The 144,179-nt window shown below is 44.5% G+C and overlaps 4 protein-coding genes and 6 pseudogenes across 4 annotated transcripts; 1 reads left to right on the forward strand and 9 right to left on the reverse strand.

Moving 5' to 3' along the window:
* Positions 1-7,640: 7,640 nt before the first annotated feature.
* LOC136538617 (B3 domain-containing protein Os03g0620400-like) lies at positions 7,641-11,875 on the reverse strand (annotated as a pseudogene).
* Positions 11,876-20,628: 8,753 nt separating this feature from the next.
* LOC136540923 (B3 domain-containing protein Os03g0620400-like) lies at positions 20,629-21,502 on the reverse strand (annotated as a pseudogene).
* Positions 21,503-21,851: 349 nt separating this feature from the next.
* Positions 21,852-25,169, reverse strand: LOC136536415 (B3 domain-containing protein Os03g0620400-like). The gene is made up of 4 exons (XM_066528722.1): positions 25,058-25,169; positions 23,195-23,322; positions 22,370-22,826; positions 21,852-22,012 (listed from the first exon to the last, which is right to left on the reverse strand). Exons 1-4 carry the CDS (start codon positions 25,167-25,169, stop codon positions 21,852-21,854), a joined length of 858 nt encoding a protein of 285 aa, XP_066384819.1.
* Positions 25,170-33,539: 8,370 nt separating this feature from the next.
* LOC136522756 (B3 domain-containing protein Os03g0619800-like) lies at positions 33,540-36,769 on the reverse strand. Its single transcript, XM_066516567.1, has 7 exons — positions 36,626-36,769; positions 36,025-36,110; positions 35,212-35,648; positions 34,951-35,126; positions 34,451-34,808; positions 34,140-34,372; positions 33,540-34,010 (listed from the first exon to the last, which is right to left on the reverse strand). The coding sequence occupies exons 1-7, from the start codon at positions 36,626-36,628 to the stop codon at positions 33,762-33,764; spliced, it is 1,542 nt and encodes a 513-aa protein (XP_066372664.1). The 5' UTR covers positions 36,629-36,769; the 3' UTR covers positions 33,540-33,761.
* A 1,708-nt stretch (positions 36,770-38,477) lies between these two features.
* On the reverse strand, positions 38,478-43,403 carry LOC136522747 (B3 domain-containing protein Os03g0619600-like; annotated as a pseudogene).
* A 12,853-nt stretch (positions 43,404-56,256) lies between these two features.
* Positions 56,257-58,441, reverse strand: LOC136522767 (uncharacterized; annotated as a pseudogene).
* A 7,077-nt stretch (positions 58,442-65,518) lies between these two features.
* On the forward strand, positions 65,519-66,180 carry LOC136536416 (uncharacterized). The gene is made up of 2 exons (XM_066528724.1): positions 65,519-65,836; positions 65,923-66,180. Exons 1-2 carry the CDS (start codon positions 65,519-65,521, stop codon positions 66,178-66,180), a joined length of 576 nt encoding a protein of 191 aa, XP_066384821.1.
* An 861-nt stretch (positions 66,181-67,041) lies between these two features.
* Positions 67,042-67,820, reverse strand: LOC136536417 (uncharacterized; annotated as a pseudogene).
* A 1,330-nt stretch (positions 67,821-69,150) lies between these two features.
* LOC136536418 (B3 domain-containing protein Os03g0619600-like) lies at positions 69,151-72,394 on the reverse strand. The gene is given in 7 exon segments (XM_066528725.1): positions 69,151-69,399; positions 69,727-69,950; positions 70,596-70,716; positions 70,718-70,876; positions 71,059-71,261; positions 71,355-71,802; positions 72,254-72,394. Coding segments are annotated over 7 exon segments (1,545 nt in total).
* A 22,032-nt stretch (positions 72,395-94,426) lies between these two features.
* On the reverse strand, positions 94,427-100,316 carry LOC136522778 (B3 domain-containing protein Os03g0619600-like; annotated as a pseudogene).
* Between the last annotated feature and the right edge of the window lie 43,863 nt (positions 100,317-144,179).

Raw genomic sequence — 144,179 nt, forward strand, 5'->3', positions numbered from 1 at the left:
GGATTTGAATCTTGATAGGTTGAATTATGCCATGATAACGTTGATCCCTAAAGAACTTGAGGCAAAGGTGCTAAAGAAATTCAGACCGATTAGCCTAATAAACTGTAGTTTCAAAAAATTTATGAGTTGTTGAATAATAGAATGGTGAAAGTGGCTGATAGGCTAATGAATTCCAACCAAACAGCCTTCATTAAAAGGCAGGTTTATTTTAGAGAGTGTTGTGGTTGCCCATGAAATTATTCATGAGGTCCATAAACAAAAACAGGAAGGTGTCGTGTTGAAATTAGATTATGAAAAGACATATGATAGAGTCAGTTGGTCTTTCCTTGAGGAGATGCTTGAAACTAGGGTTTTTGGTGGAAGATGGAGAGGCTGGTTACAACAGGTTGTTAGAGGAGGTTCTATCTGTATTCATATTAATGATGAGAATAGTACCTTTGTCAAAAACCTAGAAAGGGTCTGAGGCAAGGTGATCATTTATCCCCTCTGTTGTTCAATTTAGTAGCAGACGTTTTCTCTAGAATGATTATGAAAGCAGCTAGGCATGGCCTTATTACTGGGTTGTTACCACAAGTGATAGAGGGTGGTATCATCAGCTTGCAATATGTTGATGATACACTGCTTTTCTTAGAAAATAATCTGGAAAAAAGCTAGCAATTTGAAATGGCTTCTGGTTTGCTTTGAGCAAATGTCAGGCATGAAAATTAATTATAATAAGAGTGATTTGTTGATGGTGGGTTTGGAGGAAGATCAGGCTAATGAGTTTGTTAGGCTTTTCTGTTCCAAGAAAGGTGAATTTCCTATTAAGTACCTGGGGGTTCCCCTTCATTATAATAAGCTGACAAGGAAAGACCTGTGGTGGACAAAGTTATCAAAAGGATAGCAGGTTGGAGGGATAGGCTTCTGTCTTATGCTGGTAGGCTTGTTTTACTCAAAGCTTGTTTGGCTAGTATTCTAATTTATTTGTTGTCCATTATAAAATTCCCTAAGTGGGCTATCAAAATTATGAACTATCAGATGGGGCATTTCCTGTGGAACAATACTGAAGACAGACATAAATACCACTTAGCCAGCTGGCAGTTAATAGCTCAAAAGAAGGAAGAAGAAGGGTTAGGTATCCCGAATTTGAGGAGCCTAAACTTAGCTCTGTTAGCTTCTTGGATCTTTAGATATCATCTTCATAAGAACGCTATTTGGGTTAAAATTATAGACTTTAGTATAATACCAATGATCCTAACATCTTTTGCTACCTAGATCAGGGATCATCTCCTTTTTGGGAAGGGGTCCTCTGGGCAGCTCAAGCAGCCCATAAGGTTTTGGGAAGACCAGTGGGTAGGAAATACAAGTTTGGCCATCATGTTCTGGCCGTTGTATGTCATTAATGAACATCATGGTAAGTCTATAAGCCAGGTTTGGGATGGGCATGAGCTTATGCTCACTTTTAGAAGAAATGTATCCGAGGCACTTATGAGCATGTGGTGGGACCTCTGTGGTTTAATAGAGGGAACCATCCTCAACGATGATGAGGATCAGATAATGTGGAGCTATACCTCCCATGGCACGTACACAGTCCAATCTCTTTATGCTGTGATCAACTGTAGAGGTGTGTTTCCAATTTATACTCATGCCATATGGAAGCTTGTGATCCCACCTAGAGTACAGTTCTTCCTGTGGTTGCTCTCTTATAACAGAACTCTTACGAGGGACAATTTACAAAAAAGAAGGGATGCTTTGGATCTCACTTGCCTTTTTTTTGCAGTGAACCTAAATCCATTCCGCATTTATTTTTTGAATGTTGTGTAGCTGTGAATGTTTGGAAGTTGGTTGCTGAGGTGATAGGTGCGAACATCGGTTCTAACTATGAATCTGTAGCTAAGCTGTGGGTTGCGAATAAGAAACATTTGGTTACTAATGTGTTTTCATCTGCTGTTTTGTGGTCCTTACGGAAGTTAAGAAATGAAATTTGCTTTCAGGGAGTGGTTTGGCTAGGTACAAGGATGGTGCTGATCAGGATCACAAAGATGCTAAGAGGCTGGCTTTCGATGTTCAAGCAAGAGGTCGGAGTGTTGCTGGAAAGCAGAATCGTCAAGATGGAAGAATTGTCAAGGCGCCCGGCACAGATCGAGTGGAAGGAGGAGATGGCAACGGGGCCCCGATACCCGATACCCGACGGGTATTTGATCCATTAGGGGACGGGATGGGATCATATCTTTACCCGCGGGTATTTAAATGGGTAAGAATCCATCCCCGACGGGTATAGCGGGTACGGGAACGTTCCCTGTTTACCCATCCCCGTTACCCGTTGGGGAACCCGACTATTTGAGCTGTCATGCGAGTATTAGGCCCAAAGAAGCTCAACATAGGTATTTTGGCCCAAATCTGAACAATTATATATATAGTTTGTGTGTTCTAGGAACTCTAGTTCAGTTTTTCCTCACCATCTCCGCCAGCAGCACAAGCACGCCTGCCTCACGAGCGCTCATGCCCCTCGCTTCTTTAGTTCGGTCTCTCTACCACCTTTGCTCGTCCTCCTCGCAACCTCGCTCCTTCTCCTCGGCATCTCCTAGACTCCGACACTTATACCCGGGCGAAGAAGAAACGTCTCCGATTGTAAAGCTGCGACCACAAGTGTCCTTGTTTATTGGGTATGCAGTACCCGTCGGGTATCTGTTACCCGACCGATACCCGACGGGTACGGGGATGGGCAAAAATCTATACCCGAGACAGTTAACGGAGACAGGGACGGGATGAATTCTCCGTAGCGGGGAAGAGAACGTTCCGGTGATACCCGACGGGTACATCCCCGTTGCCATCCGATTCTATCGGAGTCTTGGTTGGGCTAGACTGTGTGCTTCTGTGTGCTGCGCTTATGCGCCTAAACTTGTCTGAACTCGAACCATTATTTGCTTTTTGAAATATAAAAGCAGGGAAGACCTTTTGTCAAAAAAAAAAAAAGTAGTTTCAATCTCACCTGTAGGGCTGTGACCGTCTGACTGATGAGCGCTCCGCCTCCTCGGCCCCGCTCGCGGGAGAGACCCGAACTGACCACAGCCAAGGAGAGGAGGAGGCGGAAGCAAGCGACCGCGCGCTCGGTCCCGTCCTCCTGCCACTGGACGGACAGTGCTATGCAACAAACTTTGGTGACCAAGGAAGCTTACTGATACTTGTTACGAAGTACTTACCACATGCATAATGGTAACTACCAAGAAGTAAGGGTGCATTAACTAATTCCTACCTAGTTGTTAGCCACATTGCTGATGCCCTGTACAGTGTATAAAAAGGGTATATTTGTGCGGATTTCGTAACATAATTTTTTATATAAAAACTTGACCACCTTTTAAAATAGTTAGGGTCAGCTACACTACATTGCACAGTAAGCCATCTTTGAAAAAGGATTTACTGCATCTAGCATAACCAAATACACTATAAGTTTATATAAAATAAAATAATATTAACATTTTTGCCTCTAAAGAGGTAAATTATAAAAATATAATAATACTTATTTAATTAATATTATAAATAGGGTCCTCCTATTGAGAGCCCAATAGCTAAACGGGAGCCTCTGCCCACCCCTGCGGTCATAAAACGGTCGTAAAATGTGGGGTGGCAGGAGCACCACGCCACCACCCACCACTTCCAGCGCGCCATGTGACCTCTTGAATAAGATTGTATCTTAACGCAGAAACTGGTACGCATAAACATAAATACATTAGGACCTCTCCATGAGATGGACATCTCACCGGACACAACCTAGAACCCTGCATGTATGCAACCAAATCCGATTTTTTCCTTTTTTTTACGATAATTCTTCAACGAAACATCAATTCAAAAACGGTTTTCACCGTTGGACTCCTGACATTTTTATATACGATTCAAGATCCATTTTGAATATTTTTAAATGTTTAAAATTGATAAATTTGTGCTTTAAAATATAGAGTTTTATGCTTCCAACGAAGCAAAGAATCATGTGACCATGAGCATAAAACATGGAGACGATCTCTTCTTCTTTAAAATTTTAAATTTGAATCATGACATGATGCGAAGGTTCTCATCATTGAATGTCATACACCCGGGTATAAATATTGCATTGAAACCAACAACGACCTGCCACAACTGTGGAGTGGGGATTATTATAACAAACACTGTAACGGTCCCAATCCACACGTTGCTTCCTACAGGGGATGTTTAATTAATAGATGAACAATTCATAAAACCCACAAAAAAAACTTGTCCCAGGGGGGTTATTATAACGAACACGGTAACCGTCCCAACCCAAACATTGCTTCTCACTAGGGGATGCTAGCCCTGTTTGCCTGGCTGGAAAAACGGCTGATGCTGATGCTGATACTGATTCGTTGTGAGAGAGAAAATACTGTTATTTTGCTGAAAAGATATGGCTGATAAGTTTAAACGAACATGCCTAAAACATCGATGGAACAATGCACATAAACCTAAAAAAAACTTACCCACTAGGGAGGATTATTATAATGAACATCGTGGTGTCCCCAACCCACACCATCCTTCCCCCACATAGAACTAAAAAAACCACCCCTCCAGGGGGAATTATTATTCGAAAATCGTGACGACCCCCCAGCCGCATCATACTTCCCACTCGTTGATATATAATTAACAGATGAACCATGCAGCCACCACAAACCCTCACAGAGACGGAGGACGGTGGGCTGACTTCAGCTCCTTCCGCCCGCCTCCGACCTGACGGGGAGGGCGGCGGACGTACCGCAGACAGCCCCGCCGCACTCGGCCACCATCTTAGCCCCAACATCGAGGCCTGCCGGACTCTCGTACCCGCACCCGAGATCCCAGCTTCAGCGCAGACCAGGGTAGCCGATTCCCTGCTCGCCGCTCCGGAGCACCATCTGCCACTTCCCACGACTATACGACGCTGACTGATCTGTCCAGGGAGAAGGAAGAAATGAAGGGCGAGCTCGAAAAGGTCCTGGGCGAGCTGAACCCCTATCGATCCGAAGCCGAGAGCGGGTCAAGAGGGAGATCAACCACAGCCACAGCCCAAGCCGCAAGGGGGCTACGACTCGGACTCTTCTTCTAGCTGCTTATTTGGCCACGTTGTCGACCGTCTGGGGCTAGGCCCCTACAGTAATAATTTATTAAACATTGAAAAAGTTGCAGAAAAGTACAAAGATACAGAAAGAACAGAGGTAAATAACAGGGAGAGAGATAGATTTAAGAAAAAAAAAGACAAAGAAGATCAGCTTCAAAAGGCTGACTATTTCAGATTTTGTATCCGTGAAGAAAACTGTTCTTCTTCATTCTGTACCGAAGAAGCTTAAGCTCTTTAAAGAAGACACGCCTGCACTCTGGCAAGTTCATTCCGACTCCTTTGAAGACGATGTCATTTCTTGCTGTCCAAATAGCCTAGCATAAAAGAATTATGGCTGACAAAAGACTTAGGACTTACGACTAAAAGAATATATAATAATGCTGGGAAGCGGGTGTCCGTCCGCCCAGACGCTATGTTGGTGGCTCGCGTCGCCAGCCCTATAACCTCCCGCTCCTTTGTTTCTCAAATTTGCTCATCCACTCATTCCAATCCACTTGTTTCTATCGCTCTTATCCGCTCGCCTGCTGCCTCCGAGCGCAGCACCCTGCTCATCCACTCATTCATATCCAATCCGTTCGCTTCCTTGCCCCTCTTTTCTCTCTTCCTAATCTGCTCCCTTGTGCGCATCCAACACAGAGCAGTGAACACTGATGGTCTGCGGTGTGCCGGTGAGCCGCAGCACGGTGGCGCAGGGGCAAGAAAGCCCCAGCGGCATGTGGTCTACGCAAAGGCGAGCTCGCGTCGATGCGGAGGCAGGTGAGCCCTGGCGGCAATCGCTCGTGCACGACGAAGCGAGGTCAGCGTGCCACGTGGGTGATGGTGTGGGGGCAGGAGAGCTCCACGGCACGCACTCCGCTCGTTCCTATCGCTCATATCCGCTCGCCTGCTGCCTCCGAGCGCAACGCTCTACTCATCCACTCATTCCTATCCAATTTGTTCGCTTCCTTGCCCCTCTTTTCTCTCTGCCCAATCTGCTCCCTTGTGCGCATCCAACATAGAGCAGCGAGCACCGATGGTCTGCGTCGTGCCGGTGAGCCGCAGCATGGTGGTGCAGAGGCAAGAAAGCCCCAGCGACATGCGGTCTGCGCAGAGGCGAGCTCGCGTCGACGTGGAGGCAGGCGAGCCCCGGCGGCAGTCGCTCATGCATGACAAAGCGAGGCCAGCGAGCCGCCGGGCGATGGCGTGGAGGCAGGAGAGCTCCGTAGCACGTGGTTCGAGCAGAGGCGAGCTCGCAGCGGCGTGGAGGCAGGCGAGCCCCAACGGCAGCCGCTCGTGTGCGTCGATGCTAGGCCAGTGAGCCACTTTCGAGGTGCAGCGCTCGGCCGCTGGGCCTGCCGGCACGACGCGCTCGGCTGCAGGCCCTGCCAGGCCTAGCGTGCTGCTGCCCTCTCCCAGTCATGCAGCCGCTGCCTCTCAGCCGCGTCGCGAGGCCGATGCCTCCCATCGCGTCGCGTGGCCGATGTCTCCCTTCCACGTCGTGCAACCGCCGTCGCTGGGCCGCCGCCGCCTCTAGCGAACTCCACACGCCACGAGTCTCCATTCTCCCGAGCAGCAAGTAGATGTTGCACTGCGCTGAAAGCACATATGTTGCAACTGAATGCTTCAATTGTTTCAAATATTTTAGAGGTACGTTACAAGTGCTTCATACGGATGTTGCAAAAGTATATCGAGATATTGCACATGTTGAAAGAGTATGTTCCAAATTTTTCATATGTTTTTAGTCTTATGTTGCAGCAAGTGTTTCCATGTTGCAAGCTGCAAGTGTTTCATGTGGATGTTGCATATGTTGCAGTGGCTATACACGTATGTTGCAAGTGTATTACTCCAAATGTTTCAGATGTTTCAGCGTATGTTGCATGTGTTTTATCTGGGTGTTGTATATGTTTCACGCATATGTTTGGAAATGTTTCATCCGGATGTTGCATAGATTTTTCACACATATGTTGGAAGTGTTTCAACTGGATGTTGCATATGTTCTGCAATGGCTACACACGTGTTTCCCTAGTGTTTCATACGTATGTTGCAAGTGTTTTAATTGATTCAGACGGATGTTGCAAGTGTTTCATACGTGTGTTACAGTGAGACCCATCTGTAGCAGTCACCTACTGCAACTGCTAGGCCCGTCTATATGCGTGTGGGTGTGGAGGGGTCGCCACTGTGCGGGTGCGGGACACGAAGCAGCGCGGGACATGAAGCGTGCATGGGCCACGGTGCGTGGCTCGAGACACGTTGCGGCCACGGGACACTGGAGTGGCACGGGCTTCCACAGTGAAGCGGGCACAGCAGGTGTCCCGTCCGGACGCTAGCCCCCGTCCGGACGTCCTGGGCGCTAGACATACTTAATAATATAATTTAGCATAAAGGAAGAAGCGAATGATACATATCTATCACTCATTTTGAGAGGAGTGTCGGGCCATATTTGTGTATTAAGCCCAGCACAATAATATGTATATATATCAAGACAAGCAATAAAGTGATACTAGAGTTTTCCCCAAACTCCACGTGTTCCATCAAATCGGTCTTCATTTGTTGTTTAACAGATATCTTTATTGTTGGACGGTGCCATCAAACCAGGGTGACATAATACAGCATGCAACGTGGGACCTTGGAGGTTGAAGTTTAACCTGAATTATTTTTTTGAAAGTAAAAGTTTAGCCTGAAATCTCTGAAGAGACCTACAGATCCAAAGGTTGTTCAGTGCATCTTCAAATTAAGGTTCGTCCTTTTCTTATTTCACAGCGAAGGCAACACGAAGTAGCTACTACCAGCAGGAAGTTCTGCAAAGCCCAGCATCCTATCATCCTATGCTCGATCGAACCAGGTACGTAGAAACTAAACTAACAATGGTTGACATAGCGAATGATGTAGACCGTCATTGTAAGCATCTTGATGTCGTCCTTGGTCAGCTCTAAGAGGCAGATATCGTCGAGTTTGAGGCGGTTGTCGCGGACAAAGCCACGCCAGCCTTTACTGAACATCTGCGCATGCATCTTCACCTTCCATGCCGAGCTCTTCCCGTTCCTCACGAGCGTCACGGTGTGCTCCCCGTATGGAAGGTGCTTGCTGGCATATTGTTTGCCAAAGTACTGTTCCATGATATACATATATATACAATGTTAGTATGTTAATAAGTATTGTAGTAACTGAAATTGACACCGGAGAAATAAAGGGTTTTTGAGCTGCTTACTAAGACGCAGCCGGTGGCAGCAACATTGGACTTGTTCATCACTACCACGTAAATGGGAACTTGAGACTTGATGCTGCCAAGCTACGTCTTCCACTTTCTTCCTCTGCTCATCACCCAAATGAGCATGGGATGCCAGAATGTAGAGACCTGCTTTAGAAGGTCCACCAGAATCGCCTGACTCATCATCAGTCAAATGACAATTACAAGGTGAAGGCGCCTGATCGGCGTGTTCCTCCTTAACACGCGCTACCGGTGTCACCTTCGCCTTTGCTCTGCTGCCTTCACCTGAGTGCACAATCTTAGGCTCGTTTGCCTTTGCCCTCGTTGTTCTGCCTCTGCTGGAGCTTGTTCCTCCTCCTGATCCTGGACTAGGACTGTTTCCATGTTCATGTAATGCACCAACCTTTGACTGACGAATCAGATGAACCATCATAGTGAACCTTATGCCAGCAGTCTTCGATGGCTGAAAGATGCAGATGTCGCCTTCCTGCAAATGGTTGTCTTGCACGAAGTTTGACCAAGGCCCACTGAACACGTGGGAAACTCTGTCTTTCCTGACCTGAAGCTTGGTATGCCACTTCTTGTTCTTGCCTGGCCGCTGAAGCGTCACCACTTGACTTGTGTGTGGGAAGTGCGTGGCTGCATAGCGGTGAGGAATTACCTGATTCCAGATGGGAATGGGATGGATCAGCAAATAAATATGACTGCAATACGCAGGACTAAATTAGAAAAGCTCGTACATAAAGTTAGAACAGCTCGGTTAGTTCTGACCAACAAAAGAGAAGACCAGTTTTTAATTGACAAAAGAGAAGAATTCAGTGTTCCTAGGCTTCTTTGTGTTCTGCTTTTCAAACTGGTAATCCTAGTATTGTACCATATGTTGCTTTCTTAAAAGCAGAGTTTATTCTCTTTAAAAAAATTGACAAAAGAGAAGAGCGCAGCTTACGAGACTAGAGTATCGTTTGACATTGCTTGGTTTCATGACAGCCACAAATACAGTAGTTTCAGGCAGGATTTCCTTGATAAGTCCATCTACTTCCTCCTCTTGTTCTTCAGATAGAATAGTCATACATGATAAGACATAATCAGGTGCCGCATTTGTCTTAGGATCAACATCAAAACCTGAAGAGCATTCATATTCAGCAGTGCCCTCAGAATCTGGTCCTGTTACATAACTAATAATTACTAAAAGCCGCTAGGAAAAAACAAACAAACAAATAAAAGACCTTTTAGATAAATCAAACCAAAGCTCATTGCACACAGGCATATTTAACAAAAATAAATTATCTTCATGCAGGTATAAGGCAGCCAACAATTATTATAACATAATAACCTGATTCCTCAGACGAAGAGGCTGATGTTCTGGTAATCCTTGCAGCTTTTCTACGTTGACTTGGACAATCCCTCTGACAGCTAGAGACTCTTTTCCGAACTCTTGATGATTTGTCGGCACGGTCATGGGACCTATCTGAAACATCAACACAATCTGTGTCTCGTTCTTGGATGTTACTAGAACTGATTCTGATCCCATCGCAGGGAAAGACTTTCTCACATCCATCAGGATCGATTATCAGAACCTTAAAACGGGCCTTCTCAATGTGCTGGAACAGCAACGAGTCATTCTCCTCTATGCGATGGGCATCGACAAATGCTTTCCATCCACACTGGGGGAGCATCTTGTTCATGTACTTGGTACCCTTGACAACATAAACACTACCGTCAGGGGATTCTATGTCGATGCTCTCCGAGATCTCTCCTCCAAATTGGTTCATGAACCTGGCAGGCATTGTCTGCACCAAGAACAGTGAAACAAATATAATGCATATATCTTTATACAGAGCAATCCAAGCATCAGAGAGCAAGCGTTGTCTAATTATGTTTTCTGTTGCATTGTTTTGCAATTCACTGATGAAAAGTAGGTTTGAAATTCAGGAATGTTATTGATTTCACTTTCTCAATTAATCACGATGTATGGTTCTAGAATCTTTCAGTTCTGTGTAGCACACAGATTCAGTGAAATTTATGGAAAGGGTAGGCAACTATATACTACTACGAAGATTGAAATCTATCTCCAAATGAAACATGGTAGATAATGAAAATGTATCAGGGCAAAGATATTAAACTTATAGGAAGACTCACCATGCTGTGCCTATAACTAGCAGACATGAGCATGAGGAAAGACGTCATCTTTCCACGCAAATGATCCATGTACCTTTCGCAACAAGCACAAGATTTCTTCACCTGGGAGCCTTGTCCAGCCATGTTCACTGCAATTTGCAGGATATGTAAGATAGAAATTAGAGTCAACAAATGAACAAATATTCAGTATAACTTGGCGACACCACATTCAAGTTAGAATAGGAGAGAAGATTGCCCTTAACTTAGGACAGATGCTTTACGACACAACAAGGGCGGAGCCGAGAAAGAAAAATAAAAGATGACAAAATGAATGTTCAGCATAAACTTATATTGCAGTTTAGCACTACTACTATGTATATGAGATTTTTTCGGTAATGCTATCTCGCACTCGAGTGTTTCTCTCCCTCTCAAGACTCGATTTGTTTTCTTCTGCAAATCCGAGGCGGGGGAGGCAGGCCAGCCTTAGGAGCTCGGGGGAGGCAGGCCGGCTAGGCGGTGGGGACGGCGGGAGGGCGGCCTTCAGGTCCTGGTGGCAGTGGAGGCGGGGGCACTCATGACCGGAGCTCGCCACGGAAGGAGGAGGGGGAGAGAAAGAAGGAGGCCGCCGCGGCCACGCTGGGGTTTAGTCGGAGCTCCGATAAAACCCTAGTGCGGCAACGGCGGGGGCGAGGAGGAAGATGAATGGTGAACAATTGAATCGAGTGTTCTGCCCTCCCCCCCCAAACACTAGAATGTACTTTTCACTGAAGAACGGATAGGAATCCTGCAGAAGATGTCATGATTTGCTTTCCTGGCAACTAGCAGTCCCAAGATACAACACAAGAGATGAGCACCGAATTTTAACATTTGTTATATATCCCCACAACCTGAGGAAATGAAATGTCAAATGAATGGTGCAGAGCAATACCTAAGTATCAACCAAGCTTTGCAAACATTCCTCACACTGGCCAGGATCGCAGCTTCATAGCTGCATTTCTATCTATTCTGTGGAGACAAAAGATAGACAGGAGGCCAGAAGTCGAAAGCGTTTGATGAACTCCCACGCGTGCGTTCTATGTGTGGCCGACTGGTGAGAGTTCGGTGATCAGTTGTATTGTAATGGAGCGGCCAAGTGCTTGATCATGTCAAATCAAAAGCTAAAAAATGAATCGAACAAAGATCTAACCAAGCACCGGCCAAGATCAAACAAAACACGCATGACGGTGTGAGCTGAGGAGAAACTGACCGTCACTTGCTGCTTCCACGTTGTCGTCCGGCCACTACCGAAATCCGTCTGGGCGTCGACGATCTGGCCGTGCCATATGGAGCGAAAGATGAACGCTCGTCACTGGAAGACAACAAGTGCCATGCGAGCCTCCAGGATGACCACGAATCAGATCTGGGCCGCCGCTCTTGTTGCAGATTCGGACGCGCCAGCAGGCCTCAACAAACGCGACCTGGGTAAGAAGCACGATAGTAGGATCTGTGGGGCAGTGGCCAAGACGGCAGCCGGGAGTTGTGCTGCCGATGAAGGGATTTCCCTTTTTTTTTCCTCCCGTAGCGTCCCTTGATTGGCGTGGCCTTTCTTTTCTTTTCTTCCTATTTTTCCTCTCCTTCCACTTCCGTAATGGCCGTCATTATTTCCTTTACTTCCTAATTCTTAGTGATTCCGTTACTTCCTTTGACTCCCAGATTGGCGCTTGCCTTCCATTCACGTGTGGGAATAATTTTTTCCCGTGTGATTTTTCTGCCAGCATTTTTTTTTCACGCGGTTTTTTTTCTTTACGTGGGAGAGGTCGCGGAAAATTTCCTTTATACACCCGGGTTGTCATGAATCGCAGGGTGATTTTGGTGCTGCCGGGTAACGTTTACAATCCGTATTATGTTTTAATTGTAGATAGATAGAAGAGATAAGGGGGAACTGAAGACCGGAAATTACTTACGGTAGTTAATATGGGAGGCCGCAATGCAAGGGAAAATTAATATGGGAGGCCATGTAAGGAGAGAAAGATATTGGGAAAAGAAAAATGTGTACGAGAAAGAAAAAAAGAAAAGTATGTTGGAAAGTGAGAATGTCATATTTTAGAATAAAATTTGAATTCTATAAGATCAAGTAATTTAGGATGGATGAAGTATATTTATATCTTAGATCTTGCACACACTCTAGGAGTTAAGGCGTCGCATAATTAAATCGGAGCCATCAATTTTTTTGAAAGAGAAATATTTATATTTAAGAGCCGTTATAAAATGATCTTAGGTGCGTTATGTGTTGGATTTAACTAGGAGAATGCCCCGCGCGTTGCTATGGGGATCCAGATAATTTAAAAAGAAATTAGACTATTTATATTTATAGTTATATGAATGAAACTATATTAAATTAATTTTGGTGAATGATTTGACACATTGACGTGGACAGCTAAATGCATGTTAGTGGATAAAGAGATAACTATCATAATTACATGTGCTCGTTGGCTATAATTCCAAGTTCTAGTGGATTGTTGATGTGGATAGCTTGCATGTTGAGAGAAATCTCTATTGGGATTTAGTTTGTTGATGTGGATAGCTTGCATATTGAGAGAAAATCTCTAGTGGAGTTTAGCTTTATAAGAGTGTAATATAAGATGTGGGCCTGACCTATATATTATTCAATTAAATCATATAAATTCTAAGACAATATTAAATGCTAGATGCAATAAAATGATAGATTGAATGTAGTTTATGGCTAAACTTATAACGGCCATGGTTATGGCTGTGGTTACTCGTAACTTCTATGATTATGGCTCCAGTTAATAGTAACTCCTATGGTTATGACTATAGTTACTGATAACTCCCATGTTCATAGCAGCGGTTACTAGTAATTGATGAGCGTTTCATGACATTTAGATTCATCTTCTACACTTCACTTTCCACCTTCCGCGTTATAAGAATGAGTGTTTGCCTTCAGTCGCGATATACGACACCCTCTCTTCTTTGTTGAGCTACTCCTGAATTTTTCCTATTCTGATTCTCTGCGCGCACGGAGAATTAGAAGAGCAGGCCTTCGGAACCACGCCTGCGTCTGTGACACCTGCTGGGGTGTGCTGGGCGATCAGGTTTTTGGGAGCGTCTAACACGACTGCTCGTTGCCGATTTGATCAACGACTCCGTTTTCTTCCTGGTGGATGTTCGAGGGACACTGCATTGCGAACATTATCCTGCATCGACTGTAGTCTGCGATGTCGAGCACACTATATATGTCGACTAGTGCGTATGGAGCCACCGGTGCCTTGATCATGTGTCCCTCCGCTGGGTATATTTATAATCTTATTGTTTCTATATTCAGTAAGATTTTTGTGCTATTAAACATGATCAATATGTTCATCATAGTTGCCACTGGTAGTTCACACGTGCACATGTTTATTGTCATGAATTTATTAATATATTTTTGGATCAAATTAAACATGATAAATGCCTAAGTTTCTAAAATTACGTGCATACGATATGTTGGAATAGTGGTTGTACTGAGAAGGTCTAAAGCCCAAACATGTACATGACCCTTATAACAAACATGAAAAATATAAGAACACACACATATATCTAATTTAACAGCCCCCTCCCTCTCAAACTCAGGGGGTCGCAAAGACTGAGTTTGGACAAAAAGAAATAGCTTTCGTGAAGAAATCTGCCAACTAAAGCACTGAGGGCACAAAGACACAAAGCGAAGCTCAATAACATCATCTCGTACATGTGCCCGAGTATAAGAGGCATCAACACCAATATGAGTAGTAGGCTCATGTTTGACTGGGTCACGTGCAATGCTAAGAGCACCAGTGCTGTCAGACAAAAGAGGTGTTGGCAGAAACACAAATACCAAGATCCTCAAGTAACCATCGTAGCCAAGTAACCTCTATAGTAGCAAGAGCCATAGCTCGCAACTCAACCTGTGCACTAGAATGAGAAATAGTTGTTTGCTTCTTAGTCTTCCAAGCAATAAGAGAATCACCAAGAAACATACAGTAGACAGAAAGAGAGCGACGATCGGAGGAGTCACTAGCCTAAGTAGCATCAGAATATGCTTGGAGCTAGAAAGAGTTGGAACATGGAAAGAACATACGATGAGAAATGGTCCCACCAAAATAACCCAAGACACGAATGAGATGACTATAGTGGAGTTGAGTGGGAGCAGAGACAAACTAACTCATAATGTGCACAACATATGAAATGTTAGGACGAGTCACACCCAAATAGAGAAGACTCCCAACAATATGATGATACCGAGTGGGATCAGTAAGAGGTTCACCATCAGTGGGGTGAAGATGAAGATTAAGCTCCATGGACGTCTCGATGGTGTGGTGATCAGTGAGAGAGGAATGATCAAAGAAGGTTCTGAATGTACTTTTCTTGGGACAGATAAAGACCATCCACTATACCAAAACTGATAATCACTGCCGGACTATCACTGCCGGTTGCTTTGGACCCAGCAGTGATATAGTATCACTGTCAGTTCATGGTTTCATCCGACGTTGATAAGTGAACTATCACTGCTGGTTCATGGCTTCAACAGGTAGTGATAGGCACACAACCTATCACTACTGCTAGTTCGTGGCTTGAACCTTTAGTAATAGGCTTCTTTGCACACAAAAAAATCATAACATTGTTATATTAGATTGGATGAAGATAAACTTTATATTAACATTGTAGAATTTAAAGAGATATATATACAACTTTGTAATTGATAACTTTTATTTCGAGATGGTTTTTTTTTTTGTGAAGAGAAGGGGGACTTATATTAAATCTTGACATAGTATCCCTAATTTACACATGAAAAAATCTGAAATAAAAAAATACATAATGTTCTATCCAGATTCTTCCATCGCCGAGATGGTTTACAAGTCCAAATATTGTAACAAACGACCTACAAATCCAAATATAACAATATATGGACAGCTTCGCACCATTCAGCTATGTTGTCGAAATTTGATTGCTGAATTTGCTGAGCTACATTGAACTGCTCCCAGCCCGAAACAAGCTTCCACACTTCTTGAACGTATGGGCCGCAGTGGAGGACAAGTGAGGTCCTGTCTCCATTGGTCCACTGCACATAGCACAATTAACTTGGTGTGGCCACAATAGAAAATATGATTCTAGGGTTATATAGCACATGAATTAGTGTGTTATAAAATTTTGGATTTTTCTTTCGTCCACCGCTGAAATTACCTAAAATTTCAGGGTTCAAAATCCAAAATTCCAGGGTTCAAAATTTCACGAATTTCGGTTGCAGCAGTTAAACCTATTAGCAGTTAAACCAGAAATCTCGGAAGATACCTACAGATCCAAATATATAACAATATTGTAAGGATGTTCAGTGCATCAACAAATTAAGGTTCGTCCTTTTCTTATTTCACAGTGAAAGATAGGATTAGGGAATACTCAATGCATTACTGTGAATGATCAGTGTTTACATATATAGGCATTGTGGGAGGCACGCCATATTACATTCCAACACTCCCCCGCAGTCTGAACTGGGAGCACCGCGAACATTGAGACTGGACCTAAACTCCGCGAACACGGACGTTGGCAAACCTTTGGTGAAGATGTCGACGTACTGGGACGAAGTGGGAACGTGCAGGACGTGGACTTCACCGAGGGCGACTTGTTCTCTAACGAAGTGCAGGTCGATCTCAATATGTTTGGTTCGCTGATGCTAAACCGGGTTGGTGGAGAGGTAAACGGCACTGACATTATCGTAGTAGACCACTGTAGCACAACGGAGTGGGCAGCGGAGCTCTATCAGAAGTTGGCGCAACCAGCAGGCTTCGGCGACTCCATTCGCGACTGCTCGATATTCCGCCTCTGCACTGGACCGAGACACTGTAGGCTGACGCTTGGATGACCAGGAGATGAGATTGTCCCCGAGAAACACCGCATAACCCGAGGTGGATTTGCATGTGTCAGGACAGCCGCCCAATCTGCATCGGTGTAGACAGTGAGATCAGCTGGAGAGGTCCGGTGGAAGTGTAGATCGAGATCCAATGTACCTTGAAGGTACCGGAGAATGCGCTTCAGAGCGCTCAAATGAGGTTTTCGAGGGTCATGCATGTACAGGCAGACCTGCTGAACAGCATACGCAATGTCTGGTCTGGTGAAGGTGAGGTACTGAAGAGCCTCGACAAGACTGCGATACTGACTTGGATCAGCGACTGAAACACCATCAGCAGAAAGTTTGGAGTGAGTGTCCACAGGAGTGCTGCTTGGCTTGTAGTGACTCATACCGGCATGGTCTAGAATGTCCAGCATGTACTGTCTCTAAGATAGAAATAAACTATCACCTCTGCGCTGAACACTGACACCCAGAAAATGGTGAAGAGGCCCCATGTCTGTCGTGGAGAATTCCTGGCGAAGTGCTGCGATAATCCGATGGAGGAGACTCGGAGACGACGCAGTGAGAACAATGTCATCAACATAGAGTAAAAGAAAAGCCATGTCAGCACCTTTGCAGTAGATGAACAGCGACGTGTCGGACTTGGCCTCAACAAACCCGAGTGAGGTAATGTGAGAGGCGAAGCGACTATGCCAGGCGCGAGGAGCTTACTTCAACCCATAGAGTGACTTGTTCAGGCGACAGACATAATTGGGCTTGGAAGAGTCGACAAACCCAGTCAGCTGTGAGCAGTAGACTGTCTCAGTCAAAGTGCCATGAAGAAATGCATTCTTCACATCAAGCTGGTGAATCGGCCAGGAGCGAGACAGTGCCAAAGTGAGTACCATCCGGATGGTTGCTGGCTTGACAACTGGACTGAAGGTCTCACCATAATCAATGCCCAGACGCTGTGTGAAACCATGAAGCACCCACCGGGCTTTGTAGCGGTCAAGAGAGCCATCGGACTTGAACTTGTGACGAAAAACCCACTTGCCGGTGACGAGGTTGACGCCAGGAGGGCGAGGCACCAAGGACTAGGTGTTGTTTGCCTGCAAGGCGTCGAACTCAGCCTGCATAGCAAGACGCCAGGCCAGATCCAAAAGAGCGGCACGGACGGACGAAGGTACTGGAGTGGTAGCCGCAACCGTCGTGTGGAGATTAAGGCGATCCATAGGTTGCCGAAAACCGTCCTTGCCACGGGTGCGCATGCTGTGCGCATTAGTGACAGGAACGATCGCCTCTAGAGTCGTCGTGGTGGTGCGGCCGGTGGTCCAGCCAGCGCCGCTGGCAACAACCTGGGATGCTAAGTCCGCAGGGGCAGCAGTACCAGCCGGACCGGTGGGACTGGCGCCACCTGAGGGGGCCGCGGTAGCACCTGACATCGTGTCAGGCACCGCACCGCCGGCAGGAGAGGCACCAGGGGTCCCAGGTGCGGCATCCATGCCGCCAGGGAGACAAGTACCTGCAGGCACAGCTCTTGGCCACATAGGCGAAGAGGAATCATCAGCATCATCCAAAAACGCAAGTGTGTTTGGGTCCTGGGGGGTGCTGGACATCTCGGAGAATGGAAACAAAGTCTCGTCGAATACAACGTGACGGGAGACAATGATCCGATTGGAATGAAGATCGAGATATCGGTATCCTTTGTGATCGAATGAGTACCCGAGGAAAACACACAAGGAGGAGCGAGGTGATAATTTATGTGGAGCTGTGGACGAGAGGTTGGGATAGCAGGCACAGCCGAAAACTCGAAGGTGAGTGTAGGAAGGCTGTGTGCCGTAAAGAGTGAAGAAAGGGGTGCGGCCGTCTAGGGTTTTGGTGGGGTGACGATTGAGAAGGTAGGTGGCAGTGTGGAGTGAGTCAGCCCAATAAACCGGAGGAAGGCTGGCCTAAAACAGAAGGGACCGCACGATGTTGTTCACGGTGCGAAGGGTGCGCTCGGCACGTCCGTTCTGTTGAGAGGTGTATGGGCACGACATTCGAAAGACGACTCCATGAGTGAGGAAAAACGTGCGGGCTGAGGAGTGGTCAAACTCACGGCCGTTGTCGCATTGAACTGCCTTGATGGTGGAGTCGAACTACGTGCGCACATATGAGAAAAAGTTAGAAAGGACACTGAAAGTATCGAACTTGAGACGTAATGGGAACGTCCAGGTGTAATGAGCGCAGTCATCAAGGATGACTAAATAGTATTTATAGCCCGACACACTAACAACCGGAGAAGTCCAAAGATCACAATGTATTAAATCGAAAGGATGTGCAGCGCGAGAGTGTGACACACTAAAAGGTAGGCGCACATGGCGACCTAGCTGACAGGCATGACAAACATGATCAATATGGCTTTTATTACATGAAATAGCATTGGAACTAATAAGCTTGGAAAGAGCCGCATGTCCGAGATGACCAAGGCGATGATGCCAGAGTGAGGTGGATGATGCGGTGGCAGCGAGGGCAGTGGGAGTGCTGGATGGTGCTGGGAAGAACGGGTAGAGGTCACCCGTGCTATTGCACCTGGCGATCACGCTCTGTGTCTGAAGGTCCTTCACAGAGAGGTCAAACGGGTCAAACTCAATGGAACAATTATTATCAGTGGTGAAACGACGTATGGAAATCAAATTCTTAATAATGTTTGGTGACACTAAAACATCAGAAAGAACAAGAGGACGTCGTGTGGTGGAGAATGAGTGTGACCCAATAGATGTAACGGGAAGCAAAGCTCTGTTACCAACAAAGATAGATGAAGGACTAGATGACGAAGGATGGTGAAAGGTAGAAAGAATACCAGCGTTGTTGACCATATGGGCACCGGCGCCGGAGTCAACGTACCACTTGGCTGATGAAGGGGGCGTCAGCGTCATGGTGTTGAAGTTGCTGACGAGGGCGGACGGATCCCAGGACGCGCCCTGCATGGGCGTCCACTGCTGCTGCTGCTATGGCGGCGATGGTCCTCCGTAGCCGAACCCGGGAGGAGGTCCGAGGGTGTATGGCTGCTGTATGTACTGCTGTTGCGGCTGAGGAACAGCAGTGAAGGCAGCTGACGGAGGTCGAAACGGTGTCCCCGGACCGCCCGGCGAACACGGCCAGAGCTGCACGGTGCCCGTCCATGGGTTGTAGAACGGTGCCGGGGAGCGAGAGCCGCCTCCAGTGTTGGAGACCTGCTGCTGCTGGTTGCGGCCACGGCCACCACGGCGACGGCCAGTGCGCTGTGAGCCGCCCTGGCCAGCGTGCCCGCCCTGGCCGCCTTGGCCCTGGCTGCCCTGGCTGGTGCCGGCGTAGCCGCCGTGGCCGTGGCCGGCATGGCCGTCCTGGCCCTGGCCTGCATAGGAGCGCCCAGCAGGAGGGCGCGGGGCAGTGACGAGCGCGGTGGTCGCAGAGGATGCCGGTGGGTTCGATGCCCCGGTGGCTTCGCTTGCAGCAACGTCGTCGATGTCGATCTCCTCGAGCAGGAGTGTGCGAGCCTCCTCGAAGGTGGGGAAGGGTTGCCGCATCTTGAGGTTGGAGACCATGGGCCGGAACTTGCCATTGAGCCCACGAAGGAGAGTGAGGACCAAGGTCCGATCCCCGATCGGATCGCCGAAGTCGCTGAGGGTTGCCGCCATCGTTTCAAGACGGCAGCAGAAGTCGGTGATGGAGGCCGACCCCTGTTTTACCGTGCGGAACTCCGCCGAGAGCAGTAGGGCGCGCGATTCGCGCTGGCCGAGGAACTCGTTCTCGAGGTAGGTCCACGCGCCGCGTGCGTTCAGCTTGCGGTTCATCGTCGACTGCTGGAGATCGGCGTGGATGGTGCAGTAGATCCAAGTGAGCACGGTGCAGTTCATCTGCACCCACGCCAGTCGATCGGCGTTGACAACGTCGGAGAGGACGTGGTCCGTTAGGGCATACTTGCCAGGCCGATCGCGACTTCGCTGTGGGCGGGCGGATCGCGCGACGCGGCAGATCGCGACTTCGTGAGTCAGCGACGTCGGGTAGCGCGGGGGATCGGGCCGGCGAGCGAGACGTGCTCTGCGACGGTGCGCGATGGGAGGGGCCGGCGAGCGGGACAGGCTCTGTGACGGCGCAATCGATCGGCCGGCGAACGTGGGTTCAGCGGCGGCACGATTAGGGTTTGCGGAAGTAAGAAAGGAACCGTCTCATGATACCATGAAAGAGTAGGATTAGGGAATACTCAATGCATTACTGTGAATGATCAGCGTTTACATATATAGGCATTGTGGGAGGCACGCCATATTACATTCCAACACACAGCAAAGGCAACACGAAGTATTGCAGCATGAAGTTCTGGAAAGCAGCATTCTATTATTATCCTAATGCCACGATCGAACCAGCTGGTAGAAACTAACAATGTTAGACATGGCGAATGATATAGACCGTCATTGTAAGCATCTTGATGTCGTCCTTGGTCAGGTGGAAGAGGCAGATATCGTCGAGTTTGAGGCAGTTGTCGCGGACAAAGCCACGCCAGCCTTGAATGAGCTTGTGCGCATGCAACTTCACCTTCCATGCCGCGCTCTTCCCGTTCCTCACGAGCGTCACGGTGTGCTCCCCGTGTGGAAGGTACTTGCCGAAGTATTGTTTCATTCATGCATACATACATACGTCATACATACAATTTGTTAATAAATAGCCACAGGAAAAAAAAAGGGGGGGGGGGGGGGGGGGGGGTTCTTGAGCTGCTTACTAAGACGTACGCAGGTGCCGGTGACAGCAACACTGGTCTTGTTCATCACTGCCACGTAAATGGGAACTTGAGACTGAATGCTGCCAACTATATCTTCAACTTTGTTCCTCTGCTCATCAGTCAAATGAGCATGGGCTGACAGAATGTAAAGACCTGCTTCAGAAGGTCCATCAGAATCGCCTGACTCATCATCAGTCCAATGACCTTTTGAATTAGAAGGTCCCTGATGTGCCGGTTCCTCCTTAACACGCGCTATCGGCGTCACCTCCGCCTTTGCATTGCCATCACTCGAGTGCACAATCTTAAGATCATTTGCCTTTGACCTCATTGTTCTGCCTCTATTGGAGCTTGTTCCTCCTGCTGGACTAGGACTGTTTCCATTTTTTTCATCATGTAATAATGTACCAACCTTTGACTGATGAATCAGATGAACCATCAGAGTGAACCTTACGCCAGCAGTCTTCAATGGCTGAAAGATGCAGTGTCACCTTCCTGCACATGGTTGTCTTGCACAAAGTGTGACCAAGGCCCCATCAACATGTGGCAACTTCTACCTTTTCTGACGTTAAGCCTGGGATGCCAGTTCTTGCTCCTGCCTGGCCGCTGAAGCGTCACGACTTGATTTTTGTGTGGGAAGTGCGCGGCTGCATAAGCACGAGGAATTACCTAATTCCAGATGGGAATGGAATGGATCAGTAAACATGACTCGAATATAGACTACAATAGGTTCATACAGCTGAGAGTGAGAGCTGACCAAAACAAGCTGAACATTTGCAGGATTGGATTAGACCAATTTAATTAATTGACAAAAGAGAAGACCGCAGCTTACAAGTTTAGGGCCTCGTGGCTTGACATTGCCGGGCTTCATTAGTGCCACAAATACAGTAGTTTAAGGCTGGATTTGCTTGATAAGTCCATCTACTTGCTCCTCTTGTTCATCAGATAGAATACTCATACATGATAAGACATAATAAGGCGCCGCATTTGTCTTAGGATCATCATCAAAACCTGAAGACCATTCATATTCAGCGGTGCCATAAGAATCTGGTCCTGCACATAACCAATATAATTACTACACAACCAGAATTTGCAACTTCTAGTGATATGGGGTTCTCCTAGTGTTTAGCATTCAATATTTAGTACGGAGTATGGCCTTTTTCCAACCAAATGTCTCCTAGTGAGGATTCTCATGTGCTAGGATTGGTAGTATGTTCTTATTGCTACTTATTGCACTAGGAGAACTCTATCATTTTGATAGTGTAAAAGTCGCCTCGAAAAAACAAACAAACAAATAAAAGATCTTTTAGATAAATCAAACCAAAGCTCATTGCACACAGGCATATTTAACAAAAAGAAATTATCTTCATGCAGGTATATGGCAGCCAACAATTATTATAACATAATAACCTGATTCCTCAGACGAAGAGGCTGATGTTGTGGCAATCCTTGCAGCTTTTCTACGTTGACTTGGACAATCCCTCTGACAACTAGAGACTCTTTTCCGAACTCTTGATGATTTGTCGGCACGGTCATGGGACCTATCTGCAACATCAACGCAATCCGTGTCTCGTTCTTGGATGTTACTAGAACTGATTCTGATCCCATTGCATGGAAAGACTTTCTCACATCCATCAGGATCGATTATCAGAACCTTAAAACGGGCCTTCTCAATGTGCTGGAACAGCAACGAGTCATTCTCCTCTATGGGATGGGCATCGACAAATGCTTTCCATCCACACTGGGGGAGCGTCTTGTTCGTGTACTTAGTACCCTTGACAGCATAAACACTACCGTCAGGGGATTCGATGTCGATGCTCTCTGAGATCTCTCCTCCAAATTGGTTCATGAACCTGGCAGGCATTGTCTGCACCAAGAACAGTGAAACAAATATAATGCATGGTTTATATATCTTTATACAGAGCAATTCAAGCATCACAGAGCAAGCATTGTCTAAGTATTTTTTTCTGTTGCATTGTTTTGCAATTCAGTAATGAAAACTAAGTTTGAAATTCAGGAATGTAATTGATTTCCCACTTGCTCAATTAATCACGATGCATGGTTCTAGAATCTTTCAGTTTTGTGTAGCGCACAGATTCAGTGAAGTTTATGGAAAGGGTAGGCAACTATATACTACTTCGAAGATTGAAATCTGTCTCCAAATGAAAAATGGTAGATAATGAAAATGTATTAGGGTTCAGGGCACAAAGAAATTTTAACGTATGAAAGGCTCACCATGCTGTGTCTATAATTAGCGGACATTGGCATGAGGAAACACGTCATCTTTCCATGCAAATGGTCCTTGTACATTTTGCAACAAGCACCAGATTTCTTCACCTGGGAGCCTTGTCCGTCCATGTTCACTGCAATTTGCATGATATATGTCAGATAGAAATTACAGCCAACAGATGAACAAATATACTCTTCATATTCAGTGACTTGGCGACACCATATATATTCTTTAAGTTAGAATAGGAGAGAAGATTGACCTTAACTTTGCACAGACGCTTTACGACACAACAAGGGTGGAGCCTAGGAAAAAATGAAGAAATCGAAACCGCTGTTGAATAAACACACATACACCCCCCAAGCGATACAGACACACTCAAGTGCATAAACAAAGTGCAGATTATACATCTTTTTTGAAAGAACTTGATGACAAAATGAATTTTCAGTATAAACATGTATAGCTAGCACTACTACTATGTATATGAGATTTTTGTACCCTGCTTTTCACTTAAGGACGGATAGGAATCTGCAGAAGATGTCATGATTTGCTTTCCTGGCGTCCCAAGATACTACACAACAGATGGGCACCGAATAACAATTGAGGAACAGATTATATATCCCCACAACCTGAAGATCATCCACCAGGAATCCAGGATCACAGCTTTATAGTTGCATTTCTATCTATTCTATGGAGCTGAAAAGATAGACAGGGAGGAGGAGGCCAGAAGTCGAAAGCATCTAATGAACTTCCACGATGAGTGCGTACGTATATATCCTATGAGTTGTTAAGGAGCAACACCATGAGTCCACGAGTGCTTGTGATCGATTGATTCACCTATAATTAATGTGAGAGGCGTGTAAGGGGGAACTGAAGACCAGTCATTACGGTGGTTAATATGGGAGGCCGTTGAAAGGGAAAACTAATGACCGGAGATTGCGCATTGGAGATGAATCACTCACCTTGCCCACAAGCTGAAACCAAACTAGCTAATATGCCTATATGTGTTTGCCTTGCTACAGTACTCCTATTACTCTTAGATAAATCTGAGCCGTCGATTTTTTTGAAAGAGAAATATTTATATTTAATAACAGTTATAAAATAATTTAAATAAAAAAAGGGCCAGTAGATTGTAGGTGCGTTACGTGTGTATGATATTTTTGGTAGGAATCGATCAGGGCTGATATTCTAAATAATGCATCCGGCTGACAGTTTCTCATGTACTCTCTCTGTCCTGGAAGAATAGATTTACGGTGTGGCTAGCACATGGACATCCAGACGCTAGCCTCCGTCCGAACGCAGCTCCGACGCCTGCACCCGCGTCGCATCGGACGCCCCACACTCGCATCAGATCCCGCGTCAGTGATCGCATTCGGCCACTCGTCAGCCATCCCGCACTAGCGCCCGCGTCTGGCCATCCACGACCCATTCCGCACCTCGGTCATATCCCGGCTGCGCCCTAGCGTCAAGCTTGTCGTGCTCCTTCCCCTGCCGCGTCGTGCTCCTCCCCTCGCCGAGGTGCCATCCCCGCTGCACCCCGTCCTCCGTCGCACTCTGTCTCGGCCGCGCCCCTTACCCCGTCCTAACATCTCATCTCTACAACATCCGTCCAACAGTTGCAACATATGCAATATACTCTTGAAACATACGTATATAGTCATTGCAACATTCAGATGAAACACATGAAACATGCGTTTGAAATAGTTGAAACATTTGGAACATACATTTGCAACATATGTCTGAAATAACTGAAACATGTGGAACATACACTTGAAACATGCGTGTGTAGCCATTACAACATATGAAATACTGGATCTTGCAACATCTAGATGAAACACATGAAACATATAGATGAAACACATGAAACATACATCTGAAACGCGTGAAACATCTGGTTGCAAAAGGCTTGTCGACACGGAGCTCGACGTCGGCGCGGAGTTCGATGTCATGGAGTGACGGGGAGGTCGCCGGTGCGAAGTTCATTGGCGGCACAAGACTCGGTAGTGGCCGCAATAGGTGGATGGGCGCGCGGCCGTGGCGAGTGGCGCGATTCCGAGCACGAGGCATGGTGGAGGCGACGAATCCGCGTTGGCATGGCGCATGACGAGTGGGGCGGGCGACAGGAGGGAACAAGCGTTGCAGGCGGGGTGCGCGTCATGGGTAGGAGCGAACGGAGCGAGTGGCAGCAGCGAGGCAGAGTGGGCCATGCGGTGTCCGGACTGCCGGACGCTCGCGTCTAAGTATTAGTGATAGATTTAGGGTCTATCTCTATGGCAGGTGACTGATTATTTGCCAGTCATGTTCTGTGATGTATTTTGTGATGTTCATATAATATACATGTAATGTTCACGTAGTACATGATACTCTATAATTTTATGATGTTCACGTAGTATACATGTGATGTTCTATAATGGTTTTTGCGATAAGTGATACACATGTGATGTTCTGTTATGTTCTGTGATATATTTTAATGTTCTATAATGTTCTTAGGCGATTGCTAAAATACATGTGATGTTCTGTGATGTATTTTATAATGTTGTATGATGCATTTGTGATGTTCTAGCATTATACATGTGATGTTTTGTAAAAAATGACTGACAAGAAAATAAAATATCAGGCAACTGCATTTGAGTAAATCTGATAGATTTATAGCAAGTTCAGGACAAATTAGCAAACAACAGAAAAGACCTTACTACCCCTTATTAAGCTTCTTTAACTTAACTGCACTCACCACTTACCGAGAAGTTAGAACAATGAATTTTGCTATTTACAATAATATATTAAAAGTTAGTGCATGCACTACATCAACCATTGAGTAGTGTCTAGAAGTTGATTTATTACTGCCTCCGTCCCCGAATATAAGGCATGCGCATATTTCAAAATTCAAAGTTTGTTATCTTTGACTAACAATTATCATAATTATATCAAAAGTTTGTATTACAAAAGTAGTTACATGAGATTTGTATTTTGAAATACTTTCTAATGATCAAACTTTTGTTCTAATAAATTATATATTATAAGAGAAATTATAGGTCCAAATATATTTTTAAAGACCGCACCAAGTTAATCACGCCTTATATTCGGGGACAGAGAGAGTATACGACAAATTTTTAGTCTAGAAATCTATTCTTTCGAGGATAGATGGAGTAGTTTCAAGCGTGTAGGTGCGTCACATGAGAGCAATAGGGACCAAACCAATAGATGCATACTCGAAAAAGAGTGTCGCCACGTGATTCGTGTTGGTCAAACTTTATTAAATTTAACTATGTTTGTATGAAATATTAGTAATATTTGTATCTCCAAATAAATTTATTAAAAATATATTCAGTTATTCAGCTAATGATACTAATTATATTGCATAAATACTAATATTTTTAATATAATTAGTCAAAGTTTAAAATGTTTGACTTCTCAAAAAGTGAGAATGACACTTTTTATATAACGGAGGGAGTAGGTCTGGACACAAGAATTAAGGTTGAGTGAAAAAGTGTGACGCGCAGAAAACAAAATGGAGAGAGATAAATAAAGGTCCAGATTGTAGAGATGTACTGAAATAGAGTGTTGCTTTGAGATTCGTGCTGATCAAATTTTCTTAAGTTTTACTAGTTTGTATGAAACATTAGCAACATTTGTATCTCCAAATAAATTTATTATGAAAATAAATTAGCAATTCATCTAATAATAATAGTGTTCTATAAATATTATATTTTTTCTATATATTTGATCAAAGTCTAAAATATTTGACTTCTCGTGAAGCGAGAATGACGCCTTTTATAGGACAGAGGGAGTAGGTCTCGACATGTGAATCAAAATGGAGTGAAAAAGTGTGATGCACAGAAAAGGGAAGAGACAAAGAGAGGTAGAGATGTATTGGAAAAAGAGAAATATGTATTGAAAAGCAAGAATGTCAAGTATTTTGGAACAAAATTTGAATCCTAGGAGGACTGCTCCAATAGTGACTTATGAGCTAGCTCTAAGCATATTACTATTTTGTATTTTAATAGAAAAGAGAAAACTATCTTTTGATTAGAGCTAGTCTCATGCACATATTTCAAGATTATAGGAGACTGTCATGTGAGACTATTCATGTTATGAGCTATGTGCTAAAATTAATATTATTGAAGAAGTTGTATTAGAGCTAGTAACTCGCTCATGTTACTAAGGGCATCATAATAGCTGACTCATAAGCTAGCTCTAAGTATTTTATTCATATTTTAATAGAAGATAGAGAAAAACTAGCTCTTGATCAAGAGCTAGGCCCATAAATAAATTTCAAGATCACGTGAGAATTGAATGTCATGTGGGCCTATAACTATACTATGAGTCATTGCTAAAAAGCTAGCACCATTTGAGAGGTTGACTTAGAGCTAGTAATTGGCTTATATCATTATCGTGGGTGCCCTAAAGCTGCCTTAAGAGTTTTTTTATAGTTACACAGTACAACGCAGATGCCCACAACACGTATGCACACTCATCCCTATGATTACACGTACGCAAACCCTACATGTCGACAGAATATGCTCGGCAGTCCACCGAGGGGTATCCTGCGATGGTAGATTTGTCGATGGGGGTGCGCGTAATCAGGAACCGGATGGTGACACAAGGCGCAGAGACAGCGATTTAGACAGGTTCGGGCCGTCTGATCGACGTAATACCCTACGTCATGTGTCTTTGGTTTATTGTATTGATCTGTATGTACATCCGATCTGATAGATCCTATCCGCTAGGGGACCCCTACCTCTCCTTATATACTCTGGAGGAGGTAGGGTTACAAGTAAAGTAGCCTATTTGGTACTATACAATATCTTGCGGTACACGCCGAGCAGTGTCGTGCATGCCTTAACCTTGTGGGCCAGGCCACCCCTAGGGGCGTAGCCCATGTCTTGGGGGCCATACCCCCACAGCTAGTCCCCAAGCCTGACAGTAGGTGACGTAGTCATGTGGTGCTAGGGCTAGAAAGTAGAAGACCAGCCGAGCAGGCAGCCAGTCCCTGGACGTAGCCTCGAGATGAGAACAAGCACATTCACCGCAAGGTGAAGTGTGCCCACTTAGTCCCCGAGCATGCTGGAAGATGAAGAATGAATCTTGTAGCAGGGTCAAAGAAAAAGAAGTCTAAAAGCTTGCCGACATCATCCGACATGTGCGTATCAAGACCCCAGACGTGCTGCCCAAGATCAGCACCCTGATCCGAACAACATGGAGCAGCTTGATAGCGCACCGACGAGACGTAGCAAGATCCGAGCACCAAGGAGTTCCCGGTGTAGCCGGCGATGTCCGACCACCCAGGGAGTTCCCGGCATAGCTGGCGATGACCGAGAAACGAGGAGCGAGGAGTCCCCGGCGTAGGCGGCGATGACCGAGCACCGAGGAGCGAGGAGTCCCTAGCGTAGGCGGCGATGACCGAGCGCCGAGGAGCGAGGAGCGAGGAGTCCCCGGCGTAGGCGGTGATGACCGAGCACCGAGGAGCGAGGAGTCCCCGGCGTCACTGGCGATGACCGAGCACCGAGGAGTCCCTGGCGTAGGCGGCGATGACCGAGCGCCGAGGAGCGAGGAGCGAGGAGTCCCCGGCGTAGGCGACGATGACCGAGCACCGAGGAGCGAGGAGTCCCCGGCGTTGCTGACGATGACCGAGCACCGAGGAGTCCCCGGCGTAGGCGGTGATGACCAGCGTCGAGGGGCGAGGAGTCCCCGGCGTCGTTGGCGATGATCGAGCACCGAGGAGCGAGGAGTCCCCGACGTCACTGGCGATGACCGAGCACCGAGGAGCGAGGAGTCACCGGCGTAGGCAGCGATGACCGAGCACCGAGGAGCGAGGAGTCTCCGGCGTCGCTGGCGATAACTGAGCACCGAGGAGTCCCCGGCGTAGGAAGCGATGACCGAGCACCGAGGAGCGAGGAGTCCCCAGCGTCGCTGGCGATGACCGAGCACCAAGGAGCAAGGAGTCCCCGACGTCACTGGCGATGTCCGAGCACCAAGGAGCGAGGAGTCCCTGGCGTAGGCGGCGAGGTCCGAGCACTGAGGAGTCCCCAGCGTAGGCGGCGATGTCCGAGCACCGAGGAGTCCTCGGCGTAGGCAGCGAGGTCCGAGCACCGAGGAGTCCTTGGCATAGGCGGCAAGGTTTGAGCACCGAGGAGTCCTCGGCGTAGCTGGTGATGACCGAGCACCGAGGAGCGAGGAGTCCCCGGCGTCGCTGGCGATATCCGAGCACCGAGGAGCGAGGAGTCCCCGGCGTAGGCGGCGAGGTCCGAGCACCAAGGAGTCCCTGGCGTAGGCGGCGATGTCCGAGCACCGAGGAGTCCTTGGCGTAGGCGGCGAGGTCCGAGCACCGAGGAGTACCCGGCGTAGACGGCGAGGTCTGAGCACCGATGTAGCTGACGACGTCCGTGCGGTGAAGTGTGCCCACTTAGTCCTCGAGCGCGAAGAATCCGAGCGCTGAGGAGTAACTGGCGTAGTTGGCGATGAAGCACGAGCGGCGAACAGTCTGATCAACTGGTCAGCGATGGAGTCCATGAACCGAGCGGTCCGACCAGTTGATCGGTGGGGAAGCCCGAGCACCAGGTGATTCGATCACCTGAACGATGATCCTGCAATGCAAACATGTAGAACGGGTAGTACATGACGTACAAATAAATAAACTCCGAAGAAAAATCAGCAATGGTGATGAAACGGCGTATGTAGTTCGGCGATCAGTTGGCGTAAAAATATATTTATGTTTAATATAAACCGCCAGAACAGTTAGTGTGTAGCTGAGTCTCCAACCCTAGCTAGCCCATAGTCCATAACATCGAGCGCGGAGCCCGTGCACGTGTAGGAGGAACAGGCATAACCAAGGAGCCGCTGCCGACCACCCATAACGCAGAGCGCGGAGCCCGTAGCACGTGTAGGGAGGAGCCGGAGACAGGGCCGTCTCTGGAGGCGTCCGAGCATCAACGCGACTGTTCGGGGGTTTGGAAAATCTTTTGGAGAGCAAATATGGAGAAAACAGTTCGAAGAAACATTATGGCGATATACGAAGATCGGAGAATATTTAGAAGAATATTAAAGCGTGACTTAGCTTTGGACGGAGCGTCTAGTCGGCGACGTATGGCGTTATCTGGTCGGCGTTGATGGCGAACACGTGGCGGGCGGTGAGTTGTTGGTGAAGGCGACCTCGGAGGTGGTTCCGAGATCGGATCTGCTGTTGCAGGGGCTGATGTAGCCAGCGATGAATCGTCGTCGTCGACCGGTATGGATCTCCACGAGATTGATGACGAGATCGCGTTGTTGATTTGAGGTCCATCTGGCTCGCCATGGATCAAGCGCACACCCCCTACCTGGCGCGCCAACTGTCGACAGAATATGCTCGGCAGTCCACCGAGGGGTATCCCGCGATGGTAGATTTGTCGGTGGGGGTGCGCGTAATCAGGAACCTGATGGTGACACAAGGCGCAGAGACAGCGATTTAGACAGGTTCGGGCCGTCTGATCGACGTAATACCCTACGTCCTGTGTCTTTGGTGTATTGTATTGATCTGTATGTAGATCCGATCTGATAGATCCTATCCACTAGGGGACCCCTACCTCTCCTTATATATTCTGGAGGAGGTAGGGTTACAAGTAAAGTAGCCTATTTGGTACTATACAATGTCTTGCGGTGCACGCCGAGCAGTGCCGTGCACGCCTTAACCTTGTGGGCCGGGCCACCCCTGGGGGCGCAACCCATGTCTTGGGGGCCATACCCCCACACTACCCCTATGAGCACCTCCGAATGACTGAAGATCTCGAGATTCATGAAGTCACCACTAGCGTCTCGCTGTCGACGGGGACGTCGCCTACCACTAAAAGCATAGTGTCGTTAAATCTTTGATTAGATTCAGAAAAATGTGAGCACCCATGCCAAGTCAAGGACTTAAATCCGGATGGACAGTTTTCATCACAAGGAACCTAACCATCTTATCTATGATCAGTTTGCAAGGCCGCCTTAAGAGTTAAGGTCATATGTTTTTGGGACTGAGGGAGTATTGAAAACTAATAAAAAAACTTATATACACCACAGTTCATTCTGAGACTCCAAATTTATCAATGAGCTTTAACACATATTTTTTTCTCAAATACCAGCTGTGCAGCAACACTAAGTTGATCGAGTAGTAGTGAACACAAGAAATATTACTCTACGGTGACTTAAAGAGAAATATATATTGACAGCGAACAACGCCGTTTTATTGTCCCGATATATATACTACATAATTCTAGAGATGAACGAACACACTTTTTTGAGAAAAAACTCGGTACTAGGTACACCACTTGCTAACTAAGCTGCTTAAGAAACATTGGTAGCAGTGTCAACGTGCTTGGTGTTGGTGCAGAAGCGGTGGCATGCTTCGCCGCAGCGGTCCACGGCATCATCATTAGCATCTTCTTGGAGGACAGCTGATAATAAAAGAAATAAAGATATCAATTGTACTTCTCTCTCAGTCCGCAAAAAAATATATAATTTAACATAATATCAAATCAAACTATTTTATGCTTGACCAAAATTTTTTATAAAAAGTATCAATAAATATTTATGTACATACCAAATAAGTATCACTAAATTCTTCATGGAATATATGTTTTCATAAATATTCTTTTACATTTTCTTTAGGACGAGTAGGGAACGGCAAAAACCTGCAGCTACGTCCAATTAATTGCCGAGTTAGGATGCATGTCAGGTGCAACAGTTAAGTACTCCATTTATATAGTGTTTTTGCCCTGTGAATGAAATGAAAGGCTTTGCCATACCAGTCTTGATGTTGTTGCACACAGACGATGTGCATCCCGACTTGCAGAATTCAAGCACAACATTCGCTACCTCTGCAACACAAAACAACAACAATGATCCATATGCATGAAAACGGAATTATATATAGGAGTATGTATTATTTCCCGTATTTACTTACGGCAAATTATATGCATGCATGAAACACAGAGAGCTATATAGAAATTAAAAGAATCGAATTTTGGTAATTTACCAGAGTCCGAGTAGGGGGACTGGTCAACAATGTAATGAGGGTCTTTACATTTCCCCTGAACAATTTTGCAGCGAGCGAGCCTTGCACACGTTTCCCTGGAAGCGCCCTGATGAACGCGGCATGCATTGTACATTCTTCTTGCAGTCCTGGATGGGCAGCAGCTGTTAGCATGCACTAGTTGGCTCTGCTGCTCCAGAACTAGACCCAGGACAAGCACCATGATAACCAAGCTCTTAGTCTTATCCACGGATGATGGATGCGGCGGGCCGGCGTATGTGAGTAATGTGTTGGACTGATGGTGAGTGGAGCGAAAAGCTTGCTGACTGCTAGCAGGTAAAGCCTAGCTTGGATCCATTTATATAGAGCCGGGATGCTACCTAGTATGTATGGTTCCGCTGATAAAAAAAAATGCATCATCAGATTATTATTAGTAGTAGGAGTAGTTGGTCGATGTATTGTCATTTAATTTGCTCGATAGAATAGATGCGTGGTACGCAGGTGGCAACAGGACTGGGTGGCAATCGCTGAGGGACTGCAGAAATGGGTGCTGTGTACGTGTCTGAACCCGCAGTAGGGCACGCGCGCGCGTATGGATGGGAGGGATGACTGTAAATTGATTATGGATTTGATGAGACGCAGATCGAATCGAAATGGGTGCTGTGTACGTACGTGTGCCTCACAACCCCTTGATCCTGCGGCACGTAAGGTGGTTGGGTGTCACCAAGAGGAGCGCTCTCGGCAGCGCAATGAAGAGACAGCACACACTTCACTAAACAACATATGTACGTTGTATTATCTTTACTGTGTGTACTAAACAAGTTTTTTATCCCATTATTACAACATAAGGGTATTCTGTTAGTAAATGGAAACCAATGTCTCAACCCCTCAGAACTGGGTATGTAGGACATGACTGTAGGACATATATAGGAGTACTATATTTTATCGTAACTGCCAAATTGAAAGAGCAGATTCAAGAAAAGAAAACGAGGATTAATTGTGGAAACCACTTTCAGAACTTGATCATATTTGTTTGCCTAAAAATGAGTTGCTTTCAAACACAACCATCTTCACTTTTTGTAAGAGCCAAGGGTAGCTCTGAAATTCTAGCTAGCTGCATGTTCAATCGTCGGGAACAATTGTACGGCACTTGAAAGAGCCTGCTGTTGTCGGATTTTGATCAGAGCTACCCTCGGCGTGATCGTAACTACAGTTTTGGTTGGGTGCTCCCCAAACGATTACAACAAGGCAAGATACACTGATTTATCAGTGTATTGGCATGCAATGAAAATCAAACAAAACTGTCTGCTAAATGTACATTAGTAAAAGCAATGCGACATTTCGGCATATATGATAATAACCACGCCATTCCTTATCTATATATACCACATGCTAATGTCAACAGATAGGTACCAATAGATGTTACAGACTGGTGTTTTTTTCAAAAAAAAAATGTTACAGATTGGCCTCTAATCCTTACAGAGATATCAGCCTCAACCATGGATTAACTTCATATAGTAAAAAATAAGCACAATAAGGCCCTGGCGCCAGCCGAAAGAACAGGGGGCCACACTTTCATATACGGCAACCTAAAACTTCTCCCTGCGAATGATATGGACTGCCATGGTAAGCTTACTCTCCTTCTTCAGTTCGAATAGGCAGACGTCGCCGACGCGCAGGCCATTTCCACGAGCAAAATTGGGCCAACCTCCGTTAAGAAACCACCTTCTACCATTATGAAACATCATTTTTGCCTTCCATGTCTTCCCCCCACACTGGAGCCATATGGTTTGCCCTTTAGTCGGGAGATATACCGAACCATATCGTGAACCTAATTCCTGAAGCATTATGGATCAGTAGTTAGCAACACGCTACAAAACAAAATAAGGTTAAGATGACAGGAACAGCAAGCTTAAGGATAAAAAAAACAACAACTTAAGACCAAACAAAAAAAGAATTGGGCTTACTAGCATCCAACGTTGAGCAACACCGACGTTGTTGTTCTTCATTACTGCCACACAAATAGGAATTTCAGATCGGATAGCTCGCACTCGCTCCTCGATGGTTCTCTTCTGGGATTTAGATAGAGGACTCTTGCATGGTACAATGTATGGAGGAACAAATGGATCATCAGAGTCTCCGCCCTCTACAGGTTCATGAGGAATTTCTTGCATATCACTTGCCGAGGAAACATGTTCTCCTGCAGACAGTTGTAGACCATATAAGAAATGGAATAATCTAGAGAGCTAATAGTTTTTTTTATGTTTTGCAGTAATACCAGCGGTAGGTTCCTCCTCGATATGGATTTCTGAAGCCATCTTTGCACTAGATGCACCAGGGCATGGGCCAGCCATTTGAAAGCCAGCCCCACCTCTAGAATAAGTTGTTTCATGAAGAACATAGACCATAAATGTGCACCTTATCTCATCTTTTGTCGGTACAAGGAGGCAGATATCTCCCTCCTGCACATGATTCTCACGGACAAAGTCTAGCCACTGTCCTATAAGCATGTAGTTTCTACTTTCAGCTCTTTTGTAGAATTTGGGATGCCACTTCTTGCTCTTGCCAGGCGCCTCAAGAGTGACATTTGTGCTTTCATCTGGGAAATGTGCACTTGCATAATCCCTGGTAATTCCCTGATAGAAAATGGAACATGATGCTCAGAAGATTAATGACAACCGGAATCTCATAGGTAAATCTCCCATACATTGTTACTATTATCTACAAACAGTTCATGTTGATATAAATGAGTTTCCTATTCAATAGTAGTGGAGTTACCAGAAAAGGACCCGGGGGTTGCACATTGCCCTTCCGCATTATTGATATAAAAACTGTGAATTCAGGTTGAATTTCCTGAATAAGCTCCATTACTCTCTTCTTTTGTGCTTTAGATAGATAACATCTATATGCCAAAACATATTCCAAGGATACGTTTTCAGAGAGAATGTCTTCTCCTGTACAAAATTTTGCAACAGAGTTTAGTAACAAGTGATGTACGATTCGAGGTAAATATGCAAGCAACTAGAATAATGCTATAACCTGACTCCTCAGATGATGATGAGGACTCCATACTCATCTTCACAGTTTTCCCACGTCGACAGGAGCTAGCCTTTTGACACTCCGTGGATCTTTCACTGCTTGCAGATGCTTCTGTGCTATCATGTTGAGAAATGCTGGAAATATTAATGGGATCTACACTTCTTTCTCGCACACTTGGGATGGTTTCTATGCCAGGGCAGGAAAATAGTTCCTCACAACCACCATTGGATGAATATGGCCCTGCATCCCTTACTGACTCCACCCTCTTGGTAGTTAGATGATGTACTGGAGAACCAAACTGTGCATGATTCAGTGGCCTTTCACTTGACACCTGCTCTAGAGATCTGACACAAGTAACTTCACCACGCCTTTGTAGGCATTCATAACAGAACCATTCTATTAACGATGCATCGAAGACAACTTTGTCCAAACAGTATCTACACAATGACGAATCATAATAAGAAAAGGCCGACCATAAATTAATAAGCTTTAACAACATAATTACAGTACATACTACAGAAGGCACTTGAGTTTTCCATTTAGGTATTACATGATTTGCAAATATCCATTTCTAATTCAATAGAATGTGAAGATAGGGATATATTCATATAGTCTTTGTCTACTCGACTTTGAAATTGACTGGGAAAAAATTTATGATGTTAAATTCCGGGGTAAAAAGTAGACCTAACCTCTAAGATGATACCATGGTTTGTCATATAAGGGGGAAAATGCTGTTGTTTACACCCATTAATAAGCGCAACATAAAATGGAATGTAATAAAATAAAGCATAATTAGTATAAATGGAGACATACTGGTGCACAGCATAACGCTTGCAGTCTCTGCAACATAGCAGAAGTTGTCTGTAACCAATATCTCCACAGACTTCACACACAATGTTCTGCACAAACACAAAAAACGTTTGCTGTCATAATCAAATTATCAATTACGCCAGCAACTAACACAAATAATCAAATTGTTCTAGCGAAACCCCCATCTTTGCTGAAAAGATTATCTATCTAGGTGACTAGGTGGGTGTCACATCAGTTGATTCCTCAAGGAGTATTAGGCCGCCTACAAACAGCAGAGCAGCGCAGAAGGTTCATACATTAGGCCAGCAATGGCATCGACGGGAGGAATTGATAGCATTTGATTAATATCCGAATCGCCCGAACGCGAATCGCATCCTGAGTGAGGACAGGAACACCGAAACCGAAGGAAACAGTATCACCCTTAACTATTAATTAATCTTTTTTTCTAAAAAAAAACTAACTATTAATTAATCTCGTTGCGCGACGGGAGCAGTCCAGATTACATTGCATTGAAACTACACTTCTGTGGGCGCATTGCATTGCCAGCCGGGAAGTAGAAGAACAGGAAATCGCAAGAGGACGGTATGATGCATGCAATACATACCATATTCACCGGCCGGTCACCACCACCTTGCCTGCCACACCAAGAAACGAGAAGGGGGCGCGCCTGCGCCGGCCTCCGCAGCTCAGACCGATCCCAATCCCGTAATAATCTCCAGGAGGGCCGCCGGGTTCCGGCCGATCGGAGGGCCGCCCGCGATTGTGCAAGGGCTAACGAACGAACGAACGGAAGGAGGAATATAGGCGGCGGGAGAGGAGGGGCGGAGGAGCTGCGGCGCGCCGTTGGATTCGACTTCGGACGAACCACCGCCACCAGGACCGACCGATTAGTAGTAGGGTAGACCTTTGACCTTTCTCGTTTCCGCATCGGGTCAGGTGGGACCCACCCGGACGCCCGGTTTTCACCTGAGAGCCTGGCACTACAGTGCTGACTAGCGCCGGTCCGATTCCGCGTCCTCTGGACTAAATTTGTAAAGAAAACAAAAGGGCACAAATCCAGACATCGACTTGTTTATGTTTTTTTATATTTATTAAGCTCCTCAGGGACAGATTTGTAGGAATGGATCTCAACCTAGACGCCATTTAGGTATTACACGGAGCAATTTATATTGTAAGGAAGGGCTCAAGGAGACGAGCTGCGGTGCGCCGTTGGGTCCAGCAAGCTTGTCTGTTATCTCTACGTCGGAAAAGAGCAAACAAAAAAAAAATCCCTGATGAGAAGCACAAAAATCGCTTTGTAGTCATGTTCCAGTGCTAGTATATCCGCTCATAATAATATTTATGGTACTGGTACAAGACTATTTTCATAATATTTATGGTACTCTAAAATATTATTATAAAATTAGATTAAACGATCTATCTAATGATATTAATTCTGTAACATAAATATTATTATTTTTATATATATTTAGTTAAAGTTATTTCTCGATAAGCGAAAACGACAGTTATTTAGGGACGGAGGGAGTAGGAGTCGTCTTAGGATCGTAACAATACTCCCTCCGTCCCAAAATAGCAGTCGTTATGGGATCATGTATGTCAAATTTTCTCAACTTTGACTAGATTTGTAGAAAATGCATGTAACATTTTATATTTCCAAACAAGTTTATTATGAAAGTATATTCAACGATCTACCTAATGATACTAATTATCTTATTATAAATATTAATATTTTTTTATATATATTTGGTCAAAGTTAATGTGTTTGACTTCGTAGGAAGTGAGATTAAGGAGTACCAATTTGGTTGTGAGCTACCGTGACACTGTGAGTTCATCTTTGACCACTAAAGGAGCACAAAAGCCATGTTGTTGCATATGCAACAAACATTGATGCTGTTCCTGGTGTCACCAATGCCGAGCCGCACACCAACTCTTTGACGCTGGGCATTGAAATGGACACCGACATCAACCTCGCGGACGCGGCAGTGCTTGTGGAGGCTGCATCTATCCAAGGATCTCAACTCTGAGAAGTTGTATATGGAGGCTACTGCAAGTGAAGCAAAAGCAGACTCTACTGTTACTGTTATTCCGACAGTGAGCGGTGGCATCACTGACCATTGTGAATGCTGTTGTACCGGTCAGCAAGCTCACTATTACCACATCATCAGCAAGCAATCTTGTCTTGAAAACACGTTACTACCCCAAATTAGCCTAACTAATTTGCAATCTAGTTGTGAAAAAAAAACTTGAGTCACTAATGAAAACAGGCTACTACCCTGAATATTCTTTTTTCTGGTCTCAGTGTACCGTGCACTCATAAATTTGCACAGCAAGGAAAACGCTTGCAGTTGCCTACTAATGGAACACAAACAGTATTGCATTAATTTTCCTTTTTACCATAAGAATTAACTAGCAAAAGATGCTGCATCGCTTAAAAATTACTAGAACCAGTCTGGATGGATACTGATGGCGTGCATCAAATTAAAGAGTTGCACAGATAATTCGACGACAACCATGGATTATTTCAAAGTACTACAAAATAACAAAAATAAACCACAAGGGTGCCAGCACAAAGAAAAGGTCACCATTTTCTTCTAGATTATACTACAAACTAAAGCTCCTTCCTGGGAATGATATGGACCATCATGGTAAGCTTCCTCTCTTTCCTCTTCAGTTCAAACAGACAGATATCACCAAAACCTAGACCATTGTCACGAACAAATTTGTGCCAACCTCTAGAAAGATAATGCCTTTGACGAGTTGTCACTATATTGGCCTTCCATATATTTCTCCCGCACCAGAGCACCACAGTTTGCCCTCCAGCTGGGAGATTTACAGCAGTAGCATATCGCGAACCTAATTCCTGATGTGTTATGTATACAAAGTTAGAAAATCAAACCTAATTCCTGATGTGTCACAGATATAGAAAGTTAGAAAAACAATGACAGCGAGGCGGACATTTGAAATGAACTAATTCTAAATTTATATTATTGGCCTTTATATACGCAGTCTTTTACAGGGAGGAATAAGACATTACTCATGTTGTAACAAAAAGTTTTTCATATATGAAAGCAGGTGCATATATAGTTTGGCATTCATACAACAGCAATCATGTCAACATCAATAAACCAGGTTAAGGTGACAGTAACTAACTTTAGAAGAATGAATAATAATAACTGAATGAATTTAGAAGAGAATTGAACTTACTAGTGTAGGTGTCCGAGACATCCCAAGGCTGCTCCGCCTCATGATTGCTACATAAATGGGAACTTCAGATTTGATGGCTTGCACTCTTTCTTCAACAATCTTCTTTTGGGATTTAGATAGACCGCTCCTGGATGGTAAAATGTAGAGAGGCTGAGATGGACTACCAGAATCTTCTCTCTCCAGAGATTCACGCAAATTTTCATTCATGTCACTTTCCGATGAAACATGCTCTCCTGCAGATAGTTTTAGGGTATAAGAAGGGAATAATAAGTAATCCAAAATGCAATTGATTTTCTAATACTTTGCAATAATACCATCCGTTGGCTCCTTAGTATAAACTTCTGAAGCCATATTTGGACTAGATCCACCAGGGCATGGGCCAGCCCTTTGAAAACCAGTTTCACTCCTGGAACAAGTAGCTGCTGCGCAAATTAGATAGACTGTAAACGTAAAACTTCTCCCAAACTTTTCTGGTAAAAAGGCGCAGATATCTCCCTCCTGCACATCATTGTCACGGACAAAGTCTAACCACTGCCCTTGAAGCCTGTACACACAACCTTTTGTTGTGTTGAATTTGGGATGCCACTTCTTGCTCTTGCCTGGTCTCTGAAGTGTGACATTTGTGTTTCCATGTGGAAAATATGCAAATGCATATTCCTTTATAATATCCTGATTACAGATGGAACATGATGTGATGTAAACAAACAACCAAGACTACTAAAAAAATAATAGTTTCAACAGTAAACAAAAGGGAAAAAAGTGTCATTTGTCCACATATAGTCAGAAGGCTCATGAGAATTTGAAGAGGGTTAAATTTAGCTTATACCTACGGCAGCATGTACATCAGCAAAAAGGAAATAATTTTTGGGAGCGGTGACATGCTATTCAACAGTAGTGAACTTACAACAGAAGGAGCTGGGGGATGAACATGGCTCTTCCGCATGACGGCAATGTAAACAGTAGTTTTAGGTTGAATCTCCTGGATCAGCAAAGTTACTCTCTCCTTTTGTTCTTGAGATAGATAAGTTCGATGTGATACAATATAATCAGCCCCTGGTGCCTGAAGATCATCTGACTCAAAAGATTCATTTTCAGATGGAATGTCTTCTCCTGTGCAAATTGACGCAACAGGCAATAGGAATAAGTAAGGTAAAATTTGAGGCAAATATGAAAGTAACTTATAAGTTAAAACTGTTAACCTGAGCCACCAGATGACGAGGATGTTGCAGTCATCTTCAAAGTTTCCTCATGTCGACTGGAAAGTTTCCCTGACGATTCTATGGTATCAAACTGAGAGCTGCTTGAAATATCAACATAATCTACTCTTGTTTCTCCAACACTTGGGATGCTTTTTATGCCATCACAACAAATGATTTTCTCACAACCATCGGAATCAAAGATCAGAACCTTGAAAACAGAGTTTTCAATGTGCCTGGAACAGCAAGAAGTCGTTCTGTTCAATATGATGGGCACCAACAAATTCCTCCCACCCATGTCTGAGAACCATCTTATTATAACATTCCATAACTTCAACATTATATACGCTGCCATTAGGGGATTCTAACTTGATAGTTTGGGATAACTTTCCTACAAAATGCTTCAGAAATTTGTTTGGCACAATCTGTAGTAAACATTGAAAGGAATTGATGTAAATAGAGCAAGTCCTGGCCAGGTCAACCGAAAACAAATAATGTAATCTGAGATATGTTTGTCCGGAACACAGGATATGTATCAGTAAACAGATATCGTTTTCTTATGGAGCAAACTACATTTATGATGTCTTTAGAAAAGGGAAATTGAAGCTTTGGCTATTTTAACATGGCATACAAGAGTTTCTGTCACTGTTTTAAGCCTTGGACATATCAAATGAAACACTAAAAATAATTTAAGAACTTCTGTGATTTAAATTATGTTTCTCACTATGAGGACCATATGGTCGTAGGGGTGTCACTCTTCCCAGTGTTCAGGAAGTAGCTAGCAGCCTAGCACCCTTCAGTTCTTCCTGCCTACCCCAAATCAAGTTAATCAAAGTACGAAATCCAGTCTCCATTTACCAAATCGAAATTTACATTTTTGGTATAAAATATTGGGAAATGCAAGTTATGGAAAGCAAGATATCAAACTTGAGAAGTATTACCATGATATGTTTAGGACTGGCAGTCATACGCCTGAGGAAGCAGCTCATACTTTGATTCTTCTCATCCGGATGGTCCAAGTATCTTTTGCAATGATCACAAGGTTTCTTCATTCGGGAAGGACCACTTCTAGCCATGTCAGCTGGAATTGCAGTTCGTATTAGAAACATATTCAATTAAAAAGAAGACTCTGCAATGCTGCACACTAGCTCATTTCCAGCATAAAAAAAAATCTTAACACTGCATCAAAAATATAGTTTGCTCTATAAAAACGAGTATTTTTTCCCCTGGAAATCATTACAGAGGTGGCAACTCTTGTCTATGCATAGTTTAATAAAGCAATTGCATTACACTAAGATGTTGCAATTGGGCACCCAAAATATAATCCATTTTAAAATTCAGCTCAAGAGAAATGGTTCCCTATGCTACTACCAGTACCAGACAAAAGCAGGCTCAAAATCAAACAAAAATATAATGCAAAGAACTGAACAAATCAAAGCTGCTCTTCACTCTCTTACATTATTGATGCTCGAAGGAGAGAGAAAACACCCTTGCCTCTGCATAGAAGCTCCGGCGAAGAATGGTGATAGGCTGATAGCCTCAGAGCTAGTGATACACACACATATATACACGCGCACAAGCCATGAAGCCAGGCATCACCATTACATGGATGCAGAAGTAAAAGCAAGTGCTGGATGCAGAGGTGATCAACTCTCTTTTAGGAAGACTTGATGGAATGACAGTTCAGTGAATTATTGCAGGGAATCCACACACAGAACGAAGCTGCCATCATGTCCTCTCTGAAAAGGAGTATAGTATACTTTTTTTTAAAATAATAATGAAATGGAGCATGTACTTATAATTAGTTAACAGTTTCCGCATCACTAAAGAAACGAAATGTATTATACTGTGGCCCAGATGAAACAACCTGTAGAAATTAAATGGTAATTTGCAATACATGCCTGTATCCAATCGTTCCTATTGACTTGCCAGCAGTCACTCCTTGCAAACACAACACACATCTACTGGCCATTTGTGTGGAGAGAAGTGGGAGGAACCCAAAAGCTCAGAATATGAATGCTCATCTGAGCTCAGTCAAGAGTCAGGAATCTAGAAGAACATTTATGCTTCAGAATATTTCGTCAGATTACCTGCGCGTGCGCAATAATATGATATGACCCATCAGGTCTGACAAAAGTTACGAATATACAATCCCATCAGGTCTGATCCATCAGGTCCAATCCAATCGTTCCAATCACACCTGTGGATTTTGGCAGCGAGACCTCTCCTCCTCGGCTGCGCCTCCTCGCCTACACTAGTCTGGTCGAAGCCCCACCAAGATCGGCGCATGGCGAGCCATCCGGTGAGGTTCGGCCGCGCACCGCCGTCCTTCAACGCTACCGGCCGCCGGCCTCCCGTTTCCCTCCGTCCGCTGCTCCACCAGGCCCGCCGAGCCTGGTGTCGCATGCCGCTCGCTCTACCCCTCTCCTCTTTCGCTCCAACACCCAGTTCTCATGAACCATTGACTCCAAGCCGCTCTGGTCCACCGGTCCATAAAGTCAGCCCGTGATACAGTAACTTGCGGCAACGGCCGCACTGCAGGACCACTCGTCAGCAATAGAGGTCGCACTGGTTCACTGGACGGATAGCTCGATCAGACACTGGTCTACGAGCATACTGACGTAAACCGGGTTCACAGCACCAACAATCGTAACACCACTTGCTGACCCCACTGGTCAGCGAATCTAACACCCCCGAAAGTGCTATGTATACCCGGAATTCTAGAAAGCTATTTATTTCAGGGGGAAATTTCTCGTATGTCGTTAAAAAAAGATCGTAATTTCCCGTGTGTCTTTAGAAAAGTTTAGCGGTCTTCAGCACCACTGCTCTAACTTTTTTATGCCATTTATGCCACTGCCGTCAGTTTGGGCTCTAACGCCGTTAAACTGCAGATGTGAAAAGTCGAAAATACCCTTAAGTCTAAATATGTCATTAGTTTTTTTTAGCATCTTAACGACTTCAAATGAAAAAAACTCAAAACTAGAAAGTTGTAGATCTCATCGAGATCTATAATTTTCATATAAATACAAAACTAGAAAGGTGTAGATCTCGAGATCTACAATTTTCATATAATCATATGAAAATTATAAATTTCGACGAGATCTACAACTTTCTAGTTTTGAGTTTTTTCATTTGAAGTCGTTAAGATGCTAAAAAAAACTAATGACATATTTAGACTTAAGAGTATTTTTGACTTTTTACACCTACAGTTTGACAGTATTAGAGTCCAAACTAAAGGCAGTGGCATAGAGAATAAAAAAAAGTTAAAATAGTAACACTGAATACCGCTAAACTTTTTCAGAGACATACGTACGTTGCGATCTTTTTTTTTTAATGGCACACAAAAATTCCCCTTAGCATCATGAATCCCCTCCACGCCAAGCCCATCCTCGACGCTCTCGACAAGCTGTTCGCCGAGCAGAACGCGAGGTGGGATCGGCGATTCGCCGATCTGGACGCCGCGTGGGATCGGCGGTTGGCTCCTCGGAGCGGCACCCGGGCCGCGGGGGAGCAGCGGGATGCCGCCGTCGCGCTTGGCGTCGGCACCCCCGAGCAGAACAGCGCGGCGCAGTCCGTAATCGCCGACAACTGGGGCGGCCTCTTCGAGCCGCACGACCACGACACGACGGAGCACATCTACTGCAACGAGGGGCCCTCTACGGCGCAGTACGATGCCCCGGTAGTCGCCGACAACTGGGTGGGCTGTTCGAGCATCCTGCCCCCATCCCGGAGGAGCGCGTCCTCGACCTCTCAGCGTCCGACACCCCCTTCGGCTCCGTCTTCTCCGGCACCGCCGGCGAGGCCGCCTCCACCGTCCAGTGGATCGACGACGCGCTCAACGTCCCCGCGTCGCACCCCATAGAGCGCGGATCTGAGGTCTTCGGCTACGACACCGTGACGCCACACCTCTCCTCCGCCTCGATCGTCGCCTCGGTGTCGCCTGCGCCCGTGCCATCCACCGCCGCACTCAGGTCCTTCCCCAACCGCATCCGCAACCCCTTCGCCGAGGACCTCGCGCCGGTGAAGTTCGCGTCGCAGACCAGCTTCCGCATCCACGGTGGCGCGGAGGTCGCCGACCTCTTCCGGAAGCTTGGCCTCAACGGCGCGGAGGACATCCCCATCCACCACGGCTTCCAGCTGCCCGACAGCGACGGCGCGCTCCACCACTTCGAGCACGGCCTCCCCGCCGTGGCGTTCCTCACCAAGCTCCGCGGGGGCACCTGCAGCACCGCACGCCCGAACCCCCCGGACGCCGCCGTGCGCCGCGCCATCTGTGTCCGCGACGACGTGCTGCTGGCCGCCTCGGAGGCGCTGGCAGAGCAGGCCACCAAGGAGCACTTCGCCAAGGTCTACGAGCTCGTCCTCCCCACCGCCTGCGTCACACTCACCCCGAAGCCGGACCACTCCGTCCTCGGCTTCCCCTACACCGAGCTCACCACCGCGCCCGCTGGGATGCTCTTACAGTCGGCCTCTGCCGGCTTCTGCATCGACGCCGCCCCCAGCAATACTGCTGACTACGTGCTCACCAAGTGTTCGATGTATTGCCGCAGTGGCTTCACTTCCATGCTGACCACCTCAAAGCATGGAATTTTCTTGACGCTGAGCAGGATGTCATATGGTCAAAGCCCCCATGGACACCACCTCAAAGCAAAGGATTGTGGTTTCAATTATCTCTGTTTTCTGTGCTCAGTTGTTCAGTGTGCAAGTGTAGGGTCACATTCTTGCATTGTGTGAGCTGTGATGCTGGGCTGCGTCCTCAACCATAGCCATCATTCAATCTAGTGGATGAGGGTTCTGCGAGCTGGTGTTCCACTTGTCTATGGAAGCACCGATGGCCACCTCCAGCTCATGGAGACCACAGAAGTGTACCAGTTGCAATTGTGAGGAGCTGGAAAGGCAAGATGATGTTAACAGTATGGAATTTTCTTGCGATGATTGAAGAAGCAACACAGTGGCAGTGTGACGGTCTTTGTCCGGTTGCCTTATTTGAGAATATTGGGAAAGAATTCAACTGTCGTATATTGCTGGGGCTAGCTGCTGCTACTACTACAGTTAGGCCCAAGAGTTATTCTGTGGTGTCTAGGCTACAGCAACCATGGTTTCAGTCTCCGCTACTTCTGATTTGGCATTGGAAGCCCCCATGGTTATCTTCGGTTCAGCGATTAATCAGTGGTGCTGCTAAGCTACAGCCTATGCCATGGTTACGTTCAGTTAGACAAGCATGTTAGATCCAAAAATCACCTAGAATAGCATGTAGTCGGGTTGTTCTTTGCATTTGAGAGGAACAAATAGAAAACCTAATGAACCGTACTACAGAGTGATAGAGAGAGGAGAGTGGATGGGAGTGTACAGACCATCAGAGGGCGCCGTCGAGGAGGATCCGGCCATCTCGTTCTGTCGGTGACGTTCTGCGCACGGGCAGCGATGGTCGGAGAAAAGTCGGTGAAGTTCGGCGACGCGGTGGGGTGCAGTGAGGCCGACGGTGATGACGGTGGTGTCTTCCCGTCGCTGGCTGCGCACCCTTACTAGATCGGACTTAGGGTTTGTTGGTGGGGCGGATTGGCTCACGGTGAACCTCGTACGATGAGCCGCCGGCCCCCACCACTTTATATAGCGCAGTGCGACGGGGGTTCACCAACCATGTAGGGTTGGGCGTCCCCGATCAGGGCGCGTGACCAAGGCCCAATAGGCCGTTGGGCTTATTGGCTGGGAGATCAATCCAACATTCTCTCCCTTGATCTCACACTATTACTTTTATCTTTAAACTTTAAACTTCAATCTTTTTATTCTTACTCATTTCTTCACAGATGATGCATAGAGCATGTTTCATTGTCACGGTCAATCGCCGATAGATTTAACAGCTACAATGCACGTCTCTGATCTGAAATAGATACTTTAACTTTTGGGCCTTTTATAGTCCAGGAATTATAGGCTTTCCCTTAAACCCATGCCGGCTATATGTTCTCTGAACACGTTGGGTGGTAAGCCTTTTGTAAGCGGATCCGCGAGCATATTTTCGGTACTTATATGCTCAAGACTTATCATTTGATCTCGGACTCTATTCTTCACAACATAATACTTTATGTCAATGTGTTTGGCAGCACCACTTGATCTATTGTTGTGAGCATACTGTACTGCTGGATTATTATCGCAGTATAATTTCAGTGGTCTATAGATGTCGTCAACCACTTTCAAACCGGGTATGAACTTCTTTAGCCAGTTCACCTGCTTTGTTACCTCATAACACGCTATAAACTCGACATACATTGTGGACGATGTAGTGAAGGTTTGCTTTGAGCTTTTCCATGAAATAGCTCCTCCTACGAGAGTGAACACATATCCAGACGTGGATTTTCTATTATCTCCCGCATAATCAGAATCTGAATATCCCACTATATGGAGTGAATTAGATCTTTTATACGTCATCATGAGGCCTTTTGTTCCTTGCAAATAACGCAAGACTTTCTTTACCAATTTCTAATGTTCTATTCTAGGATTGCTCTGAAATCTGCCAAGTAACCCGGTAACAAATGACAAATCAAGGCGCGTGCATACTTGAGCATATTGCAAGTTTTCGACAGCTGAAGCATATGAAACCACTTTTATTTGATCGATCTCATATTGGTTCCTGGAGCATTGAAAATCTCCATATCTGTGGCCCTTGACTATAGGAGCAGGTGAGGGACTACATTTGTGCATACTAAATTTCTTTAAGATCTTTTCAATGTATGCCCTTTGTGACAGTCCTAATACCCCTTTACTTCTATCTCGGTGAATCTCGATCCCTAGAACGAACGAAGCTTCACCAAGATCTTTCATATCAAACTTTGAGGATAAAAACTTATTTGTCTTCAGTAGTAGACTGACATCACTACTAGCAAGTAAGATATCATCCATATACAGGACAAGTAAGATAAACTTGTCATTCTTAAACTTTGTATAGACACAATTGTCCTCAACATTCTCTTTAAACTCAAAATTCTTTATTGTCTGGTCAAACTTCAAATACCACTGTCTTGAAGCTTGTTTTAATCCATAAATGGATTTCTTTAGGTGACATCACATTCGTTCTTTTTCTTTCATGACAAAACCTTTCAGTTGTGCCATGTAGACATTTTTCTCTAAGTCTCCATTAAGAAATGTCGTCTTTACATCCATCTAATGTAATTCTAGATCGTAATATGCCACTAATGCCATTATAATTCTGAAGGAATCTTTACATGAGACTGGAGAAAAGGTCTCATTGTAATCAATCTCTTCTCTTTGCGTAAAGCCTTTTGCCACAAGTCGGGCTTTATATCTCTTTATATTCCCTTGAGAGTCAAGTTTTGTCTTGTAGATCCATTTACAGCCTACTGTTTTGGCTCCTTTAGGAATTATCTCTAAATCCCAAACTTTATTGGCATTCATTGATTTCATTTCATCTTCCATGGCCTCAAGCCACTTTGATGAATGATCACTTCTCATGGCTTCTTCAAATGAGGTGGGATCATCCCCCATTTGAAACTCTTCAGTATTATAGATTTCATAATCATTAGAAACAGCTGATCTTCTAACTCTTTGAGACATTCTAAGGGCCTCCACATTTGGCACATTTACTGTTTGAGGCTATTGTTGCTCCTCCTCATGTGTGGCAATAGGGTCTGTAGGATTTTGAACCATGGGTTCCTCATCCTCATTTGTTGTTGCCATAGGAGGAATAACAACAGGTGCTGGCACCACAACATCTTGCGTTGTAGGTGTAGCAGCAGCAGGTAGCTCGAAAAATGGCTCCTGAACCATCGGAGTGGGTGCATACACCCGTTTCTCCTCAAGATTAATTTCTCCCCCTTATCATTTTATCCTCTAGAAAGATAGCGTGTCTCGTTTCCACAAACTTTGTATGTCTATCTAGACAGTAGAAACGAAAACCTTTTGACTTTTCTGGGCAGCCAATGAAATGATAACTTACTGTTTTGGGATCTAACTTTCCAATGTTTGGGTTAAATACTTTAGCCTCAGCAGGACTCTCCCACACTCGTAAGTGTTTTAGTGAGGGTACTCTTCCTGTCCACAATTCATACCAAAGGCATGTATTCTATCCACTTAGAAAATTTGTCGATCAGCACAAAGACGCATGTAAATTTCCCTAGAGCCGGTTTGAAAGGCCCGATCATATCCAGTTCCCAGCATGCGAAGGGCCAGGAGGCTGGTATTGTCTGAATCTCATGTGCTGGTACGTGGATTCTCTTGGTGAAGAACTGACAACCCTCACAGTGGTGGACTAGCTTCTCTGCGTCGGCTACTGCTGACGGCCAATAGAACCCTACTCGAAAAGCCTTGCCGACCAGCGTTCTTGAGACCGCGTGGTTGCCGCAGGAGCCAGAGTGGATTTGGTCCAGGAGATGTTCGCCATCCTCCTGGGTTATACACTTCATCAAGATTTCCTCTTTTGTGTTCTTGCGCCATAGCTTGCCATCGACGAGCAGGTACTGCTTACTGCGACGCATCAGGCGCTCGTTCTCTGTTCGATCAGTGTAACCGTTGCCATCTGTTAGGTACTTGATGAAAGGTATTCTCCAGTTGAGCTCATGAGTGGTCGGAGGGGGCTCGGCGGTGCTTGACGCCGGAACCGTAGCCACCAATTGCTGGTCTGGAGGCTTGTCTGCCGTGGAATCTTTCTCTTCGATGGAAGGCGTGAGAAGGTCTTGGACGAATACGCCATGTGGGATTTTTGCTCGGGATGATCCTAACTTTGACAGTGCATCCGCTGCTTGATTCTTGTCCCGGACCACGTGAATGTACTCGATGCCATAGAACCTGCCTTCCAGCTTTCTGATCAATTTGCAGTATGCATCCATCTTTTCGCTGGTTGTGTCCTAGTCCTTGTTGAGTTGGTTGATGACCAGAGCGGAGTCTCCGTAGACGTAGAGACGTTTAACGCCAAGCTCAACCGCAATGCGCAAACCATGTAGGCATGCTTCGTACTCTGCGGCATTATTAGATGCTGGGAAATAAATCCTGAGGACGTACCGGAGCTGCTCCTTGGATGGCGATATGAAAAGGACTCCTGCTCCCGCACTGTCAATGTTGAGAGAGCCATCGAAGTACATCGTCCAATATTCGTCGGATCCGGGAGAGGCAGGCGTGCTTAAGTCTGTCCACTCGACGATGAAATCGACAAGTGCCTGAGACTTGATTGTAGTGCGGCTTGCAAATTCCAAGGAAAAGGGGCATAGCTCCATTGCCCATTTGACGATGCGCCTGTTCGCATCCTTGTTGCCAATGATGTCTCGTAGAGGGTACTCAGTCATGACCACCACACGATATCCGTCGAAGTAGTGTTTCAACTTTTGGGATGTTATCAGTATGGCGTAGATCAACTTCTGAATCTGTGGGTACCTGATCTTGGACTCATTGAGTACCTCACTAATGAAATAGATTGGTCGCGGTACCTTGTAGACGTGGCTGGGCTCGTCTCGCTCGACCACCATGGCCATGGAGACCATTCGATTAGTAGCCACAATGTATAGCAGGAGTATTTCGTCTTCTCTTAGGGCAGTGAGGACCGGAGGTGACGTAAGGTATTGTTTCAGCTGTGTGAAAGCAACGTCTGCTTCCTCCGACCACTCAAACTTTTTTGACACTTTGAGTAGTTTAAAGAACGGTAATCCTTTTTCGCCTAATCTTGATATGAAACGGCTGAGGGCGGCCATGCATCCGGTAAGCTTCTGAACATCCTTCACCTTTTTGGGCGGCTTCATGTCCAAGACAGCTTTGACTTTCTCTGGGTTAGGGTGTATGCTGTCGTGACTGACGATGTTGCCGAGGAGTATGCCAGAAGGAACACCAAAGATGCACTTCTTTGGGTTTAACTTCCACTGTAATGTATTAAGGGCTGCAAAAGTGTGTTCTAGGTTGTCAACAAGGGTATGAGCTTCCTTGGTTTTGACAACTATATCATCAACATAAGCCTCAACGAGGTCATCTTTTATCTTGTCTTTGAGGCAAGCTTGTATAGCGCGTTGGTAGGTAGCCCCGGCGTTCTTGAGCCCGAACGACATGGTCGTGTAGCAGTAGGCGCCGAAGGGCGTGATAAAAGATGTCTTGATCTGGTCATCCTTTTTGAGAGCGATCTGGTGATAACCAGAGTAACAATCGAGAAAGGAAAGGAGCTCGCAACCGGCAGTTGAATCTACGACCTCGTCTATGCGAGGTAAGCCGAAGGGGTCCTTAGGGCAGTGTTTGTTGAGATCAGTGTAATCAACGCACATTCTCCATTCATTATTCTTTTTGCATACAAGAACCGGGTTGGCTAACCACTCTGGATGATACACTTCTTTGATAAATCCGGCTGCCAAAAGCCGTGTAACTTCTACCCTAATTGCCTCCTTTTTGTCATGAGCGAATCGTCGTAGCTTCTGCTTGATAGGTTTGGCCTTGCCGTTGACATTCAAGGAGTGCTCGATCAAGTTCCAAGGTACACCGGGCATGTCAGTAGGTTTCCATGCGAACACATCCATGTTGCTCCTCAAGAACCTGACGAGCGCGTCTTCCTATTTGGGATCCAGGTTGGCCCCGATAAGGGCCGTTTTGCTGGGATCACCGTCGACCAGCTGGATCGCCTTGTGCTCCTTGGACTTGATGTTCTTGCATGGAGCCTCGAGCTCTGGGATCTCCTAGTGGTTGATCGAGGTCTTCTTGGCGTCGAGCACGGTCTCGGCCATGCGAATAGAGAGGTCGTGAGCCTCTGCTATTTTGAAACTGTCGTCTTCGCAGGTATAAGCTGCGTACATGTTGCCTCGGAGGGTTAGAACTCCTTTCTCGGTAGGCATCTTAAGCACCAGATACCTGTAATGAGGTATGGCCATGAACTTGGTGAGCGACGGTCGACCAAGAATAGTATGGTAGGTGCCGTCGAAGTCGGCGACCACGAAGTTGACGTAGTCGGTGCGGAAGTGGTCCGGGGTCCCAAACTGCACAGGTAGCGTGATCTGCCTAAGAGGTATAGAGCTCTGTCCAGGGAGAACACCCCAGAACTGTGCCTCATACGACTTGAGGTCCGCCTGAGCTATCTTCAGGGCGGGCAGACTGTTCTTGAACAGTATATCAATGGAGCTGCCGCCGTCGATCAGTACTCTGTCGAACTGAACTTTGTTGATACAAGGATCGAGGACCAGGGGAAAACGCCCTGGCTCAGGTATTGCGGCCCATTGGTCTTTTCTGCTGAAGGAGATTTCGCGGTGCGACCACGGAGGGAGCCGCGGATCGGTGAGGAGATTGTCGGTGTTGGCCACGTTCAAGCAAGTGCGGGCGAGCAGCTTGCGTTCTCATTTGGTCTCGATGGACACTTTGCCTCTGATGATGCTGTGCACACGATCGATTGGCTTGACGTACTTGTGACGAGGGTCTGCATCGTCGTCGTCGTTATCCTCGTTGCGCTGCTCCCCAGCGTCGTTAGGCTTATCGGACATATCCGGAGCCTATTGGCGCGTGTAGATAGACTTGAGGACGCGGCAATTCTCCATGGTATGGTTTGACTTAGTATGGAGCTGGCAGGACCCTTTCAATGCTTTGGCATAATCGTCTTCATAGTTACGACGTCCGCCACCCTTTTTAATGGTGTTGACCTCGCCGTCGTCTTCCTGAGCACGCTTGCTCCTGTAATCATCACGGCGGTTACGTCGCTGATTACGTTGGTCACGGTGGTCGCGGGAGTCGTTGCGCTGGTTGCGGTGGTCAAAATTATCGTTCCGACCACGGTTGCCGCGGTAGTCATCGCGGTGTGGGGGGTGGTCGGAGCGTGGAACCCTTGCTGCTTCTTCAATAATTATCTTTTAGCGTCGTCGACGTCCGCATATTTCTTAGCGGTGGCCAGGAGCGCTGTGACCGAATCAGGTCTCTTGTGGAGGAGCTTATCCCTTAGGGCGTCGTGGAAGCAGAGGCCAGTGATGAAAGCCTCGATTGCCTCGTTGTCGGAGATTGATGGGACCTTGATGCGCATCTCTGAGAAACATCGGACGTACTCGCGCAGTGGCTCATCTTTTTGATCTCGAATACGTTGCAGATCGTATTTGTTGCCTGGTTGTTCACAAGTAGCAATGAAGTTGTCGATGAAGGCTTGCTTGAGCTCCTACCAAGAGTCGAAATAGTTCGCCGGCAAGCTGACCAGCCATTAGTGACCCGCATGGCCAACAGCGACTGGGAAATAGTTAGACATGACGTGCTTGTCAGCCATGGCTGATCTGCACGCATCTCGTAAAGCATGACCCATAATTCGGGGTTTTCCTTGCTGTCGTACTTCTGAAGTTTCTCAAGCTTAAAATTCTTGGGCCATATGACTTGGCGAAGGTGTGGAGTAAACTGCTTTAAACCCGGCGGGCCGTGGGCAGTGTCATATTCCATACGGAGATAACTTTCATGGGATGCTCGATCGTCGGCTCTCTGGTTGATGCGAGCGCGCAGATCATGTCCACCGAGGTAATGGCGGAGATCGTTATTGCCATCGCGGCGATTTCGATTGCCATCTGGATTAGCCCTGTGACCGTGGTTATCACGGCGATTGTCGCGGTTGTCCCGGCGGTTATTATCCCGGACATCGCGGCGGTTGTCATCCCGGTGGTGGTTGTCATCCTGGCCACCATTTCCACCTTGACGGTTGTCTGATGGGTCGTTGTTACGCGAGCCACGTTGGTTGAGTGGCTGTGAGCGACTTGGGTGCTGGCGGCTGTGGCTTGACTCGACCGAGACGGATGGAGCCCGAGCTTGGTTTACAATCTCCGTGGTCTGGGCCATAGCAGCCGTCAGATAGGCTTGTATTTCATCACGAACTGCTTGGGTTTCCGGGGTGTTGGGTAGCTGTTGCATTGTCGCCATGGTGACGGCTACATTGGTACTTGGAGTTCTGAAGACCTATTTGTCCCCCACCCTGTCGAAAGCATCGTTGAGGTCACGTGGCTGGACCCTTATGCGTCGTGCCTCCTGGTTTGCTTCGGCTTTGATTTGTCGGCGATTAAACCGGTCAATATTGCATGCTTCGCGTGCAGTCCTTTCCTGTTCTGTTTCACCAACTGCCGGCGGTTCATCATTGCTGACAACATGGATCAAATCCCCTCGTCTTGGCAGGAAAGACGGGAATTGTGAGAACCCCAGGGCGTGGTCTGGGATATCTAGATCATACTTGACGCCTTCATCTTCGTGATGCTGAAGCTCGGTGTGGACAGATGCATTAGATGCGGTGCCAGACGAGGAGCTGGAGTCGCCCTCTTGGACTGTGTGGACGGATCCCTCTTGATAATCTTCAATCTGGATCATGTTGACGAAGTTGCGTTGCTCCGGCTGAGGTCGGTGCATAAAACACAGATCCAAACAGCGTTGTAGGTTATAGGCGTAGCTGGAGACAGCGTTTCGCAGGCCGTAGGGCTGGACCTGGTGGTTCTCCGTCGAGGCTTCGTACTCGGAGAGCCGGAGACCTGTCGCGAAGGCTGGCCGGCGACGAGCAGAGCGCCCATCAGGAGTAGATGTGACCATGAGATCTGTACCAAGTCGTGCAGGACGATTGGTCCAAGCTGGTCGGGTAGATCTGTTGTGGGGAGCGGTTACCTACTCATTAGGTTGACTTTGAATCATACTTACCAGAGCTAGGGTTTCAGCGAGCTTGGTGCCGACCCGATCGATGGAGTCAAGCAGGTCGGTGTTGTCGATCTGCTTCCCTTTGTAGCGGGGAAGCGGATGACGAGTTGTTGGCGTGGCTGAAGGTGATGCAGGCGTGGTCGGAGCCAGATGTACCGTGGTCGCAGCCAGATCCATCGTGGTCGGAGCCATATCCGTCGTGGTCGGAGCCGTATCCGTCGTGGTCGGAGCCGTATCCATCGTGGTCGGAGCCGTAGCCGATGCAGGTGAAGCAGTGGTCGGCGCAGACTGAATCCACGCCTTCTCCGGGGTCATGGCGATGAAGTCGTCGGAGCCGGTGGTCCAGGTGATCTGGCCAACGGTGAACGTGAGGCCGTTCGACGTAGCCATGGAGCCGGAGATGATGACCATCTTGTTTGCTTGGAGAACAGTACGCACACCCCCTACCTGGCGCGCCACTGTCGACGAAATATGGCCGGCAGTCTACCTAGGGGTATACCCAAGGTAGTAGATTGTCGGCAGATAGATGCGCAAGCCACAAACAAGATGGTGACGCAAGACAGACACGAGGTTTTATCCAGGTTCGGCCGCCAAGAAGGCGTAATACCTACGTCCTGTGTCTGATTTGTATTGCTGTATGCCAATGAGAGATGTTTTTTAGAGGGGTCCCCTGCCCGCCTTATATAGTCCGGGGGCAGGGTTACAGATCTAGAAACTAATCCTAGTCAGTTACAATTGCCATATGTGGCCGGATAAGGATTCCTATTCTAACCGACCAGAATCTTGATTGATCGCCAAATCTGCCATGACTCCTTGTGCAGGACTCCGATCAGGTTAACCGGGCCGCACGTCATCTTTTGGTGGACCGGACCCACCGATTCGGGCCGGCCCAAGCTTAGCCATAAGGGTATAGGGGTTAATACCCCCACACCGACTTACTTGGTACTCTATTGAAAATATGAATAGCGATTTTTAACGCCTCCATCCACAGGCTCAACGGTAAGGTGGAGTAACTTATTATACTACGCACCATATCCATCAGGGTATGGTTACGCCTTTCAGCTACTCCATTCTGCTGAGGTTCGCCCGGTGTTGAATACTGAGCGACTATACCATTCTCCTGTAAGAACCTTGCAAAAGGTCCAGGAACTTATTCATATGGGGTATGCCGACCGTAGTACTCCCCCCACGGTCAGACCTGACTATCTTAATCTTTAAATCATGCTGATTTTCAACTTCTGCTTTAAATATTTTGAATTTATCCAACGCTTCTGCTCTTTCTTTAATTGGATAAATGTAGCCAAAACGAGAGTAATCGTCTGTGAATGTTATAAATGAATCATAACCATCCACACTTTTCATAGGAAAAGGACCACATATGCCTGTGTGAATTATCTCTAAAATTCCTGTGCTTCGTTTGACATCCTTTTTAATTTTCTTTACATACTTTCCTTTTATGCAATCTCTACATTGTTCTAAATCTAAGAGCTCTAATGGAGGAAGAATATCATTCTTAACTAGTCTTTCTATTCTCCCCCTCGAAATATGGCCTAAACGACAGTGCCATAATTTCGACAACGCATCGTGAGCTCTCTTTCGTTTTCTATTTGCATTGTTTGATGAGGATACATTCTCATTCACATCACATACGGAATTCACATTTTCATGAAATGATAACAAATAAAGCTCGTTTTGTCGGAAGGCAAGACCAATACATCTATTATTAAACAATATCTGACATTTGCCATTTCCAAAATGACAATCATAACCATCATGGTCCAACTTTGATACACTAATCAAGTTTTTTTTGCAAAGAAGGTACATAAAGAACATCTCTAAGAAAAAGTATGAAGCCATCAGCAAGCTCTAGCGAAAGATCGCCAACGGCCTCAACATCTGCTTGTACTCCATTTGCGACTTTAATGAAACTTTCGCTTCTTTGCAAAGTTCTCATCGAACGGAATCTTTGTAAAGAATTAGCAACATGAATAGTTGCACCTGAATCAATCCACCAAGTAGATTTTGAAAACTTGACATACAAGGATTCATTTACGAACGTAATAATGTTCTCACCTTAATTTTTTATAATCATCTTTAGGAAATCGGGACAATTCTTCTTATAATGTCCCATCTTCTTACAATAGAGACACTGGTCTTTATCCACTGGGAATTGCTTATTCTGAGACTGTTGCATGGGACCCTTTCCAGATGACTTGGAGGAAGAGCTGTTATTATAGTTTTTTTTCTTATTATCTTTTAGGTAGTTGATAGTACCACCCTGTGAAACTTTTATTCTTTTCTCCTCCTGCACACACATGGCTATAAGCTTTTCTAGATCCCATTTCTCGGGTTGTATGTTGTAATTAACAACAAAAGTGTCAAATTCTTTAGGCAAAGAAGCAAAAATCAAATGAATAAGAAACTCATCCTTGAGTGCCAAATCCGTTGGTTTGAGCTTAGATGCCAAATTGCTCATTTTCAGTATGTGCTCTCTAATGCCACTGCCGCCACCAGAGTACATTTCTGTCACCAGCTGCTTGATCAGGTGGGTTGCATATGTCTTTGAAGAGCCAGTGAACTGACTCTTTATTCTTTCTAGGTACTATGTGACCGTGTCACAGTCTGGAATTGAGCCCACTATTGCAGGATCAATTGTATTCTTTATCATAGCCAAACATTTCTTATTGGCTGTGACCCACTTTCTATGTTCGAGGTCAAAAGACATCTTTACGGGAGCAAAGTCCCGCTCTCTGTTCTGTCATGCAGCATCAGTCTCATCAGTCTCCCTCACCGGTGCCACAGGTTCTTTAGGACACGGTGTGGTGACTACCCAGTCAACCTCAGCCAAGATGAAGACCAAGTCAATCTTTTTCTTCCATTCAATGTAGTTATCCCCTTTGAGAGTTGGGATATCTTTGATATAAGCCATCAAGGAGTATCCTCCTGAAAACACAATTTCTCTTTAAAATGAGAACATAATATAGAAAAACAACAATTTGCATGTCTTAGTTTTAATGTTGGTCAAAATTAAAACATACAATTATTTTATACATTAAATCTACATCACCGTTGGGCAGAAATAGAAATAATGCATAATCATTAAAATTATAATATTGCTATTAACAACGTTGGTCAGAAAATAACAATATCATAATCAACTTATATTTATCTCTTGGCTCTTAAAATCAAATTCTCCTGTTGGTTCGAATTTAATTAAAAGTCCATAATAACTTTAAATACGCAGCGGAAACTTTGAATAAAATTCTCATGATAATATTTTTCAGAAGCAACTTTACTATTTACTGAACAAAAAATATCGTTGGATAAATTTTGTACAGAAATTATCATCAAAATTCAATTCAAATTTATCAAATATGAATCAAATCAGTTTCTGGAAAAAAGGAAAAATTGCATAAATTTATACTGTGCATTTGGCCCGGTCCAGCAGCAGTGCTCGCGGCCCAGCGCCAAAAGCCCGTTCGCGCAGACGCGCGCGGCGCCTCCCCCGTGCCCAGGCCGCAACCTGGGCCTGGGCCGGGAATTCCCTTTCCCGCCTGGGCTCAAAGCGGCCCGATGCGCTGCTGGCCGTTGATCTCTGATCGACGGTCGTCCTCGCCTTTCGGCCGGATGAAAAACCCGCGACGGTCGCACCCCTCCAAACCCTAGGCCATTCTTTCCCTCCCCTTCTCTCTCATCGCGCAGCGTAGCTCAGAGAGACAGCCGCATCGCAGCCGTCCTCGGTGGCCGAGGGAGAAGAAGAGGGGCTCCGCCCAGCGCCCTCTCGCCGGCGTGCGTGCTCGCCCGAGGCTGAGCACGCCGCCATCGAGGGGCCGCATGGTGGTGCCCTGTTGCCGTGACCGCGCGTGCGAGGTGTAGTGCGGATCGTGGCTCTGTCCCGCACGCCGTTCGGGAGCGACGCCGCGGTGTTCTTTCCGCGCGGTGGCGATGCCGCCGGCGGTGAGGAAAGCCCAGGTAGGCTCCCTATCTTTAGGGTTAGGGTTTGGTTCTATTGGATCCGAATCGAATTCGAACTCCACTTTTCTTTTCATTCGTTTTTGTTGCTGTTAATTCGGAAAACCTAGATCTACACCCTAGGCTGGCGAGCTGCTAGGGTTAGGGTTCTTTGTTGAGACCGTGTCTCAATCTGTTTCTGACTTTTCCCGTACCCGATCTAGGGTTAGGGTTTGATTTGCTTTTCTTTCCCCGATCCAGATCTACGAACTAGCCTGGCGTCTGATACCATTGTTAGATCCAAAAATCGCCTAGAGTAGCATCTAGTCGGGTTGTTCTTTGCATTTGGGAGGAACAAGTAGAAAACCTAATGAACCATACTACAGAGTGATAGAGAGAGGAGAGTGGATGGGAGTGTACAGACCATCGGAGGGCGCCGTCGAGGAGGATCCGGCCATCTTGTTCTGTCGGTGACGTTCTGCGCACGGGCAGCGATGGTCGGAGAAGAGTCGGTGAAGTCCGGCGACGCGGTGGGGTGCAGTGAGGCCGATGGTGATGACGGTGGCGTTTTCCCGTCGCTGGCTGCGCACCCTTACTAGATTGGACTTAGGGTTTGTTGGTGGGGCGGATTGGCTCACGGTAAACCTCGTACGATGAGCCGCCGGCCTCCACCACTTTATATAGCGCAGTGCGACGGGGATCCACCAACCATGTAGAGTTGGACGCCCCCGATCAGGGCGCGTGACCAAGGCCCAATAGGCCGTTGGACTTATTGGCTGGGAGATCAATCCAACAAAGCAATCAGTTGCTGGACCGGATTGCACATCATATACTTCTGTTTGCCACCAGCTCAAATCATCAATATGGGATGCTCTCAGCCCAAACTCAAGTCAGACCTCATGTGTTTGTCGGACTTCTTTGCTCCAGAGGTTTGACCCTGGGAATATGGAGCATGGTCGACAACTAATTCAGGGACCAAGATTTTGGCAAGCTGATATTGCTAAGTTGCAGTTCTGTGTTATTTCTTCTGGTAGCATGAGGGGTTCATCACAATACGTGATGCAACGAAGGCTACTTGACAGTGCAACAATTCCGAGAAAAGTACAAATGCATGCCCAGTTGACAGTTACTTGGTCGTCACCTATTTGGGCATGCTGTTCAGCTGTTTTATGGTTCCCGTTGCCTTCATCCTTACAGCAGAAATATGGTGTTTGGTTATCAGCTTTCAGGGTCCAGGCGTTTCAGTTGCAGTCACTCATAGTTGATAGATGTGGCATTGGTGAAGATGACAGTATAATCTATGGTAAAAAATCTACCGGTGCCCATGAAGGTCAGTGCCTTGATGTGCCAGCTGGGGGCTCTTCTCTGCTGTATATTAAAAAATCTGGGAAGCAAGATGAGAAGTCTGAACTCAAGTTTCTGAACCTGTATGGACAATATGGGGCCTAAGACCAGAGTAAGGCAACAAAAGTGTGGTGGTGCTTTCACTGAATACATCGCATTTCTAACTGGAATGTGCAGAGGATATGATGTTCGCAATCAGAGCTCATCCAGACTTTGGGATCCCGGTGCTCTGGTTTCCATCTTCTCTATCGGCTCGGGGCAACCCGAACTTTAAGAAGGGGGGAATGTTAGGGATTGTCCAGTGGGCTGACATGTACAGCCCATACAGGCCCAAGACGGCAGGGGACGAGCACTACAAAGAAGAAAAGCTACAGCAGCTCAAGACATCGAACAAATTATCAGAATATCTCTTCCTAGTATACTGTTGATCTTCCTCCCGAAGACTCTCTCTTGTACCTAGATTACTATCTCCAGTCCCTTCTAGAGCCTTCTAGATCTGCCTCCTGCTCCTTGCTCCTATCTGTACTCTCTGCTGCCTCCTCCCCTGCTCCAGTTCATCTTGAATCGCTACCGTGATTATATTGTTGGTGTGTGATCGAGTTGCCAAGGTTGCTAACATTCACCCTCCGCCATCCAACCCCACTGTCCGATTTTTCAAGCTTCTTGTAAGGCCACGTCACTCCAATTCTTTAGAGCTCGCCCGTCCCCTCTGCCCCAGCAAAATTGATGAGGTGCATCTCTCTGTTCGATCATTTACCCTATTGCCCTATTAATTAATCAATTCAACTTGCACCGAACATATTTTCCCCCTCCCAGTACCATCATTCACTCCGACAGTCCCACTTCCCATTAGAAGCCAACCAAAATGCTCAACCAGCAAACAAACATGCACTGATTTGCATGCATTCTCCACTTCTTAAGCTATATGCGAACAAGAGAATATATATTGGACCTTTTCAACGCCATCATCACCCCTTTTTTTTTGCGAGGAGAACGCCATCATCACCTTGATCTCCTTTCGAAGGTGATTGACGTTTTTGTGGAAAGGGCCAATGCTACTCCCATGTGATGAGGCTTAAAAATGTTAATTTGGTTATTCATCTTCAGCCATCGAATCCTCTATTGGTGCCTCGCCGCTCCCATGGCTTGCACACCCTGATCATGGTGGCGCACTGGCAAGCTTCCTCCTAGCCTATGAGGATATCCTCTTTCTTTGCTATTTGCCTCGGTAGGAAAGATCAATGGAAATTCTATGTTTCCAAGCAGCCAAGTGTTTATAGGCTATTCCCTAATTGTAGTTTCATGTGCCTAAACTTTTTTATTTTACTAGCAAACGTGCTCTTGCGCTGCAACGGGACCAATACGTTCTGGAATCAGATTCTGTACCATCACTGTGACGCAAGTCATTCGAACTTGTATGAGCACGAGTCATGAGCCCAGGTCACGTATGGGACATGGAGGATGTAGAGGTATTTTGGGAATAAAAAATGCAGGTTCGAAAAGACCCTGCGTCATTGTTTAGTATTAGGTAGAGATAGAAATAATGTACTCCCATCGTCCCTAAATAACTGTCGTTTTTTGTTTTTATGCCGTAAGTTTGACATGATTTATGGAAAAATACGTGCAACATTTGTATCTTCAAATGGATTTATTATGAAAATAGATTCAATGATCTATCAAATGATATTAATTTTATACCATAAATATTAATAATTTTTTATATGCTAGCAAAAATATGACTATGCGTTGCAATGGGGTCCAACATGTCTTAGTATCAGATTTCGTGTCCGTATGTCTACAAGATCTAATACATCTTGAAATTAGATTTAGTATCATTGCTAAACGGGATTCGTTCTAACTCGTATGAGTAAAGTCATAAGTTCGGTCACATAAGGCACACTGTGGATCGATATTTTGGCTGTTAAAAAGCTCATAGTCCATTAGGTTGTTGCACTAGACTGCTCAAAACCGGATAGCTTTTACAGCCTGTTTATCAACATAGTACTTCATAATTATAATTGAATTGCTTAATTATCACAATCGGCTGCATCATTTTCGGCACTAAACATTGTGGCCTCTCAGCAGCCTTAATCCCATATCCTATTCACTTGTTTAGTGAGGCATTAGATGGAGTTTAGGATACAATGTATCTACAAAAAAAAATCGACAAAAAATGAAGAAAAAAAAAAAGAAACGCGGGCTTATCCACTTACGGACTCAATCGCGAGCTGTTCTCTCATAGCTAGTGTCGGCCATTCATCAAACAGGTGCACAGAACGCGGAACGTCCGGCCAGCTAACGGACGGACAGGAGACCGAGAATATTATGCGACGGTGCCGCAACGAGACTTACCTTTTCTACATGTCCGGAACCATTCCCGGTCAGGAAGGACCGGGAACATCCTAATCGAATGGATCCTAAGAGATGTCCTTCGCTGGGTAAGTTCGCATGCAGCTGCGGAGCCAATCCATCTGGAGAGCTACGTAGTTGTGGAGAGCTACGTCCTACGGAGGCAGCATGGGCCATGACATCGCTCCTTTGCCCAATGCGTGTCCTCGTGGCTGTCTGGCCCCACTACAGCGTCGGGTAATTGAGCCGGCTATTGTTAGCTTCTCAAATCCAGACCAGGCGATGAAGCAAGGCAGGATCTCCTTCGTTAGAATCAGATGGAGCTTGTATCCACCGTACCATGCATGATCTGATTGATCGCGGGCTCACGGCGCATCATCAGGTTGATTTGACAACATCGCTAAGCCATGCTTCGACGTGCGCTTGACGATCCGCTGTCGCTTGCCACGCGCTCGGATGCTCGCGCTGGGCCACACAACTTGACAACCGGCTCTTGCCGCTCCTTTCTCACCTGTCGACTATGGCTGCTTCCATCTGATTCAACACACGGACGTCCTCCTCTTTGCTTCTGTGCACTGAAAGTCATGGTACGGTCGACCTTATATGAGTTTGTCGTGCTCGGACAAAGAACAACGCGCGAGAAATATCAAAAAGGATGATGACATGCGAGAAAAAGCGACTTGTGGTTTTTTTAACATTACAAGGTATAAGATAAAATAAGATTAGGATTCCTATTCGGACTGGAGAGATGTATCTCGAAATTAAGATTAGGATTTCTATTCAGATGGGAGGGATGTATTTGGAAAAGGATTAAGTCCACTTTGGCCCCTCAACTCTCATGTCGGTCTAATTTTTACCCCCAAGTACAAAACCGTCTGATCTAGGCACCGGAACTTTCAAACCCGTTCAATTTAAGCCCCTCGGCGCGTTTGAGGCGGTTTGCGGTGACGTGTTCCCGGTTTTGAGTGGCCACGCTGGCGTTGACGGACACACTGGATCACCGCGCGGCTCAAAAACACGAGCCGCCCCGGTCAGCTCTCTCTCTCCCTCTTAGTTCCTCTCCCCCGAACCCTAGACGCCGTCGCCGCCTCCATCGCCGTAGCCACTACCGCATCCTCTCCTCCGGTGCCTCCGCGTCCGCAGTCTCCCTTCCGCCTGGGAGTCCTCCGTCACCGCCTTCACAGTCGTATGGGCTTGGAGGATTGAAACAAACACGCTCAGGTACGATTGAATTCTTCTGCATTTCTGGATGTAGGGATGGAAGTACTCTTAGGTTAGTAACCTCGGATCCGTAGTCTTAAGACTCTACTATCTGTTGTAGGAATGGACCCTTTGGAATTTCTTTGTGTTCGATTTCACTTTGGTGGGGAGTTTTTCAATGATGGGAAGAAGCTCCATTATCTAGGTGGAAATGAGGAGATGTCATTCATTGAGCGTGACAAAATATCTTTGCCTGAAGTAATTGGACATCTTAAAGACTATTACAATGCTTCAGAGCCTGTTCTTCTCCATTGGTTGTTCCCTGGCAAGGATTTACTGAATAGGCTCAGAGTTTTGGTAGATGACAAGGCTTGTTTGGACATGTCTGAATGTGTTACTGATGGAGGGGTTGCAGATATATTTGTTGAGCTTATTGAAGTGAAAGCTGATGGCATGGAGACTGAGGAGGAAGAGGATGGGGAGGACCAGTGTAGTGACTGGGAGGAAGATGCTCAAATGGAGAGTGAAAGAGCAGACAGTGAAAGCACTGGGATGGAAACACCTCATGAAGACAATGTGGTGGTTGAGGATTTGGCTATAATGAACATGTCATCACCATAACAACTGAAGAAGGACTTAGTAGGTGCTACTAAGTATTTGCATTGGGTTAGAGAGAAAAAGGCTCCTGTACAGAGGTTAGTTATGCAAGAAGAAGTGTCTGTTCATGGAGAGGCTCCTGTACAGAAGGAACACAGTTCAGATATGGATGATTCCAGTGACCAGGATTACTTGCCTGGTGATCATGAGAGCAGTGGAGAGGATGAGGAGGTAATCCAGATTAGAGCTGAGCTAAAGGAGTTAAAGAAGAAATTAAAAGCTGGAGACATGTTGGTGGTTGATGAGGAAAGGCATGAAGTCAATGTGGAATGTGCTAATAAAGAGGATGGCTGTGATTCCCATGCTATGGATACTGATGAAGAGGATGATTCATATGATGAAACATCTGATGGAGAGTTGGTTAGGAAGGAGAAGAAATTCCCCAAGTTTGATGCCAATGCTCCAGTGCCAGTATTCACTGTTGGGATGGCTTTTAGTGATAAGTCAACATTCAGGGAGGTTGTCATCAAGTATGGGCTTGCAGAAACGAAGGTGATTAAGTTTGTGAAGAATGAGAGCACAAGGTGTAGAGCAGTTTGTTCATGGCCAAAGTGCCCTTGGGTTTTGCGTCTATCAAAGACATCAAGGGCAAGTAGTTGGCTTATAGCCACATGTAAAGATGTGCACACATGCCCACCAAGGAGAGACAACTCTTTGGTGACATCAAGGAGAGTAGCAGATAAATATGAGAAGTTGATATTGGCTAACCCACAGTGGTCAGTTAAGAGTATGAGAGAAACAATTCAGGAGGAAATGTTTGCATATGTCAGTATTTCAAAGATTAAGAGAGCCAAATCAATTGTGACGCAAAGGATGTATGATGCAACCAAGGGAGAGTATGCTCTAGTGTTTGACTACTAGCTTGAACTGCTGAGAAGCAATCCTGAGAGTACAATAGTAGTGAAGCTTAACACTGAAGAACTTGAACCCATGTTCATGAGATTTTATGTCTGCTTTGATGTATGCAAGAAGGGGTTCCTTGCTGGTTGCAGGAAGGTTATTGGACTGAATGGTTGTTTTTAAGGGATTAACCAATGGAGAACTGCTTTGTGCACTAGGTAGAGATGCCAACAATCAAATGTACCCAATAGCTTAGGCAGTTGTAGAGAGGGAGACCAAGGAGTCCTGGGACTTTTTCTTATCTTTGTTGAGCACTGACCTGTAGTTTGGTGATGGTGATGGCTGGGTATTTATTTCTGACCAACAAAAGGGGCTCATCAATACTGTAAACAAGTGGGCACCTAAGGTGGAGCATAGGATGTGTGCCAGGCATATCTATGCTAACTGGAGGAAGAAGTTCACTAACAAGAAGTATCAGAAGCTTTTTTTGGAGATGTGCAAAGTCTTCATCAATGAATCTATTCAACTACAACATGAACAAGCTAAGGACAGAGACACCACAGGGGGCTGATGCTATTTTGAGAACTGATCCTGAGCATTGGAGTAGAGCATGGTTCAAAATTGGGTCATTCTGTGATTCTGTGGACAATAACATGTGTGAGTGCTTCAACCACTGGATTCTGAAAGCAAGGTTCCTTCCAATCATAAGTATGCTTGAAGGTATAAGGCGCCAAGTTATGGTAAGAATCCATGAGAACAGGAACAAGGCAGAAAGGTGGACAAGTCTCATCTGTCCAAACAGCCTACAAGAAGCTGATGACATATGTCATAGCTAGTGGGTTCTGCCATGCTATCAGCAATGGCAACAATTGCTATGAAGTAACCTACTGGGATCACAGATTCACTGTGAATTTGGATGAGAGAACTTGCTCCTATAGGTTCTGGCAGTTGTCAGGTTTGCCCTGTCCCTCATGCTATTTCCTGCATCTACTATGCATCCAGGCCTTTAGAAGAATTCATAGCCAAGTGTTATTTCGTTGAGGAGTACAACAAGACATATGCACACTGCCTGCAACCAGTGGAAGGCAAGGCCTTCTGGCCAGTATCAAATAGAGAAAAGCCATTGCCCCCCTAGGTATGTAAGGATGCCTGGAAGACCAAAGAAGGAGAGGAAAAGGCAAGATGGGGAGAAGAAGAAGCCACCTCAGGGTAAGCTATCCAAGAAAGGAACAACTATAAGATGCAGAGTATGTAAAGGGATTGGACACAACAGGACAACTTGTAGCAGGAGGACAGGTTCTAGTAATGTAAGTGGTGGTGCTTCACAGTCTGGTAATGCAAGTGGTGGTGCTTCACAGTCTGTTAGAGGAGGTGATGGTGCTTCACAGTCTGGTAGAGGAGGCTCATCAAAAAGGAAGTCATGCCCTTCATCTACTGCTGCTAGTAGCAAAAGACACTACAATGTAAGTTTAACTGCTTATTCCATGTGGTCATCCTTATTAGTAATATACCTTCTTTGTCTTAGTTATATACTTCCTTTGTCTTGCAGGATGGGCAAAAAACTATGAAGTCATCAGCAAGAGTGAAGACAACGCTGAAGGAAGGGGCTCGGGCTAAGGTCACCCTAGAGGCCACTATACCAGGGATGTCTGGAAATCACAGTAAAGCAAGCCTCCAAGTTTCAGGTGCTTCTACCTCTAAGGTTGTTGTGTCAGCTGTAGGACTAGCCAAGCAGATTTATCCAAGTGCAGCTGATCACAAGGGAGCCACTCCTTCTACCTTAGTGTTAACAGGCCCAAATCCTTGAGCCCATGTCTGTGTCTGTGTCTTATCTATGCTATCTGGAACTATTGTAATGAACTTGGATCTATCCTTCTACCTGACTTCATGTATGTGTCAAATTTCATGAGTCTGTGTGTGTGCAACCTGAACTATTGTAATGAACTTGGATCTGTGACTAAGGTACTAAAAAAAATCTCTGGATGTTGTCTTGAGTCCAATATGTCTCTTTCCAAAGTATTTTTGACAAGTGTTTGTTGGTGCCTTCTTGTCTCTGTCATCTACTGCAGTGGTAAGTATATTTGTTCAATGAGTTAAAGATTGGGCATTTCAGCTGAAGAATGGAGTAGGTGGAATATTATTTGGGCATGTTCCAATTATATGAATAGTCTGGCAAATTGTTTTCAGACATTAGTTAAGAATTTTGAGGATCTCCAATTATATGAATAGTCTGGCAAAAGGTTTCTCATCCAATTCTTTCATATATTTTCTCATCTATTGTTATGATCTAGGAAAAAATATTGGTTTTGTTTGAAAAACTGATATTGGAATCTTTAACTCATGTAGTAGGGTAAACCTCTCTCTTATTTGGATATTAGATTATTCTGTAGAGCTTAAGAAAATACATGGAGGGTGAACTTAACATTTAGTACATGGCCAAGTTAAACATATAAAAGGATTAACATATAAAGGATGGATTCATGCAACCACATTTCACTAAAACTATTAGGACATGAGCATTAACTTGATACTTATACATGGTCCTGAGCATTATGCTCATGCATTAAGCTGATACACAACCCATAATAGAACCTGAGCAGGTTTTTAGTACCAACATGGATCCTACTGACTACAACTACAACTACACCAAGGCTAACACCACATTGACTTACATGATCCAAGGCATCCAGGAAGCAACCACTAATCCTACACAAACAAATAGAGCACCAAACAAGAACTTCCTCTCCTTCTCTAATGTCCCTATCCTCACCTCTAACTCAACTCTAGATTCAGCTCCCAACTACAATTCAGCTTGCATAATGGCCACATCTGTCCTGGCTGCAACAAACATGTCACCTCTGTCTTCATTGTACCTGACAACGCCTTCTAGCTCAAGCTTCAGTCTTTGATTCTCCCTTGTTGTGCCTTCCAGCTGAAGCTGCAGTCTTTGATTCTCCCTTGTTGCACCTTCCAAGAGTCTTGCAGTCTCCATTCTTGCATCTTCCAAACTCTGTTCAGCTACTCCAGTTGCACGCTTCCAGTACTTCATTGCATCTCGCAAATCAAGCAGAAGTTGCTTCTTGAAGCTACTGTTTGGCGAATCCACCCAATTATAAAAGTCGCAACCACCATCCTATGAAACAAACCAATAACCAGCAAATCAGAGACATACTCAATCACTGATGCATCTACAGACTATGAATCATGAAGAGAACAACTTACACGAGCTCGTGCACACTTCAGATACCGTAATCCTGGGTTCAAATCACTCCAAGATATGAACCTAGCAGCTTTTGCACCGCATTTGCATAGCACAGCTGGGGTATACTCCAGTGATCCTTCATGATAGGGGATGGGTGAGGACGAATCGCCATGGGAATCGCCATGGCGACGCCATCGCGACTCTTGGGTCCCCAAACTTCAGCTGGATCAGCTTGAGGTCGCCATAGACGACTGTGAAGGCGGCGGCGGAGGACTCCCAGGCGGAGGGGAGACTGCGGACGCAGGAGGCACCGGAGGAGAGGATGCGGTAGCGGCTACAGGCGATGGAGGCGGCGGCGGCGTCTAGGGTTCGGGGGAGAGGAACTGAGAGGGAGAGGGAGAGAGCTGACCTGAGCGCCTCGTGTTTTTGAGCTGCAGCGGTGATCCAGCGTGTCCGTCAACGCCAGCGTGGCCACTCAAAACCGGGAACACGTCACCGCAAACCGCCTCAAACGCGCCGAGGGGCTTAAATTGAACTGGTTTGAAAGTTCCGGTGCCTAGATCAGACAGGTTTTGTACTTGGGGGTAAAAATTAGACCGACATGAGAGTTGAGGGGCCAAAAGTAGGACTTAATCCTTTAGGAAAATAAGATTAAGATTCCTATTCGAATTGAAGCGATGTATGCAACACGCAAGGGAGAGAGCATGGCCTGTCTCTTTAGGAGTAGGATTGTCGATCTTATATTTAGTAGAGGAAGAGATGGAGTTTGACTCCGACGAAAAATAACTTTTCTATTTTGATAGAGGAAATCAAGTGCTTTGCAATTGGACTCCGTATCGCGCTAGGCAAGAGCTGTTCTAACTTGTATGAACACGAGTTATATATATAAGTCCGGATGGAAGAAACTTTCTATTGTCCAATAGTTAGAGGGAGACCGACAAAAAAAATGGCTAGAAATTTTATCGCTTTATTATTAGGGATAGATATAGTCAAAGCTGTTTCTTGAGAAATGAAAACAACAGTTATTTAGGAACGTAGTGAGCATGTGATAGTCTGGGAATTAGATACTAAAGTTTTTGAATTGGGACAACCCTGTTTAGGAATTCCGGTTTTCACAGGCTGATCTGGTTAGAAGCACTCAGGCTTGGATGTACCGTGTACCGTTTTGTGTCTAAAAAAAATACTTGGAAATTCTTTTAAGGTAGAATAGTTTTCGCTAAGAAAAAAATATTCCTATCAATTTATACAACATGGGAGCACAGGTACCCAAGCTATTATAAACACAAGCAATGCCATCTCGCATCATATAAAAGATCGGTGCCATTCCTGCACCGGTTTACCAATTACCATGAGTCCTATATAGGGCTTACCAAAAGATGTTGCGTCTGTCAACATGTGAAACTGTTCATAGTTAGGACCTCCCAGGATGGCCATCACAGAATTGGCCAGCCCGTCCGGATGATTAACCACACCATGGTTTAAGTTCAAAGATATAACAAAAAAAAAACAAGCAAAATAACCCACGAGGTACTAGCAGACAGGATCACGCAGGACACAATCTCCTTCCATCTCAAGCTAAAACTGCTCCCTGGAGATGATATGGATCTCCATGGTAAGCTTCCTCTCGTTCTTCAGTTCAAACAGACAGAGGTCACCGACTTGCAGACCGTTGTCACGAACAAATGTCGTCCAGCCTCTCCCCAGAAACCTCTTGTGGCCACTATTAACCTTCATTTGGACCTTCCAGATCTTCCTCTTGCACTGGAGCACCATGGTTTGCTCTCTAGCTGGAAGATGAGCAGCACCATATTTTTTGCCGAATTCCTGATACGTTACAAGATTGGCTGATTAGAAATAGAAACGTGTATGCATCACAATGACAGTCTGACATTGTCCAAAGGAACTGATTCCAAGGGTTCATCAGTACACAATGATTCGACTCTGCAACTCTGCAAAGCTTTTTCAGAGTGCATATGCCATTTATGTGGTGTAGTAGAAAATACTTAGTTGATATGAAAGTGGACGAATAGATTGGAATTCAGACGAGAAACATGGTCACTTCGCCATGCCATATTAACATGATAAGAACCACAATCTGGAGAACAAAAATATATAGTAGTAGTTTAACATTTAGCGAAGCATTAAACTTACTAGCTTAGAGACAGCAGCATTGGTCTTCCTCATTATTGCTATGTAAATGGGAACTTCAGATTTGATGGCTCTCACTTTGGCCTCAATAATCTTCTCTTGGGATCGAGATAGACCGCTCATTTCTGGTAAAATGTAGGAAGGCTCAGGAGGACCTCCAGAATCCTTGCTGTTTGGAGATCCATCAGAAGTTTCTTTCATGTAACTCTCCAATGAAATATGTTCTCCTACAAATAGATTTTACACCATAAGAAAGGAATAACTTCAATTTTGTCTCTCAACTCCAAGACCATCTAAATCTAAAACCCCAACTATCAGTACCATTTGATTTTGACCTCGAGCTCCTTTTTTGTGGTTTTGGAGTGGCATAGTTTTCCCTCCAAATTGTTTTTTTTTGCCAACTAGATCATGCAACCGTCAGGGACTCAGGATAGCATGTCATATCTCCATTCTCTCTTTCCATGGCTGCCGCTTTGCTGTGTGAGTGGCAAGGGGAGAGAGAGAAAATGACAGGCAGAGAGAGAAAATGACAGGCAGGCCTGCGCCAAATCATGGCCTAGGTGGCAGAAAATACCAACTTGCATGAAAAACCATTTCCACGTCAATTGAAAGCTACCAAAAATAGGCTGGGAGGCCAAAATTGAATGGTATTGAGACTTGAGGTACCATATTTAGACGATACTGGACTTGGGGTTCAAAGTAAACAAACAGAAGAGTTGAGAGACCAAAAATGGATTCCATCTAAAATCTGATAAGTTGTTATGTTTTGCTATGATACCATCTGTTGATTCCTCCTTAACGTTAACTGCAGAAGCGATCTTTCCACTTGATCTAGCATGGCATGGGATCAGGCCTTTGAAAACAAGTTCTACTAACAGTTCCACCCTTGGAATTAGTTGCTGTTGCGCGAAGCAGATAGATCGTCAACTTGAATTTCCTTCGACTTTTTGTCGGTAGAAGGAGGCATATATCTCCTTCCTGCACATGATTCTCACTGAACAAAATTGAACCACTGCCCCCTAAGAATGTACGCACTTTTATCTTTTCTTATGTAATATCTGGGATGCCACTCCTTGCTCTTGTCCGGGCTCTGGAGTGTGATATACATTGTTTCTCGTGGAAAATGTGGGATTGCATATTCCTTACAAATAATCTGATTACAGATGGAAAATGATGTCAACAAACAATAAAAAATAGTAAGCAAAATGTTTTCAATGATGAAGCAATGAGAAAGAAGGTCATTTATCCACATGTTCAGAAGATTTATGAAGATGAATTTCACTCACAATACACCAACAATAACAGCTTGCAATAAAAAGCTAACGTTGGACTTACCAAACGACCCAGGGGTTGAACATTGCTCTTCTGCATGACTGCTACAAAAACAGGGATCTCAGGTTGAATTTTCTGAATAATAGCCGTTACTCTCTCCATTTGTGCTTTAGATAGATAACTTCTACGTGCTAAAACATAATCAACCACAGGCCGTGTCTGAAGGTCATCTGACTCAGAAAGTTCATTTTCCACTGGAGTGTCTTCTGCACAAAGTTTCACAACAAACAATTAGAAATGCTTGACATAAACTTCAAGGCAAATATGTGGCTAACTAAATCAATGCTTAACGGTATAACCTGACTCCTCAGATGATGAGAATGTTGCAGCCATCTTTGCGGTCTTTCCATGGTTACTTGATCCACTCTTCTCAGACCTTGCAGACCTTTCACTTCCAGATGATTCTGTGGTATCATGACAAGAGCTGCTTGAAATACCAACAGAATCTACACTTCGTTCTTGAACACATGGGGTGTTTCTTAGGCCAGCACAAGAAAAGACTTTCTCACAGCCATCAGTATCGAAGATCAGAACCTCAAAATGAGATTTCTCAATGTGACGAAAGATCAAGAAGTCATTCTCTTCTATGTGATTTGCATCAACAAATGCCTCCCATCCATGTCGGAGCATCAACTTATTTAAGTGCTCTGAAACTTCAACATCGTACAGATTGCCATTAGGGGATTCTAATTTGATGGTTCCTGACAACCTTCCTCCAAACTGCTTCACAAATCTGTCTGGCACTACCTGTAGTAACAGCAAAAACGTAGTGATGTAAACAGAGAAATTGCAAAAACTAACAGAGTATCAGAAAATATATGAAGCAAGCAATGTAAGGTGTATTCTCTAGACTCTAGAGTCAGAAAATGCATTCATGAATGCAGATTGTTCACACTGCAAACTAGCAGATACGACATCAGAATCTCATGCCATGTAAAAAATTCACAATAGCAAAGGTTGTGGGAAAGAGCAATATCAACAAAATAAACTAGTTCTGAAGGAAAAAATAACGGGAGCTGCATAAAACTTACTGAATGTCTAAAAACATGAGTCACAACAAGCAGTTTGCAATCTGTTCAGTTAGCAGTTATGGCTGGCCCGAAATGAAGCTTATCAAAGTATGAAAGCCAGAATCCACTTATTTATTCCAGATCAAACAAAATGCAAGGAGAGAAAGAAAAAGCTTTCAAAGGCTTACCATGCTATGTTTAGAATTGGCAGTCATATGCCCTAGGAAGCAGCTTACATTTCGATTCTTTTGTTCCAAATGGTCCAAGTACCTTTTGCAGCAATCACAAGGTTTCTTCATTCGAGTCCGAGAACCACCACTTCTAGCCATGACAGCTGTAATTCGAATTACACTACATCATATACATCTTTAATCAGAAAAGAAGCTCTGCTCTGCTGTAGAGCATGCAGAACAATACCTTGACCCCGTATCAAAAATAGAAAATTTGGCTTCCCAAAGATGTGTTTCTTGTTAAATACTTAAATGAGCCATATTGCCCCTTGAAAATTGAAATAGTAGGTAAGCTTGAGAGATAGTGCGTGTTACTATACTAAATTACAGCGGTAGGATTCTTGCTTACGGTTCATTCGAGAAAACAAAACTTGCGTGTTACCCTAAGATACTAGAATCTAGCACCCTAACAGCTGCAATCTAGAGTACAAATGTACAAAACAAAAAAATGGCGCACTACAGTACAATGCAGTTCTGCGCATCCTGAAAACCAGTCGAAACTAGCAAGTAACCTGTAAAGAAATCAGAGCGGCAGTGGCTCATGGCTCTCAAACTTCTTTACTGCTCAAAAGAAAGGCGAGATGCCCCTTACCTTCGCGGAGAAGCCCCACCAAGATGATAGGGATGCAGAGAAGAACCTCCTCTCAGAGAAATGTTATGCAAAGACGATGACTATGAGGTAGGACTTAGGAGTACAGCTGCCCTTACATAGGGAAGAAAAGGAAGCCCAAGAGTCGGAAGAGTCTTTTGGTGTTTGGTTTGCACTGAGTGAGGGGGTGTTTGTTATTTAGTCGCTCCTAAAATTTATGTCACATCGAATATTTAGATACTAACAAATAGTATTAAATATAGATTAATTATAAAACCAATTACATAGATGGAGGCTAATTTGTGAGACGATTTTTTAAGCCTAATTAATCTGTCATTAGCATATGTTTACTGTAGTGCCATGTTGTCAAATCATGGACTAATTAGTCTTAAAAGATTCGTCTCGCAACTTAGTCGAAAGTTGTGCAATTAGTTTCGTAATTAGTCTATATTTAATACTCCATACATATGTCCAAACATTCAATGTGACAGAAATTTTAGGAGGCACTGCAAGAACCAAACATGACCTGAGTTTAGTGTGTGACTGTTTCTGTGTGTTCAATGTATCACTCCACCAAGTAAACAACTAATTGCTATTAATGAGTGGCCAGTGGTTGGTGGATTTTTCTTTTTAGGGCTTGTTTGGCAGGGTTCTAGCTCCTCTGAAAATGGTTCCGGCTCTGACTTCTCTGAAGGAGCAGCTCCTCTCAAGGAGCTAAAGCCGTTCTGGAAAACGTTTGGCAAAACAGCTCCTTTGCACTAGACGATGTGAACTCACAACAAGGAGCCGTGCGAAGCTCGTTTTTTTAGCTTCTCCTGCGCAGGCAAAAAATGGCTCCGGCTCTTGACCGGCTCCCCACGCGGAGCCCTTTCAAAAACAGGTGTTTAGCACAGCTCCTATAGGAGCCGGAGCTGAAGGCCCTGCAGGAGCCCGGCCAAAGAGGCTCTTAGATGACGGGGTAGAAATTGAAGATCAGTAAATATTTTGATTCAACTAACTCAGCTGGTTGGGTTAATTGAGCCAGATCAAGTCTTGATTTAACATAAGCGTTCGTATTTTTCTAAATTTATTTTAAGAGTTAACAACATTTTTCCTTTAGTGATAAGTAGGGATGAAAACGGATCGGATACGGACGGATATCACCGATATTACATTTGTTTTTATATTTTTGTCCGGATTCGGATTCGAATACGGATAGTGTCAACTATGTCGGATATGATACGATTGGATATCGACATCATAAATATGCGATTTGAATATCCGGACTCGGATACGGACAGATCTCAACCCCTCTAAACGGATTCGGTTTTGAATACGGTCGGAAAATATCCATACCGTTTTCATCCCTAGTGATAAGCAACGTGCCTATGGATATTGAGGTGTTTGTAGTGAGTTTGTCAAGTTAATTTTTCTAAATTTATTTTAAGGTTTAACGGTATTGTTCTTTCAAGATAACGGGTTGTTCTTTCATAGGCGATGTGCCTCTCGTTAACAAGATGCATATTTTGACTTGTCAAGTCAAATTTGAGATCTGTAGGTGGTATTGTGTAGGGGTAACTGTGTGTATGTGTTCCTTAGGTATGAGTGTACTAGTTCAAAAAAAATCTTATTTGATCTCGAGCATCTTCACTGACGTGTTTTGTGATGCTTTCCTTCTCGGGTGAAATTGGGTTAGACGACACCCAACAGTTCAGACTTTATTGGTGCCTTTATTTTTTTAATTAATTATATAGTATAGATGCACTCTATACGTGACTATTGTCTCTCTCTTAAAATAAGGTTCTATTTAGCACAGCTTCTCTAACAACTTCACAAGTTGTTTGAAGTTATTTTGTACCAAACAAATATTTTTGAAACAATTTCACATGTGATGCTCCTTAAAACGTGCTCGCATAAGGGATTGGTGTGGCAATGAAGCTAAAAATAGCTGTTTCTCCCATTTCAACTTAGCTCAAGTGGCTAGGGATGGCAACGGAGCAGGATTCGGATCGGGTGGAGTCTCTGTGCACCCTGAACTTGAAACCCGAAATCAAAACTCGAAACCGCACGGAACACTAATTCGGGTGATAATCCGTCCCCAAAATCAAACCCGCAAATACCCAAAACCCGCTTTGTATGGCAACATAGAAAGAGCAATAAGGATTTTCTATAAACATATGCATGATATATATACACATATTCACTAGTACAAACAAGAGACAACAATAATAAATATTTTCATGAGTGAACTTATAAATTTAATAATCTAAGTAAACAAGTTATTATTAGCATATTATTAAACATGAGTTTTAATTTCAAATAATTTATTTCGGATATCCATTGGATATCCACGGGTGGAAAACCAAATCCGAAACCAAAGTCGATTGGTTTTGGGGCCTCGAACCCGAAACTGTGGGTGAGAAATCATCCCCGAACCCGAACCCGCAAGACCTGAAACCCACAGATATTCGACCCGAAACCACCCCTGTTGCCATCCTTATCAATGCCCCCTTTAAAATTCAATCAAGCTCTAATTATGGGTTTTGGTGATAATAACCACACAATTAGAGGACTAATGAGATTTATCAAGATGACAAGCAGAGAATCTATAGTCGATGATGTTATACAAAATGTAGGAGCCTCCAATTACAAATGTTGAGGGCTTCAAACTCAAAGGAGGTTTAATTTTTTTTTATTTTAAATTTGAGCATAGAAAATGTCTGTACTATAATAGGGGACACAATACTTAAGCTAACATATGCTACCAAGTGCTCAATCTTATACTCTTACATCCTCAGTTTGCTCAGGCAAGACAGCCAGCTCAACCCAGTTCTATCCCTTGTTGTCTGGCTTGGTGCGGCAGTGCTGCACCTAAAGCGCGGTTGTGCCGCAGCACGGCACTACCGCAGATAAGCCGTGACAATGCCGTGACTTATATGACCGTTGGGGTTAGGGAGATATTTATACCTCACCCTTTCCCTCATAACAGTCTTCTTCAACCTCCAGCCATTCTGCCCGACCAGAATAGCTCTTAGCTCTTTCTCTCTCTTCTCCATTGGTGATCTTAAGCTCCTTAGCTTCCCTTTGTGTTTTCCCATCATTCTTGAGAGAAAGATGCCAAACTTGATTAGAGAGCGGATCCATTCATTCCCAAAGCCTAAGAGCACTTGGTTCACGTTTTAGCCAGAGAATTTTGTTTATTACTCTTGGAGCTTGGCTCCTAGCCGGCTAGAGCGTTGCCCGTGGAGCTTGTCAACTTGTATGGCAGCCTCGGGAGGTTTGTAACTATCTCTTAAAGCTAGTAAACTCACCCCTCATCTCAAGAGTTAACTCTCTTGACTTGAGATCAAGGAAGGGTTGCAAAGCCCTAGCCTTAGTGACTAACCTCAACAACGTAGACTTAGGCAAGCCTTGGTGGCGAGCTGAATCACGAGATAAATCCTTGTATCACCTTGTGTTTGATTTACTGCACTTGCATTTTATATTGTTGTTGAGGTGATTTCTAGGGTTTGTGGACGATCTACTTATGTGTGGTGTTTCTACCACTTCTAGTTATCGATCTATGATCCATATACCTGCAGGAAACTCGGTAATTTCTCTGATCTAAGTTTTCATTTACAGATTTTGAATTATGCCTCGAAGTTGTCTACAGGTGCGGTAGTGCCGCTGTTCTGACCCGGTAGTGCCGTAGAGCAGCAGTACCGTAGGCCTAGAGCAGTAGTGCCACGGGTTAAATTTGACAAAAGTTCAAGTTTTGTTTTAATATGCCTATTCACTTCCCCTCTAGGCTAACCAGAGATCCTACAAATGGTATCAAAGCAGGTTACCTCGTGAGCGCTTTATCGCGTGAGGTATGGAGCCTAGAGGTGGTACTAGTGGTGTGAAGCCCATTGGTATCGATCTAGAGGATGTGGAGTTGCATGACACCGACAGTAGTGAGCTAAGTGCTTCTACATCAATCAATACCACACTCCCACAGCTTGAGGCTACCAATGCCGAGAAAGCTCTAAATGATGAAGAAAGAAGGAAAAAGGAAGGCAACTAGAAAGGCAAAAAAGGGAAGCAAGAGAAAAGAAGGAGCAGCAAAGGTTAGAAGACAAGAAGCAAGGAAAAGAAGAAAGAAAGCTCAAGAGAGAAGAAAGAAGAAAAAGAAGAGAAGCTAGAAAGAAGAAGGAAGAAGAAGAGAAGGCAACAAATGCATCATCAAGTAGTTCCGAAGATGGAGATGATGATGAGTCCTACCAGGTGACCAAGGGAGGCAAGAATGAGAAGAAAGGAAAGGGCAAAATCGACTCCAATAACAAATATGCCACCTTATCCTTTAGCTACTCTTCTATGCCTATGACTAACCATGATTGGAGGTCTTTTATCAATATACCCCTAGGCAAGTTACCTCATTTCAATGGGACTAACTTTGCCAAGTAGAAGCACTTGATGAGAGCCTATCTTATAGGTCTTCACCCCAGCATTTGGGAGGTTGTTTGCAATGGATTTGAGCCACCGGTTGATCCCAAGAATCCAACACTAGAAGAAATGAGAATTATTTACCTCAATGGTCAAGCCACAAGTGTGTTGCTTAGTGCTTTAGATGGTGATGAGTACAATAGAGTGATTGGTGTTGATATTGCCAAGCAAATATGGTACACTTTGCACCTTGCACATGAAGGGGTTGACAGAGTGAGAAAGGCAAGAATTGATTTGTTGATGGCCAAGCTCAACTGGTTTGTAATCTTGAATGGAGAAGGGCCACAAGAGATGTTTGATAGGTCGATGACAATGGTGTGCAAGATTAGAGGCTATGGTGGTAATGAGCTAGATGATCACAAGGTAGTCAAGATTATATTTGAGACTTATTCACCTAGAAATGAGACCGTAGTGACTCTAATTAGAGACAAGAAGAAGTTTGAGTATTTCACTCCAAATAACATACTTGGGAGGATCTTGACCTTTGACATGCAAAGAGAAGAAGCAAACGAGAGGAAGAAACTTGGTGAGTTGCAAGCAAAGCTAGAAGGCATAAATATCAAGGATGTAGCTCTCAAGGCCAACAAATTAAGCAAGCAAGGCTCTACAAGCAAGTCCAAGGTCAACAAGAAAGCTTCAACAAGCAAGCCTGAAGCAATCAAGCAAGTCCAAGAACAAGTAGAGACCACATCATCCTCAAGTGAAAGTGAAAATGATAATGATCAATATGAAAAGGTTGATGATGTTACTCTCTTTATGAAGAGGTTTCAAAAGGGGCTAAAGAAGCAATGCTACAAGATAGTGAAGAGAAAGTTTCCAAACAAGAAGAAAAGGACATGCTACAATTGTGATAGCACCAATCACTTCATTGCCAAGTGTCCATATGAAATCAAGGACAACTAATACAAGAAGGACAAGAAAGATGACAAGACTAGCCATAGGAAGAGCAAGAAGTACATGGGAGAGGCTTACATTGGACATGAATGGGACTCAACTAGAGAGGGCTCAAGTGAGGAGGATGAGAAGATTGCAACCGTAGCTATTCATTAGCCATCCTCCACACCAAGGCTCTTCAATAACATGCCCTCACATTTGTCTCATGGCAAAGGGTGAGAAGGTAAAATCAAAGGCCAAACCTCCTCCACCTCCTAGTGATATCTCTAGTAGTGATATTAGTGATAGCTCTAGTGATGATGAATCTAGTGATGAAGAAATTAAGATGATAACTAAAAATTTGGATGGAAAGACTAAATTATTCATCACTAAGTTAATGGAGGATTTAGAGAGTGTCCAAGCTAATTTAGAATATAGAGAGGAGACTCTTATCCAACAAGAGGGTCTCTACATTGCTAGCAAGGAAGCTCTTGCATTAGAGAGAAGTAAGATGGAATCCTTGCGCAAGGCTTTGGCCAAAGAGCAAGAGGACCGTGCTATCACAAAGAAGGCACATAATTCTCTCAAAAAAAAGTATTGTGACTTGGATGATAAGCACAAAGAACTTGAGCTGCAATATGGCATTTTTAGGGATAGCAACTCACATCCCTCTAAGGCAAAGGACGACTCAACTCCCTCCACTAGTCGAGGTTGTGAAAAATGTTATAATCTTGATTTGAATGCATATTCCACTAACCGTGCAAACATGGAGGCTATGAAAAAGGAGATTGCTAGGCTCAAAGAAATCATTGGAAAATGGTACATGGACAAGGCTCAAACCATTGACAAGAAGAAGAATGAATCAAAAGGGCCCCAATTCAAGCATGGAAGACATCCCTCAATCAAGCATGAGCTCGGCCACACAAAAGGAGCCAAGACAAATGGAAGAAAGATAGTGAATGACTATGAGTGTGTGTAGTTTGAGAGGAAGGAAAGATTTGGTGTAGAGCAGCTGCATAGACCGCAATAGTGCAGTGTCCCCGAGCGACAGTGCCGCGGTGAAGGGCGGCAGTGTCATGCCCCGCAAAAATGGGAAGGCTGCCAATTCTGTTCCTGATCAGACTAAGCCTATGAAGAAGGTGTTCCAGTAGAAACAGGCTTTCTAGAAGCCTAAGGAATCAATGTGGGGGACCAAGAACAAGTATGCCTATCAACCAAAGACCCATGCTCCTCAACAAAGCTTGACATCGTGTTTTGTCTTGAAGAACAACAACAGTGGTCAAGTGGTTGTAAAATATGTTGGAAAGGAAACCAACATATATAGGAATACTTCTATTTGGGTTCCTAAGTTTCTTGTGACTAACATGTAAGGCCCCAAGTCTAGTTGGGGATCTAAATCTAGCAACTAAACTTGTGTTGTAGAAATACTCCTCCGGTGGATCAAGTTGGGTGCTTGATAGCGGATGTACAAATCATATGACCGGAGAAAGGAGTATGTTCTCATTATATTCCCCGATGACGTACTCAAATGAAAATATTGTCTTTGGAGACAATTCAAAGGGGGATGTAATTGGTCTTGGTAAAGTTGCTATAACCCTTGAGCGTTTAATTACAAATGTTTTACATGTTGATTCGTTGAGTTACAGTTTGTTGTCTGTTTCTCAATTATGTGAGATGGGCTACAATTGTTTCTTTACAGATATGGGTGTGAAAGTCTTTAGAAGGGAGGATTCCTCTATTATCTTTATGGGTCGATTAAAGAATAAGCTTTACCGAGTTGATTTCAACAAAAGTAAAGCTAAGCTTGAGACTTGTTTAGTGTCAAAATCTAGCATGGGTTGGCTTTGGCATCACTGACTAGCCCATGTTGGGATGAGGAACTTGGCCAAACTTCTAAAAGATAAACATATCCTTGGACTAACAAATGTTCATTTTGAGAAAGATATGATTTGCAGTGCTTGTCAAGCCAGAAAGCAAGTTGGCATACCTCACCCACCAAAGAGCATTATGACCACCGAACAACCACTGGAGTTAATTCACATGGATCTCTTTGGACCGGTCACCTACCTAAGTCTCGGGGGTAACAAATATGGTCTTATTATTGTTGATGATTATTTCTGTTTCACTTAGGTATTTTTTGTATGACAAGTGCCAAGTTGAAGAGAAAGTGAAGATATTTGTTAGAAGAGCACAAAAGGAGTTTGGTCTCCCAATCAAGAAAGTGAGAAGTGACAATGTGACTGAATTCAAGAACACTCTTGTTGAAGAGTTTCTTGATGAAGAGGGCATCAAGCATGAGTTCTCAACTCCATATGCCTCTCAACAAAATGGTGTAGTAGAGAGGAAGAACCGAACACTCATCGACATGGCAAGGACAATGTTAGATGAATACAAGACGGCGGATCTATTTTGGTGCGACGCCGTCAACACCGCTTGCCATGCCATCAACTGTATCTATCTACACAAGAAGTTGAAGAAAACTTCATATGAGCTTCTAACCGGTAACAAGCCTAAGGTGTCTTACTTTAGAGTGTTTGGGTGTAAGTGTTTCATACTTAACAAGAAACCTAAAACCTCTAAGTTTGCACCTAAAGTTGATGAATGTTTTCTTCTTGGTTATAGATCAAATGAGCATGCCTACCGTGTCTTCAACAAAACCTCCAGGAGAGTTGAGATCACGGTAGACATGATATTTGATGAATCTAATGACTCTCAAGTAGAGCAAGTTGATTCAAGTGTTGTAGGAAAAGAGGATCACCATGTGAAGCAATCAAGCAATTGGCTATTGGTGATATTAAACCACAAGAAGATGAAGCCAATAAAGTGGAGGTTCCCCAAGTTGCTGCTGCACCAATTTTTGCTAATGTACCTGATGTTGAACAGCAGCAGACCCCTGCTGCAACACCTGCACACGGTAGTGCCACACCTGAGAGCGGCAGTACCGCACCTACCCAGTCAGCAGCAGCTGATTCGACTCTAGCTTATGGACATAACCTACAACCAATCTCTGAGCAAGAAGAAGATGAAGATCCAGAAGAGGAACAAGAGCCCATTGATTACCCAAGGCTAAGGCAAACGATACAATGAGACCATCCTGTTAATAATATTCTTGGGAGTCTTTGAAAGGGGGTAACAACTCATTCTCACTTAGCAAATTTTTGTCAATATTACTCATTTGTTTCCTCTTTAGAGCCTCTTAAGGTAGAACAAGCACTTGGAGACCCGGATTGGGTGATGGCCATGCAAGAAGAGCTCAACAACTTCGAAAGAAATCAAGTTTAGATATTGGTGGAAAGACCCAAGACGAACATGATTAGCACCAAGTGGGTCTTCCGCAACAAGCAAGATGAAAATGGAGTGGTGACAAGGAACAAGGCAAGGTTGGTTACTCAAGGATTCACTCAAGTAGAGGGCTTGGACTTTGAAGAAACATATACACCGGTGGCAAGGCTTGAAGCAATCCGAATGCTTCTAGCTTATGCCGCGCATCACAACTTCAAGCTATATCAAATGGACGTGAAGAGTGCATTCCTCAACGGCCCTATTCAAGAACTTGTCTATGTTGAGCAACCACCAGGCTTTGAAGATCCCAAGTTCCCCAACCATGTCTATAAACTCCAAAAGGTGCTCTATGGGCTTAAGCAAGCACCAAGAGCATGGTATGAATGGCTTAAGAATTCTTGCTTAAACAAGGCTTTGAAATAGGGAAAGACAATCCTACCATTTTCACTCACAAAGTTGGCAAAGATATATTTGTGTACCAAATATATGTCGATGACATAATATTTGGTAGTACTAATCACTCTTTTTGTGAGGAATTTAGTAGGATCACGACCAAGAGATTTGAGATGTCTATGATGGGTAAATTGAAGTTCTTCCTTGGATTTCAAATCAAGCAATTGAAGGATGGAACTTTTATTAGCCAAATGAAGTACACCCATGATATGCTCAAGAAGTTTGACATGGCGAATGCCAAGCCTATCAAAACTCCCATGCCAACCAATAGACATCTTGATCTCAATGAAGAAGGGAAAGCCATGGATATCAAGGTATATCGCTCCATGATCGGCTCTCTATTTTATTTGTGCGCATCTAGGCCTGATATTATGCTTAGTGTGTGCATGTGTGCTAGATTTCAAGCTAACCCAAAAGAGTGTCACTTAGTGGCCGTTAAGAGAATCTTGAGATATTTAGTACACACTCCTAACCTTGGTTTGTGGTATCATAAGGGCTATAAGTTTGATCTACTTGGGTATTCAAATTCTGATTACGCCGGTTACAAAGTAGATCGAAAAAGCACTTTGGGGACATGTCAATTCCTTGGACGGTCCCTAGTGTCTTAGAGTTCTAAGAAGCAAAGTTGTGTAGCCCTTTCCACCGCCGAGGCTAAGTATGTTGCAGCCAACGCATGTTGTACTCAACTACTTTGGATGAGGCAAACCCTTCAAGATTTCGGATGTTGCTTTACCAAAATCCTATTATTGTGTGGCAATGAAAGTGCCATAAAGCTTACAAACAACCCCGTAATCCACTCAAGAACTAAGCACATAGACATCCGACATCATTTCTTGAGAGACCACAAAACTAAAGAAGATATCAAAATTCACCATGTGAGCACTGAAAAGCAACTAGCCAATATCTTCACTAAGCCTCTCGATGAGTCAAGGTTTTATGCTTTACGTAGTGAGCTAAATATACTTGATTCTCATAACGTGGTTTGAACCATAGCACACCTTTGTTTGATCAACTAGCATGCATAGGACAAAAGAATTGCAAAGGTTTAAATTTTGTGCTTCAAAATGTTATATCAAAAGCAACAAGTGTATTTTGATCATTGTTTGTATTGATTATCCATTGCTGATCATAATATGCTGGTGATATATGTTCATTTCCTATATATTTAGATGTTTTTGGTTTGTAGCCAAACCTCTTGTTGTTCTGAGTGTGGCAGTACCACACTGGTACTGCGGCCATGCCGCTATACGGTAGTGCCGCATGCTGGCCGCAGCAGTATCGCATTTTGTAATTCATCTGGCATTTGGGCCGCAATGGCATTTACTGTGGACTCCATTTCCTTTCCTTTACCTTCTCCTGGGCCACAGTAACTCCCCTCTTCCTCTCCCGTTCACCCTGATGTGCCACAGTCTCTCCTCTCTTGTGCTCGCGTCGCCTACACCATCGTCGCAACCTCTAGCCACGTCCCAGCGGTGCCGCATTGGCCATCGGAACTCCTATGCTTCACCGGCCACCACTGTAGCTCTTGGGTGTTGCAACTTCCCCTCTCTTCCCTTCAATTTGCATGATCCAAGGTATAACCCTAGAACCATCCCAATCTAAGCAATGGAGGTGTTTTTGGTTATGGATTTTGACTTCTGGTGATAGTGTGGATGGATTGGAAATAGATTTGATGGTTAAGTTGAATCAATATAGAGACTCATTGGTGGAGTGAAATCTATCCTCACGGCAGTGCCGCATGTTGGGCATAGCAGTGCCGCAGGCTGCAACTGAAATGTTCACAAATTGCAGCATCATTTCATCCATGATTCTCTACATTGATTGGATTTAGTCACCAAATCTTAACTACTCCACTCACTATACTATCTTTCAAATCCTTAGCCTAACTCCATATAATTATAGAACTGTGTTTGCTGAGATTGTATTATGGGCTAAGAGTTAGATTATGAAATGACTTAAGTAGACAAGAAGAAGCAGAATGCAGTCTTGGTGAAATAGCTGGTGCGGCAGTGCTGCTCCTAGGTGCAACAGTGCTGCATGTCAAGGGACAGTGCCATATCAACCGCTTCCCTTGCTTGCACTTTGACTCCTCTTGATTACTTAACTTGTTTTATAGGCTGACTTTTACTCCCCATTGAAGCAGTTTCTTATTTTGTTCTATTGTTGTGCATAGATGGCTTCTGGAGGTGAAGATGACCGGAGGGGGAAGAGGAAGATGATCGAGCCACGAGACAAGCAAGCTCCTTGCCATGGTCGTGGTAGGACCGCAGCTGGTAGTAGCAGTGTAGTAGCTAGAGGAGACATAAGAGACAGGGGAGGAGGGATTAGTTGATCTAGGAGGAGGAGAATTTGGATAGGGCTAGCTACACCATTCCTCCTAGTGCTTGTCCAGTTACTCCTCCTCACCTAGAGGAGTTTGATGGCGACTATATCACTTAGTATCCTAAGGAGGTGACTATGAGGTATCCCATTGACACCGGTGCTCATTCTATGCTCAACTATGCGGGAAAGCAGAAAATGATGGAAGAAGCTCATGAGAACAATCCATATGAGCAGCCAAAGGATTTGGGAGTCGACTACATATTTTGGAATGAGTTTCATTCCAACTTATGTGCCTCAGTGATCTTCAACTCTAGAAAGTCCAAGATTGTCAAAATGCAATATGTTGACTGGGAGGAGATCAAGGAGAAGGATGACCCTGAATTCAACAAGGTGATCAAGGCTTGTGAGCACTTTGGGCTCACTGACATCATGAGTTTCCAATACAATTGAAATGAAGAAGTGTTAGCCCAATTCCATGTGACCCTCTACTATGACATTTATGCAGATGAGACACATTGGATGACTAAGTGGTGACACTATCGCATTGACTTTGTGACCTTTAGTAGGATTCTTGTTTTTAGTGAGGAGAAGCGGGGTTTCACTTACATTTATGATGAGCCTAGGGCTGAGATCAGAGATATTGCCTATATATGGATAGACAAGAGAGGTGCAGATGGCCGAGTTAGTGGCTTGCAAAGCTACTACTACATCTTGAACAACTTGATCAGGCACACTATCAATCCCAAGGATGGAGCAATTTTAGATCTTAATGGATATGTGAGAAATGTGCTTGCTCGATTTGCTCCTGTAGGTGACAAGTTCAATGTTCCTTGTTTTATGTGGCGTGAGATGAGGATTGCCATGGATGATGGGAGGAAGGGGCTACCCTATGCCCCTTTTCTCATGTTCATGATTGAGAGGGTCATCGGTCACAAGTTTGACAAAGATGGTCTCCACACCATCTATAAGATTGAGATGACCCAAGACTCAGGTTCTAGCAGGGCCATGAGATGCTCACCTTCAGTTGAGGATGTGCTCAAGTCCTCCTGCTCTAGGTCTCGCAAGGGCAAGAAGATGGAGAAGTTTGGAAAATGGATCAAGGCCATTTTTACCAGTTGCACCTATACAGCGAGGACCACCTATGGGGACCGGTTGGAGAACCATGAAGCCAACTGAGAGGCTAGAGAGCATGTAGGGCTACCACCCCTTCCTCCAGCTCAGTCACCGCCTAGGTTTGACAACCTCCCTAGCCTTTCTGACATAGATTCAGAGGATGAGGAGGAGGAGGAGCAGCAGGAGCAGCCAGAGTTTGACCTTTAGATGACTTTGGGATCAACCTTGGAGTCTTTGAGGACCACCAGATGCACTCACCACACTATGACAACCCATTGCCAAGGGGTGGTGGTGGTGTCCTCTGACGACGACGATGATGATGGCAGTGATGGTATTGCTACAGGCGGTGGTAGGGCTGCTGGTGGAGATGATGTCGATTAGGAGGACATCCAAGATGATAAGGAGTAACTTAGTTGATCTTTCTTCTTTTTCTTCTCTTTTTGGTGCTTTATGCCAAAGAGGGAGAAAATTAGAGGGGTCAAATTCTTTTCGACGCCATGGAGTTTGCAGTAGCATGTGCTTCATGTTCTATCCGTTGAGAGGTAGTCTTCGTTAGGTGAGAGTTTGAGAGTCGCTCAAAACTCTATTTATGTAATAATGCTACCTAAGTACTCTTTTATGTATGGGATATAGACATGTATTGATCTGTGTTGTAGCTTGTCATATATTTGTGCTAGGCTGCTCTTTTATTTATGTGTGTTATTTGCTATGTTGTGCTTGATTTAACCTATGCTATTGCAGTAAGTGCGGCAGTGCCGCACCCCTAGCCCGGTAGGGCCGTTCTGTGGTAGTGCTATAGCTAAGCAGCGGCGGTGCCATACCCAGCTGTCACAACAATCCTTGTTATGCATGAACTATCATTCGCATCATGTTTATATACTTGACATAGTGTGCAGCACCCCACAGGAGCATGGATGTAGGAGGAGCCCCATCACTTTTACTAAAATGTGAATCTTGGCTTCTCATGCCAATTTGAAAATTCAATTCTCTATTCACACATTTAGGGGGAAGCTCTACACCCATGGCTTGAAAAATCTCAGTTCTTATTTTATATCTTGTAAGCTCTAATGGGGTTGTCATTAATGACCAAAAAGGGGGAGATTGAAAGTGCAATCAAGCCCTAATTGTGGGTTTTGGTGATAATGACCACACAATTAGAGGACTAATGAGATTTATCAAGATGACAAATAAGGAATCTATAGTCAAGGATGTTAGACAAAATATCATAGCCCCAATTATAAATGTTGACGGCTTCAAACTCAAAGAAGGTTTAAATTCTTTTTTATTTCGAATTTGAGTATAGGAAATGCCGTACTATAAATGGGGACACAATGCTTAAGCTAACATGTGCTGCCAAGTGCTCAATCTTATACTCTTACATCCTCAGTTTGCTCTGCCAAGACAGCCAGCTCAACCTAGTTCTATCCCTTGTTGTTTGGCTTGGTGCGGTAGTGCCGCACCTAAAGAGTGATTGTGCCGCAGCGCGGCACTACCACAATGCCATGGCTTATCTGACCATTGGGGTTAGGGAGGTATTTATATCTCTCCACTTCCCTCATAATGGTCTTCTTTGACCTCCAGCCATTCTGCCCGACCAGAATAGCTCTTTGCTCTTTCTCTTTCTTCTCCATTGGTGACCTTGAGCTCTTAAGCTTCCCTTTGTGATTTCCCATCATTCCATGAGAGAAAAAGATGCCAAACTTGATTAGAGAGCATATCCATTCATTTCCAAAGCCTAAGAGCACTTGGTTCGCGTTTTAGCTAGAGGATTGTGTTTGTTACTCTTGGAGCTTAGCTCCTAGCTGGCTAGAGCATCGCCCGTGGAGCTTGCCAACTTGTGTGGCAGCCCCGGGAGGTTTGTAACCATCTCTTGAAGCTAGTAAACTCACCCCTCATCTCAAGAGTTAACTCTCTTAACTTGAGATCGAGAAAGGGTTACAAAGCCCTAGCCTTAGTGGCTAACCTCAACAATGTAGACTTAGGCAAGCCTTGGTGGCGAGCTGAACCATAGGATAAATCATTGTGTCACCTTGTGCTTGATTTACTTTACTTGCATTTCATATTGTTGTTGAGATGATTTCTAGGGTTTGTGGCTGATCTACTTGTGTGTGGTGTGCCTACCACTTCTAGCTATCGATCTGTGATCCATATACATGCAGGAAGCTCAGTAATTTCTCCGATCTAAGTTTTTGTTCATAGATTTTGAATTGTGCCTCGAAGTTATCTACATGTGTGGCAGTGCCGCATGCCTAGAGGGGTAGTGCCGTGGGTTGAATTTGACAAAAAAGTTCAAGTTTTGTTTTAACGGGCCTATTCACCCCCCTCTAGGCTAACTAGACATCTTACACCCCTGCGTGAGGTTATGTGAGAGCACTACAAGTAGAGCTGTTTTGCCAAATGTTTTACACTACTAGAAATATTCACTTCTATGATGAACAATTTTCATCATTGAAGGAGCCAAATTTGTCATAATTTCAGTTTTATGATGAAAAACGATTAGTCATAGAAGTCGTGTAATTCTTGCAATTCTCTGACGATTCTAGAAATTCGTCATAGAATTAGATAGATCTATGACGAAAACTTACTGTCATAGAACTGCTTTTGGCATGCGTGGCAAGAGGGCATCCACGCTGGTGGTTGCTTTCGTTGGAGATGCTTTACACATGTACCTGCTATATAAACTACTAGGAATATCCACTTCTATGACGAAAATTTTAATGACGAATCCGAAACCGTCATAAAAAATCGCTTTTTATTGCGAAAATTTCGGTTTCATCATAGATCACCATGACGAACCTCGAACCCCCCTTATCTATGATGAAATTGGGTATCATCATAAAAAACATCATAGAACAACATAGGATTTCATCACAGATCACTCGCACGACTGTTCTTGTTCATCTGTGACGATCTTATTCATAGCTATGACAAACAGGCTTCATCGTTGAATTAATTACTAATATATGACGTACAATAGTCAATCTATAATGACGGTGCTTTGTCATAGATCTCCATACGGTACCGTCTCCATCCGATGTGTTCCTGTGGGAGCTGTAGTTACTCATCCGTGACGCTTGCAGTTTGTCCTAAAAGTCTCCGCTCGATCCTTTCTCCATACGATGTGTACCTGTGGGACCCTTCTCTATCCAACCTATGGGACCTAAATGTATGAGGCCTTTCTTCATGTCCATCCGACCTATGAGACCCGATGACTTGCGTGTCACTTGTGCTTGTGGACCCTTCTCCATCCGACTTGTACGACCCAACGACACCTTTCTCCATCTCCATCCGACTTGTGGGACCTAATGTTTTGCGTGTCACCTGTACTTGTGGGACCATCCAACCTTTGGGACCCGATGGCTTATGTGTCACGTGTACCTGTGGGACCTTTCTCTATCTCCGTCCAACCTATGGGACCCTACGGCTTGCGTATCACTTATTGCCACCGGGATTTAATAAATTCAAAGTAAAAAAACCATGAGACCTAGGAGTTGAACCCGGGACCCAGAGCAAGGAATAGACCATCTTCACCATTGCGCTAGATGCTTGGATGTATAGGCATGTCTTTGGAGTAGTATATGTTTTCTGTGTGGATAGGCTGACTTATATATTGGATATATCCCTATCCCCTGCAAGTGGAAACAAATCTGTACCCGTTGGACTTGCGCCAGCGGCGCCGGCGGTGGCAACAGAGGATCCCCAGTATGCTGTGGTGGCTCAGGCTTCCTTTTGGAGGCTAGGTGGTGGGTCTTCCCAGTGCAGCACGGTGGCATTGGCATCCATGTCGTTGTGTGCCGCGACAGAGGCGATAGATCCAATCCGCATGTCTCTTTTCTCGCCTTTTCCTATTCGCTTCACTATTTTGGTCCTTGCTTGAACATGAGGTATACAAGAAACATTATAGCGTTTCAGATCTGGTTAGGTCAATGATGATGAAAAGAACTAGGAGGTGGCACTGGTTGGTTTTCTACCGGCATGTGTCACTTGCAGATCTTTCTAGGCAAACAAACAGGCCCTTCGCTTCTACCTTAAACTAATTTTTCTATCCAGTGCTTGCTTGATTCTACATTTTTGTTTCATATGCTCTAGGGCCACCAGTGAGTCCTTATGGTATTTTGAACTTGTAACATATTTGAGGCTATATTTCTATGCCAATGATGTCTACATGGCTGTTGGATGTATTTGGATGCAGCTCATATGTTTGCTTTCTGTGTCTTGTCCTTGTTGACAACCAAGTTATCCGTTTGGTCCCAAACAAGATGAAGGCTTCGAAATAAAATCAATGCTTTGTGTCCATCATTCATATGACTGAGGCCACTAATTAATGTCTAAGATGCACATGTTGCTACTGATGCCAATGATGACCACTACCACTTGTTCACTGACATTCTACATGTGAAAACTGAGGCAACCTATTTAGGTTGTGCAGATTTGAGATGAGTCATCCTTGCTATGTTGTGTTTGATGGCCATGAGCTAGGAGTTTACTACAACTGCTTGACTGCCATAGACAAGTTCATAGGTTTCGTGGTACTTGTTATAAAAAGTACAACTCCTATGAAGAAGGAATTGCTGCCTTCAAGTCAAGAACCAACTCAAATCTAGCCTTAGCTCATGATGATGACTTCTATCTTCAAAACCCAATAGCTAGTCCACCCTCTTCGTCCTTCAAAACTATTGTAATTATAGTCCTCTTAATCTTTGTCCGTCTCCTATGGAAGAAGCTATGAGCTCATGTACTAATTGTAAGTGTGATGGTTAGACTTGGTTTAGCTGGAATTGTAATAGTTATAGCTCCATTAACTGCTACTCTAGTTTGAGTTATATATATCTATGTGGTGCTACTCTTAGTTTAGATGAGGTCGTACCATGAAAATGGTTAATGGTTGTTAAAGTTGCACTTTGGTATGAGTTGTGGACTTCACTAATAGATCTTTGTTGGATTATTTTCCTCTTGTAGCTTACCCTTTTGCAAACTCAACAATCAATCGGCTTCTGTTGGACAACAAACGCAAACTCGTGCTTCATATCCACATAATGCACTCTGTGGAAATGGTTTCTAGAAACAGTACCACCGTCAAGAAGCAAGTAGAGAAATGAATCACCGGCCAGAAGGAACTAAACCAGGCATGACTGTGAATTTCCATTAAAATAGGTAATTTATTTATTTTTTCTCAAAATGATCAGCAAAGTTACAACTTTGGGAGAACAGCTAACAATTGCACAAGGGCACCCTCAAAACCTTCTACACGACCATCCAAGTTAAAACATGAAGGGTGTGTGGAACTAATTATAATAGAAACAATGCTGAGAATGACAGCACATAGCAGCCTAGGATGCCAATCACAACAGGTAACAAAGGTTCTAATGTTTTTTTTTCTGTATTTCAGGAGGAAAGCAAAGAATAAAAGTATTTCATTTCATTTTAATTGATTAGATATCTCAAACCTCGAATTCATGTGCAATGGAGAAAATCTCCAGAATAAAATAGTTGCATGGCTGACCATGATTTCCTTGTAACTCAGTAAGTCTTGTATTATGTAGGATCATGTCCAAATAGGTGTCACTTCAACCAGGTGAGGAAGGCATGAAAAATATATTGTTACATCCAATCAATCAAGGGTTCAATGCCAAAGAAACAATAATTTGCAAGGAAATTTCATAGGCATGCTGCTACCACCAACAATCCAAACAGGCTTTAAGTGTTCCCTACCTTTTCATGGAATTTGGTTATGGTATAAGCATATAGGCCAAATGCCATCTATTATCCAATAGGTAGTTTGTGGAAACTGGACTCTGCAATCTAGTGGAATCAAACAGGGCCTAAGTTGCATCAGTGGTTCTGTAAACTAGACAGAGCTAAAAGAAAACATTGGAATACAGATCAAAAGCAGCCTTGACTCGTCAAAATTTTAAAAAAAATGTTTCATGGAAAGTGCATAAAACATCTCATATTTATAACCAGGATAACCTCCCATATATGCCGAAAAGGTCTGCAAGGTCCTGTGTCCTTGTATGGGAGGAGACACGACCCACATACAGCTATGTGTTCCCACCATAACGATCATCATAATGATCACCATGGCGGGGCTTCTTGATTGCAACATATAATCGATTATATTAGCATCTGTACCAAGAATATAAAGCAAGGAAGCATCGACACAAAAAACACCTGCATGTGGCATGAATTTTCATGATACAAAAGGTAATCCCTAATAACACAGAAACATCCATGGTGCATTCCAAGTCAGATTTGTTTCATCGGTAAATAGTACCTAATAGCAAAAACCCATACAATCGAGCAAAACTTTCATACTTGTCTAGCAAGGATTACAGATCCATCTGCGTACAATCAGGGCAGACACACTAAAGGACATGGGTGTACACATACACCCGCACAGATCCATAGGTTTTGCAAAAAAAAACTGACATGTATAGACTAGTAATTAGATCAGATCCAAACATAAATAGCTTGATTTAGGGTTTGGGCACTTGGTTTCGCACAGCAGCAAAGGGAAGAGAAGCGGTGGGCATACTTGGTGTGTGCTCGTCGATGGCGAAGGGCCTAAAGAAGGCCTGGTGAAGGGCCCGATGAAGGCGTAGAGTGGCGGTGGTGGTCCTACGCCCAAACCCTAGCAAGAAGGGGAATAGGGATGAGGGGAAGGGAATGATGTGGAGGATGAGATGGGAGATGTAACGCACTTGAATGCACACCGCACGGGAGATCCACTGCAGTGGTGGCCGCACTCGCTCGCCGGCGGCGGCTAGGGCGTCGGTGGCGCCCGGCGGTGGCTCTCGTCGATGGCGCTCGGCGGTGGGCGGGGGCATCTATGGCGCCCAGCGGTGTCGCCGTATGGTGGTGCCCGTCATGGGCTCTTAGTGTGTGGCGGCGCTTTGGCAAGGGGGCATTGGGGTGCCGCGACGGCGACGTTGGGAGCACCATCGTAGGGGCAGGGATTTTTTATTTGTTTTGGGTGTGCGGAGCCAGAGCGGGTGGAAGAGTTTTCGACGCTTTCTTGTGTGGGTCTCAATATTTCGGCGTCCTGCTTTGGCCCCATGATTTTGTTGCTAGCGGCCCACACACGGGTACTCCTTGGCCGACACTTGCACGGTTGCCCTGTATAGGCTATGCCGACATTTTCTAAGTCTTCTAATTTTTGCCGACACTTTTTCTGCCAGCAGAGAAACGCCAACAGATAATTTGTAGTCTTACAGTCTTATTGCCGACAGATGATTAGACATTAAAACGATATACAATTGCCAACACATAATATGTCGTCGAAACCTACCTTTTGCCAACACATAAGTGTAGGCAAATGTGTGTCATGGTGTAGTGGCTACAATGATAGCTCCGTCCGCTTGTAGATAAATATCTAAAATTGTTAAAGAACTATCAAGGCTATTACTTAATGGCATTGCTAATCATTAGTGATGACGCTAAGAAACACCAACAAGCATTTCTAGCGCCGTTGCCGGGGGATGGATTCTATCTCCATACTTGGTGATTGCGTTTAGAAATGCCAACAACCATCTTCATGGCACCCCCGCCCTGTGGCCATCTCCTCTACGCCCAGCCAACGGTGCGAACGGCGCCACCCCTACTCCCCATGTCTGTCGCGAGCGCTCCCTCGGCGGAGGAGGGCATGGGAGGCGTGTGGCGGATGTCCCCACAATGAGGAGGTGGGCACCCTCCTCCAGCGCGACTTGGCACCTCCGGCGGGCGGCCCTGCCCTTCCCATGCCGCGACTACCCAACGGCGCCCCGGTGCTATGGCCAAGTTCGTCAATTGCACGGGACGAGGAGGATGACATTTGGATCCCACCTGTCATTGATTGCTAGAATGAATTTGAGAGCCATGATTTAGGTAGTATTGCTGGAGTTGGAATAAAAAAATATGTAATACCAAAATAGTTAGCTACCCAAATATAAAAGTAGGTGGTCTGTTTTTGGGTAGTATTGCTAAAGAATCATGTTTGGATCCCAGGACTAAACTTTAGTCCCTGTCACATTAGATGTTTAGATGTCAATTAGAAGGACTAAACATGAGCTAATTATAAAACTAATCACATAAGTTGTGGCTAATCCGCGAGACGAATCCATTAAGCCTAATTAATTCATGATTAGCACTTGTTACTGTAGCATCATGTGGCTAATCATGGATTAATTAGGCTTAGTACATTCGTCTCACGAATTAGCCATAACCTATGCAATTAGTTTTATAATTAACTCATGTTTAGTCCTCCTAATTGGCATCTAAACATCTGATGTGATAGGGACTAAAGTTTAGTCCCTGGATCCAAACATCGAATTTACTATCTAATAATCATAAGTTTATAATTATAAACAATATAATATAAAATAAATGAATGGTCAAGCTATAGTATAGTGAGTTAAAGACTTCTGGAGCCGAGTATATGGAGTGTAGATTGGCTACATTCGATTTGTTACATGAAATGCGAGGAGCCTTTAGGTGGGAAAACAAATAAAAATATGGTGTCGTGTTGGTGACCTAAAAGTAAACTTAAGTTAGCCTAGAATTAACTACCCACAATCTAAAAAATCATTCAATGGTCTTTTGCTTCCTATCTCAAAAATCAAAGTATGAAATTATAAAATTTTGTAATACAAGACATATAGGTGTGTAATTTGTATTTGTTAACTTTTTATATTAGATATAAGTTTGCATTGTGTCAATATTTTTTTCCAATAGTAGAGGTGGATAACTAGATTTTAGACCGACTAATATCATTGTCAATGGTCAGATATTTTTTTGTGAGAATTTCTCTTTTTAATGTGCCTCAAGAGGACTAACATGGAGCTTGTTTCATAAGTGAGGGGATGGCATTTGGCAATCGGCGCATGCTGTGATGACTAAAATTGATGTAATCTCTTACCAAGCCACGGGACATCATATAGTTCAACACGAGAGAACTCTACTAAACATCTTACTCCTGCACAAAAGCACAGATCCGGTGATACAACGCACAAGATTATTCATGAGCAGGAGTTTACTTCGAAGTACTTGATCACACTAACAGAGCATCACCTAACTTTATTTTTTAGCAGTAGTGACTGTAGGGCAGCCCCTCAGTCATCTACCAGTCCACACTAACGATTTTTCTTCAGGTCGCCAAAAGGTACCATAAGTTGAGTCCATGAGCAGAATGACAGCTAGTTAAGAGTACTGCTGGCTGCGAATGATATGCACCAGCATGGCAAGCCTCTCGTTCTTCATCGGCTCGAACAGGCAGATGTCCCCGTCCTTCAGGCCGCTGTCGCGGGCAAACTCACGCCATTCTCCGGTGGCAAGCATCAGCCGGTTGTGCAAGTTTGTGCGCCACGCCCTGCCATGCCCCTGCAGACGGAGAGTCAGAACTTGCTTTCCGTCTGGAAGATACTCAGCGGCATCGCTGAAGTCCTGTATTACATTACAGGTACAAAGAGTAATAAGCTCAACCAATACCTTATGTACTGTCTATAGAACTAAAACTCGGGTTTATGTGTATGCATATACTTGAAGCATTTGGACTTACTAGGATGAAAGCTTCGTTGTTGTAGCCAAGAATTTTCTTATTCATGGTCGCCACAAAAATGGACACTTCAGCCGTGATGGCCGGCCATGGGTTTCTCTTGCACTACATTGTCCTGTGCTGGAGTTAAACAGGTGCCGCCCAGTACCACATAGAGAGGAGGCTTAGAACTAGAAGGCCCCCCACACTCAATCAAAACTTGATGCCCTTGCTGCACAGCTCAACGCTTATGCAGGTCCAACAATCCAGAATTCTCACCTGCAAAAAGGATTTCACATCTTTCATCATCATCAAACAGAACAAAAAGATGCAAAACAAAATATGTTACATGCTAGACCATAACAGTGGAAAGTGTCCATACTGCCTGATTTCTCATGAACATGTGCAGTTGATGTCACTCCTCTTTTTATATGGCTGTGTAAGCCATGAGCATGCCCATCCGAGGAAGAGGAACGAGTGCTTCGATCACGAAGCAGATGGAGCATCACTCTGAAACCTTTTTCACTTGGCATCGGTTGAAACAGGCATATATCATCCTTCTGCAAATGGTTATCACGGACGAAGTTTTGCCATCGCATAGTTAGCATGTATCCATGTCCATCAGGTCTAACATGGAGCCTGGAACGCCACTTTTTCCCTTCTGGGCGTTCAAGTTGATGGATTGGCTTTCTTGAGGAAAGTGCTGTGCTGCATAACCCTTACAAATGACCTAACAGATAGGGAAACGATTTGTAAAGATTTAAACGAAAGGCTGATCTAGCAATAAACTCGATCCGTTCGTTCAACTGAAAATAAAGAAAATGATAATGCTGATGTAGTGACAAGTGAAAAAATGTAATGTTTCAAAGTTCAATAAGAACTTGAACATATCCTTGTTTACTTTACAATACCTAAACCTCGAATGCAACTTGACACAACCGATAATGGTTTTCGCTGAATTACTATAAACATGTAAAGAAGAGACCACTTCAATTGGCATAGAGTAACCCACTACACAGAAAAAGACCAGTGCATATTACCAGATCAGATCTAAGATGGTTGACATTGCTCTTCATTTGAATCACCAGGAAAGGAATTTCTGGTTGAACTTTCTTGACAAGAGCAACTATTTTCTCCTCTTGTTCTGCAGTCAGGTGGCACCGTGCCGATAAGACATAATTACACTCTGAGAATGCCTTGACATGATCTGACTGGATAGATTCGTAGCCAGATAGACTATCTTCTCCTGCTAAGATATTATATTAAATTGTAAAAGCGACAACAATAAAAGAAGTATGGTGTGAAAATACAAATGGCTCAACAATTTAACCTGATTCCTCATACAGTGAAGATGTTGCAGCCTTCTTTGCTGTTTCCTTTCGACGGCTTAAGCTTCCCCTCTTACCAGATCCACCCCTAGAACAAGTTGATGTTGCCTGAATTAAATAGACTGTAAATGTGGATCTTCTCCCAGCCATTGTCGGTAAAAACAGGCAGATATCTCCCTCCTGCACATGATTGTCACGGACAAAGTCCATCCACTGCCCCTTGAGCATGTACATTTGCGCATCTTTTCTTTTGTAGAATTTGGGGTGCCATTTCTTGCTCTTTCCTGGCCTCTGAAGAGTCACATTCGTGCTTTTACGTGGAAAATGTGCAAGTGCGTATCCCTTAGAAATAACCTGATTATATATGGAGCAAGATGTGAGGCTCTTGACAGGCAACCAAGAATACAGTTTCAATTGTCAAAGAACAGAAACAAAAATCTATTAGGATTATTGTGCAGCTAGCGTATTGTCTATTGTACAGCTAGCGTATTGTATGCATTGTACTTGTACATGGCAAAATCATTTGTTTAACAGGTGTTCAGAAGGTTCCTGAGAACTTGAAGATGGCCAAATTCCTCTTATATCAGGAAGATAAATGCTCAGTAATACAAAATCAGCTATCAACAAAAAGTTATTATTGAGATAAGTGAGTTGCCACTGAACAGGATGAGTTGTGATCTTACCAGATAAGGACAAGGTGGTTGAACATGGCTCTTCCTCATGACTGCTACAAAAGCAGTGCTTCCAGGTTGAATTTCCTGGATAAGCGCAATTACTCTCTCCTCTTGTGCTTCAGATAGGTAGTTTCTTCGTGACAAAACATAATGTTGCCTCAGAGGTGTCTGAAGATCATCCGACTCAGAAGATTTGTTTTCAGATGAAATATCTTCTCCTGTACAAAGTTTTGCAGAAGATTAGAGAATAAGTATCATAAAATTCAACTCAAATGTGTAAGTAACCTAATTAACATTAACCAGACTCCTCAGATGATGAGAATGCTGCAACCATTTTTGCAATCTTCCCATGATGACAGGAACTACCTTTCTGTCACCTAACAAATCTTTCACTTGCTGATGATTCTGTGGTCTCATGATGAGAGCTTCTTGAGATATCAACATAATCTACACTTCTTATGCCAGCACAAGGAAACACTTTCTCACAGCCATCAGAATCAAAGATCAAAACCTCAAAACAAGATCTCTCAACGTGACGGAACAGCAAGTAATCATTTTCTTTTATGTGATGGGACTCAACAAATTGCCCCCATCCATGTCGGAACACTACATTGTTACAGTGCTCTGTAACTTCAACATCATATAAACCACGATTAGGGGACTCTAACTTGATGATTCCTGACAACTTTCCAGCAAAATTCTTCAAAAATCTCTTCGGCACGACCTATAGTAACAAGTGCAAGAAGTATTGATGTAAACTGAGTCTATTCCAGTAACATCCAGAAAAAACAGTATATGTATAATGTAAAGTAAGATGTGCTCATTTTCTACAGTGAGAAAATGCTTCATAAATGCATCAGCTTACGTTTTAAACTAGCGTGGCATTTCACATACAAATTCAGCATTAGTAAAGATCGATTCTGGAACAGAGCAACGTCAGGAGCTAATATCAATATATATTAGTAATGTCCAAAAGAAGCTGGTGCTGCACAAAATTACTGCCATTGTGGGGAATCTGGTAGAAATCCCTGATACGCTTTGCATAATTGCATTATTACACACTATTGTGACTGACGGGATTTGCCAACCATGAGAGGTTTGTAGAGCTAAACAAATTTTGATAGGCAACTATGTGTAAGGGATCAATGCAGATGGTATTTAGTTTATTCAGCAGTGATCAATGGTATACGCGAGAAGGCTCAAATACATGAACGAACTAAATCTCTTACAAAGGGGCAAGCTGAAGCTTTCCTCAGGTAGTATGATATACATGTTCATTCTGCTTTTGTGTTAAGCTCGGACATGTCAAAGAAACGCTATAGTACTTGACGAGTTGGATTTGAATTATATTCAGTTAGCAGTTTTGGCTACCTCGAATCAAGGATACCAAAGTACAAAATGAAGTATACGTTCGCTAATTCCGACGCGCCAATCATGTCACTTCAAAATGGAAAAATACAATGTATGCAGGAACACGAGCAAGGAAGGATAGCAAACTTGTGAAGGCTTACCATGCTATGTTTAGAACTAGCAGTCATGGGTCTGAGGAAGGATCTGACATTTTGATTCTTTTCATCCAAATGGTCCAAGTATCTTTTGCAAGCATCACAAGGTTTCTGGATCCAGGATGCACCACTCCCAGCCATGGCAACTGATTTTTGCATTTTTAAAAGATAATTCAGATGCAACTTTCAATAAGAAAAAAAGTAACTCTGTAGTGTACAGCAAGCAAAACAATCTCATAAAATAGGTAGTTTGGCTCCTTAAAGATGAGTTTCTTGTTAATTTACTCCTTACTTCTTTGAAATCATTATGTGAGCTAGTGAGAGAGTGTGCTACTTCAGTTTACTGAACCTACAATTCTACAGTGGAGCATTCTTGCTTATGCTTCATTCAAGTTCAAGAAAACATATGAAAAATTGCATTACCGTAACATGCTGTAATCTAGGATCCTAAGTATAATATGCAGTACAACCTACAAAGAAATTCCCTCACCAAAAACAAAATGAAAAGAAATGGTACGCTGTGCCATTATCAATGAATAGTAGCCATATAATGAACTAAAAGTACCATGCAAATACAGATGAAGAAATGAAAGCAGCTCTTGGATCTCATACTTTCTTACCGCTCAATAGAAAGGGAAAATGGCCTCACCTTTGCAGAGAAGCTGCACCGGAGAGGAGAGTAGTATGCAGTGCAGAGAACTGCAAGGCTACCGGTTATATATAGCCACATTGTCACAAGCCTACCTTCATCATTTTTGCCTTATTTGCGAATAGAACCGTTGGATGGATACACACGGTGCATCATGAAGCATCTTTGACAAACCAGGCATCTACCAAATGCACAGGCAATCATGTCTCTTTTGAAGGAACTTCAAGGAACGACATTTCACTGTATATTCTAACTCCCGATACTGTTTTCAGTAAAAGATGACAGGGAATCTGCAGAGGCTTCATGGCTTGTTCAAGCTAGCAACTTGAAAGATACACAAGTGCAGTAGACCACTAGTACACTAAATTCATAGTTACAGAATATATTCTCCTGTACTTGAGAATGGTGTACAGAAATGCTACCGTTGCTCAAACCATAAAGAAACTTGGAGAAATGAAATGTTCATATATACTATATTGGAAAGAAATTAAGATGCCAAGGTTACCACTTTGAAGCGTAAGCGCATCAGAATCGCTTTCTCAGAGCTGCAACCCTTCACTTGTACGGAGTAGCAAATACAGAGTCGGATGCTTTCAACGTGAGAACAGCAGACGCAGTGATGCTTCAGTATTCAGATTCTTTTGGGAGATTCCCTGGGCGGCTGAAATTATGCAGCAGAGTAAGACATGACCCATGCCTGACATTAGGCAAACGAGTAGCTAGAGGCCTAGAGCTCCCTGCACCTGCTGCCCTGTTCCAGGCTTCCAGCAGGCGGGGGTGCATCCGCCGTCGTCGCTCGCGGCGGTGTTTTTGCTTCCATTCCAGGCCAACCGGGCGACGGGGGAGGGCGTAAATTTGTGCCGATGCAGCCGGCGGCGGCATTCCAGCTTGTCACGAGCCTAGATAACTACTGGCGGGCGGTGAGATCGGAGCTTGGAAGGCAGGAAGGGGAGGTTTGTTCATTCTGGACGCCCCTTCCAAATACAATTGCAGACTCGAGCTCAGCCCATATATGCAGACACGGCCCATGGCTTCCAGCCCAGAGGTATCGATCGCCGCCGTCGTGAAGGAGAGGGAGTGGAATCAGAGCACGGACGGGGTAGGTTCGGACCTGGATTTCAGCAGCGAGCCGTCCGGCGGCATGCACGGCTTGCGCCCTCTGCCCTGCACTCTCCGAGCTGGGCAACGGCGGCGAGCGGTATTGGCCTCTCCCCGCGACGCAGCTTTCTCCTGTCATCGCCTCCTTCGCGCCCGTGCTGTCTCTCTCCGCTCCGCGGCGGCAACGGCGATCAGACCGCCGAGGCGGGGGCCGAGGGCGGCGGAATGACGCAGGGGCAACGGCTAATTTTGGGGAATTCCCCGCGTGCCATAAAAAAAAATCGCAATGCCATGCAGAAGTTTAGCTGTCTTCGTCTTCAGTGTCACTGTTTTAATATTTTTTATACCCTTCATGCCACTACCGTCAGTTTGGACTCTAACGCCGTCAAACTGCAGGTGTGAAAAGTTAAAAATACCCTCAAGTGTAAATATGTCATTAATTGTTTTGAGCATCTTAACGACTTCAAATGAAAAAACTCAAAACTAGAAAGTTGTAGATCTCGTCGAGATCTATAATTTTCATATAAAAATTATCTTCATTTAATTCCGCAAAAAAATATATGATTTGATATGATTAATATATCTTAGAAAAATCATATCTTTTTTTGCGGAATTAAATGAAAATAATTTTTATATCTACAACTTTCTAGTTATGAGTTTTTTTTTCATTTGAAGTCGTTAAGATGTTCAAAAAAATTAATGGCATATTTACATTTAAGGGTATTTTCGACTTTTCACACCTGCGGTTTGACGGCGTTAGAACTCAAACTAACGACAGTGGCATGAAGGGCGTAAAAAAGTTGGAGCAGTGACGCTGAAGACAGCTGAACTTTTTCAGAGGCATACAAGGCATTGCGATCTTTTTTAATGGCACACAAGCAATTTCCCCCTAATTTTGTGGGGCCATTTGATGGATTTGCTTTGACATCACACTTCGAGGGATTTGGACCGAAACCGGAGAAAATTTCTAATTTATCTAGACACCAAACAGGTACTCTGTTGTATGAAATCCATTTAAATATCATTGTGATTTGAAACCGATACTTGTTTTATTTTTTGTTTTGCAGTTGGAAACTTCAAGTTGAACCATAAAACCTTGAATTGAACGGAAACACTTAAAATGCATGGTTGCTCTTGATTTTTAAACTTTTTCAATCGGTTTCACAGACTTCGAATCAGAGATTTTTCATTTTGATTTGGAAAACACTCAGCGGAAAAGAGAAGATAACATAGTTGAAGATTAAACAGAATGATAAGATATCGGATGTCTCGGAAGAGACGACAAAATGATAAGATATACGGAAAAGGGGATCAACTTCACGTGAGATGCAAGAAACAAAGTAAAATTGTGGCAAGAGCTCGCCTGGGCTCGCTGCTGTGTGGACCTATGGTTGTGGACTTTTGGTAACATGCATATGCATCGGGCTGGGGTTTGTGCCATGTTAGGCCTGGCCCATTTGAATCAAGAAAGTCAACTTTCAAAATCAATCAGGTCACTTCTGAAAATGGCGGTTCGTAAATAAAGACCGAATTCTTAAAATTGGAGAGGAAAGATCGTTGCCTCTTCGGGGTTATGGGCTAGAAGTTGATAATCAGGTAGCAATTCCCTTGGTGAAAGCGGTCGATCGAGCCAAGTTCAAGGCCCCCTTTTGAAATGCAACATCGGGAAAAAAAAACATATAGAAATAAGAAAAATACAAGAATAAAATAAGAATACATGTGGAAGACATAGGAATTTTATTAGAATGGGTGTTTAGTTGAGTGTAGGAAAAGCATATAGGAAACCAAAATAATGAGGTTGCACTAGATGTTTTTTTCCCTTCGTTTTCCTTATAAAAGTTGAATGATAGGAAATTTTCTGTGTTTTTTCTTCCATCATTTTCGGTGAACCAAAGGCCTCTACACTGCTCATTCCACATGATTGTTGATTCCTACATTTTTTTGGAAATCCTATGAACCAAAGGGGTACTAAGTCTTAGATTTGGAACATGTGCTTGTAATTTCTAATTTTTTTTTTTTTACAAATAGACATTTTATTTATTTGGCGGTAGGCCATGGAGACGTCTAGAATGACTGCGTCAAATCTCAAGATCTACCGAATCGATTTCTTATATGTGCTCATAAAGCTAGGTTGAGTGTGTATGCATATGTGAGAGTCTGTGATTATGTGACATTAATACTAATCGCTTGCCCTTTTATTATGCACATGCGATTATGTGACATTAATACTAATTGCTTGCCCTTTTATTATGCACATGCAAGTAATTCATATACCACCTCATGCCGTAGTTTTTAACCTCCATAATGCAGATGAGTGTTTTGTGCACGCGGAACGGGACACAACTGTATACAGTTCAGGGATAGAGTAACTTACGCCTAGTGGAGACTTCATCCGTTATCTCATATGCTCGATGGTTTATAGGAGCGTTGATATTGGTTGTCTAAATTACAAAATGTGTGTGAGATTGCAAGGTACCGATCAGGAGATCCCTACCTCACCTTATCTGGTCCAGAAGGTAGGGTTACAGATAAAATTCCGATTAGTTCATATATAGGTTCGTAGTTTGTTATTCGAAAATCTACTCGGATCCTATCAGATCAGAAAAAGCTGGACTCCCAAGTCCAGACTCAATGGTGAGTTTTATTTTACTGTTTTCAAAGCTGCCACGTCAGCTTTGCATATTAAAATTGCAAAATAAAACTGTCTCCCTCAATGAGGAGTTTCATTTTACTGTTTCTAAGACAAGACGCATGTTTTAATATATGTATGTTATTGTGATCTAGTGTATCACGTAAACTATGTAGCAATTTAAAACTAGATCTATATTGAGCATAGTTATTTTGGTAACTACAATATACTCTACTCATACCAACAAATAAACATGGTCAACTAAAAATTATTAATCGATCCAATATTCGTGAGTGCATCACTACGCCAGATTTGTACATCACTACCGGTCTCATCACTACTGGATTTGTGAGAACCGGCAGTGATATACCTTCACTGTCGGTTATGAGCTTGAAAATAGAAAAATGATTGGTGCTGGGCTAAAACTGGCAGTGAAGGACCACATCACTGCCGGTTTTTTGCTTGAACCGGCAGTGTTTTGGTGGGCACTCATCACTGCCGGTTTAAGCTAAGAGCCGACAGTGATTGGACACTATCACTGTCGGTTCTAGCCAAGAACCGACGGTGATAAGCCTACAACACAAAAAGGCTGCAGCCGTCCTCTCCTTCCTCCTCTCTTTCATCCCGAGAACAGGCGCGTTTGGACCCTTCCCTCCATTGTTGCGGCTGCTCTTCACCATAAAGCTAGTGCTTGGATTTTGAAGAATGGCTTGATCTTTTTGCTTTAAGGTTAGTAACAAACATCCACTCCTTTGATTTTGTTGCTTAATTAGCTTCGTTTTGATGGCTACATTGCTTGATTCTCATTCTAGTTCTTTCTCCATTCTAGAGAGCACTTTTCCAATTGGACATTTGTGCAAGGCTCAAATTATGGTGAATCCATCATCCAAAAGGTTGGTGTCTATGAACACATTTAAATTCCTAGCTAATTATTCCATGGTGGTCAAGATCATCATTGTTAGTATGTGATGCTATAATTAGTTCTTAGAAGTAGAGTAGAATAGTTGTTCTTCAATATTGTGCAATAATTGTTTTTTACTACGATTTTCAATTTACAGGGCCGGGGCTACCAATTTCAATTTTTCAATAATTAGTGTACAATAATGTTTTCCAAAAATGGTACTTTCGAGCTACAATTGTTGTTCATGAAGCTCGATTTCTTATTAATTCTTTGTAATTACTGTCTCAGTATTTTTTTGTGCAGAGATGGATCGAGAGTGGATGCATCTGTCCCGAACGGACAAGCGGTACATGCATGGCGTCAGCCAGTTTATCACCGATGCCAAAGCCCATGCTGGGAATGGGAACCCTGTCTTCTGCCCATGCAAAGATTGCAAGAATCATAGGAACTTTCGTCAAATTGAGTCTATACGATCGCACTTGATTACTAGGGGGTTCATGCCAAACTATACGATATGGACTATGCATGGCGAGGTTGGTGTGAATGTTCTGCAGGGAAACGATGATGATGTGGACATGCCTGACGTAGCCATCCACGATGCTGACGAGGAACCCGGTGTCAACACGGAACCTATGGCCACAGTTAATAATGTGTTTAGGAACACGCTAGCTGACTGACACCGAGGATAACGATGGCATTTCTCAGCTGCTACGTAATGTAGAGACCGGATGTCTTAGTGAAAGACAGCTGAGAAAGCTAGAGAAAATAAGACAAGATGGCAAAACACCATTGTATAGGAATTGTCCAATGAGCAAACTAGAAGCCGACATCATGCTGTTAGAGTTCAAATCGACAAACGGATTGAGCGATAAAGGCTTCGATCAGTTGTTAGGTATAATAAGGAAAATGCTCCCAGAAAAAAATGAGTTGCCAGAAAAGACATACTTGGCCAAGCAAATGATCTGCCCCATCGGCCTCGAGGTTGAAAAAATCCACGCGTGTTCCAATGATTGCATATTGTACCGTGGAGAAAAATACAAAGACTTGGACAAGTGCCCCAAGTGTGAAGCTCCACGGTACAAGGAAGGGCCGTCAGATGAGGGTACCAAGACCAGAGGAGGTCCCATAAAGGTCGTTTGGTATTTCCCTATAGCTCCCCAGGGTGCATAGGCTGTTTGCATGTGCAAAGTCAGCCAAGCTGTTGCGCTGGCATGGCGAAGAGCGTAAGAAAGATACAATGATGAGGCACCCCGCCGATGGGCATGACTGGAGGACTGTCAATACTATGTTCTATAAGGACATCGGTGGAGAGGTAAGGCACCTTTGGTTTGCTTTGAGCACAGATGGGATGAATCCTTTTGACCAGGTTAGAAGCAATCATAGCACCTGGCCAGTGACGCTCTAGTATATACAACCTTCCACCTTGGGTCTGTATGAAGCGGTCGTACATCCAGATGCCACTACTGATCCAAGGGCCAAGACAACCTAGGAATGACATCGATGTGTTTCTAGAACCAGTGATCGATGAACTAGTGGAGATGTTTGAAAAGGGTGTGCCGGATGTTTGGGACGAGTACAAAAAGGAACATGTCATGATCAAGGGAGTACTTATCGCTACAATCACTGACCTGCCAGGTCGAGGTTTGTTGTCCGGAGAGAAGACAAAAGGCTATACTGGATGTGTCGAGTGCTTGGACGACACCGATGCGGTAAATCTGCCAAATAACTCAAAGATAGTTTATATGGGACACCGTAGGTTCCTACCTAAGGATCACCCTTACCGCAGGAATAGAAAAGATTTCAACTGGTACTATTGAGAAACGCTTAGCTCCAAAATATCGAGACGGGCCTACGATACTTCGAGAACTCAACAAACTAGAGGTTGTCCTTGGGAAGGGGGACAATGCAGTAGCAGCGCCTGATGGGAGCGTTTGGAAGAAAAAATTGGTTTTCTAGAAACTACCTTACTGGCCATTTCTGAGTGTACGCCACTGTCTTGATCCCATGCACATCACTAAAAACGTGTGCGCTAACACTCTTAACACCTTGATGGACACCGGAGGGACATCGAAGGATTCACTAGCCACACGCCTGGACATGCAACACTTGGGAATCAGGAAGGAGCTGCATCCCGTGGAGCTAGAGAATGGCCAGTTTGAACTTCTGGTTGCGTCATGGACATTGAAGAAGGAAGAAAAGCGTGCGCTTATTTCTTTCTTCAATGAACTCAAAGTCCCGATGGGCTACTGTGTGAACCCGAAGAGGCTAGTGAACATGAGAGAACTCAAGTTCAACTATGGCCCTATGAAGGCCCATGACTGTCATGTCATTATGACTCAGCTGCTCCCTGTTGCCCTACGTGGTATCCTCCCCCCAAAGGTCCGCACTCTAATCATAAAGCTTTGCTCGTTCTTCAACAGCGATCTCAAAAAAGGTCATTGATGTGTCCACGCTAGAGCAGCTGCAGCGGGACATAGCCTGAAACTCTCGTTAGGCTTGAGATGCATTTCCCACCGACTTACTTTGATATCTCATTGCATCTGCTCATTCATCTTGTTGACCAAATTAGAGCCCTTGGCCCAATGTACCTGCATCAGATGTTCCCTTTCGAAAGATTGATGAAAGTTTTCAGGAGGTATGTTAGGAACAGATTCAGGCCAGAAGGGGGCATGGTTGAAGGATGGTCAACGGAGGAGGCCATTGAGTTCTGACACATATTATCTAGACATCAAAAGGGTCAGAGTTCTAGAATCTCATCACGAGGGAAGACTACGTGGCAAAGGAACGATCAGGGGAGAAATCTGTTACAGTAGACAACCATGTTTCTTTCAGACATAGCACAGTTCGCTGTTCTCCAGCAAGCCGAGGGTGTGATGCCATACATTGACGAGCACAGGCAATCGCTGCAAACTCTGTATCCGAGCAGGTCACAGGCTTGGCTGGATAAAAAACATAAGGAGGAATTTGTCAGCTGGTTGCGACGTCGCTTGCTTGGAATAAAGTTGGGTAATCAACTGGATGCCTTAGCCAAGGGACCTTCGAGTACATATCTTAAGTACCAAGGGTATGAGATCAATGGATTCACATTTTACACAAAAAAGCAAGATGGAAAGAGCACATACCAAAATTAGTGGTGTTCATTTTGATGCTCACGACGAAAACGGCAACGTGCAGGCGACATACTATGGTTTCATAGAGGAGATATGGGAGCTAGCCTATGGTCCGTTGAAGGCAGCTCTTTTTCGCTGCTAGTGGGTCCTGGCTCGAGGAAATCAACACTGACAGCGAAGGGTTCACTACCGTTGATCTCACTAAGACCGCATACAGAGATGACCCCTTCGTCCTTGCAAGAGATGTTATGCAAGTCTTCTATGCAAGGGACAACAAGACAAAAGAAGGCTAAAAGTAGTCCTAGAAGGAAAAGGAAGATTGTCGGTGTCGATGGAGTGACGGACGAAGAAGACTACAGGGGCTATCAGGAAATGCCTCCATTCGGGGCGAACGTACCCCTACCTATCCTTCAAGAGGGTGACGAACCTGCTTATGTACGAATTGATCACAATGAGGCCCTCATTGTTGATGCACCTAAAGATAGTTAGATTATTGTTAACTATGTAATCATTATGCAGACGTTGTATCAGTAATTCGCACTGAATATTTAATTTATATTTTGTGCGCATCTCTACAATTTAATTATTGACTATGTAATCAAATATTAAGATGATGTTCACAAACACTATTATTTGATAATTATAGACCATTAATTAATTATCATAGAATTAAATAATCAAGACATAATTTTTGTGTTATTTTAGAATATAAACTAACTGCATTATTTCTATTAATAAATAAATAAAGAAAAGCAAACTAAGCGAACTCCCTATCCTAGCTCAGCGGTTAAGGTCATGCACTCTATACTCTGAGACCCGCGCTCGAATCCCAAGCGGGCCAAACTTTTTTGATTTTGCATTTATTATTTAGTAGTGCATTACGACAGGATAAAAGAAAAAGAACAACTAATTCTAACGTAATCCCTATTCTAGCGTAGTGGTTAAGGCTCCAAACTAAGAACCTCGAGACCTGGGATCGAATCCTAGGCTCAGAATTTTTTTATATTTTTTATAAAAAGGCTACGAGACTAGTGATTTTTTTATATTTTTTTACTAAAAGGCTACAATGGCGGTAGGGCCCTTCACTGTCGGTTTTGGTTTTAAAACCGGCAGTGATAGCGCTACGATGGCAGGCTCCAAACCGATAGTTCATTTTTTATATTTTTTTACTAAAAGGCTACGATGGCGGCAGGGCCCTTCACTGCTTGGTTTTAGTTTTAAAACCGGCAGTGATAGCTTCTATCACTAGTCGGTTGCTCAAACCGACACAGAAGGCCCAATTCACTGTCGGTTTTTAAACTAAAACCGACAGTGATGTGTAGATGCTCCTCACATGCCAACAGTACTCCCATGACCACAACAGTTGGAACACTGCTTCCACCTACCCCGACAACTTTAGTTCAGAAATAAAAATGTACCACGACTGCTAGCCCCTATAAAATGGCCCTCGGCCAGGAGCTAGCCTCTCCATGCATGTTGGTTTCAGCCAGGCCTTATCAGCCATGATATAATGTTTTCCTCTCACAACAAACCACAGATATCGTTATGCATCGTAGTCCACCAAAATGGTGCACACATGAGGCCACCTTCACTGTCGGTTCTATTTAAAAACCGGCAGTGATGTCCATGCCCCCTATATAAAACAAACTGCCGGCCACATACATCGATCCCACCCACCCACGAACTCTCTCAGTCTCATTTCTCACTGTTTCACTCTCACTTCTCAAGACATCCACTCTCTCTCTACGTGATTTGGTCATGGCTCCTGCATTTTTCAATGGTATTGATATGTTGTCTTCTCCAATATTCTATCTATATTCATTTGATCTATATTTATATTCATGTTTCTTTGCATTCTACATTTATATATATTCTTATTCCTTGCATTCGATCTATATTTAATTATGTTGCCACATTTTACTTGGAAGAATTTTTTTTGTGCATATATTTTATGTTCATATTTTTTTTGCATTTTATCGATCAGGTGGTATGAACAACGGACCTCCCCCACCACAAGAACCAGGTTTCCACCCTGGCGATGAGCCATTCGCTCCTAATGTGGCCATTCCACGGTTCCCTGTTCCAGCTATTGTATGAAATATTTTCCAACATCTTTTGTTTTTTTATGCTAACAAATAAGTGTAATTAGTTTAATATCATTGTTGCATGCATATATGTCGCAGACTATATCCCTAATAGATTGGCTGCGAACAGCACTTAGCTGGTTCTTTATCTCGGACATCATCGAGAACACGACATCTAATGCAAGTGGTCGGCTATGGACGTGTGAACTCAGTTTTTCATCCCTATGAGGGGTTCAAATCATCGGAACCATATCCACGGGACGGGAATATAGAGCTCGAACGTGATAAGCGCCCAATTAAGTGCCGTGCATATATGTTTAGAGGCACTTCGACGTATTTGCTATGATGTGCCTGATTTCTCGTACTTCAAGGCACTTGCTTTGAATGCTGGTGATATCCCCGTCCCGCAAGCAAGCGAATGGTTTGCGAGCTATAACCATGCGAATGTGGTAAAATGGTCACTTATACCTGAGTCATGGTTATTTGTTATTTATTATTGTAATAACATTCTCTAATTTTTTTTCTTTTTCTCCGCATGCAGATTGCGCTACAGGACCTTACCTATGCTTGCATGTGGCTTGTGGGCCATTTTAGACCAAGCTACGGAGCAACTCGGGTACGATTGGGACTTCTGCAATGAAAACCTCGGCCAGCTCACTATAGAAGGACGCCAGTACTACATAAGGATTACTAACAAGGGCAGTGGTCGTTTAGTAGGTTACATCTATGGCCGACCATTCTTTCGGTATTGTGAGGCACGAGAGAGTGCACTCATACGGGCATTGGACTTCATCGATACAAGCGGATACATAATCCGTGACATCAATTACCATATATGGCTACAGAGGCATGTTAGTGTGCGTGGCCCGATCGATCCCGATAGTGATTCCGATAGTAATTAATGTTTATTTAGCTAGGTTTTCAAGGTCGTAGTTTAATTGGGTTCTAATTTTAATATGTACGGCTTTGTGTGTTTAATTATTGTCATGCATGTAATTCGTGTAACATTTGTTGGGCAACTAGAAATATACATTCTGGTGTCGTATTGGTCTCAAAATTATTCTCAGGCTTGCATGTGCCACGTGTGAAGGAAACACCAAGTTTGGGATTTTCGGAGATGGTTTGCTACTTTCTGAGGTTTAATTGAATTTCCGCGCGACGACACCTATTAATTATAGGTTGAACTGAGTCTACCCACGAAAAGATCCAGAATGGTGCCAAAACTTTACACAGGCTCTAATGTGCCCTAGGGATAAGAATTTTGTGGAGGTGGATGAAAAAATCTATTGGGTCCAAGATGAAATTCACCCTCTTTTCTCTCATTTGGCACAGAGAAAAATATAATAAATAAAAAAATGAGTAGAAAAAACCTCAGATCCTGTGTGGGGTCTTAATTTGGGTGTACATGCTTGTCCAAAAAAATTTCAAGCCATTTCGACATAGGCGGAGTATACATGCTTCATAGAGGTACATTTGTCTTTTCATCGAACCATGACTATACACTATAGGTTATCAAGGTTTCTGTGGTTCATACGCATTCTAGTGTTAGTATTGGTCTCAAAATTATTCTCAGGCTTGCACGTGCCACATGTGAAGGAAACACTAATGTTTGGGATTTTTCAGAGATGGTTTGCTACTTTCTGAGGTTTAATTGAATTTTCCGCGCGACGACACCTATTAATTATAGGTTGAACTGAGTCTACCCACGAAAAGATCCAGAATGGTGCCAAACTTTTACATAGGCTCTAATGTGCCCTAGGGATAAGAATTTTATGGAGGTGGATGAAAAACATCTATTGGGTCTAAGATGAAATTCACCCTCTTTTGTCTCATTCAGCACACAGAAAAATATAATAAATAAAAAAATGATTAGAAAAATCTAAGATCCTGTGTGGGCTCTTAATTTGGGTGTACAAGCTTGTCAAAAAAATTTCAAGTCATTTCGACATAGGAATACATATGCTTCTATTTATTCAGTATATAAAAGAATTTTTTAATATATATAAACATGCACTGTCGGTTTTAAAAAACCGGCAGTGATGAGAAGAAATCGACAGTGATGTTGGTTATCACTATCGGTTTATTTTGAAAACCGACAGTGATGCTAGTATAGGATGTGTGCAAGGTTTATTTATTTTTTATTTTTATTTTTGACCTTTAGATCCGCTTAATAAATTATAAAATTAAACCAAAAAAATTGTGCCGCCCAGGATTCGAACACGGGTATCAGGGGCTAAGTTGCGGGGTCTTAACCGTTGAGCCAGTAGAAGGTATTCGAAAGAAGTAGAAAATATAACGTACTTATGCTGTAACCGCTACACGGCAATCACTGTCAGTTTAAAGAATGGCCCGACAGTGATATTTCTACATCACTGTCGGTTTATACTTACAACCGGCAATGATGTCCCCATCGCTGTCGGTTTATAATTAGAATCGGCAGTGATGAGGTCTGGTATAAAAGCCCGGCGTGGGTTGAACGCCAACCGTTCCTAGCCCCACACTTCTCTTCTTCGACGCGACGTCCGTGCACCGCCCCACGCCGGAGCACCCATCCCCCACCCCCGCGTCGCCGTTTCTAGCCCCGCGCTCCTCTTCTTCGACATCGATGCCCGTGCACCGCCCCACACCGAAGCACCTGTCCACCGCCCCCCGCGCCGCCGTTCCCAACCCCACGCTCCTCTTCTTCGACGCCGATGCCCGTGCACCCCCCATGCCGGAGCACTCCCCACGCCGTCCACCGCCCCACGCCGGAGCACCACCGAGGCCTTCAGGAGCGCGTGACAGCTAGCTTTCCCACCCCCACGGTGAGTGCGTGGCTCACTGCCCGCTAAGTGTTTGATGAAATGCCCCACGGTTGTTGTCTTCCCAATAGCAGCCGATTCCTATTCGATTGAGTTACATGCTGTTACTCCTTGGTTTAGCTATCCTTGTATGTACATGCTGTTACATAAACCAAGTTAGTTTTTCCCTGAAGAGATTATGCTACCTACTGATTTGTTGAGGACCTAGTAATCATGGCCCTAAACTGTTTAAGAACCATTGGTGTTATTTGCATGTTGTCGCAACAAGTTATTCCCTCGAGTCACAGCTAAGTGACCTTTTGCGCTGTGTGCAGTCTAAGTATTTAAACATTGATCATCAACACCTCTTGACATAGTTAGATTGAATATGTGACAATGATATGAGCATATCTGTCTCGAATAGTAGTTGCATAATGTTATGATATCTCTGTACTTTGTAATTATTGCAAGCAATGGAAACTAGCAGTCAAAGGTACACGTTAATGACTGTGGACGTCTTATTTGTGACGGTAGGGAGTGTTCTATTTGTGTAAGAGTTAGATAAGAATTTCTGCTCTTGCTTAAGCAATGATGGATTCTTGTCAAATGTGTACAGGTATAATCGCTATAGGTAGAGTGTCAATTGATTTTGATGGAATGTATAGCATGCTTAAAAAAGGCATCTATAGATGTTTGTTCCAGAAAAAAAGTTAAAACAACTTTTAAAATTGGCTCGGCAGCAGCAGCAAGTATGATTACTAAACCACATTGATCTCCGAATAATAAACAGTCCAATTATTGAGGTAATTTTTTATCATGTCAAGGATAAAGAACATTAAATAGATTTAGTTTGGCCATATAACTTGAATAATAACTCTTGTTCAGTGAGTTACCATTACCACTTACCACATGCCTAATTTACTTAAATGTATAGGCAACCATGGCATGGTATGTAGTGCATGTTGGTCACATGCCTAGGATTTATCGAACCTAGGAAGATTGCTATGCTCAAGTCAATCGCTACCCTGGTAATTTGCACAAAAAATACAACACAGAAGCTGAAGCTTTGAGGGCCTACTATAGTCATCCGGCCTACCTTGCAAACCATGGGCAACCGACCTACTATGGTCCAATGAATGCAAACCATGGCCATCCGCTGGCACTGGAGATCGAAGAGAAGCCACCCGCCGGAGATGTGAAGATTAGGAGAATTGCTCCTTGGTCTTGGAAAGATGTCATGCTTTTATTTATGGCTATGGTCATCACTTTTCTTATTTGGAAGTTGATGTAGGCATAGTTTCATAGAACAGTAGGTGGACTTTGTTGTATGTGGTCAATCAAACAATGAATTTGTTCTAGGTGAACATATGCTATTATTTGACTTTGTTGTATGTGGACTTATTATTAGACTTTGCATTAAACATATTATATATATATGAACATATGCTATTAGTAGTTGTCCACGGCCAAAACTAACCACGATCGTGTCACAGCCATGACTCATCGTCGCTTGTTACCCCGTCGCCGAAGAACAGATCAGCAACAAGAAGCGGCTGATATCGCTGGGATGGGAGAGCCGCATGATCCAACAAACGGTAACGGTGTCAATCAGGTCAGTGAGAATGAGCAGCCATGGACCCCGTCTGGCCTGCTCGATCTGGGTCAAAATGACCAAGATGGCTAGGTAACTTTGGTATCATGTGACTATGTAGCCACACACGCTAATCAATTGAGAGGGTCATAGCTTACTTGGTGTCTCTAGCAGGAGCCTCCGCTGACCGAGGAGCCAGAGGGTTCGGGTAGCAGGAAGGCCAGATCCAAGCGAGGCGTGTTCAAAGATTCCTGTTGGTAGGAATGCACACTGGCACATTACTGAGTTCGATAAATTTGGGGATCCACTCTCACTGCCTATAGCTTTGACCAAATACAAGACTATCCTCGGGTTACTTGTTAGGGACTTCATCTCGATTAAGTACAGGAAGTGGATTGGGAAAGATGATGACCGGTGGAGGGTTCCTGAAAGCGAGAAGGATTACATATGGGATGTCAAGATCCCAGAGTATTTCACTTTCCCAGCCGAGTATGACAGGGAGTTAGTCAAGAAAAAGCAAAAGAAATCATGGGGACATGCTTCAAGAATTTCAAGGGGACATTGTACAAGAATTTTGTCCTCCAAAATAAAGAGCTAGATTTCGATGGTGGACAGTTTAGCAAGCAGAAGGACTTCTGGATAGGATTTCAAGGAATACAGGTTATCCGAGGAGTACTTAGAACTGAGCAGGAAGAATAAGGAGAATTCACAGAAAGCGATGAATCCTCATCATCTCGGCTCTCGTGGCTACGCCAAAAAGATGCCAGAATTTGAAGTAGAACTTCAAAAGATGGATCGCCTTGCTGAGGAAGGCGTTAGGTTGAGACCTGCCGATTGGGAGCCCAAATCGGTATTATACTGTATGGGGAGAAATGTACTGGCACACCGAGGACGGAGCTTTAGCTCCTCAAATCAACCCATGAGCGAACTCATCCAGAGGATCTCCTAGGTAACTAAGGAGGTGAGGCAAGGGACTCGCACTTCTAATAGGGAGAAAGACGTGCTCACCCAAGCACTTGGAACCAAGGAGCACCCTAGTCGCACTAGAGGAACCGGTGTTGTTCCTTGGAAACTAGCATTCCCCCAAGAATCTAACACTTACCAGAGCCGCTCGAGGGGTAGAGCGGAACAGGAGGCAGAGTATTTGAGGAGACTAAAAGAGATGGAAGACAGAATAGGAAGCACGGATTGAGGCGAACGTTGAAGCACGAGTCGAGTAAATTTTGTTGTCCAAGGGGTCAGTAGTACCACAAAACCCTACTCCTACTACCTTTAGCCCATAGTTTAGGGGTCGCAGTAGATGCGGATCGATCCCCGCTCGACTGAAGAAGAGGCGAATGTGCCTCATCCGGTGGATGACATCACTGAACCCGTCAATGTCAGGTTGTACATCCGTCAGGAATGGACAAAGGACAAGGTGGCGCTCGGCCAGGCCTGGCCTAGGAGAGATGGGACAATTAATGGCCACCCAATTCTACTAGGGTACACTCGCGTCACCATTGACAGAATACTTGATAAGAAGTATAAGAAGATACCCATTGAGTACACCGTAGCGGAAGACATGCCGAAACTTGGTCAAAACAAGGGCTCTCAAGTGGCCTGGCGCAAGCGCTTCATTAAGCTTGACCATCAATTGTCCTCTAATAATAAGGACGCCTGCGAGTCTTCGCCTACCCACGATGATCACTCACCATCTCCCAATAGAGATCACTCCCCTCCTCATCTAGAGCCATCACCCCTGAGAAGACAGAGGTCTCCTTCTATTCCTCCTCGTCCGACTCCATCTTCATCAGCCCTGAGAAAAGAGACTCCTCCTCCTCCTCCTCCATCTTCATCAGCGCTGAGAAAATAGAATTCTCGTCGTCATCCTCCTCCTCCACCTCAGCCCAAAACAAGATCAATGACATCCTCGCAGTCACAGAAAAGGTCCTTGGATTCGTTCGCTAATGCTCTCAAAGTGGACCAACAGAAAAGAAAAAAGCCATTCAGTGGTAGCGTTACCACCTTGATGAAAGAAATTTACAGCACATATCTCGAAGGAAGATTGTGTTAGTTTCTTCAATCTCTGTGCCTCACTGCCTTCGTTTTTTTGAAGTCTGAATTCGAAAGGCAAACAAAGAATAAATACGCTACAACAAGAGACGAAGAAATACACAATAAAGATTTAAGGAACATATAGAAGTACGTCGAAGACAACCCAGGATTAACCATGGAAGAGGCCGCGCCCATCTATTATGATGTACAAGGGACGACAACACCGGCAATGAAGTATGAAAGGGGCAATCTTTTGGTTCCCGATCATGAGTATAAAAATCTGACAACATATATGCGCCAGTTATATGAATATTACATTTCTCAAGCAACAGAGACGAACGACTTTGGTTTTGAGGTTATTATCCGTTCGCCACATATTTTCCATTATCCTGAAGAAGAGAAGTTCGATGTCGAGTGGGAGTGCTTGTTCCAGCTATACCAGAAACGCTCTCTCGATGTTCAAATATTGACGCTGTGAACTATGTAAGTACCCTACACGCACGATTTTACAATTAACTACTCTCTCGAGACACAAATTGTTAACTTTTGAGCACTTCCCATGATTTTATGTAGGTGTATAGTAAAATTTTGCATTCTAAAAAGCAAATGGGATTACATAGGCTTCTTAGGACCCCATGCGAGTCAATGAGAGGACATGTCTAGGCCTCTATGGATGTGATGTGGAAGACCTGAAACAGATATTGATTGCTATTTTTGACGAATTCACGATGAAGAAGAAAATCCACATACTTCTAGCCTACAACTGCGAGTATGTGTTCTCGGCTTTCAATTTTATGCTTCTTTTTTCGCTTAAGATTATTCGATAATTAGGATTCTATGATTGCAGCAACCATTTCGTCTTCATTTGTGTTAATCTTGCTAAAAATCTGCTCGAGGTGTGGGACTCGAAGAAAAAACCATTTCATCATCTGGATGCACTGGTGGCAGTACTGAATTAGTAAGCGATCCTAATAATATATTATTTTCTAATCACACATACCGCTTTCTAATGTTTCTCCTTTTAATGTTGCTCAGTGTCCGAAGAAGACATATCGGTGGAACGCCGATCCCATTCAAGGTTGTCGAAATAGAGCAGAAGTACCTATCACAGCCAGCGGAAAACAATGAATGCGGGTTTTATCTAATGTGGGCAATTCTTTGCTACATCGGCAGGAAATCAGAAGAAGCCGATAAGTTGGTGTGTATAATCCTTATTTTATTTATGTTTGTTAATAATTCAACAAAATGATTTACTGTTCCTCTTTGGATATCATCTTTTTTGAACGACAGCGCAAGAAATATAACCACGAAAGGCTGTTAGACATGGAGATCATTGCACTGCAACCGGAGCTGACAAAATTTATCTTAGCCGAGGTATTGGAAAAAGATGGAGTATTTTCCATTGCATAATCCGTGAAGTATAAGGACCAGTATAGCCCAGAGTGGCTTGCCAGATTATTGTAAGAAGTCCGAGAAGCATGTGTGAAGTCCAAGAACATTTCTTTTTTATTTTGAGGAATCAAGATGTGGATAAGAACATTTGAATTATAACCGTAACATTTGTATTATTTAATATTGATGTACCTATCATCTACTTAGCGTATATAAAGCGAAACCCGATTCCACGAAAAAATATAAATTAAAATCAATTATAAAACAATAAATTACGAACGTGACATCACTGTCGGTTAGCAACAAAATCGGCAATGATGGCACTACCGGCTCGAGGCACAAACCGACAGTGTTGGCTTAGCCATCACTGCCGGTTCTTATCACAAACCGGCAGTAATTCTTACTACAACACTGCCGGTTGAAACACAAACCGACAGTGTTATTGGAACTGAGCTCTACCGGGTGGTCTTATGAACCGGCAGTGTTGGTTAAAATGAACGCTACCGGTTGCGTAAAGAACCGGCAGTGAAGTTGAAGAACACTACCGGTTTGTAGGAACCGATAGTGATAGCTTACCCTCATCACTGCCGGTATGGTTGCGCCGGTTCAAAATCTGGCAGTGATGAGGTATTTTAAACCGGCAGTGATAGGGTATTATGACGTAGTGCATATGCATATGCATATATTAAAATCATTACATGTGCATTAAAGGGATTACATTTCATATATCTCAAACTTAAGATATATTTTGATGGTGTCTGAACTTGTTCCAAATATGTTTCACTTAATTTTTCTTAGTCAATAATACGGCAAACCATCACGAATGTTACTTTCATATATCTCAAACTTAAAATATATATTATTAACGGTGTTGGAACTTGTTCCAAATATGTTCCGCGACATCTTTCTTCGATCGAAAACGCGTAGAACGATCTCAAATGTTATTACGATACTATCTTTTCGGTCAATAAGGCTTCACATGTCAAGGAAGCTTTCACACTAGCTTTCACGTGCAAGTTGGTTTTCACACTACATGCAAGCTGGTCTTCGCACGTCAAGGCCGGCCGTGCACATGTGATCGCCGGGTGTGCTAGAAAATGAAACGAAACCCCTCTCAATGAAGTTTTATTGAGTTTCAATTGGGTTGGTAATTGTGAAACGAACCCCTCTTTTCCTCTCTCTCTTCATTAATACCTCGTTAACCAAAAAAATTGTTGATATGCTACATTAAGAATGAAACTTTTTAAAAACTTCCATCGCCTAAGGCTAGTTTTAGTGGAGAATTTCAACGTGTTGTTTCTAAGACTGCCATGTCATATAGAATAAAATAAAACTCGGATGGAAACACTCACTCTCAGTGCAAAGTTTCATTTCATGGTTTCATAGACATTTAATTCTAAAACTCATATAGACTTTATAATCGTGCCAAGAGAGTTTTATCCTCATGAAACCCATTTCTTCTCTCTCTTCGTTAAAACATTGTCATACACTACTACACAAAAATTTACTGAGACGGGCAAAATCAATTATCCGAGGCAGGCATCCCATGCGCCTCCGCGGAAAGGTCACGGTTAATCCGGCCTTAATGGAGGCGATTGGTTGCCCGCCTCGGTAAATTAAATAAAAAACCCAAAAAAATAAAAAACCATGGACAAGCCCAGCGAGCCCACCCACGGGCCGCCATCGCTCGTCGGATCCACCACCGGATCTACCACCAGGAGGAGCGCCGCCGCCGGATCCGCCACCATGAGCAGCGCCGCCGCTAGATTCGGCCATTCCACCATCGGATCTGCACCAGGAGGAGCGCCGCCGACCGCTCCACCTCCAGATCCGCCATCGGGAGGAGCGTCGCCGTCGGCCCGTTGCGCTGCTGCATGGGGGAGGAGGGTGTCTCCATGCCTTGCGACGAGGGAGGCGGGAGGTGTAACGTCCCGCCTCTACAAGGCTGGGCCCGCTTATATCTGGCTACTTTTCTAGGACATAGACTGCCCTCACAGACCCACATAAATCTTTTCTGCGCACTTTGTCCTCACTCATGCACACCCGGGAAGGACTTCCCGATCGGTCACCCATCCTGAAATTGCTCTAGATCAAGCACGCTTAACCTCAGAGTTCTTTAGAGATGGGCTTCCGGAAAAGAAGTTGCAACTTATTGGTATGAGTATCCTATTAATCCTGTTAAGCCCTGGGCCGGGATGTTACAGGAGGCGCGTGCGCCGGCCTGCTGCACCGCTGTGTGGGTAAGGAGTAGGGATGAAAACGGATCGGATACGGACGGATATCACCGATATTACATTTGTTTTCATATTTCTGTCCGAATTCGGATTCGAATACGGATAGTGTCAACTATGTCGGATAGGATACGATTGGATATCAACATCATAAATATGCGATTTGAGTATTCAGATACGGATACGGTATCGGATGTTGGATATCCGGACTCGGATACGGACAGATCTCAACCCCTCTAAACGGTTTCGAATACGGTCGGAAAATATCCGTACCGTTTTCATCCCTAGTAAGGAGGGTGCCGCCATGCCGTGCAACGAGGTACGCAGGGAGGGGCGGGAGGGGAGGGGGAGGGGCGGGAGGGGAGGGGAGGAAAGGGGTGGGGCGCACCGCTGGGAGGTCGTTTTGGTGAGGGGCGACTGAGAGAAGTGAGGGAGAGGAAGTAAGAGAGGTGAGGGAGAGGAGAGAATGAGTGAAACCCTAAGTGGAGACCGTATATATATTCAGGTCATGCTGGTGGGCTCGTCTGGGCCTCTTGGGCCTTGGCCTCTTTTTTTGAGGCGGGCCATTTAGGAGGTCCGCCTCCGAAAATGGAGACATTTTTCGAGGTGGGCCTCTTATGAAGCCCGCCTCAGTTAATAGATTTTAGGAGGTGGTTATTTTTAGCCATCTCCGTAAATTGATTAACCGAAGCGATTGATTATGACCGTCTCGGTTAATAAAAATGACCGCCTCGGAGCCTCATTTGTAAACGTCTCGCAAAAGATTTTGTGTAATAGTGATGTCATAAAAAATACATATGTAGCAGGCTATCAAAGCACATGAAACTCTCACGAAACACCCACTGAAATTGGCCTAAGGTTTATCCTCGATAGCTTACTTTCTAACTCGCTTACATATACCCTGTCTAGATTAGGCATTTTGGACTTGTATGATGTGATCATTAATTATAACTAGAAGACTGAACGAGGTCTGATGTTTTTTCCTTTTTCTTCTTTTGTTGTAAATCACGTACAAGGATGGTGTATACACATGCACATACCCACATATACACACATAAATGCACATAAGTGTGACTCGACTCCTATCACAATAGTTTCGACTATTCAACTCGAATACGTACCAGATGGTATTATTAGTTATCCAACTATCCATAGAGATACGATTCGCCACAGCTTTCATTCATAGGCCTAGTTTAGTTGGCGAGTTTTTTTAGGGAAATTATACGGTAGCATTTTCGTTGTTATTTGGCAATTAGTGTCCAATCATAATCTAATTAGGCTTAAAAGATTCGTCTCGTGAATTTCGTCTAAACTATGTAATTAGTTTTATTTTTTATTTATATTTAATGCTTCATGCATGCGTCCAAAGATTCGATGTGATGAAGAATCTTAAAAAAAAATTGTAAAATTTTAGGAACTAAACAGGCACATAGGTTATTTTGGTGAAACGTGGCATCTTGTGGGCTAGCGGTTTTGACACGTCAATATCATAGGTCCACGTACTCCTCAGAGAGAGGACGCTTTTAAACATAAACATGACGCGTGTTGGCAGCTTATATCTTTATAGACGCCATATTAGCTAAAAAAGCACCATTAAATTAATAAGTACGGTGGCTGATCAATGTATGTTTGGTTAAGCTGTGGTTTTTAGAAAAAACTTATATGAGTTATGCGCTATGAAAAGGTTGCTTAAAAAACTATTGTGAGAACGTTGAAAATAGTTGGATGGAACAGCCGTGGCTTTTAAAAAACACGTACGAGCAGACTCCACATGTCAACACAGTCCATCCCCTCAACTCTCTCACTAACGAGCACTAACGAGCGGACCCTGCTCGTCAGCTTTTTCCTCCTGGCTGTCACCTATGCAGTCAGTCCGAACAGAGCTGCCGGCTTCTATGGTACCCAGAGAAGTGCACCTCGCCGGAGCAGGTGCGCGCGGTGGTTGATCAAACCTGTGTACCAATTCTAGCGCAGTTTTAATATCTTAAATTTGACCAATTACATATAAAAAGTATCAATATTTATGATATTAAATAAATATCATTACGAAATATGTTTTCATAATAAATTGATTTGGAGTTATAAATATGAATAATATTCATTAGAAACTGAATCAAATGTGAACTATTTTTTCTGGTACACAACTCATAGTTGTATGTTTTTCTGGACAGAGGGAGTAATATAATATTGAGATGGCTTACATTGTGTACGACTTGGAGGGTCAAAATCAGATTATATAGATGATATTCGATCAGCGTTTCAAAGATGGGCTTTGTTTCTTAATTATCGTAAAATGGATATTATCACTCCAACCCGTCATTATATATACGAGTACAGTATACACGGCATTGAGGCCCTGTATGGCTTGCTGAAACTTGGCTGGAAAATACTATTCTGGCTGAATTGTTGTGAGAGAAAAATACTGTTCCGGCTGAAAAAACAAGCCAAATAAGCCAGTTTCTGGGTAAGCCGAACGGGCGGCGAGCAAGATAAAACCACGGCATGCTATGTGAGTACACTGCTACAGATTTGGACACCACTGCTGAATTTATGAGAACCGGCAGTGATGCAGTGATGTATCTTCATTGTCGGTTCTAAGCTTGAAAATGAGAAAATAATTGGGGCTGGGCTAAAACCGGCAGTGAAGGACCACATCACTGCCAGTTTATAGCTTGCACCGACAGGGAGTTGGCGGCCACTTATCACTGCCGGTTCTAACCAAGAGCCGATAGTGATTTGGTGCTATCACTGTCGGTTCGAACCAAGAACCGACGGTGATAAAATAGAAGTACAAATAGCTGGCGCCGTCCTCTCCTTCCTCCTCTCTTCCATCTCGAGCACAGAGGAGTGTGTTTGGGCTGCTCCCTCCATTGTTGCGGCTGCTCTTCCATCTTGGATTTGGAAGAATGGCTTGATCTTTTTGCTTTAAGGTTAGTAACAAGAATCCATTCCTTTGATTTTGTTGCTTAATTAGCGTTGTTTCAATTGCTGCATTGCTTGATTCTCATTCTAGTTCTTTCTTCATTCATTCTAGAGAGCAATTTTCCAATTGGACTTTGTGCAAGGCTTGGAAGCAAATTGTGATGAATCCATCATCCAAAAGGTTGGTGTCTTTGAACACAATTTAAATCCTAGCTAATTATATGGTGGTCAAGATCATTGTTAGTATGTGATGCTATAATTAGTTCTTAATAAGATTAGAGTAGATTCTTTTACAATTTTGGTGAGCAAATTAATCTATGTGTCACCTACCAACACATTGTTTGGAGCTATATTGTTGTTCATGGTCATGCCTCTAATTTTAGTCTTTTTAAAAAAAATTAGTGTCTCCATTTTTATGTGGCATCGAGTACAATAATTGTTCTTTATTATTATGCAATAATTATTTTTTATGGGGCTATGATTTTCAATTTATATGGTCGGGGCTACCAATTTCAATTTTTCAATATTTAGTGTACATTAATATTTTCCAAAAATGGGGTGACTAAATTAAATAAGTGTAGAATAAATGATACTTTCGGGCTACAATTGTTGTTCATGAACCTCGACTTCTTATTAATTTCTCTATAATTACTGTCTCAATATTTTTTTGTGCAGAGATGGATCAAGAGTGGATGCATCTGTCCCGAATGAACAAGCGGTACATGCATGGCATCAGCCAATTTATCACCAATGCCAAAGCCCATGCTAGGAATGGGAACCCTATCTTCTGCTCACGCAAAGATTGCATGAATCAAAGAAAATGGGCTCAAATTGAGTCTGTACGAATGCACTTGATTACCAAGGGATTAATGTCAAACTATACGATATGGACTATGCACGGCAAGGTTAGTGTGAATGTTCCGCATGAAAACGATGATGATGTGGCCATGCCTAACGTAGTCATCCACGACGCTGATGAGGAACCTGGTGTCAACACGGAACCTATGGCCACAGTTAATGATATATTTAGGAACACGCTAGCTGACGACCCTGAGGATAATGATGGCATTTCTCAGCTGCTACGTAATGTAGAGACCAGATGTCTTAGTGAAAGGCAGCTAGGAAAGCTAGAGAAAATGAGACAAGATGGCAAAACTCCATTATATAAGAATTATCCAATGAACAAATTAGAAGCCGACATCATGTTGTTAGAGTTCAAATTAACAAATAGATTGAGCGATAAAGGCTTCGATCAGTTGTTAGGTATAATAAGAAAAATGCTCCCAGAAAAAACGAGTTGCTAGAAAAAACATACCTGGCCAAACAAATTGCACCATCGGCCTTGAGGTTGAAAAATCCATGCGTGTTTCAGTAATTGCATATTGTATTGTGGAGACGAATACAAAGACTTGGATACATGCCCCAAGTGTGAAGCTCCATGGTACAAAGAAGGGCCGTCAGATGAGGGTACCAAGACCAGAGAAGGTCCCATAAAGGTCATTTGGTATTTCCCTATAGCTCCCTAGGTGCATGGGCTATTTGCATGTACAAAGTCAGCCAAACTGTTGCGCTGGCAGGGCGAAGAGCATAAGAAAGATACAATGATGAGGCACCCCACCGATGGGAAGGACTAGAGGACAGTCAATACTATGTTCTATAAGAACATTAGTGGAGAGGTATGGCACCTTTGGTTTGGTTTGAGGACAGATGGGATGAATCCTTTTGACCAGGTTAGAAACAATCATAGCACCTGGCCAGTAACACTCTGTATATACAACCTTCCACCTTGGCTCTATATGAAGCGGTTGTACATCTAGATACCACTATTGATCCAAGGGCCAAGACAATATGAAAATGACATCGATATGTTTCTGGAATCAGTGATCGATGAACTAGTGGGGATGTTTGAAAAGGGTGTGAAGGATGTTTGGGATGAGTACAAAAAGGAACATGTCATGATCAAGACAGTACTTATCGCTACAATCACCAACCTGCCAGGTTGAGGTTGCTTGTCTAGAGGGAAGACAAAAGTTATACTGGATGTGTCGAGTGCTTGGACAACACCGATGCGGTACATCTGCCAAAGAACTCAAAAATAGTTTATATGGGACACTGTCGACAAAATATGGTCGGCAGTCTACCTAGGGGTATGCCCAAGGTAGTAGATTGTCGACAGACAGATGCACAAGCCACAAACAAGACAGTGACGCAAAACAGACATGAGGTTTTATCCAGGTTCGACCACCAAGAAGGCGTAATACCTACGTCCTACGTCTGATTATATTGCTGTATGTCAATGAGAGATGTTTTTTAGAGGGGTCCCCTGCCCGCCTTATATAGTCCGAGGGGCAGGGTTATAGATCTGGAAACTAATCCTAGCCAGTTACAATTGCCATAGGTGGCCGGATAAGGATTCCTATTCTAACTGACCAGGATCTTACTTGATCGCCAAATCTATCTTGACTCCTTGCACGGGACTGCGAACAGGTTAGCCGGGCCGCACGTCATCTTTTGGTGGACTGGACCCTCTGATCTGGGCCGGCCCAAGCCTAGCCGTAAGGGTATAGAGGTTAATACCCCCACAGTTAGTCCCCGAGCACCATGTATTATGCTGCGACATGCCATTTTAACCTTCTCCGAACAGTGAGGCTTGAGTTCTTGACGTCTCTGACCACCGTTGTCACCGGAGAAGTAGGTTGTCCGAAGAATGTATGGTGCTCTTAAGAAAAAAGAAAAAGATTTCCGTCCTAGGAAGTGTGCCCACTTGTATTTCTGAAAAGAAATGTAAGTGCGTCTTGATGCGTAGCGTCCTTGATCATCAGAGGCGTAGGGGTCGAAAAACAAACACATTCACCGCAAGGTGAAGTGTGCCCACTTAGTCCCCGAGCCTGGTAGTAGGTGACGCAGGCACGTGGTGCCAGGGTCTGAAAAGAATTCCCAGTCAAGTCAAAAATCCAATCATAATATGAGCCATACGAGATGCACCGGCAGGTGCATCGTACCGATGTAGTCCCCGAGCTTGCTGGAAGGCAAAGTATGAGCCTTGTAGCAAGGTCTAAATAAATGTCTCTCAACTGTATGTGAGTACAAATCATATGTAGCCAAGGAGAACGGTCTCCGAGCAGTGGTCGGGACAGTTCCCGAGCACGATAGTAATCCTGACAATCAGTCAAAGCATAGGGGTCAATTAAATAAACACATTCACCGCAAGGTGAAGTGTGCCCACTTAGTCCCTGAGCCTGGTAGTAGGTGACGTAGGCATGTGGTGCCAGGGTCTAAAAAGAATTTCTACTAGAGTTAAGAATCCAATCGTCATACAATCAATATGAGATGCACCGGCAGGTGCATCGTACCAATGTAGTCCCCGAGCTTGCTAGAAGACAAAATATAAGTCTTGTAGCAAGGTCTAAATAAATGTCTCTCAACTGTATGTGAGTACAAATCACATGTAGCCAAGGAGAGCAATCGCCGAGCATTCTTCTAAATAGTCCCCGAGCATGGTAGCGATCGGGGCAGTCCCCGAGCACGGTAGTGGTCGGAGCAGTCCCCGAGCATGGTAGTGGTCGGAGCAGTCCCCGAGCATGGTAGTGGTCTGGGCAGTCCCCGAGCACGGTAGTGGTCGGAGCAGTCCCCGAGCACGGTAGTGGTTGGGACCATCCCTGAGCACGAGACATGCAGCGAAGAAACGAATGCCTCTTGTACTATTATTTGGCGTATTTATTTATCTTCTTACTCTGTCAAGTCCAATCTGACACATCTGGTCAAAAAAAGCAGACGGGTATAGCACGTCATACTGCCTTCTTGTCCTTTCAAGCAAACAGTCGCTTGACACCTGTAAGGAGGTGCGTCAGTGTGGGCCCTCTCACACTAGCAACAAAGAGGTGCGTACACAGGTAATGAAGGGGCGCGTATATTGGCATAGATCTCGAGGTTGTGAAAACAACCGTCTGCAGTGCATGCGCACGTCTTCCAAGAATCTCGAGCGAATGAAACGGCAGAACTCTTGGTTATTTATAATATAGAACTGGTAAGTTACTTTTTACCGATCCCCATTACCATTCGCCGCCGCAGCCTTCTTCTTCCTCTTGCCAACCCTAATACCTCTGAAATCATCACCAATCACCCCTCCACCATATCCACCTCCATCAACAAGGGCGGATTCATGGCGAAGAGTGACGCCCAGAAGAAAGCCGGAGTCATGGCGAAGGAGTGGTGGAAGTCAAGAAGCAACGAGCAGACCATTGAAGACCTCATCATCATGGGAGTGCTCCACAACAAGGCACTCATAGGATGGCACATGCCAGAAGGAGAAGGGTACCCCGATCCACAACCAGGTGAGATTGTGATTTTCGAAGATTTCTTCAAGCGGGGTTTTGGGGTTCCAGTGCACCCTTTCCTTCAGGGGCTCTGTTTGTATTACGAGATTGGGATTTGCAATCTGCATCCCAACTCGATTCTTCTTGTCTCCACCTTCATTCATCTTTGCGAAGCATATGGTGGCTTCTAGCCCCATTTCGACTTCTTTCGCCATCTTTTCTGTCTACGGAAGAAAGGAAGCGGCGGCTCAAAGATAGCCAGAGGTGTGTACCTCAATCTGCGTGATGGGATGATGGCCCAGTACTTGCACTGCCCTTGGAACACATCATTGGATGACTGGTACAAGAAGTGGTTCTACATCCGCAAAGAGCTGAACACGATCAAATTGTGAGATGTGGGGTTCATTCTAGAGAAGAAGAACAGCTGGTCGGAGAAGCCCGAGCACTTGGAATAGATCTCAGAACTTCTTGAGATGATCCCATGGAAGAAACTGGATGGTCCGAGCGTGGTCAGGAACTTCATCAGCCGAAGGATCCAGCCTTGCCAGAGGAGGGTACATCCCGGCTATGAGTACCAAGGTAGCATAGACCCAACTAGGACCAGGCAAGAGGCGCTTGATAAGATAGAAGTCAAAGCCAGGATTGGAGAGCTATTCAACTTAGCTGATCCAAATTATGTCAGGTTGAGCGACATCGAGCATGCCTTTCAAGCTGGCCCGACCTCCCCCAAAGGTAAATTATGCTGCCTTGTACCCATAGAGTTATGTTGTAACAGAAACTTACTGTGTTGTCGCCTTTATGTTTCCTAGAGTAATGGTCGTGACAGAGCAGCAGTGTTCGTGTCTCCACCCCCTGGTGTGGATTGGCCGCAAGTTGCCGGCCCAACCGCCTAGACCAGCGCCAGGATCGAAGACGTCGACTGGGCCGTACTCGGGGTTGGGGAGGAGGCAACGGCCAGGGCTGCTGGCAAGCGGCCGGTGGCCAGCAAGCATCGTCAGGCCATCTTTACACTGTCAGATGATGAAATAGAGGATGCAGACATCTTCCGACTCGTCCCTCGAAAGAGGAGGAGACAACTGGAGTCGACAGAGCAGGGTGGCTCCTCCGTGCCAGTGGGACTCGCATCACCGACCACTGCAATGCAGAGGACAAGCGGCAAAGGGGTCGAGCATCAAGCCTCGGTGCCGGTACTGGTCACGGAAAGAGACCCGGTGGCACCCATAGAGCACGTGGAGCAAGCACGGACAAAGAGACGCACCTTTGCCACATCATTCCATGCTCCCAAGCTGTAAGTATTTGTAACCTTGATGTAAGCTTACAATTTATATTGAATACTGTTGTCTTCTAAACTTATCTCTGATATATTAGGTTGGCATCCACCAAAAATCCCGACCAACTAGCCGGGTGCGGCATGGCTCTGCCAGCAATGGTGGAGAAAACTGCCCAGCAGTCGGCTATGGAGGAACCTATAGCAGAAAGTCCGCCGGAGCCTCAGCAGATGAGTGGCCAGACAACAGTCCCCGAGCAGTTGGTTGAGGGGAGAGCCGAGCCAACTACAAGTGCTTCGAGCACTAACTCTGCTAAGGGGGATACTTCGGCGCCAAGGGTATCAGGCCAAACTGAGGAGCAGCAACTGGAGGTGGCACAGAGCACGTTTGCCGATGCTACGGCCCGTGGGAAAGCCATAGTGATTGCAGAGACTACAAAGTCCAGACCAGCGCCGCTACCCGAACAAGAAGCCAAAGAGGATGAAGTAGAAGAGGTCCTAGGCCATCCCTAGGACAAGTGACAACATGTATATGTGTTGCGCTGGCGGAACGACCAATGGGTTATGCATGAGGAAATCCTAGAGGTCGAAGAGACCATGAAAGTTGAACGAGCGGCAAAACGTCTGGTGACGGAAGTCCAGGTATGCTTGACTTGACCGCTTGATCCTGCTATCCAGTCAAACTGTCTGACTTAGCTTTTTTGCATGCAGGACTTGATGAAGACCGCAAGGTACCGAAAGAAGAGCTTCGACCAGATTGAGGGGATCATATCAAGCAATAGAGAACTAGCGGCCGAGGTGGAACGCTTGCGCCACCAACTTGAAGCTACCGACCAGGAGAGGACGGAGCAAGAGGCACAGAACCAGAACCTGGTCGTCCAGCTCAGTAACAAAGAGCAGGAAAAAACAAGTAAGTTGTCACTTTATCACAGCAAGTGCATGACATGTGTTGTTGCATTGTTGGTAGTAACAGCTGTAGTGCAGGCTTAGAAGCCGAAGTAGTCCGTCTCCAAGAGGAGAATAGCCGTGTGGCCATAGAGTGTGGTCGCCTGAAGGAGGACAACAAGAAACTGGTGCATGACCAGTCGCAACTCGGGACCGCACAACCAAGATGAAGGAGGAACTAAAAAGTAAGTGTTCCAGACCACCTTGCTCATTCTGTTGCCCGTGTTATCTTGTCGTGGCGTGACTATTTTAATATCTTGTGCAGTTTGTAGTTTTGAAAGTCAATGCCAAGAAGCATTTGGAAACCGTGATGAAAGATCATGATGGCTGGAAGGCGCGATGCCTAGAGATCACCGAGGATCGGGACATATGGAAGAACCGGTGCCAGGAAGTGGCAACTGGCATTTTGCCCGTCCTCAACCTTATTGACCCAGCGCTTACAGAGGAAGCGCCAAGGACGCCGCAGCTCAGGACTGGTCGAAGAGATGCCGAAAGGCATGGGAATGGTTCCAAGAGTTCGTGAAGGAGGCGGGTGAGTACACAGGCACACATGTGCTAAGCATGGTGCGTGCCCACTACCCCCTGATCGATCTCAAATGCCTAGAGGCTGGGTACCCGAAAGGAGGTAAATCCAGACAAGGCTGAGGAGCTTCGGATGACCCAGCTGGACCTGTCTTCAAAGATAATTGGCGACATTAACCTGTGTGGAGGTGGGGACAGCACCTGTACAGGGTATGCCATCAACAAGCCAGCTGGAAACGCCATCAGTTGTGAGCCAACCGGCGAAGCCTGTGGTCTCGAACTAGCCAGGCATCGGCGAGGCGATCCTCTTTAGCTCGACCAGTGCAAGAGTCCCCGAGACTCGAGCGGGATGTCGGAAGTAGCGAGCAGTAGGTGCCGCGTGCCTCGACCAGCCTAATAGGATAGGCTAGAGCTGTAGAAGAAGGATGTAGTTGTGTTATTGTAAACTTGTACCTCTTCAGGCAAGCTTGTAATAACGTAACTGTATATCATTATAAGCTTATTTGTTTTGTATAAAATGTATTTAAGCTTGAAACTCATGTTGGCAGTAACTAAGTGAGAATATGTTAGCGTTCTGTTTAGTTGTACCAGTTTACTCGACATGTCATCCTGAAAAGTTTGTATGGCCCTGATTTGGCATGTGGTCGGAGTGTGAGGTGCAGTGACCTGTGCACACGTAGACACGAACAAGTCAAACCAGGGGGACCTGCCGAATCACCCGTAGCAGTAGAGAGCGGATCCCATGCACGTGTTGAGAGGAACCTGGAGACAGGGCCTGCTCCGAAAACCCGTGAAGGAATGGTGGTCGGCTTTGACTAGCTAAGTTAGAATAACCGTAAAATTCGAAGTGACACAATCATAGTGGTCGGAGAAATCATAATAGCTTTATTGAATTAAATCGAAAGTACAAGAGGAGTACATATCTCAGTAGTTAAGCATAGAAACGCCTAAGCTTGTCGATGTGCCATGAATTTGGTACGTCCGTACCGTCCAGGTGAGCTAACCTGTAAGACGTTGGTCATGTGACTTCCTTGATCATGAAGGGCCCCTCCCATGGAGTTGCGAGTTTATGGACACCAGCCTGATTCGTCTTCCACTTCAGGACCAGGTCCCCGACCACGAAGAACCGCTCTTTAACGTTCTTGTTGTAGTACCTGCGCAAAACAGCAAGGTATTTGGCTGTACATACGCAAGAATCGAGCCGCTTCTCTTCTACACTATTCACTTCTAGCTCCCGTACTTCATTGACCTTGCCTTCGTCGAAGTTCTCTACCCGTGCTGATCTAAAAGCTATATCTACTGGGAGGACTGCCTCAGCGCCGTAAACCATAAAGTATGGTGAGACGCCGGTGTTACGACTGGGCTGAGTTCTAAGGCCCCAGACCACGGCTGGTAACTCTTTGAGCCATCTTCTGGGAGCTTTGTCATTTTCTCTATACATCCTCTTCTTCAATGCGTCCAAAATCATACCATTTGCCCGCTCGACCTGTCCATTAGCTCTAGGGTGCGCCACCGAGACGTATTTTACTACTATGCTCCTTTCATCGCAGAAGTCCCAAAAAGCGTTCCCGGTGAACTGAGTACCCAGATCAGTGATGATGCTGTTGGGTATGCCGAAATCGGTGGATGACCTGGTCGAGGAACGTAACAGCCTTTTCTGAGGATGCCTGTACCAGAGGCATGTACTCTATCCACTTAGAAAATTTGTCGATCAGCACAAAGACACATGTAAATTTCCCAGGAGCCGGTTTGAAGGGCCCGATCATATCTAGTCCCCAGCATGCGAAGGGCCAAGAGGCTGGTATTGTCTAGGATCTCATGTGCTGGTACGTGGATTCTCTTGAGCGAAGAACTGACAACCCTCACAGTGTCGGACTAGCTTCTCTGCATCAGCTATCGCTGACGGCCAATAGAACCCTGCTCGGAAAGCCTTGCCGACCAGCGTTCTCGAGGCGCGTGGTTGCCATAGGAGCTAGAGTGGATTTGGTCAGGAGATGTTCGCCATCCTCCTGGGTTATACACTTCATCAAGATTTCCTCCTTTGCGTTCTTGCGCCATAACTTGCCATCGACGAGCAGATACTGCTTACTGCGACGCATCAGGCGCTCGTTTTCTATCCGATCAGTGTAACCGCTGCCATCTGTCAGGTACTTGATGAAAGGTTCTCTCCAGTCGGGCTCATGCGTGGTCGGAGGTGGCTCAGTGGTGCTCGACGCCGGAAACCGTAGCCACCAATTGCTTGTCTAGAGGCTTGTCGACCGTGGGATCTTCCTCCTCGATGGAAGGTGTGAGCAGGTCTTGGACGAATACGCCATGTGGGACTTTGGCTCGAGATGATCCTAACTTTGACAGTGCATCTGCTGCTTGATTTTTGTCCTGGACCATGTGTGTGTACTTGATGCCATAAAACCTGCCTTCCAGCTTTCTGATCGATTTGCAGTATGCATCCATCCTTTCACTGGTCGTGTCCTAGTCCTTGTTGAGTTGGTTGATGACCAGAGCTGAGTCTCTATAGACATAGAGACGTTTAACACCGAGCTCGACCGCAATGCGCAAACCATGTAGGCATGCTTTGTATTGGCGGCATTATTAGATGCTGGGAAATAAATCCTAAGGACATACCGGAGCTGCTCCTTGGATGGTGACATGAAAAGGACTCCTACTCCTATGTCCGTCGATGTTGAGAGAATCATCGAAGTACATCTTCCAATACTCGTCGGGCCCCTGAGAGGTAGGCGTGCTTAAGTCTGTCCACTCGACTGATGAAATCGACGAGTGCCTGAGACTTGATTGTAGTACGGCTTGCGAATTCCAAGGAGAAGGGGCATAGCTCCATTGCCCACTTGACGATGCGCCCGTTCGCATCCTTGTTGCTAATGATGTCTCATAGAGGGTACTCAGTCATGACCACCACACGATATCCATCGAAGTAATGTTTCAACTTTTCGGGATGTTATCAGTATGGCGTAGATCAATTTCTGGATCTGTGGGTACCTAGTCTTGGATTCATTGAGCACCTCACTAATGAAATAGATTGGTCGCTGTACCTTGTAGACGTGGCCGGGCTCGTCGCCTCGACCACCATGGCAGTGGAGACCACTCGATTAGTCGCCGCAATGTAAAGCAGGAGTGTTTCGTCTTCTCTAGGGAGCAGTGAGGACCGGAGGTGACTGTAAGGTATTGTTTTCAGCTATGTGAAGGCAGCGTCTGCTTCCTCCGACCACTCAAACTTCTCAGATGCTTTGAGAAGTTTAAAGAACAGTAATCCCTTTTCGCCTAATCTTGATATGAAACGGCTTAGAGCGGCCATGCATCCGGTAAGCTTCTGAACATCCTTCACCTTTTTGGGTGGCTTCATGTCCAAGACAGCTTTGACTTTCTCTAGGTTAGGGCGTATGCCATCGTGACTGACGACGTTGCCAAGTAGTATGCCAGAAGGAACACCAAAGATACACTTCTTTGGGTTTAATTTCCATTGGAATGTGTTAAGGGCTGCAAAGGTGCGTTCCAGGTTGTCAACAAGGGTATGTGCTTCCTTGGTTTTGACAACTACATCATCAACATAAGCCTCAATGAGGTCATCTTTTATCTCGTTTTGAGGCAGGCCTATATAGCGCATTGGTAGGTAGCCCCAGCGTTCTTGAGCCTGAATGACATGGTTGTGTAGCAGTAGGCGCTGAAAGGCGTGATAAAAGATGTCTTGATCTGGTCGTCCTTTTTGAGAGTGATCTGGTGATAACCAGAGTAGCAATCGAGAAAGGAAAGCAGCTCGTAACCGATGGTTGAATCTATGACCTCGTTTATGCGAGGTAAGCCGAAGGGGTCCTTAGGGTAGTGTTTGTTGAGATTAGTGTAATCAACGCACATTCTCCATTCATTATTCTTTTTACGTACAAGAACCGGGTTAGCTAACCACTCTAGATGATACACTTCTTTGATAAATTCGGCTGCCAAAAGCTGTGTAACTTCTACCCTAATCACCTCCTTTTTGTCGCGAGCGAACCGTCGTAGCTTCTGCTTGATAGGTTTGGCCTTGCCGTAGACATTCAAGGAGTGCTCGATCAAGTTCCGAGGTACACCGAGCATGTCAGTAGGTTTCCATTCAAACACATCCATGTTGCTCCTTAAGAACCTGACGAGCGCGTCTTCCTATTTGGGATCCAGGTTGGCCTCGATAAGGGCCATTTTGCTAGGATCACCATCAACCAGCTAGATCACCTTGTGCTCCTTGGACTTGACATTCTTGCGTGGAGCCTCAAGCTCTGGGATCTCTAGGTGGTCGGCCGAGGTCTTCTTGGCGTCGAGGACGGTCTCGGCCATGCGAATAGAGAGGTCATGAGCCTCTGCTATTTTAAAGCTGTCGTCTTCACAGGTATAAGCTGCGTACATGTTACCCCTGAGGGTTAGAACTCCTTTCTCGGTAGGCATCTTGAGCACCAGATACCTATAATGAGGTATGGCCATGAACTTGGTGAGCGATGGTCGACTAAGGATAGCATGGTAGGTGCCGTCGAAGTCAGCGACCACGAAGTTGTCGTAGTCGGTGCGGAAGTGGTCTGGGGTCCCAAACTGTACAGGTAATGTGATCTGCCCGAGAGGTGTAGAGCTCTATCTAGGGAGAACACCCCAGAACTGTGCCTCGTATGGCTTGAGATCCGCCTAGGTTATCTTCAGGGCCAGTAGACTATTCTTGAACAGTATATCGATGGAGCTACCGCCGTCAATCAGCACTCTGTCGAATTGAACTTTGTTGATACAAGGATCGAGGACTAGGGGAAAACGTCCTGGTTCAGGTATTGCGGCCTATTGGTCTTTTCTGCTGAAGGAGATCTCACGGTGAGACCAAGGAGGGAGCCATGGATCGGCGATGAGGTTGTCGGTGTTGGCCACGTTCAAGCAAGCGTGGGTGAGCAGCTTGTGTTCTCGTTTGGTCTCGATGGACACTTTGCCTCCAATGATGGTGTGCACGCGATCGATTGGCTTGACATACTTGTGACGGGGATCTACATCTTCATCATCGTTGTCCTCATTGTGCTGTTCCCCTGCGTCGTTAGGCTTGTTGGACGTATCCGGAGCCTGTTGACGCGTGTAGATAGACTTGAGAACGCGGCAATTCTCCATGGTGTGGTTTGACTTGGGATGGAGCTGACAGGGCCCTTTCAATGCTTTGGCGTAGTCTTCTTCGTAATTACGTCGTCTGCCACCCTTTTTGACGGTGTTGATCTCGCCATCGTCTTCTTGAGCATGCTTGCCCCTGTAATCGTCACGGCGATTACGCCGCTGATTACGTTTGGTCGCGGGGAGTCGTTGCGCTGGTTGCGGCGGTCAAAATTGTTGTTCCGACCACGGTTGTCGTGGTAGTCATTGCGGTGTGGGGGGTCGTCAGAGTGCGAAACCCTTGCTGCTTCTTTGATAATTATTTTTTTAGCGTCGTCGACGTCCGCATATTTCTTAGCAGTGGCCAGGAGCGCTGCAACTGATTCAGGTCTCTTGCGGAGGAGCTTATCCCTTAGGGCATCGTGGAAGCATAGGCCAATGATGAAAGCCTCGATTGCCTCATTATCGGAGATTGACGGGACCTTGATGCGCATCTCCGAGAAATGCTGGACGTACTCTCACAGTGGCTCATCCTTCTGATCTCGGATCCGCTGTAGATCATATTTGTTGCCGGGTTGTTCGCAAGTAGCAATGAAGTTGTCGATGAAGGCTTGCTTGAGCTCTTGCCAAGAATCAAAATAGTTCGCCGGCAAGCTGACCAGCCATTGGTGACCTGCATGGCCAACAACAACTAGAAAGTAGTTAGACATGATGTGCTCATCAGCCATGGCTGATCTGCACATAGTTTTGTAGAGCATGACCCATAATTCGGGGTTCTCCTTGTCGTCGTACTTCTGAAGTTTTTCGAGCTTGAAGTTCTTAGGCCATATGACTTGGTGATGGTGTGGAGTAAACTGCTTTCAAACCTGGTGGGCCGTGGGCAGTATCATATTCCATATGGTTATAGCTTTCGTGGGACGCACGATCATTGGCTCTCTGGTTGATGCGATCGCGCAGATCACGTCCTCCGAGGTAATGGCGGAGATCGTTATTGCCATCGCGGTGATCTTGGTTGCCATCTAGATTAGCCCTGTGACCATGGTTATCGCGGCGATTATCGTGGTTGTCTCAGTGGTTGTCGTCCCGGACATTGCGGCGGTTGTCCTCCCGACGGCGGTTGTCATCTCGACCACCATCATGGCCACTGTTTCTGCCTTGATGGTTGTCTGATGGGTCATTGTTGCGCGAGCCACGTTGGTTGGGTGGCTGTGAGCGACTTGAGTACTGGTGGCTATGGCTTGACTCGACTAAGACGGATGGAGCCCAGGCTTGATTTACAATCTCTACGGTATGGGCCATAGCAGCCGTTAGATAGGCTTGTATTTCATCGCGAACTGCCTGAGTTTCCGGGGTATTGGGTAGCCATTGCATTGACGCCATAGCAATGGCTATGTTGGCGCTTGGAGTCCTAAAGACCTGTTTGTCCCCCACCCTGTCGAAGGCATTGTTGAGGTTGTGTGGCTGGACCCTTATGCGTCGTGCCTCCTCTTCTGCTTTGGCTTCGATTTGTCGGCGATTAAACCGGTCAATATTGCATGCTTCGCGTGCAATCCTTTCTTGTTCTATTTCACCAACTGCTGGTGGTTCATCATTACTAACAACATTGATCAAATCCCCTCACCTTGGTGGGAAAGACGGGAATTGTGGGAACCCCGGGGCATGGTCTGGGATATCCAGATCGTATTCAACGCCTTCATCGTCGTGATGTTGGAGCTCAGTGTGGACGGAGGCATTAGATGCGATGCCAGACGAGGAGCTGGAGTCACCTTCTTAGACTGTGTGGACGGATCCTTCTTGATAGTCCTCAATCCGAATCATGTTGATGAAGTTGCGTGGCTTTAGCCGAGGTCGATGTATAAAATACAGATCCGAGCGGCGTTGTATATTATATGCATAGTTGGAGGTATCGTTTCGTAGGCCGTAGGGCTGGGCCTAGTAGTTCTCCATCGAGGCTTCATACTCGGAGAGCCAGAGACCCGTCGTGGAGGCTGGCCAGCGACAAGCGGAGCTCCCTTCAGGAGTAGATATGACCACAAGATTTGTACCAAGTCGTGCAGGACGACTGGCCTGAGCTGGTCGGGTAGATCTATTGTGGGGAGCGGTTACCTGCTCATTAGGTTGACTTTGAATTGAACTTACCAGAGCTAGGGTTTCAACGAGTTTGGTGCCGACCCGATCGATGGAGTCGAGCAGGTCGGTGTTGTCGATCTGCTTCCCTTTGTAGCGGGGAAGCGGACAATGGGTGGTCGGCGTGGCTGAAGATGATGCGGGCATGGTCGGAGCCAGATATACCGTGGTCAGAGCCGTATCCACCGTGGTCGGAGCCATATCCACCATGGTCGGAGCCATATCCACTATGGTCGGAGACGTAGCCGATGCAGGTGAAGCAGTGGTCGACGCAAATTGAATCCGTGCCTCCTCCGTGGTCATGGTGATGAAGTCATTAGAGCCGGTGGTCCAGGTGATCTGACCGATGGTGAACGTGAGGCCGTTCGGTGTACCCACGGAGCTGGGGATGATGACCGTCTTGTTCGCTTGGAGAGCAGTACGCACACCCCCTACTTGGCGCGCCACTGTCGATGAAATATGGTCGGCAGTGTACCCAGGGGTATGCCCAAGGTAGTAGATTATCGGCAGATAGATGCGCAAGCCACAAACAAGACGGTGACGCAAGACAGACATGAGGTTTTATCCAGGTTCGGCCGCCAAGAAGGCGTAATACCTACGTCCTGCGTCTGATTGTATTGTTGTATGTCAATGAGAGATGTTTTTTAGAGGGGTCCCCTACCCGCCTTATATAGTTCAGGGGGCAGGGTTACAGATCTAGAAACTAATCCTAGCCAGTTACAATTGCCATAGGTGGTCGGATAAGGATTCCTATTCTAACCGACCAGGATCTTGCTTGATCGCCAAATCTATCTTGACTCCTTGCGTGGGACTGTGAACAGGTTGGTCGGGCCACGCGTCGTCTTTTGGTGGACCAGACCCTCTGATCTAGGTCGGCCCAAGCCTAGCCGTAAGGGTATAGGGGTTAATACCCCCACAGACACCATAGGTTCCTACCTAAGGATCACCCTTACCGTAGGAATAGAAAATATTTGGATGGGACTATTGAGAAACGCTTACCTCCAAAATATCAAGATGGGCCTGCGATACTTTGGGAAGTTAACAAACTAGAGGTTGTCCTTGGGAAGGGGGACAATGCAGTAGCAGCGCCTGATGGGAGCGTCTGGAAGAAAAAATTGGTTTTCTGGAAACTACCTTACTGGACAGTGCTGAGTGTACACCACTGTATTGATCCCATGCACATTACTAAAAACGTATGCGGTAACATGCTTAACACCTTGATGGACACCGAGGGGACATCGAAAGATTCACTAGCCACACGTTTGGACATGCAACACTTGAGAATCAGGAAGGAGCTGCATCCCGTGGTGCTAGAGGATGGCCAGTTCGAACTTTAGGTTGCGTTGTGGACCTTGAAGAAGGAAGAAAAGTGTGCGCTTATTTCTTTCTTCAATGAACTCAAAATCCCGATGGGCTACTGTGCGAACCCAAAGAGGTTAGTGAACATGAGAGAGCTCAAGTTCAACTATGGCTATATGAAGGCCCATGACTATCATGTCATTATGACTTAGCTGCTCCCTATTGCCCTGCGTGGTATCCTCCCCCTAAAGGTCGGTGCCCCAATCATAAAGATGTGCTTGTTCTTCAACGCGATCTCAAAAAAGGTCATTGATGTGTCCATGCTGGACCAGCAACAGCGGGACATAGCTGAAACTCTCGTTAGGCTTGAGATGCATTTCCCACTGACTTACTTTGATATCTTATCTTAGTGCATCTGCTCATTCATCTTGTTGCCTAAATTAGAGCCCTTGGGACAATGTACCTGCATCAGATGTTACCTTTCAAAAGGTTAATGAAAGTTTTTAGGAGGTATGTTAGAAATAGATTCAGGACAGAAGGGGCCATAGTTGAAGGATGGTCAATGGAGGAGGCCACTAAGTTCTGCACATATTATCTAGACATCAATAGGGTCAGAGTTCTAGAATCTCGTCACAAGGGAAGACTAGGTGGCAAAGGAACGATCGGGACGAAATCTATCATAGTAGATGCCATCGTTTTTTAGACAGGCATAGTTCGCTATTCTCTAGCAAGCAGAGGATGTGATGCCATACATTGATGAGCATAGGTAATCACTGCAAACTTTGTATTCGAGCAGGTTGCAGGCTTGACTTGATAAAAAATATAAGGAGGAATTTATCAGTTGGTTGCGATGCCGCTTGATTGGAACAACATTGAGTAATCAGCTGGATATCTTAGCCAAGGGATCTTCGAGTATATTGCTTAAGTACCAAGGGTATGAGATCAATGGATTTACATTTTACATGAAAAAACAAGATGGAAAGAGCACATACCAAAATAGTGGTGTTCGTTTCGATGCTCATGATGAAAACAGCAACATGCAGGCGACGTACTATGGTTTTATAGAGGAGATTTGAGAGCTTGACTAGGTCGGTCAAAGCCAGCTCTTTTTCTCTGCTAGTGGGTTCGGCTCGAGGAAATCACCACCAATAGAGAAGGGTTCACTACCATTGATCTCACCAAGACCGCATACAGAGACGACCTCTTCTTCCTTACAAAAGACGTTATGCAAATCTTCTATGCAGGGGACATGACAAAAGCAGAGCTAAAAGTAGTTCTAGAAGGAAAAAGGAAGATTGTCGGTGTCGATGGAGTGACGGACGAAGAAGACTATAGGGGCTATCAAGAAATGCCTGTATTCGGGGAGAACATATCCCTACCTATCCTTGAAGAGGATGACGAACCTACTTACGTCTGGCGTGATCACGATGAGGCCCTCATTGTTGGACCCGATGAAGATAGTTAGATTATTATTAACTATGTAATCATAATTTAGACGTTGTATCGGTAATTCACACTAAATATCTAATTCATATTTTGTGCGCATCTCTATAATTTAATTATTGACTATGTAATCAAATATTGAGATGACGTTCACAAACACTGTTATTTGATAATTATAGACCATTAATTAATTATCATAGAATTAAATAATCAAGACACAAATTTTTGTCTTATTTTAGAATATAAACTAACTGCATTATTCCTATTAATAAAGATATAAAGAAAAGCAAACTAACCGAACTCCCTATCCTAGCTCAGCGGTTAAGGCCGCGCACTCTGTACTCCGAGACCTGCGCTCTAATCCTAGGCGGGCCAACCTTTTTTTATTTTTCATTTATTATGTAGTAGTAGTGCATTACAATGGGATAAAAGAAATCGTACAACTAATTCTAACGTAATCCCTATTCTAGCGCAGTGGTTAAGGCTCCAAACAAAGATCCCTAAGACCTGGGTTCGAATCCTAGGCTCAGGATTTTTTTTATAAAAAAGGCTACGACGGTAGGCAGCCCAGCTGCTGGATGTCAGCATGGTAGGGCCCATCACTGTCGGTTCCTAGAACTGGCACATAAGACAACCTTCATTGTTAGTTTTAAACTAAAACCGACAATGATGTCTAGATGCTCCTCATAGGCCAACAGTGCCCCCGCTGGCCACCATAGCAGGAGCATTGCTCCCCCCTACCCCGACAGCTTTAGTTCAAAAACAAAAACATACCACGACTGCTAGCCCCTATAAAATGACCCTCTGTCAAGAGCTAACCTCTCAATAGCTAAGTCTTGCCACCCTTTTGCTGCTTATTTCTTACTTCGTTCTCTCTAGCTAGTATACACATCTATGGTCTCTCTGTGAGAGAAAGCCCTCCACATACAAATTTTAATAAGCGTGGTCATCCGTAAGGATGGTGCACATAAAAGGTACTAGAAGAATGTTTATGAAGATAGAGCAATGCCGAAGCTTGGGGACACCGTGAGGTTGACAGAGTCATCCTATTTGGTATGCTCTGGACTGTCGAACCAGAGCGGCATGGATTCATTGCTGCTCGGCAACCATCCCGTGTGCTTTGGACTGTTAGTCCGGAGAGGCATGGGTTCAATAGTGCCTGGCAACCTCTCCGCTTGTCTTCTGAAGGCATAGCTCGTCAGCCATCTCTGGCATTCTCTGGCGGCTATTTGACCCTAGTTGGGTTCTAGAACAATGCTTCTGAGGTGGTTATCTTATAATGTGTTTGTACACTTCGGTTGTAACATTAACCTAGACAGAAATATGTTTTTGTTATCATATATTTAATTCTATTTCAAGGTTTCTGTTATTTTATGTTGTATTTCTGTAACCAAAATATATATATATATATATATATATATATATATATATATATATATATATATATATATATATATCAATGTTTGTCTCTTCAAATGACAATGCATATATGGATATTTTACATATATATGTTGCCCTAATAATTAATTATCTATGTTTTTTGGTAGACGACAGTGTTTTGTACCCATATATGAAATTATGCAATTGATACAATTTTTTTGGATATTATTTGAGCATTAAATAAAGATCATATGATTACTATTTTTTTATAAGTAATGACCTTTATTGCAGCATGCATGCATGCATCCATGGAAGTACGTGCTGTCAGCCACATCACTGTCGGTTTTCATACAAAACCGACAGTGATAGGGCTACATCACTGTCGGTTTCATTACAAACCGACAGTGATGGACACCATCAGTGTTGGTTTTATTACAAACCGGCAGTGATGGACACCATCAGTGTCGGTTTTGTTTTAAAACCGGCAGTGATGTGTCTGCACCCCTATAAAAAAGAACTAGGAACATACACACACACGCACCCTCACTTCACTCTCATTTCTCAGTTTAACATCCTCACTTCTCACTCTTTTCACTCTACGTGATTTGGTCATGGCTCTTGAATATTTTATTGCAGGTATATATATGTTCTCCTCTCTCACATTGTAGCTATGTATATATGCCTCATCAATCTATATTTATTTAGTTTGTGACATTTTACTTGGCATATTTTATATAACGCAATATATATTTTTCTATTCATATTTCTTGAATTTTATTAGGTACAATGCAATATATATATATTCTCCTCTTCCATATTCTAGCTATGTATATATATATATGCATCGATCTATATTTATTTAGTTTGCTACATTTTACTTGGCACATTTTATATAATGAAATATATATTTATAGTCATATTTCTTGAATTTTATTAGGTGGGATGAACGGACCTCCCCCACCACAAGAACCAGGTTTCCACCCTGGCGATGATCCATTCGATCATGATGTGGCCATTCCAAACCACCCTTTTCCAACTATCGTATGAAATATTTTCCAACATCTTATTTTTTGGATGCTAATTAATTAATAATTGTAGTTTAAATTCCATAATAAGTGTTGTTTCATAATATGTATGGACTCATTCAAATAATATCATTGTTGCATATGTCGTAGATGATAGCCCCGATAGAGTGGCTGCAAGCAGCACTTAGCTTGCTCATGGTGTCGGACATCGTTGAGAACACAGCATCTGCTGATGATGGTCAAACTTGGACATGTGAACTAAGCTTCTACATCCCTTCGAGGCTACCATCAGGGCATCAAGAATTTATCCGGTGGACGGGATCACGGATGCCTAGCAGGAGAAGCGCCCAGTTCTCTACCATGTGCAACTGTTTGGTGGCACTTTAGCACATTTGCTATCAGGTGCCCGATTTCTCGCGCTTCAAGATAGAAGCTTTGCGTGCTGGTGATGTCCTTGTTCCACAAGTAAGCGAATATTAGGCGAGCTACAACCAAATGGATGTGGTAAAGTCAACGCCACTGATACCTGAGTCATGGTTATTGATTGTATTGTTATTGTAATAATGATATCTTATTTTTTTTGTTTTGCCCGCTTGCAGGTGGTGCTCCATGATAGTACCTATGTTGCATTGGGCTTGTCGGACATTCTAGACCAAGCTACGGAGAGACTCGGGTATGACTAGGAGTACTGTACTGGGAACCTCGGCCAACACACTACTGTAGGACGCCAGTTCTATATAAGATTTACTAATTGTTGGTATATTTAACGCACACAGATAAATCCACATGGGTATGGATACCGCTGTAGCTTTCACCCCAAAGTATTCCAAGTATCGTATCCATAGAATAACGTGTGAGACTAACTATGATCTAACTTAACTAGGGGTAGCAACAAGGTTGAGATAAATAGGAGCATAGAGAGGAAAACTAAGGTTCTCTAGTTCTGACTTGGGTAAGCTATGTCTTCTACTATTTAACTGGGGATATTACTAGGGAAACACATTAGCAAAGGATGCTTTCCTTCGTAACCATGTCCTACTTGCGCCTACAAATGGGAGGTGGACTACAAAGGATCAACAAAACTATATAGTACAGGGTATATAGAACTGATGTCACACACGCGATCTACTACCATTCGGAATGCAGGGTGCATCCACGATTAACCTAAGTCTAACCACCATGCTTACACTTGAGTGTCTATAGATTAAAGCAGTCAAAAGAGAGTCATGATCCTGATGAACAATATAAATAATTACTTACTTAAATCAGAAGTTGATTACCAGAGAAATCTCGAAGGCAAGCTCAAGTAGAACTTGGATCTACCAAGGTACATGCTGTAGAGAGAGCACCAATAGGCTGGCACCTCCTCCAAACTCTTCCCTCACTCTCTATCTCACTATTATTTATAAGACTAGATCCTATGGAGTACTAATCTTCTCTTGATAGCTGGCTCTGATCCTCATGATATGAATTAGGGTTTTAGGATGGCTCCAAAGAGGGTGGCAGTGGATGGTATATATAGCCCGGAGCATCCAACGTGAGCCCTTGGATCAAACTGACTTAAAGGACGGTGTAGATGCAACTAAGGAGGCGGTGGAGAACCGACATTATGACACAAAGGCTGATAGGTGGGCCCAGAGGTCAGGCGGCCTATAGGTGGGGGCTGGCTAGCCCCACATGGCAGCCCCTTGGGGTCTGCTTCAGTGGAGAGCCTCCTAGAGTCTTCTAAAATCTTCCCACACTATTTATGCAGCGGAATTCTATAATTTCCTTTGATGAATAGGTCCCTCTTGTTGGTTTTCTGGATAAACCCTGCTAAAAACACAGATTCACCAAAACTCATGGAATTTATTAGTTTAAACCCCTATACCTATGTTTGGTGATGGAATTAAGTATAAATATATGTTATGTTGATAGTTTATAATTGATGTTAGTGACTGTCAATAAGTTCCTCCAAGCTTAACCGTTGCCAGTACCTAAGCAAAGCTAAACTCAACAATAGATCAGAAATTGCTACAATGTTTTCACGCCTTAAAAGTACACATGCGTTCAATCAAAAATTCTCCTCTGGATTAGAATAAACTGATCTAACTTTCAAACTTACCCATATTACCTTCAGCCATGGGACTTCTTAACCTTCACTTGGGTCTTGAGCAATTGAAAGACAGAACGATCAAGTCAAGCACTATGTCTCAAGTTCTTTGTTCCACCATTATTCCAAAGTTTTTTATAAGTGAAAGGATCAAGATGCCCAAGAGGGGGGGGGGTGAATTGGGCTAATTCTAAATTTCTTCACAATAATTAAGTCCTATGGTTAGCCCAATTAACCCCTTGTGCCTAGAAAGTGTTTCTAATTATTCTATCGCACAAAAGACTTGCAACCTAAGTTCTAATCCTACTCTAGCATGGCAATTCTAAGAATGTAAAGACATGAATTGAATTGCACAAAGTAAACGCTCAAAGTAAATAGAGAGGAAAGAATGCGGTGATGTTTTGCTGAGGTATCGGAGAGTTGCCACTCCCCACTAGTCCTCGTTGGAGCACCCGCACAAGGGTGTAGCTCCCCCTTGATCCACGCAAGGATCAAGTGCTCTCTACGGGTTGATTCTTCAACACTCCGTCGCGGTGAATCACCCACAACTACTCACAAGTTGAGTTGGGTCACCCACAAGCTCCGCCGGGTGATCACCGAACTCCCAATCACCACCAAGCCATCTAGGTGATGGCGATCACCAAGAGTAACAAGCACGAACTCTCACTTGACTGCGACAAGCCTAATGAGAAGGTGGATGCACACTTTGCTACTCTTGATCTTCACTAATGAGGTCTATCTTTGGATTCTCAAATCTCAATCACCTCACTAGGACCTTGCTTTTTTTGGCACTCTCTAAGGTGTTTCTTAGCTGTTGGATTGAGCAAAAGTACCCCCACACACGAGTGGAGGTGGTATTT

This window comes from Miscanthus floridulus, chromosome 2 (assembly GCF_019320115.1).
Source record: "Miscanthus floridulus cultivar M001 chromosome 2, ASM1932011v1, whole genome shotgun sequence".
NCBI lineage: Eukaryota > Viridiplantae > Streptophyta > Magnoliopsida > Poales > Poaceae > Miscanthus > Miscanthus floridulus.

Coding starts and splice junctions, on each gene's coding strand:
- LOC136536415 (XM_066528722.1), bottom strand. CDS start 25,169: ATGAACTTCGCACCGGCGACCTCCCCGTCACTCCATGACATCGAACTC. Junction 22,827..23,194: donor CTAATTATAGACACAGCATG/GTGAGCCTTTCA, acceptor TTCTTGGTGCAG/ACAATGCCTGCCAGGTTCAT. Junction 22,013..22,369: donor CTCTTCGTCTGAGGAATCAG/GTTATTATGTTA, acceptor GGTTATGTGCAG/GACCAGATTCTTATGGCACC.
- LOC136522756 (XM_066516567.1), bottom strand. Junction 34,809..34,950: donor AACCCCCGGGTCCTTTTCTG/GTAACTCCACTA, acceptor ATTTTCTATCAG/GGAATTACCAGGGATTATGC. Junction 34,011..34,139: donor TTGCTCAACGTTGGATGCTA/GTAAGCCCAATT, acceptor ATAATGCTTCAG/GAATTAGGTTCACGATATGG.
- LOC136536416 (XM_066528724.1), top strand. CDS start 65,519: ATGCCTGGAAGACCAAAGAAGGAGAGGAAAAGGCAAGATGGGGAGAAG. Junction 65,837..65,922: donor GTAGCAAAAGACACTACAAT/GTAAGTTTAACT, acceptor TTTGTCTTGCAG/GATGGGCAAAAAACTATGAA.